Below are 102,628 nucleotides of genomic sequence, written 5' to 3' on the forward strand. Positions count from 1 at the left end.
TCTTTCTTTCTTTCTTTCTTTCTTTCTTTCTTTCTTTCTGTACCTTACAGGGGATTAAACTCAGCCTTGAACTCTCCCTGGGTTTCTTTCTTTCTTTCTTTCCTTCTTCTTTTTCTTTTTCTACTTCTTCTTCTTCATTTATTTATTTATTTATTTATTTATTTATTTATTTATTTATTTTTGCCAGTCCTTGAGCTTGAGCTCAGGGCCTGAGCACTTTCCTTGGACTTTCTCAAGGCCAGAGCTCTACCACTTGAGCCTCAGCACCACTTCTGGCTTTTTTCTATGTATGTGGTACTGAGGAATCAAACTCAGGTATTCGTGCATGCTAGGCAAGCACTCTACCACTAGGCCAATCTCTCAGCCCCCGGGGCTTTTTTCTATTATAAGTAGTACACCACCCCTATAATCACAGCTATTCAGGAGGCTAAAATCTGAGGATTGTGTCTCAAAGCCAACTCTGAGCAAACAAATTCAAGAGACTCTTGTTTCCAATTAACCAGCGAAGTGTTGGAAAGAAAGTTAAGTGGTAAAGCATCCGCTGTAATTGGGAAAGCAAAGCCAGAGCAGGAGGAGTCCCTGAGTTCCCCAAACATATATATATATATATATATATATATATACACACACACGTATATGTATATACACATATGTTTATAGTTTTATATTTATTATCTTGGCCTAGTTCAGGTAGAAAGTTGGTAACTATTTCTTCTTTTTTCATTTTCTGGAACAGCATAGAACTTGTGTTCTCATGTAAACGTTTTTGAATTTAGTTTTTACGCATTGAACTCCCAATGGCTGCCATTTGTGATGTGGGACTGTAAATGTCGTCCCCTAGGTCTCAGCCCCACAGAGCTGCCCTTCGACTGCCTGGAGAAGACGAGCCGCATGCTCAGCTCCACATACAACTCAGAGAAGGCTATTGTGAAAACCTGGCGCCACTTGGCCGAGAGCTTCGGGCTGAAGAGGGATGAGATCGGGGGCATGACGGATGGCATGCAGCTCTTTGACCGCATCAGCACGGCGGGCTACAGCATCCCTGAGCTGCTCACAAAGCTGGTGCAGATCGAGCGGCTGGATGCGGTGGAGTCACTGTGTGCAGACATCCTGGAGTGGGCCGGGGCTGTGCCCCCCGTGTCCCCACCCCCAGCTGCATCGTGAGGGGGGGCCTCGGACTGCCCTCCCTGAGAAGAGCTGGAGAAGAGCCAGGCCTCTACGACTGGGCTGTGCTGCCATCAGACTTTCAGAACTCAAGGGTTTTGCTTTCTGATGGGTCACACGTGCCTCAGGCTGCTCCAAGGAGCAGACACTGATGGAAAGCTGGGATCTTACCCACTCCCTGCCGGGAAGAATGAATGTTGATTCACTACTCTAGCCAGCCTAGCAGGCCACCATGAATTCATTCAAGACACCTGATGCATGCATGCGATCTCGTGGATGGCCTCAGGGAGGAAGTGGTCCTAATAGTAGAAGACAGAGGTGTGGGGTAGACTATTCCATCAGGAGCTGAAAGGAAGGGCCAAGAAAACGTAATCAAAGTTCCCACGGGTGACGGAGCTGGAGATCCTTGGGAAGGAACTCTCTCGAACGTTCTGAGGCAGTGAGTACAGGTCGCAGCTCCCTCCTCTGGGTGCCATCACCTCCCATGGTCGTCTTGTGCTCACTGGAGCTGCTCTTGAGGTCATTCCCAGTCAATGGTGGATGCTTGCCATCTGTGTTCTGCTCTGAAACCAACATGTAAGGTGTCTGTCCATCCGGGCACACATGCCAATTCTATTGACATGCTGTGTGTCTCCCTGATCTGAGGTCTGGGTTACATGCTCTCCCACACTTGTCCAAGGCAGAGCTCACCTCCAGGAGCAGCTAAGCTCAAGGACCCAGCAGGTTAAATTAGTGTGTTAAACTGTTTTTATTTTAAGCAGATGTGTGTGGTCAGCTCCACTTAGGGAGGGAAATGAAGATGACCCACACGTTCAGCCCTATTGGCTGTCTAGGTTTCAAGAATGACTGACATGTGTGCGTGAGGCTCAGGGGTTGGGAGTCTCCCATGCCGGCTTCAGAGCCAATCAGGAATTGTGGAGCCTTGGGGCCAGGGCAGGGCAAAGCCCTCTGTCCTGGGCCCTGACTGGTCACCACTGGGCTACTTTCTTTTCCTTTGTTAGCCCAAGTTTCACTTCTAGAAATCAGAGGTTTATCTTGTGTCTGTAATCAGGGAAGTAAGGCTGAAATCTTACTGAGCAAGAAGAAAGCGGAGCCGCAGCGAAGGCTGGGCCTTGGAAGTTTCCATGAATGAACTCAGTGCAGGCTGTCACACAAAATGTGAAAACACGTCAGAAAAAATCAGAGCTGGCCATTGTGTGCTATACTATTTATCAACTGAGCAAGCCGGCATGCCTCTCATCATTCTTGTAACTACCAAGAGCCAGGGAGCAGGGAACCAGGGAGGCAGTGAACGCCCGGAGGCATGAATGCCGAGCTGTGTGCTGCACTACCTCTGCACAGGCTGGCCTGGGATGGTTCCTGAAGTACCACAGAGCCTCTGACTTAGAAAGTGCTGTCTTTAGTTTGCTGTTTTGTGTATTTGTTTTTGTTTTGTTTCTCCATATCAGTCAGTGGGGCTTGAACTCAGGGCCTAAATGCTGTCCTTTAGCTTTGTTTGCTCAAGGCTAGTGCTCCATCACTTGAGCCATACTTCCACTTCTGGCATTAATTGGAGATGAGTCTTTCAGACTTTCCTGCCCCCGTTAGCTTCAAACTACAATCTAGGATTACAAGTGTTGAGCTACTGGTGCAAAGTAAAAATGATAATTTTAAAATATAAGCCACATGACTGAATGCTTTGGGGAGGAGAAGTAGTTCCAGGTTGAAAGCCAACAAGCCAGTTCCCACCACTGAATGTAACGTGTACTGTGAGAGGACCATACGTAGGCCTGAATGTTTAATGCCATCATTCATTGTGTCTATTTGCTGCTGTTTTTCCAGAACCTATCTGGTACCTCTTACAAACTAAATACCCTGAGTTGGGGCTTAATTATCTTCTCAGTTTCTCTCAGAATGCCCTTTTCTCCTGGTAGAAATGATGACTGTCTCCCCTCTGTGTGTGTGTGTGTGTGTGTGTGTGTGTGTGTGTGCGCGCGCGCGCGCACGCGTGCGTGCACTGGTTCTGGGGCTTGAACACAGGGCCTCAAACTCTTGTCTTTTTGCTCGAGGTTGGTGCTCTACCACTTGAGTCACACTTCCACTTCCAGATTTCTCCCTGGCTGTTTGAAGATAAGTGCCTCATAAACTTTTCCAGGCTGACTTTGAATTGCAGTCCTCCTATTTCAGCCTTCTGAGTAACTGGCATTACAGGCCTGAGCCTCAGTGAAGATTTGCTCTTACTTAGATTGGAAAGGCCACATGTGATGAATGAACAGGTCCAGGAAAACAGTTTGCACCTCTTTCTGGGAAGGACAGCTGTGCTCAGCCGATAAGGAATTGACTTTATTCTACCCGATTAGATCTCAGAGCCAGAAGGAAGCCCACATCAGAGTCTGTTCCATTCACTTCCTGACTTTCTGTGAGAACTAATCCTTGTACAGTTACACCTTCCCTTAGCATTTACTTATGTGGAAATGAGCTTTTGCCTGTGTTAATGGAACTTGAAATCAATGGGGCCATCATGATTTTCCTTGACCAAAGCCGGGACACTGTGCCTGCATTTTGTTTGGAGACAGTCTTTATTTTGTAATGCTTAATTCAGTAAGACCCCTTTGTCACCCCCGCCAGGCTGTGTGTGGCCCTTAGCCAGTGAAGTCTTAATTGTGGGTATTTTTTATCTAACACTGTATATATAACTTATTATATTTTATATCCTCAGCAGACATGCTAATAATAATAAAAAAGAGATCTACAGACTGGTGTCTTGCCGACTCTTTGTGTTTGGAGGTGGTGTTGGGTAGAGAAGCTGCTGATTGCTGTACTGGGTATGATAAGGCTGAAAAGTTGCAGTCACTCAGAAAGGAAATGCCTGAGAAATTGTAACCTGAGCCATTTATTCCGCAAAAGCAAGCACACCCCCGGTTTTTCTGTGTGAATGGTTCTAGGGAGACCATCACTGAGGGCAAACCACGCATGCTCAGGATACAGAACTTAGTCCTGTATTGTGTGGGTACTTGATTCATTATTCTCCTAAATGGCCCAACTTGTGCTACCTTTCAACAAATCTAAAACTTTTCCACTTTTTAACTTCAATTAAGCACATTCACTTTTTGCTTTGTTTTTATGGCACCATTTAGCATTTCAGAAGGCAGATTTTCACAAAATTAAGGGCAGGAAAACACTCGGCAGATCATAGGACAATTGCTGACTATACCAGAAGACTAAGAATATCTGCATTAATCAGTGCCGAAATTAAAAATTTTTGGTCTTTGAAATTCGTGGGCCGTGTGCTGGGAATTTGAATTAAGGCCTTCACATTTGGGAGGCTCAAACAATCCCATGATTCATGCCTCTGGCCTTGGTTTTCACTGGTCATTTTTAAGATATGGTCTCATTTCTTGCTTGACCTACCTATTTTAGGTCCCAATTTGTGGCCAGGGTTCAGAGATACACATGCAGCCCAGGGTCAGGAGCCCCTGAAGTAGACAGCAGTAGAGAAGAGGTGCCTTAGAGGGCAAGGTGACCTTGGTACTAGGCCCATGTCACATGCCTGCAGATGGTAATCACTGAAGCATGAGTTATGCAGGAACTGGTGTTTCTTTTGAGAGGAAGAGTTTATTCACAAGGCAACCTAGAGGAGGACTTCACATCAAACCTGTCCTCCCCCAGCATGGGGACTGGGTTTATCTATGAACCGTGGTGCTGGAGTAATGCTTCATAGTCTATGTCAAGACAACATGCCCCTTGACACGTCATTTGTCCACACACAAATTCACCCTCAGTAGCCCCGTACTGCTGGCCCGGAGCAAGGAGTGACTGGAGGGATGCTCTTCTCTCCAGACTCCCTTGCCAGCACAGCCCTGGGAGGTTTGTATTGGCAATACTCTGCAGAGACTCTTGCAAAAGAACTTCATCACTACGCTCATTTTGCACACAGGGAAATTCCAGCAGTCAGGACAGCAGGCAGGCACCCCGCCCAGTGGTGGCATGCCTGTCCTTGGAGAGAGAACACAAGTGGCCCTTCTCAGTTTGAAGATGCAAAAATGGCAGCTTCCAGCAAGTTCTTTCCAGTAGGACAAACACTAGCTAGCTGACAGGGGACTTGTCTGGACAGCCACAGCCACAGCATGCTTGCGTTGCTCCTCTGCCAAGACAGTCGCTTTGTATGGCTGGCCTTGACCTTATGGGCTTATCTCAGGGGCCCTAGTTGAAGCAGGCCATCACAATCACAGAGAAACAAAAATGCAAAGAAAAACCCACTCTCGTCTCCACTAGGATGTACTTTCTTGCTTTGCTTTCACACAACTGTTCAGAGTGGAACCAGGCTGTGCCTCATGTCACCAAGGTCCTTCACTCTCCCCAAGGCAGGTCCTCATTCCAGTTGGGGTAGGCTGCCCGTTGTGAGGGCATTGCTACTTGCACCTTTTAGTGTTAAGAGCAAAGGTGATGTACAGTTACATTCACAGAAGTCAGGTAGTGAGTACACGTCTTCTTTTTTTTTTTTGCCAGTCCTGGGCTCGAGTTCAGGGCCTGAGCCCTGTCCTTGGACTTTCTCAAGGCTAGAGCTCTACCACTGGAGCCTCAGCACCACTTCTGGCTTTTTTCTATGTATGTGGTACTGAGAAATCGAACCCAGGTCTTCATGCTTGCTAGGCAAGCACTTTAACCACTAGGCCAAACTCCCGGCCCAGTGAGTACACTTCTTTTTGAACAGTGTCTCCCTGCTCTCCTTTTCTCCCTGTTTTTCCCTCCCGACCAGCCCGCGGGGGCTTCCCCCCCCCACAACAAGTTGCTCAGATCCTTTCCAACATTTGTTTATCCTTTGTCCCACCATATCCCTGCCCTCTCCAAACAGATAAAACTTACATGCAAAACAAAAGGTACAGGGGGAAAAAAAAGTGAGGGGGTGGAAAAAACTAACAAAAAACCACTTGCTTCCATCTCTGGGACTTCATTTTGATATGCATCATTTTACACGATCACATGTACATAGCGATTAAGCCTTTGTGATCCTCTCCCAAGAATATCTTCCTTTGGTCTCACTGTGTGAATGTCTACCGTCTTGTATAGTTTATCATATCCAAATACATTCTTTTTTTTTTACCATCCAGTGTGTTCACTTGTCGATTTATAGGCACGTTCTACGTGAGCTACCCTGCATTCGGACAATTCATTTAAATTTCCCAAGTGTCCATTATCTTCCTTGACACTCACAATCAGGCCTATCAGGTATTGCCGAGCACTAGGAACTGACATTTTCACTGTCTGGAGGGACACTGGCCAACCAGGAAGCAGATAACGTACTCAAGTTGGAAATCATGGGGCCAATTTATAAGAGAGACATGAGCTCCACAGAAGCCACAAGGGACAAGGATATAAGCTGCTAGGTCCTGCTATGGCTTGTGTGCTGGAAACTTAACGCCTAAAGTTGGATGTCAACAGTCTTTGGAGGCACAGTCTTGAGGAAGCAGTAAGAAAGGTGAGGCCACAGGGGTGGGTGGCCCTCCTTTTAGTGACTTCCTGAGAAGAGAAGTCTTAGCATACTTGCCAAGTCTCCCCCTATCAGCCTTCATCTGCAAGGAGACACTGCCCGGATGCTGAGCAAATGCTAGCACCACTCAACTTCCCAGCCCCCGGCACGAGTCAAATAAGCTCCCTTTCTTTATCAAGTGTCCTGTCTCCAAAGTATTATAATGGCAACAGAGAACAGAAAATTGTTGACTGTCTTTCAGTTAAATGCTGGACGTTTCAGTCTTTCACTTAGATTCCGGAAGTATCTTAGGTTTGATTCGTTTGATAAATATTACAGTAAAATATTGATTCCTAGGGGCTAGGAGTATGACCTAGTGGTATAGTGCTTGCCTACCATGCATGAAGCCCTGGATTCAATTCCTCAGTACCACATACACAGAAAAAGCCAGAAGTGGTGCTGTGGCTCAAGTGTTGGAGCACTTGAAAAAGCTTAAGGATAGTGCCCAGGACCTGAGTTCAAGATCCATGACTGGCAAAAAAAAAAAGATAGATAGGTAGATTGATAGATTGATGGATCGATAGATATAGATTCCTAGTTCACCATGGCTAAAATGATAACTTCATTTTCTACAGTTATTTTGTAGCATATTATCGTACTAAAGTTGATAATAACCCAACAATTTTCTAGGTAATTGAATCAACAATCATTTGCTCCTTCCCAACACATTATGGCTCCTTAAATATATTATACCATACAAAAATAGTGACCCCTCATTTTATTCCTAACCTTACTAGGCCTATCTCTAGTGTTTCACGGTAAACTCATTATTGTCCTGGTTCCTTAAACACAGTGGAATACCATTATCAGGAATACATTTATCTCCAGGCACTGAATGAGAACATAGCTTTACTCCTTTGCTCCATCAATACAGTACAATGCATTTTCCCAGCAGAAACTCTTGTATCAGCAGGCTGCATGTTATCCCTTCGACTTGATTTAAGGCTCTCCTTATATGCAGTCCACCTTGATTTGTTCATAATCTCTTTAATACTTAGGGATGACTTTTACTCTTCCTTACTTTCTCTGACAATCTTTTGCTATTGGATTACTGCTCTGTAAAATATGACTTTACGTATTTCCTACCTTTCAGGATAGTTTGTATAACTTTAAATATTTTCATATTAAAATTTTAATTTACCTGCAAAGTACTTGCTGCCACTGTTTAAAAGAATTGATCATTTTATTAAAAGCTTTGATATTTTCTATTAAAAATTCCTTAAGACAATCTTGGTAATGCTTCTATAAAACTTTTATATAGATTTCAAATTTATCACAAGGGGCAATAAAAATTTATTAAAAAGAAATTTCTATTGTATATTCTGTTCATATTTGTCTTCCTGTTACTCTATCGATATAGTTTTTTTCTTATAACTTGGACATTATGTCCCCTGACTCTAACAGCATTCCTCTACAGCTTGTTTAAAAGTCTCCTTTAAGCCAGGTTCCAGTGATTCACATCTACCTACCTACTCAGTGATTCCTACCTACCTAGGCTAAGATTTGAGGATCAGAGTTCAACTCCAGCCCAGACATATATCCATATATATATATATATATATGTATATAATTTCCAATTAACCACCAAAAAGCTGGAAATGAAAGTGTGCTTCAAGAGCCAGAGGGACAGGACCAGGAGTTTGGCCTATTGGTAGAGTGCTTACCTAGTATGCACTAGCATACACATTTACACACTGACCCAGGTTCGATTCCTCAGTACCACAAACATAGAAAAAGCTGGAAGTGGTGCTGAGACTCAAGAGCACTAGCCTTGAGAAAGCCCAAGCTCAGTGCTCAGGCCCCGAGATCAAGCCCCAGGACTGGTCAAAAAAAAAAAAGGAGGTAGAGAGCCAGCTTTTAGGAAAAAAAAAATACATATCCTTTGCACTACATTATTCTGTCAAAGTTAGTACTAATGTGTCTGTGTGTGTGTGTGTGTTGAGAATCAAATCAAACATAGGGCCTCATATTCTCAGCCCACACAATTAGCAAATGCTCTATTCCTCCTGTCCTTCTCACCTCCTTTTTTGGGGGGGAGGGGGGAGCCCTGGGTCTTGAACTCAGGGCCTGGGTGCTATTGCTTAACTTTTCCACTCAAAGATGACATGCTATCACTTGAGCTACAGCTCCACTTCCAGCTATTTAATGGTTAGAGATGAGTCTTACAGACTTTCCTGCTCAGGTTGGCTTGAAACCTTATCTTCAAATCTTAGCCTTCTGAGATTCTGAGCTAGGATTCCCAGCATTCTGATGAGAATAGAGAGCACAAATGTATGACAATTCCTCTTCCACCAATTCTCGGTTTTGGTTAATCAAGTTAATCTTTTTTGTGTGTGCTGGCACTAGAGACTGACCTTAAGGCCTGGGTGCTGTACTTGAGCTTTTGCACGTCATTCTTTTTTCACTTCATTCACTTCACTTCGTTCTACCCCTTGAACCAGGCTCCGAGTCTAGTACACAGCGTTAGCCAAATATTTACTAAATTACTGCTTTCTCTTCACTTACCCTTTGTAAAAACACCTCACTCCAATTTATAAACCTATTTAGAACAATCACTTAAGCTTATGTTTAAGTGGTTTTACTGTTCACTAGTCTTTCGGGATAAGTATGATCTACACAAACTGTTTTCCTTAGCATTCCTTACATTAAAATTTAATGTTTCTTTTCTTGAGTATGCACATAGTAGGATTTCTGATCACTTACCTGTCTGAAACTATCTATTTTCTTTACCTATAAAAATTTTAAATTTAGGCCAGGAGTCTGGCCTAGTAAAAGAGAGCTTGCTTATATGCACGAAACCCTGAGTTTGACCTACATAGAAAAAGCTGGAAGTGGCACTATGACTCAAGTGGTAGAGTTCTAGCCTTGAGGAAGCTCAAGAACAGTGCCAAGGCCCTGAGTTCAAGCCCCAGGTCTGGCAAAAAAATTTAAAAATTTTCCTTTTTGTAACTTCCTGTTAAGTTTCTGGAGTTCTATTAGGCTAGCTTGTTTGTCTTATTTTATAGTTTAACCATTTTTGTCTTGCTTTGACCTTATAATTTATTCTTTTGTCAAGATGTACCTAATTACAAAGTGTTTCTTCATTGATTTTTCTGGGGAGCCTTTTAATTTATACATACAGCAGTTCCTTTAAGTGGAAAAACTTAACTCTGTCTTGGAGCACTGCAGTGCTTCATTTACTGTTCTCGTCTTCAGAACACCTTCACTGGGGCGCCTATTGTCGGTTACCCTGATAGTTAAACCAGTTAGAAAAGGGTACTTTCAGACTGGGGGTGTAGGCTCAACAGTACAGTGCTTGTCTACCATGCAGAAGGTACTGCAATTTAAAAAAAGCTCACAATTTTAAAAAAGCATTTAAAAATGCCTATTTTTTCTTTCAAAAGGAGGGATTCTAGTATATAAACAGCCAGGTACAGCTGTACAGCTCACATCTGTAAATCCCAGCCACGTAGATATGGAAAGTAAAAGGACTGTGGTTTGAGACTCACCCCTATAAAAGTTACTAAGACCCCTCCTCTTCTCAACTATAAAGCTGAACACAATGAGACATACACATCTATCATTTCAGCTACACAAGAGGCCTAAACAGGAAAACTGAGGTCTACTTGAACAAAACAAACAAAAACAGCTAAAGCTACATGCTAAAAGTTAATAGGGTTGGGAATGTAGCTAAAGTGATAAAGTGCTTACTTAGCAAATATGACAGGCCTGAGTTCAAATCCCAGGAGAATTCAAAAACAAAAACTCAGAACAACAACATGATTAATTGTTCCCACATAAGCAACCAATTTATTTCAAATTATTACATAATTTTAATAAAGATTTCCTAAAGTACTTTTATAAAAAGTATCCCAAACCTCCATGTCATAAATTCTGAAAATGTCATCTTGTACATAAAACTTCCATAGCTTATAGAGTTTTCATTTACCAAGATGAAAAAATGCCAATAATCTTTCATGATAGATGATTCTGCTCTACTCAGTAGAATCTGTTACTGTGGTGATTTTTTACACGTCTACAAATAAGTAACACCTGTTTTATATACATATATACATCCACCTGCATGGGACAAATTCACCAGTCTACTGGCTTGTATTGCACTTTGTTAAGCCCAAGTTGAAGAGAGTTGAGTTGAGATTGATACAGAGGAAGGCATGCTCTGGGTGAGTGGTCCTCTGCAGTTCTTGTAGCATCAGATGAATTGTAAAAAGCTCAAAGAGCTTCTTGTTACTCCTGAAAAGGAAATAGCATATTACTCAATTATACACATGATATATAGGTTATATATAAAGGTGGAGACATGGCATTTTTTTTTTTTTACAAATACTGGGGGCGATGGTTGAGTAATGAATTAAAATGCTAGAAAACAAAAACAAGTTTTATGATACAGATCTGAGACCAAAAAGTATTAAAAGGGTTTCACAGTCCTGAAAACTATGCCCTATTCACAGTTTAAAAATGAAGAATCTCCTCCCCCAAATCTCCCAGCAGGCAGCCTGAAAGTTAAACACATGGTTATCATAAGTAAACTAGCTTATAAAATGGCACCATTCTGGTTTACCTTTGGGATTAGCTCCAGAATACTTTTTCAACTACTCCTTTCTAACAGCTAGTCAATCATTTCATTTTCCATCAGTAAGAGGCCTATTTTCTAATAACATATGTCTTATTTCCTTGTCTAGACAAGAAATATTTCTTGTCTCCTGGAAGATCATCAAATGATCACTATTCCTCTCTCGCAAGCCAGCACTGTCTTTGGACTTTCTCAAGGCTAGAGCTCTACCACTTGAGCCACAGCACCACTTCTGGCTTTTTTCTATGTAAGTGGTACCGAGGAATCCAACCCAGGTCTTCGTGCATGCTAGACAAACACTCTACCACTATGACCAATCCCTGGCCCCTACCATCTCTTTAAAATAGGATTTATATTTGCTTGCTTAGGCAACAAAACACTTCATGGAAAAAGCATCTGGCTTAAAGGTAAGCTTCCACATGGAGACTACTTTTACTCTTAGCATATTTTCATTATCTTTAAGTACTTGTACAATGGGGTTTCCAGGCAACATGCCAGTTTATAAGTACAATATATCTTGATGGATATCATCCCTTTCATTATTCTATCCTATCCCTCTCAATCCTATTCATACCCTCAATTTTCCTAGCTGGGGACTACTTTTTAAAACTCCATGAATTAAAAAAAAAAAAGAACTAAGTGTTACTGTACTTTCACAGCATCACAGATTAACTACAACAGGCTGCACTGAGACGTTAACAAACCAGAAAGTCATGGTACAGATTCCAAGAAAAGGGAGGGAATAAAATTTATAAGGGTAACTTATAAATTAATTCATGTCACAAGCTGGGTGCTATAGTGGCTCGCACGTGTAATGCTAATTAGTCAGGAGGCTGAGATCTCTGAGGATCACAGTTCAAAGACAGCCTGATCAGGAAAGTCCATGAGACTCCTTATCTCCAATTAACCATCAGAAAACTGTAGGTGACACTGTGGCTCAAAGTGGTAGAGCACTAACCTTGAGCAAAAGGGCTCAGGGCCTAAGTTCATGCCTCACAACCAACCAACCAACCAACCAACCAATCAAACAAACAAAAAAATATGTTACGGCCAGGTACAGAAGCTCATGTCTATAACTCTAGCTACTCAAGAAGCTGAGATGTGAGATGGAAGCCAACCAGGGGAGAAAGGACAAGACTCTTACCACCAACTAACCACCAAAAAGCCAAAAGTTGAATTGTGGCTCAAATAGTAGAATACTAGGTTTGAGCAGAGAAAAACAGCTCAGAGATAGTACACAAGCCCTGAGTTCAAGCCCCAGGATAAGAAAAACACCAAAAAATACCACAACTTGGAAATTAATAATTTATATAGCTGGGTACCTGTGGCTTCTGCCCATAATCCTAGCTCAAGAGTTGAAATCAGAGAAGTTCAATTTGAAGCTAGCCTGGGCAAAGAAGTCTGTGAGATGCTCTTAAATTAACCAGCAAAAAAAAAAAAAAATCAAGTTGGAGGTGAGGCTTAAGTGGAAGTACAATACCATATGTATACAAACAAGCAAAGCATGAAGCTATGAGTTCAATATCTAGTACTAGCACATATATACACACAAAATAATAATTTACAACAGCCAAGCACTATTGTCTCGTTCCTGTAACCCTAGCTATTCAGGAGGCTCAGATCAGAGAATCACAGTTCAAAGCCAACCTGGGCAGCAATTAACTAGCAAAACCTGGATATGAAGGTGTGGTTCAAGTGATGTAGTGCCAGCCTTGAGTAAAAAATCTAAAGGAGAGCACACAGCCCCTGAGTTCAAGTCCCAATACTGGCACATATACAAAGACTAACATGTGCTGGGCCCAGTGCTACATACCTTCAGTTCCAGCATTTGGAAGGTGGAAGCAGAGGATTTCAAGATTGAGGTCAGCCCAGGCTAGCCACATAGTAAGATAATATCTCCATTAAGAGAGGGAGAAAGAAGCCAGGCACTGGTAGCTCATAATGGTAATCCTAGCTTCTCAGAAGGCCTGAGATCTAAAGATCCGGATTCAAAGCCAGTCTTGGCAGGAAAGTCCCGTGAGACTCTTATCTCCAATTAATGACAGAAAAATCAAGAAGTGGTGCTGCAGTTCAAGTGATAAGAGTGCTAGCCTTGAGTAAAAGGAGTTTAGGGATAGTGCCCAGGGCCAAAGTTCAAGCCCCAAGACCAGGAAAACAGAGAAGGAAAAGGAGAATGTGGGAGAGGAGTAAAGGAGGATAAAAAAGAAAGAAGAGAGAGGATAGATAGGACAGGTGAATTTGCAAAGGAAAATACAAGACTATGCTAAATCCAGGGGAGAGAAAATAGCTCAAAAGCTGTCTTTGATTCGTAATTTTAAAACTGGCCATGGGCGGGGAGTTTGGCCTAGTGGTAGAGTGCTTGCCTAGCATGCATGAAGGCCCAGGTTTGATTCCTTGGAACCACATACATAGAAAAAAGCTGGAAGCGGTGCTGTGTGGCTCAAGTGGTAGAGCTCTGGCCTTGAGAAAAGTCCAAGGACAGTGCTCAAAGCCCTGAGTTCAAGCCCCATGACTGGCAAAAATAAAGTAAAATAAATAAAATAAAAAACTAGCCATACCAATATTTAAATCAGGGTAAAGAATAAAATGGAAAAAGAAAGTCCTTGATTCTCACAGTAAAACTCAATCAGCAGCAGTAGAAAATCCACAATAGTTTCCTAAGAAAAACCCCAGTGTAAAATCATCTAAAATTCATTTGCCATCTTCCTCTAACTCATTTGAGTCTGTAATAAGGAATTATAAAATAGTTTCATTACCTTTTTTAAAATTTCACCTATGGCATATAGAGTGCCAATATAGCATGATTAGTTCTGATTTGTTTGCTAAGACTGGCTCTCACTGGCCTGGAGCTAGAACTCAGTGATGGAGCACTTGCCTAATACATGAGAGGTCCTGGGTGCCACCCACAGCACACTGATGCATGTGCACATGAGCATGTACACACACACACACACACACACACACACACATACACACACAAAAACATTAAACTGTTCTTAGATTTATATACTATAGAATTTGTTTTAGCTGAAACAATTAGATGGTCTAAGATGCAGATTATAATCCCTGTCTGTTATTAAATATATGCTCTTTGATAAGTATTAATATTCATGAATCTTGATTTTCTTTCTTTTGCTAGGACTAAGCTTTGGACTCAGGGACTCACAGTTGCTAGTTAAGTGCTCTAACATTTGAGCTTCAACTCCAGCCCTTTCTGCTTTAATTATTTCTTAAACAGGATCTCCCATTTATGTCTTGGTGGACCTAAACTGGAATTCTATTTATGTATTTATGCATAAATACATAAGCCTCCAGGTGTCCACCTCCTAATTAGTCAGGATTACAGGCATATGCCATTGCATGGTTATCTATGCATGGGCATTTTGACTTATTAATAACCAAGGCCTAAATAATGAAATAAAGACTAAAGAAATGATGAAAAAGACATTCTTACTTGATTTTGGACAGCTTCTGTAGAATAATACTGAGCTTTTCCAGGATTTGGAGATCAAGCTTAGGGGTTCTCAGCAACACAGAACAAGTGCGAAAAAATAAAGAGTTGCTACAGGCCTCCAAGAAAGGCTGCAAGGATCCTGCAAAACAAATAACCCATGTTGACTGTGAGGGAATAACTAAAAAGGAAACTTAAAACAAAAACAAAACAATGAGACATATTTATAAGTACTACCTTGAATTTTTTTTTTTTTTTTTTTTTTTGCCAGTCCTGGGCTTGAGCTCAGGGTCTGAGCACTGTCCTTGGACTTTCTCAAGGCTAGAGCTCTACCACTTGAGCCTCAGCACCACTTTCGGCTTTTTTCTATATGTGGTACTGAGGAATCGAACACGGGTCTTCATGCATGCTAGGCAAACACTTTAACCGCTAGGCCAAACTCCCGGCCCCTACCTTGAATCTTTATTCCGTCATATTTAATTTTGAGGCAAAATTATTATTTCAAAAATTAAAACATCACTGGGTGCCAGTGGCCACTCAAGAAGTTGAGATCTCAGGATCACAGTTTGAAGTTAGCTGGGCAGGGAAGTCTGTGAGACTCTTATCTCCAATTACCCACCAAAAAAAATGTCAGACGTGGAGCTGTGGCTCAAGTGGCAGAGTACTAGGCTAGAGCACAAAAGCTAAGGGACAGTACCCATTCCTTGAGTTCAAGCCCAAAGACTAGCACACACAAAATATAAAATCCACTGGTTTTTGTTTAATATTGCAGAGATTATTTTCCCTACTGAGAGACTTCTGTTAACAAACTTCAAATTCCATGCTTGAAAGGAAAAAATAGAATTTCTCAATAAGCTCATAATTATGAATTCATTCAGACAACTGTCAATAAGAAATTTCGGAGTATTAAATTATATTTTTAAAAACACCACAGCTTTTTCTTTGCCTTACTCATTTTACTGTCTTCATTTACTCTACTTACAATGGCTTTTCTGCTAGTTCTCAAAAACACTGCACACCACTGGGTGCAGTGGCTCACACCTGTAATCCTAGCTACTCAGGAGGTTGAGATCTATGAACTGCAGTTCAAAGCCAGCCTGCTGGGAACTACACTAAAGTCCGTAAGACTCATCTCCAATTGACTACCAGAAAATTGGGAGTGGGGCTGTGGCTCAAGGGGTAGGGCATTAGCCTTGGGCTGAAGAGCTCAAGAACAGGACCTAGGCCCAAAATTCAAGTCTCATGACTGACCAAAAAAGAACAACAACAACAACAACAACAAAAAAACCCAAAAAACAACAACAAAGAAAAAACACTGCACATGAGTCAGGCACCGATGGCTCACACCTGTAATCCTAGCTAGTCAGGACACTAAGATCTGAGGATCACAGTTTGAAGTGGGCCTGGGTAGGAAAGTCCATGAGACTCATCCCTGTGGAAATCCCTTCCCATCATGCCACACCGAGTGCAGCGGGTACATGATTCTTCCTCTACTCACAGCCCACAAGCACTGCCTTCTAGTTCCAAAAGACATCTACCAAGTCTAGTGAGATGTCTTTTCCTGCTTTCCTATAATCTTCAAAAAAAAATTGGCATGTAATGGGGCCGGGAGTTTGGCCTAGTGGTTAAAGTGCTTGCCTAGCATGCATGAAGACCCGGGTTCAATTCCTCAGTACCACATATAGAAAAAAGCTGGAAGTGGTGCTGAGGCTCAAGTGGTAGAGCTCTAGCCTTGAGAACGTCCAAGGACAGTGCTCAGGCCCTGAGCTCAAGCCCAGGACTGGCAAAAAAAAAACCAACCCTAAGATACCACCTTTGCCCAACAAGAATGGCCAAGATTTTGAACTCAATGACAGATGCTGGCGAGGCTGTGGAGAAAAAGGAACCCTACTACACTGTTGGTGGGATAAGCTAGTTCAGGCACTCTGGAAAGCAATGTGGAGGTTTCTTAAAGGACTGAAAATAGACCTTCCCTACGATCGCGCCATACCACTTCTGGGCATCTATCCTGAACATCATAACGCAGCTATGTTCATTTCTGCACTATTCACAATAGCCAGGCAATGAAAACAATCCAGATGCCCTACTGCAGAATAATAGATATAAAAACATGTGGTATATACAATGGAATTCTACATAGCCAACAGACAAGATAAAATAATGGCATTTGCAGGGAAGTGGGTAAATCTAGAGCAAATCATGTTGAGTGAGACAAGACCAGTGAGACAAGACCAAAGGAACAAAAGGCGCATGGTATCATTAATATGTGGCTATTAGATCCAAACAGTACAAGAGCCAAGGACTCAATATTTGCATACCCAATGCTATGGACATGGTATGGGAAATATAAACACAACTATATAGACATAAAAATCTATGACTCCATAGACATAATGTTTTATTACATAGATTAATATGTATCTATGACATACAAACCCTCAGCCTAATTTTAATTATGTCCTAAAATCTAAGTGTATATGGAGATTCCCTTCTTGAATACTTGTTTGTTAAATATTTCATTTGAAATATGATGTAAAATCAATGTTAATAAATTAATAAAAAATTGCCATGTAAACATTTTATAAGCAGTGAAATGAGTTTCTCTCACTTTATCTGAGCAAACAGAATATACAACAGAATCTGCTAGAATGTTAGAACACAAGCAAACAGAAAAGGAGGTTCAAATACGTGATGCCTGCAGTGTACCCACAGAACAAATTATTAATGCAAGCTACTAACATCAGTGAAAATCTACACAAAAGGTGAATGTTTGGACTCTCAATGATGTTAGGTACTCAATTGCCAAAAACATTTGAATTACACAGAATAACATGGAGTAACATGTATATACCACAAGACAGAAAAATCACTCCTCTTTAGTCTCTTTACATATAGGAGACAAAAGCTTACTAGATTCTACGGTCATCTGGAGCAGACTGTCAATGACGTTGGATAAAAGCCCCTTACTGGATATTTTCAGGTGACTTAGTATTACTGGAACAGCTCGATACTCCAAAAACAATAATTTCCCTTCATCTGTCTTCAAGTCCAAACAGAGAGAATCAAATGCTTGAGCCAGATAATCAGCTGAAAAACAACAAAAAATCACCTGTTTATCAGCAGGTAGTCAGAAAAAAAAAAGGAAAAAAGCATCATCATAGTAACAAAATCAAAGATATACACAAGTTAAACGATGGAAAGATCAGAGGCTAAATTTAGACGAACATCCTCTTAATTGGTTAGGAATTCAAATGAGAGAGAAGCATTATGTTATTGTAAATTTCATTTAGCATTTTTGAATTTTAACATTATAATAATAAGCTTACTTTCTTATGTCAAGAAAAACTGATGGGGGGAGGGAAATGGGTACCAAGACATGTGAAAGGGTATCAATGTATGTGAATTAATGCACCTTCTATCTGGCAAATATCATGTAATCCTTTTACTAATTACAATAAAAAAATGCAAAAAAAAAAAAGAAAAACTGATGATTCATACTACAATAGGATAGCAGTGTTTATATTCTATATACATGCTTCTAGACATCTGAACATTAATATCTATGCTACCTTTGCTATCTATTTTAAAATATTACTACACAAACTTGCCGAATGAGTTTTAAATAAGGTTTCCTAACTCGTAATAAAGAAAAAACAGCCCATTCCATGACAACACAGGAAGACTGCTCCAGTGTGCTATTTTTATGTACATCTATCATTAAGAATGGCAGCAAGTTGGCCCAGCAAAGTGGCTCGTGCCTGTAATTCTAGCTACTCGGGAGGCTGAGATCTGAGAATCATGGTTAAAAGCCAGCCCCCGAAGTAAAAAATGAGAGACTCTTATCTACAATTAACCAACAAATGGGAAAATTAACCAAAAAATGGGAAGTGGGGCTGTGGCTTCAGGGATAGGGTGACAACCTTGAGCTGGAGCTCAGGTACAACACCAAGGCCTAGAGGTAGAGTGGTAGCCTTGAGCTGAAAGGCTCAGGGACAGCACCCAAGCCAAGTTTAAGCCCCATGACCTACAGGGAAAAAAAAAAAGAAAAAAAGAAAAGAAAGAAAAAGAAAGGCAGCAACTTGTGGGCCAGGTACAGAACTCACGCCTGTAATCCTAGCTACACCAGAGGCTGAGATCTGAGGATCGTGGTTCAAAGCCAGCCCAGGCACAAAAGTCCATGAGACTCTAATCTCTAATTAATCACCAGAAAACCAGAAGTGGTGTTATGGCTCAAGGGTAGGATGGTAGCCTTGATCTGAATTGCTCAAGGGAGGGCGCCCAGGCCCAGAGTTCAAGTCCTACAACCAACAATGGCAGCAAGTTTTACTAAGGCCAGCATTATAATGGTGCCTGCAGAATTTAGGTCACAGAAACTCTCAAGATGATCCATGGATGATTTGCACTAGTTTTTTTTTTTTGGATTAATGTAAATAAAGTATTAGATACTTGTATCATTACACTTTGTATGTGTGGGGGGGCACGTACCAATATCAAATCATGAACACAAGACCTAAACTTGGTAAATGTGAGGTCTTAAGACTCTGGGACCCAAAGAAAAGAAAAGAAAAGAAAAATCTGGGCCTGGGAGTTTGGCTTACTGGTAGAGTACTTGCCTAGCATGCATGAAGACCTGAGTTTGGTTCCTCGGTACCACATACATGGAAAAAAGCCAGAAGTGGTGCTGAGACTCAAGTGGTAGAGCTCTAGCCTTGAAAAAGCCCAAGGACAGTGCTCAGACTCTAAGCTCAAGCCCAGGACTGGCAAAAAAAAATCTCTAAAATTTCTCTCTCTAAAAAGCATCTCAGCCAATCTGAGCTTGGCTTGCTTACTCATGGCTGGGACTCTTGAGGCATACCACCAGTCTGGCAATTGTGCTTTTAAGTGTGTAAATAACTGTTTCCTAAACACTTTCTACAATACTATTCAAAGGAACAAGAACTTGTTACTGTTTATATGCTACCAAGTTACTTTTCCTACTGACATTTCAGCTTAAAGAAGGCTCAAGAGTGCCTTCACAATCCCTAAGAACCACCAAAGGAAATATTAAAGAAACCAAATCCTAATTATGAGGAATCTGAAGTAGGGAATAACTTACATGTCATTAAGATATATATGAAAGAATTTTGAGAAGTGAATATGGCCCCTGGACTAATTTACAATGTACTTTTTTAATGTTTGGCAGAATTTAGTTCAAGAAACACTACTTATTCTTGTAGTTAAAATAAAACAATGCAAACCAGGCTCTTGAGGCTCATGTCTATAATCATAGCTATTCAGGAGGCTGAGATCTGAGGATCGAGGTATGAAGCCAACCAAGGCAGAAAAGTCTGTGAGTTGCTTATCCCCAATTAACCACGGGAAAAAAAAAAACCCCAAAAACAAAAAAACAGAAGTGGAGCTGCAGCTCAAGTGGTAAAAAAAGCTCAGGGACAGCACCCAGGCCTTGAGCTCAAGCCCCAGGACTGGCACAAAAATAAAGGAAGCTAATAAACATTGCAAATAAATGAATATTAAGTTAAGCAGAATTGTTAAGATTCTGCTTAGACTTGCCTTATTGATTTTTTTTTTGACAACACAGGCAAAAGTATATAACCTTGAATTCAAATTCTTTACAAGAATAAACTTTATCACAGTGCCACCTTCTGTATTTCATACAAATTACTTATTAATACATCATCTGATAGGCTTAAATTGAATATTAAAGTGTTTTTGAGCTGGTATTGAGGCTTCAACTCAGGTTCTCAAATTCTTGCTTGGCTTTTCCACTCAAGGATGGCACTTTACCACTTGAGCCATGCCTTTTCTTTCATCTTTGCTAGTTAACTGAAAAGCCTCAGGGATTTGTCTACCCAGACAGGATTCACATCTAAACTCTCAGGTCTCAGACACTTGAATAATTAAGATTACAGGCATAAGTCACTAGTGTCCAACCTGTCTTTTTTCCACCATTTAGCACTGAAATCTTACATATTGTTTTTGGGTTTTTTTTTTTTTTTTGCTAGTCCTGGGCTTAAGCTCAGGGTCTGAGCACTGTCCCTGGGTGTTTTTCTCAAGGCTAGGGCTCTACCACTTGAGCCACAGCACCACTTCCAGCTTTTTTCTATGTATGTGGTAGAGGAATTGAACCCAGGTCTTCGTGCATGCTAGGCAAGCACTCTACCACTAGGCCAAACTCGCAACCCAATATTGTTTTTTTTTTAAAGCAACTACTCATGGCTCATTCCTATTATCCAGGCTACTAAGAAAGCTGAGATCTGAGGATCATGGTTCAGAGCCAGCCTGGGCAGGCCAGTCTGTGCAACTCCTTACTTCCAATTAATAACCAAAAAGCCCAAAATGGAGCTATGGCATAAGTGGTAGAGGGCTAGCCTTGAGCAAAAAATTTTGGCTGGCAATGTGGCTTAGCAGTGGAGTGCTTACCTAGCATGCGTGAAGCCCTAGGTTCAATTCCTCAGTACCACATAAACAGAAAAACCTGTGAGTGGCACTGTGGCTCAAGTGGTAGAGCAAGAAAGAAGTTCAGGGACAATGCCCCAGTCTTGAGTTCAAGCCTCATGACTGGGGGTGGGGGGAAAAAAAAGCTCAAGGACAATATCCATGCACACACATGAACACACACACACACACACACACACACACACACACACACACACACATTTTATAGTTTTTAATGGATATTGGGTTACTTTTAAAGGATGATTTTATTTTTTAAAGTTGTGACTTTAACTTAATTTCTCTAAAGATTTTCTAAAAATGAAATTAATTTAACTCCTGAAGGCTTTTTGGGGGACACTAGAGTTTGATTTCAGAGCCTTACACTTTGCTGAGAAGGCACTCTACCATATGAGCCACATTTCAGCCCTTTTTATGAACGTCAATTCTCCTGATACCACCTCCTAAATAAGTTGAGCTTACAGACATGGCCACTATGCCTGGCACTAAAGACTAATTCTTAAAAATTTCAGTTATCAATTACAGCAATACATTTACTTTCATTTATGCTAATTAGGGGGGAAGTGGGCTTGAACTCAGAACCTCAGCTTTTTTGCAAGGCTAGTCCCTCTACCACTTGAGCCAAGCTCCACTTCTGGCTTTCTGGTTAACTGGAGATAAAGAGTCTCACAGACTTTTCTGCCCTGGCTGGATTTGAACCACAATACTCATCTGAGACTCTTGAGTATCTAGGATTACAAATTGCAGCTTCTTGAGTAGCTAGACTGGTTACATCTATGTTATATACACTCAAATGTAACCTATTTTAATTCTTTACAAAAGAGTAATACTGTTAATCAGTATGATTCTATTTAGTTACTGTACTTATCTTATGGTAGATTTTAAGGTGATTAGAAACTCTCTGCAGCAACTCTCCTCACAAGGTGAGCTGTACTACCCTTCTTTGGACTCTAGGCTAACCTTGAGTTGCAAGAACTCCCTGAAGTCAGACATCTAGCACTGAGATCTCCCATTCTTCCACTAGACATTCTTCTCCTGTCTATGAACAGGTCTGCTTGAGAGGCCAATGAAGAGCAAAGGAGTCCAGAAAAAAATAACCACTGTTAAATATAATGTACCACACTCAGGTGATACTGTTAAGGGTTCAGAAAGATCTGAGTCTATTTCCTGACCCTTAGTTTGGTCTTTTGTAAAAATGGTTAGGGCTGGGTGTGGTAGTACATACCTGTAATCCCAGCTACTTAGGATTCAGAGACAGGAGAATCTTAATTTGAGGCCAACCTAAGCAAAAAGTTAGTAAGCCTTAAATCTCTAAAACAAGACTAGTACAGTGGTTCATGGCTTTGGTCCCAGCAACTAGGAAAGTGAGGGCAGAGGTCAGTCTAGGCAAACGCAAAAGAATCCGAAAAACAACTAAAAGTAAAAGAGGAGTAAGTCTCAAATGGTAGAATGCTTGCTTGTAAATCCCTAAGTTCAACTCACAGTACCATCAGAAAAAGATTAACTGTAGTGAATAAATCTGAAAGAACCAAGAACAAGGACTAAAACAATGCTAGCAGCAGAGTAAGAGCTCAGTTGTGGGTTTGTCAGCTATTTTCCCTTAATATTATTACAAGCAGCACATTAACATTTTAAATTTTGAACTTTTTAAATGATTTTCTTGCAATGAATCCCATTAAAAGTGCATTTGGTGGCACCTGGGAGCATAATGAACCTTAAAAATGATCATTCACAGCACAATGAAAATCAGACCAGTATCCTCTCAGTGATACATTATATTGCATCGTTTTACTTTTATTAGCATAATGGCTACACATTTCATTTCAGATTTAGTATAGCACAGTCATTAACTCACTTGAGCCATGTCCCCATTTCCTACTTGGAAATAGGATCTGGGGTTTTGTCCTGGCCAGCCTCAAACCTTGATCCTCCTACCTCAGCGTCTCAAGTAGTTGAGATAATGAACACAAATTACTAACCCCAGGTGATTTTTGTTGTTTGCCTTGAACTCAGGACCTGGGCTCTGTCCTTGAGCCTCTCGGTGCTCAAGGCTAGTGCTCTAGCTCTTGAGCCACAGCAATACTTCCGGCTTTTTCCTGTGTATGTCGTACTGAGGAATGGAACCCAGGCTTCATGCATGCTAAACCAGCATTCTACTACTAGACCACACTCCCAGCCCCACCTTGTTTTAAAAAAATAGGATCTTGCTAACTTTTTTAGGCCAGGCTAGCTTCAAACCAAGATTCTGCTTATCTTTTCAAACTAAAGGCTTCATTTTCTCAAATCCAGAAAATAAAACAAGTTTTTATTGCTTTCTTATATAGTATTTCTCCCGATCTGTGTACTACAAACATCCTTGAAAGCTTACCTTGAGTGACTGTTTTGAGAACAATTAAGGTTGATAAAAATCTCAGTTGCAAATTGGAACTTTTGAAGAAAACAGCTGTCTTTGGTTTGTTCTCCACAGAATGCTCTAAAGAAGTATCATGAATTCCTTTAATTGTTACTCCTTTAAATATGTCCTCACCCAATCTCCTCAATGTTGATGTCAAAGTTGAATGCTATTAAAAATATGTACAATCTTAGCAAGAACAGGTTACCTTTCTAGTACAGAGAACTATCAAAGAAACAGTTAGGCTTTATGCCGAGTTCATTGTTCCACCATCACTCACAACCAGCTTCTCAGCTGCATCTGACCATGCATGCTCATTAAGTGATCATCCAGAACACGCTCACTATGAAAATGTTTCTCACTGTGAAAAACATTTTAACAATTACAAAAGAATAAATTACTGGGGTGCAAACATGGAGAGTTTTCTTAGAGGAACTGAAGTAAGAAAATGGGCAAAATAGAGATAATGGCATTGAATGATCTCTAAATGGCATTGAATGATCTCTAAAATGGCATCGTACTTCATGAAAATCTACAAATCTGTTAGGAACCTAATAAGACTGCTCTTTATGGGAATGCTCAAGCTACTAGACGTTGCCATTATCATGACCCAATGCTTGTATGTTATAGTTATAATGGTTTTCCCACACCTGTACTGGAGTTTGTGAACAACTCGTTCCCATTCAGTACTGGTTCTTCAGATAACAGGTTTTATCTTTTTAATTTGTAAAACTAATATTAGAAAGATATACTGAGGTGACTTTTATTGCCAGTCCCAGGGCTTAACTCAGGGCCTGAGTGCTGTCCTTGGGCTTTCTCAAGGCTAGAGCTCTAACAGCTGAGCCACAGCACAACTTGCAGCTTTTCCTATGTATGTGGTACCAAGGAATCGAACTTGGGCCTTTGTACATGTTAGGTAAGAACTCTGCCAAACTCCTGGTCCCATACTGAGGTGATTTTAAGGACCAAAAGCCAATGGCTGTGTAGTGACTGGCACAAACAATAGAATCTAATTAAACTACACTACCAATATGATTTTAATATCATTAATGAGTAGTCATATACAAGTTTTAAAACCTTGAATTAAGATGACAATAAAAATACTTTAAAATTCTTTTAGTAGTTAATGTTAAAAATGACAAGATTATTTCTCGGCTGGGTGCTGATGGCTACCAGCTACTCAAGAGCCTGAGATCTGAGAATCAGGACTTGAAACCAACTCAGACTGAAAACACTATGAGATTCTTTTTTCCAATCAGCCAGCAAAATGCCAAAAGTGGAGGCATGAGGCCAGGAGTTTGGCCTAGTGGTTAAAGTGCTTGCCTAGCATGCATGAAGACCTGGGTTTGATTCCTTGGTACCACATGTAGGAAAAAAGCCAGAAGTGGTGCTGAGGCTCAAGTGGTAGAGCTCTAGCCTTGAGAAAGTCCAGGACAGTGCTCAGGCCCTGAGCTCAAGCCCAGGACTGGCAAAAAAAAAAAAAAGTGGAGGCATGGTTCAAGTGTTAAGAGTGCCAGCTTTAAGTGAAAAAGTCAACGTAGAGCATAAGGCCCTGAGTATAAGCCTCAATACTGATACCAAAAAAAGTAATAAAAAAAAAATTAACACTAGGCTGTAATCCCAGCTACTTAGGAAGTAAACAAAAGAGGATCATAGTTTAAGGACAACTCAGGCAACATTAGTGCAGGACCCTACATAAAAAAGGAAAAAAAAGAACTACAGCTAGGCGCAGTGGCTCACACCTGTCATCCTAGCTACTCAGGAGGCTGAGGTCTGAGGATCAAGGTTCAAAGCCAGCCCGGGCAGCCACACCTGAGACTCATCTCCAATTAACCACTAGAAAATGGGAAGTGGGGCTTGGCTCAAGGATAGGGCAACAGCCTTAAGCGGAAGGGCTCTAGGACAGCTCTCTGGTGGAGTTCAAGTCCCATAACCCACAAAAAAAAGAAAAGAAAAGAAAAGAAAAATGACTACAAAGCACCACACCTGCATCCAGTTGCCAAGTATTCCCCCATCCATCAATAATAATAAACAAAATACACATACAATAGTTTAGGCTACTGTTAACACAAAAGTAAAAGTTTTTTTTAATGTGTGAATAATATTTAAGATTTCTTGCTAATTAAACAAGAAGAAAAATGTCACCCAGATTTTACCTGTGGACACTGAAAACAAGCTAGACCCACAATCTCCAATACTCAATCTAAAAACAGACATCTATCCAAGAACCAGAAAGAGCTAAAACTAAATGAAACAAGGTAATATCTTTCAACAGAGCAGGCAAAAAAAGAATCATTTAGTTGGAAAATAAAACAGAATATAGACAATCTGAATAACCAGAAATAATTGGGAAAAAGAAAGCTTCAAGGAGGAAACAAAAGATAATCAAAATAAATAAATATCCACCTATGTAAATTTTCTCAAAAGAAGGAAATACAAATAGGGCTAAAACTTCTTGAAATTTTTAATGGCTAATAATTCTTCAAGTTTGGAGAAATGCAGACAGACTGAAGATAAGCAAATGCCAAATAGGTAAGTCCAAAAAGACCCTCACTGAGAGACAGTTACCTATAAGAAGCCTACAGTTTATAGTATGTGTGGCAAGACAGGAGAGGGAAGGAAGAGGGACAAAAAGAAACTAGCAATAGCAGTTTCAGGTCTAAGACTGATTTGTACAGGATGAAGAACTTCAGTTTTGTTTTTCAGCACATTTTGTTAAAGAGACTATCCTTTTGCTAACATATATTTATGGCTCCTTTGTCCAAAAAATAAAAATAAAAAATCAGATGGCTGTAGCTGTGTGCATTTATTCCTGGGTCTTCTATTTTGTTTCACTGGTCTATGTTGTCTGCTTTTATGCTCAAATGGCTAATAAATACAGGGACAAATTTGCTCAACATCCTAAGCCATAGTGGAAATATACAACAAAATGACACCAAGATTCTATCTCACCCATCAGAATGGAAAGTATCAAGAAAATAAACACTGGCAAGTATGTAAAGGAAAAGAAACCCTCATACGGTGTTCGTAGAAAAACAAATTAGTGTAGCCACCATAGGAACTAAACCTGGAATATTTTATGAACCTGCAACTCTATACTCAGGCACATAGCTGGAGTGTAATACAACACCCAGTAGAGATATACCTACTTACTCCTATTTGTCACTGCACTACTCCCAGTAGCCAAGACCAACCAATGAATGGAAAGGAAACACAGTCAATGTACACAGTGAAATATTATTCAGACACTAAGAATTAAGCCATTTGCAGAAAAATTCATAGAACTAGAGATCACTATGTTGAGTGAGATAAGCCAAGTATCTCATTTTTATTCATATGAAGAACAGACATAAAATGGTTATAATACTAACATGACATGAGGGTAAAAGGGGAACTGTTGGGGGATGGGAAAAATGTGAGGGGAACCAGTGGGACAGGGGAAGAAAAAAACTGGGTGCACGAAGTAAACATGATCCAAGCCAAGTACTTTAAGTTTATTAAGACAGCACTATGAAAGCCACTAAATACTGTCTGAAATAAGGCAAGCCGCTAAATCCTGTTTGAAATAAGTCAGAAGAGAGAAAGTTACAAGAGTAAATTAGAAGAAATAAATTTGACCAAATTACAGTGTTTGCATCTCAGAAATATCACAACGTGAATGCAGCCATGAAACTGACAACTGACCTTCAACTAGCCAGGTCCTCACCAGCACACAAACCAGCAAGGACAGTGGTATTAATGGAGGGTAACTGGCTTTCTCTTCTCTGGGTAGTACTGGGTCCTGAGCCCTCATGGGAAGCTCCCACAGTAAGAAATCCTACAATTGTAACACAAAGAGATGCCTTTCCCCACAGCTATGCCAATCACAAACCAACAACAATAGAACAACCAAAGCACTGTACTCCTCAATAAACCGTCAGACAGCTGAACCTAAAGATGCTAAATGGCTGGAATGTCCAACAGAAGGACTGAAGGAAGTTAGTGAATTAGGCATAGTGGCTCCCACTGTAATACTAGCTACTCACAAGGCAGATTATCTGAAGGACTGCAATTTGAGACTAGTTCAGGAAAAACACTGCTAAGACCCAACTTCAACATATAACCATGGTAATGTGTGCCTATGATCCCTGTCACGTAGGAGCATGGATAGGAGGATCAAGGTCTGAGCCTGGCCCTGGGCAAAAATGACAGAACCTGCCTGAAAAGTATGTAGCACAGGTAGAAGGACATGACTCAAGAGGACCTGCCTAGCAAGCAGAAGGCCCTGAATTCAATCTCTGTAAATGAATAAGGAGACATTTTGTTCATGAACTGAAAGATCTAGAATTTTTCTAAAATTGATTAATCAGGTTTAATTTCAATCAAAACTTATAAGTGGGAATATTCTCAAATATACAAAGAACACAAGTTGTGTGCTTATAGATGTATATACATATTTTTTATTGCTGTGAATCACGATCAAGAGAATAAAGGGAATAGGACTTGGGTCAATTACCTGTGTTCCAGCATCCACCTGCCTTAGGGACCAATATATAAACTTGACAAAAGGCTCATGAAGTTTAGCATTGATAAATGGCATCCACTGTAGCTGCTCTGTCATCAAAGGTAAAAGCTAAAGATAAAAAACACAGGCATGGCAGTTTAGATATCCAAAGCCAACCACAAGCTTCCAAAAACAATCTAAAAAAAGGTTCTCAAACAAAAAACCTTTTCTTTAAATCCATATGGCACATAATTTGGCACTATGTATTAGGAACTTCAAATATGTATTTCCTTTCATCCAGAAACAACACATCAAGGAATTTAAGGAGATCTATGCAAAATTATTTTTGAAGCCTTTTTAAAGGTTAAATAAATTTTCCATCCATCTATAGACATTAAAAAACACAATCTACTGCCAACCATAATGTTCACGCCTATACTCCCAAGGAGAGACATGTCCCCCATCTCACTCAATAAGCCAGGTATGATGGAATGTGACTAAAAGTCTAGGTACTGAAGAAGCTACAACTAGGAGAACTGAGGTCTTAGCTGACCCTGGACAAAAACATGAAACTCTCCCTGAAATACAAAGCAAAGAAGGTCTGGGAATCTGGCTTAAGTGGTAGAATACCTGCCTAGCAAATGCTAGAACCTGAATTGAAACCCCAATACCATCTAAATAAATCAATTAAATAAATTACATAGGTACTTATCACTCTGGCAGAGTCTAGGATGAAAAAAAAGGTACAAAAAACAAGATCCTACTTAATATGTCCTCACTTTTACTAAAAAAGATATTTTTAATACAACAAAGGCTGTACTTCAATAATCAAAGTAATATTTACTTTCTTCTTCACACACCTAAAATATGTGTTAATACGTAGAAATAATTTTTTAAAAACTTTAAATGATAAACTTTGCTTCAAAAATGTCATTTATACCCCTTCTCATGTTTTTGTCCCAATTTCCTTCCCCCATCCCCTCCCAATCATCTTGTTTTCCCCCTTTGCCTTTCCTATTTCAAATAAACATATATACAATAAACCAGGTAACAAAGTCTGATACAGTAACAATATGAGATTAACCAAAGGGCAACAAAAGAGAAGAGAAATAGCAGTACATTAAGAACCACAATCACTCAAGATAAAGCTCTTGTTTCCATATTCTAAAGATCCTTCCATTTAGCTTCATTCTATATGGCCTGTGTATCTAGGTTTTGACCTATTGTAATCCTCTGCTAGCAGAGTCCTAGGTTTGTACTAATTATTACAAATGAGAGAAAACCATTGAGCCTACATTCCTTTGGATCTGGCTTACATCACTTAATATGATTTTTTTCTAAGTCTTTCCATTTCCCTCCAAATGGGGTAATGTCATTCTTTCTGATGGCAGCATAGAATTCCACTGTGTACAAGTACCACATATCTTCTTGATCCAATCATCTACTGAGTGGTATCTGGGTTGGTTCCATATCTTTGCTATGTAAATAGTGCTGCAATGAACATCGTTGTGCTAGTGGATTTAGTATGTCCTTGTTTCTGGACATTTGGGTAAATGCCAAGTAGTGGAATTGCTGGGTCATAGTTTAGAAATTACGATAATTAGAATTAGAATGCACAAAGAAATTGTTCTGAAATAATCCTTTAGAAAGACAAACAGGAAAAATGTTGAAAGAAGACAGTTAAGTCCCTTATTTGCTCCCTCTAGCTCCCTGTTCAGGCCCAGTGGCTTGAGAATCACAGTCCTCTCTTAGCTTCTAGAGGGGTGGGAATAGAGACTGTATTACCAGGATTGGCTTATGTTACTGACTATTGAAAGTATGCCTGCGGCAAAAACAATTTTAATTATTTTGTTTTTGAAAGATAAGTATTAATCAACTTTCTTATGCTTGAACACATTATCTGATTTTAATAACATTCTCACAGTCCTTTTTTTATATGAAGTATTCAGCTTGTTTGGTGGGAAACACTGTATTTTAGCTTTCTGTTTCATTCCACATTAAGGAAGGAGGCAATAGTTCTTATATACCATTCTTAAGTGTTCTATTCTTATAAATTACCTTGGAGTCATCATTTGAACTACTTTAGAAAATTACTGCAGTACTCATTAATAGTAAATAAAAATAGTTTGGAAAATTTAAAAAAATATATGTCATTTTAAGCTTGGAATAGTGGTACATGCTTATAATCCCACCTCTTAGGCAGAGGCAGTAAGATTATTAGTTCAAGGCCAGCCTGGACTACATAGTGAGCTCCTTTCTGAGTTTGGACTAGTGGTAGAGTGCTTGCCTAGCATGCACGAAGACCTGGGTTCGATTCCTCGGTACTATATAGAAAAAAAGCCGTAGTGGTGCTGAGGCTCAAGTGGTAGGGCACTAGCCTTGAGAAAGCCCAAGGAAGGTGTTCAAGCACCGAGCTCAAGCCCAGGACTGGCCAAAAAAAAAAAAAAAAGCCTAAGAAAATCATCTAAAATATACCTCTTCAAATGTATATGTATATAAACATAATTACTGCTATTTTTTTTAGTATTTTTGTGTACCCACTTTTGTTTGTGTAGTCACTTAATCAAGCATCTAATAAATCGAATATTTCAAATTAGGAAGAACAAACCTTTACACATTTCTCTTGAATATCACTTCGCTGAGACTTGAGTAATGGCTTTTCACCATCCATACCAGATTCTTCAGGCTTTACTTTGCTAAGGTGATGGTCTGATATCCAGTCCATGAAGATAGTTAAAAGTTCATATACTTGTCCATTAACTGGTCCCTATTTGTCAAAAATTAAACATTTTCTTTAGTTCACAACCTCTTAAAAGTTGAAAGACAAACCTTGAATTTCACAAGTGTCTACAAAATTTAAAAAGATGAATACAGATAGCTGTGTGTTATAACACACAGCTGTAATGCCAGCACTTGGAAGACAAAGACAGGAAGATCTTAAATTAGAAGCTACCCTGGGTTATCTAAAAAGATTCTGTCTGGAAAAACAAAATAAAACAAAAATGTATTTCCTTAAGAGTTCTTTATCTAATTTTGATAAGACAGAAAAATAAAACTACCTATAAAAGCATACAGCTTTTTAGAAGATTTCAGTAAAGATTTCAAAAGCTAAAGAAATTCATCTGTAGTATTTCATATTTACTTCTCCTCACAAGTTATCTTTTCTGTTTTTATAGTACCCATAATCATACTATACAATCCTCCCTCCCCAAATCAATACCCTTTTCTCTGAGAGCTTAACAATAGGAAGAAAAAGAATAAGAGCAAAATACCTCAAAGAATGTATAAATTTAATTAAATTTCAATATTCCTTTGTGAAAATTTATTATGCAAAATGGGCTCACTAATATCAACCCAATTTATATAGAACTGAGGCCCAGGAACAGAAAGGGAAATTTTTTTTAATTTTTTTATTGTAATTAGTAAAGGTTACATGATATTTGCCAGATAGAAGGTGCATTAATTCACAAACATTGATACCCTTTCACATGTCTTGGTACCCATTTCCCTCCCCCCCCACCCCCCACCCGTCTTGGTTTTCCCCCCTTCCCTATCAAATTTCAAATATCCAAATACAAATAAATTCAATATATCAGATAACAAAGTGAGATACTATACCAATATGAGATAACCAAGGGACAGCAAAGGAGATGAGAGACAACATAGTACATTAAGGACAGCAATCATTCATTATATGGCTTTTGTTTCAATATCCTGGAGGTCCTTTCAATTAGCTTCACATTATATGGCCTTATGTATCAAGATTTTGCTCTATTGCAAATCTCTGCTAGTAGAGCCCAAGGTTTCTACTGATTATGACGAATGAGGGAAACCATTGAGCCTAAGTTCCTTTGAGTCTGGCTTACTTAATATAATTTTTTCTAAGTCTTTCCATTTCCTAACAAATGGGGCGATGTCATTCTTTCTGACAGCAGCATAGAATTCCATTGTGTATAAATACCACAACTTGTTTATCCACTCATCAACTGAGGGACATCTAGGTTGGTTCCATATCTTTGCTATGGTGAATAGTGCTGCAGTGAACATTGTTGTGCTAGTGGGTTTAGTATGTCCTTGTTTCTGGATGGTTGGGTAAATGCCAAGTAGTGGAATTGCTGGGTCATAGGGGAGTTCTATGTTTAGCCTTTTGAGGCACTGCCACACTGCTTTCCATAGTGGTTGAACGAGTTTGCACTCCCACCAACAGTGTAGTAGTGATCCCTCCTGGCCACATCCCCTCCAGCATCTGTTGTTATTAGATTTCTTGATGATGGCCCTTCTAACTGGAGTGAGGTGGAATCTTAGAGTTGTTTTGATTTGCATTTCTTTTATGACCAGAGATGTTGAGCATTTCATGTGTCTATAGGCCATTTTTGTTTCTTCTTCAGAGAAGACTCTCTTTAAGTCTTTGGCCCATTTTTTAATGGGATGGTTGTTACTTTGGAGGTTAGTTTTGGATTGATTCAATTTTTTGAGTTGTTGATATATTTTAGATATGAGGCCTTTGTCCGTTGTTTGGTTGGTGAAGATCTTCTCCCACTCTGTAGGCTTCCTGATTAGTTTACTAGCTATGTCCTTTGCCATACAAAAGCTCTGCAGTTTAATGCAGACCCACTTATCCAGCCTTTCTCTGATTTGTTGTGATTCTTGATCCTTATTAAGAAAGTTTCGACCTGTGCCAAGGAGGCCTAGTGTATCTCCTATTCCTTCCTGTAAAGTTTTCAGTGTGTCAGCTTTTACCTCCAGGTCTTTGATCCATTTGGAGTTAATTCTAGTGCAAGGTGACAAAGAAGGATCCAGCTTTAGTTTTCTGCAGGTGCTTAACCAGTTCTGCCAGCACAACTTGTTGAAGAGGCTGTCTTTCTTCCATTCTATTTTTTTGGCTCCTTTGTCAAAGATTAGGTGGCCATAGGTCTGTGGTTTAATATCTGGGTCCTCAGTTCTATTCCATTGGTCTTCAGGCCTGTTCCTGTGCCAGTACCAAGCTGTTTTGAGAATTATAGCTCTGTAATAGAGTCTCAAGTTTGGAATTGAAATTCCTCCAGCGCTGTTCTTTCTGCTAAGAAGTGTTTTTGCTATACGGGGTCTTTTATTATTCCATATGAAATTTTGGATTGCCTCTTCTATTTCTTTAAAGAATGACATTGGGATGTTGATGGGTATTGCATTGAATTTGTACATAGCTCTTGGCAAGATTGTCATTTTCACAATGTTGATTCTTCCAATCCAGGAGCATGGGAGGTTTTTCCATTTCCTTAGTTCTGCTTTAATTTCCTTTTTTAGGGTTTTAAAGTTTTCGTCAAAAAGGTGCTTTACATTTTTAGTCAGAAAGGGAAATTTTAAAGTCACTTGCTCCAAGAACAACTTCACAGACCCAATGTAACACAGCAGCTGTCCTATCTTCAAGACGATTTTCACTTGGAAACTGTCTACCCTGAACTTCAGATTAACATCACATAATGACTTGCCGCTTGCCAGCAACAGGACAGCAACAGACTTTCCTTTCAAAATTATTTTGCCTATTTCCTAATAAAACATCGACATGTTCCTTTTATCTCATGTCACACCAGAGCCATCCTTGGCCATGCATATATGCTTTAAATTGAAATCCTATTCCTTATTTCAAATAAAAGTTCATGAACTGGAGATTTATTCTGTGTTTGCTTTTAACACTTCAAATCACATTTTTAATTGAATGCTTTTCATACATTTACCTTAAACTAAGAACCATTTTAGATTTAATTACTCTCTTAAACATGTAAAGACAGCTGGGCAGCATAAGCTCAAGACTGAAATCTAGCTACTTAGGAGGCTAAAATCTGAAGATCTCAGCTCAGTGCCAACCCAGGCAGGCAAGTCTTTGAGATTCTTGGCTCCAATTAAACATCAAAAAGCCAGAAATGGAGCTGTGCTCTGGCTCAAGTGGTAGGGTGTTAGCCTTGAGAGGAAAAGGTCAGGGACAGCATCTAGGCCCCAGGTCAAGCGCAGGATAGGTACACAAACAAAAATAATAATGAAAACATGTCTAAGTGAGTACCTGTAACAGTTTTATTGGTAATAGACACATACATAAGCAAACACACAAAACTAGAAGCTATCAAAGTAATAATAGATAAGTGAATTATAACACATTTATATAATAAACCAGATAAAATACTAATACACCTGTTAAGATGTTCATAAAAGTAATCTTTAGTGAAGTGCATACATACTGTAGAATTCTGATTAACATACCATGTAATAAAGCTATTATTCTATGTTGGTACTACAGTTTGCACATGAAATGTCCCCCAAAACTGAAAATTCACAGGTTGGGCTTTGGGGAAATGGTTGATTATGAGGGTTCTAAACTAATCAATGAATAAGGTCATGAATTAGGCTTATGAATGCAGGGATTCATCCATTGATGGCACTATTTGGAGATGGTGGAAACTTAGTTGGACCAAGTCAGTCACAGAAGGCATGCCCTCCAAAGGTATCCCTGTCTTACTACTTCCTTTCTGCTTCCTAGCAGCCACGAGATGAAGTGCACTGCTCTGTCACATGCTTCTCTGCCTTTATTATTGCCCTTACTACAGGTCCAGAAACATGGAGCCAACTGACTATTGATTGAAACCTCTCAAACATGAGCCAAAATAAACCTTCCCTCCTTTAGACTTCTTTCCTTGGGTCTCAGTGGAAAAAAGCTAACATAGGGCCAGGTCCACTGAGCAGTACAAGCTTAGCATGAAGGAGCCAAGGCTAGCCTGGGAAAAAACTGTCTGTATCTGAAAAATAACTAAAGCAATGGCTGGAGGTGTGGCTGAAGCTGCAGACGGTCTGTTTAGCATCCACAAAAGGGATCAAATCCTTAACCTTAAGTTCCTTTGGCTTGTCCAAAACCTGAACCACAGCTGTAATACTGCCTTTCTTTTGAGCAAAAATATATAATTTTAGGGTAAATTAATGTTGTTATTATTATGGTGAATCCCTTTATAGCAAATTTTTCCTAAATTAAAAAAAGATTAAAGAGTAAGAGAATATTTCTTATTTTCCATTGGAGAAATTTTCAGTTACCTCATACCTTAGAAGTTTTTGAAACTGGTACTTTTTCTTGTTTTAAAGTTTTTACTTCATGAGTAGAATAGGAATTTCCTTTCAGCCTCTGTATTGTCATAAACTCATACTTCCTCTGCAACAGTACACATCCATGAATTAGAGAACAATTTATGAATGTACATAAACAGAAAAACCAAGTAATTTAAAGCCAACTTTTGGGCCGGGAGTTTGGCCTAGTGGTAGAGTGCTTGCCTAGCATGCACGAAGACCCAGGTTCGATTCCTTGGTACCACATACACAGAAAAAAGCCAGAAGTGGTGTGGTGCTGTGACTCAAGTGGTAGAGCTAGATCTAGCCTTGAGAAAAACCCAAGGACAGTGCTCAGGCCCTGAGTCTAAGCCCAGAACTGGCAAAAAAAAAAAAAAGCCAACTTTAAAAATGATTTGACATGGGCTGGGAGTTTGGCCTAGTGGTTAAAGTGCTTGCCTAGCATGCACGAAGACCCAGGTTCGATTCCTTGGTACCACATATATAGAAAAAGCCGGAAGTGGTGCTGAGGCTCAAGTGGTAGAGTTCTAGCCTTGAGAAAGTCCAAGGACAGTGCTCAGGCTCTGAGCTCAAGCCCAGGACTGGCAAAAAAAAAAAAAAAATGATTTGACAACTTACCTGCAAATTATCTAAACGAGCTTGAACTCTCTTAGCCTGAATCTCCATTTTCCTGTTTTCTTCACTTACTTCATTTAGCTAGAGAAGGGAAAAATTAGATTGTTCAATATAAATGACTCTTACTAAGGGTTTCTCAATCTACTATCTCAGATAATTGTGTGAAATAAGAATCTTAGAATGGAAATAAGACTTAGAATTTTCCTTGATCACCATCCCCCTCCCCCACCACCACAAAAAAAAAAGCCAAAAGTTGAACTATGGCTCAAGTTGCAGGGCAGCACTAGCCTTGTGACTTCAGTTTGAGTCTCAGAACCAGCACGCACACGCACACACGCACACACGCGCGCACACACACACACACGCACGCACACAATAAGCTGAAATTTTCTCTAGCTGACATATGTTCTAACACTGACCTATCATCTGTTAAATATAAAATATAATGCTTACGTCTTATAGCTTTATACAAGTAAAATAAGTCTTACCTGTTTTTTTAGATTATCATTCAATTCTTTGAGTGAATCAAAAGAGGATCTTAGTCTCTTGCTCTCTTTATTCTTTTCCTTAAGAACTTCAGTTAGATGTTCAACTTCTGCACTATGTTGCTAGGAGAGAGGGAAAAAAAAATCTAAAAATGATGTAAGGTACTATATCAACACTACAGAAGTCATCTATGGTTATAAATCCGGGGGCAGCACTCCCTGATCTATGTAAGGGACTAGAATTGATTCTCAGCATCACAAACAACAACAACAAAAATCTACACTGAAAATTTGGAGGAACAAACTTTAAGGGGTGAGGCTTCCTGGGTTTGTTTGGTTTTCCTTTTCTCTCTAAATTTTGGGCCAGCATGCCCCTCCAATCTAAGGAAATGGAGCAAAAATGTCCACAAAAACTCTGGAGCAAAAACATTCTTTCTGGCAGAGAAACCAGGAAAGCCGAGGTGGGAAGAATCTCAAAAGTGAGATTCAGAAAGAGGACCTTCTCCTTTGATGTATGTAGAACTGTGCACATCAGGCTCACTTCCTCCTCTGTGCTAAGGTATAAGACAGACAGCCAAAGAGCAGATTCTTAAAAAGAACTGATTAACTGATTGGAAAACTGATCCTACTCTCAGACTAATCTCTAAGTGGTATATGCATCACTGCAAAGTCTCTGAAAGCAAATCTGAAATGGGTACCATGATACATACAAGCTGAAAAAGAACTATGACCTAAACCTAGCTGAGCTGAATGGGAAGAAGAAGAAAGAAAAAGAAGAGGAGGAGAATCTATGGAAGAGGAGGAGGAGGAAGAGGAGGAGGAGAAAGAGCAAGAGGATGAAGAAGAAGAAGAAGAAGAAGAAGAAGAAGAAGAAGAAGAAGAAGAAGAAGAAGAAGAAGAAGAAGAGGAAGAAGAATATAACCAGACAGAATCTAAACACCCAACTTCCAAAAGACTTCAAATAAAATTTAAAAATTTCTGGATATACAAAGAACAACAAAAAAGGAATTAAGTATTAAGAAAAAAAGAAAAAAAACAAAACAAAATCTGAAGTTAGGGAGGTTGGCCTAATGGTAGAGTGCTCACCTAACATGCACAAAACACTGGGTTCAATTTCTCCGTACCATGTACACAGAAAAAGCTGGAAGTGGCACTGTGGCTCAAGTGGCAAAGCACTAGCCTTGAACAAAAAGTATCCAAGGACAGTGTCCAGGCCCTGATAAGCCCCAGGGCTGGCAAAAAAAAAAAGAAAGAAAAAAAAGGTTAATAGAAATTACCCAGTCTGAAACTCAGAACAAAAAAGATGAAAGGGACTGGGAGTTTGACTTAGGGTAGAGTGCTTGCCTAGGACCCACGAAGACCTAAGTTCGATTCCTCAGTACCACATACATAGAAAAAGCTGGAAGTTGGGCTGGGAGATTAGCCTGGTGGTAGAGTGCTTGCCTAGCATGCACCAGGACCCGGGTCGATTCCTCAGTACCACATACATAGAAAAACACCAGAAATGGTTCTGTGGCTCAAGTGGTAGAGCTCTAGCCTTGAGAAAGCCCAAGGACAGTGCCCAGGTCTTAAGTTCAAGGCCCAGGACTGGCAAAAAAAAAAAAAAGAAAGAAAAAGCTGGAAGTGGAAGTGGTGCTATGGCTCAAAGGATAGGACAGTAGCCTTGAGCTGAAGAGCTCAGTGACATTGCTCAGAGTTCAACACTGCCCAGAGTTCAAGTCCTACTACTGACCAAAACACAAAACAAAACAAAAAAGAGAATGGAAAATTTAAAAAAATCTGGAAGTGGTACTGTGGAGTGGTAGAGCTTTAGCCTTGAAAAAGCTCCAGGACAGTGTGCAAGCCCTGAGTTCAACCCCTAGGACTGGCAAAAAAAAAAAAAAAATGGAAGAACAGAACCTTAGAAATCTTTGGGGTTTTTTTGTTTTTTCTTTTTTTTTTTTTTTTTTTTTTTGCCAGTCCTGGGCTTGAGCTCAGGGCCTGAGCACTGTCCTTGGATTTTCTCAAGGCTAGAGCTCTACCACTTGAGCCTCAGCACCATTTCCGGCTTTTGTCTATGTATGTGGTACCGAGGAATCGAACCCGGGTCTTCGTGCATGCTAGGCAAGCACTTTAACCACTAGGCCAAACTCCTGGCCCCTTTAGAAATCTTTTATAGCAAAAGAATCAAACATATGACTCATTGGAGAAAAAAAAACACACAGAAAAATCATTTGAAGACATTTTAGCTGATAATTTCCCAAGTTTGAAAAAGATAAACATTTATAAAATCAATAAGCTTAGTAAGTCACAAATAAAGGCTAAACTGAAAAGCATAGCAGGATCATGATGAGGGAACTTCTGCTGAAAATCAACTTAAATAGATCAATGAAGCAATCCTATCTAAATAACACTCTGAAAAGGCAGAGCTATCAGGGCAGGAAAGTAAAGAATATTATAGGGAAAGTGAACTGGATATTTTTTTTTTAATTTTTTTTTTTTTTTGCCAGTCCTGGGCTTGAGCTCAGGGCCTGACCACTGTCCTTGGACTTTCTCAAGGCTAGAGCTCTACCACTTGAGCCTCAGCACCACTTCCGGCTTTTTTCTATGTATGTGGTACCGAGGAATCGAACCTGGGTCTTCATGCATGTTAGGCAAGCACTTTAACCACTAGGCCAAACTCCCGGCCCAGTGAACTGTATATTAAATGTTGTTATTCAAACAGCACTCTTTGTCTGGTATGATAATTGCATGAAGAGTGTTCCTATTCTTAAGAGATATACGCCGAAGTATTTCAGGACACTATATGATTCTCTAAGTTACTTTCAAATGGCTCCAACAATAAGGTGTGTGGGTGTTAGGAGAAAAAGGACAAAGCTAATATGGCAAAATAGTAATAATTAGTAAATTGAAAAAAAAAGGAGAAATTAGAAATAATTACCTCCTTTATAATTTGAAATCTTGTAATCACTTCGTCTTCAACACCTTTAATCTTACTCAAGGCATTTTCATGTCTGAAAAGCAATTGTTCTCTTTCTACTAAAAAGTGTTCTCGCTTTTGAAGTTCTTCTGCAAATTTCTGTTGTGCTGAAGTTTCACACTAAAACAAAATGTAAAATATAATGATTTTTAAAAGTATGTTCGCAAATTATGTTTTGCCCACTGACACTGTGGTTTTATTCAATGGTTTTCAGCTATACATTAATACCTAAAAGAAATGTTTAATTTACTTTCTTTACTTCAAATTCATGGTCCACACTATTTTTCTATACACTCTATTTGTGTCTACTTCCTTATCTGAAGTTCTTCATATATCTTGTGCTGAAAGACTCCAGGCCTACATAAATACACTGATCATGTTCCCTACCCAAATGATGAATGATAAGATAGTATTTAGATACTATTGCAGAAAAAACACTTACCTTGAAAAGTGGTAACATTGAATTCATAGTTTCAGTTGTTTATTGAGTTCTAAATACAGTCCAGAAATCTTTTATTTTCATGGTTATTTCTTCCCTATTCTGTGTACTGTCAACTTCAAACCTTCTATATTCTTTCCTAATTTGAACACAACACAAATACACACACACCACTGTCTGTGGATGGCTTAGTCTATCACTTCAGAGAAAATAGAAAACAACATGTGTCTCCAGCACAAAAGGACATACACCTTTCTCCTTCCCTACATTACAAAGGTGTGCTCAGAATCTCTTGCTTAAAGCCCTCTTAAAACTAAAATGTAATACCTTACATTCAAATGCTTAGGCTAGGACATGAACACTTTTGAATTCTCAACTCAGCATTTATATCTTACCTGCAGTTTCTGATGTATTTGAAGTAATTCATCATATATCTGATTTATATGATGTGGAAGTATACTCTGCTTGTTTGATACTTTAGATGCTGCATAGGTGACACGTTTCAAAGGAGAGTCATTGGCATCACTATTACATTCAGTCCGAGGTCTTGGTGAGGCCATACTGGTTGGCAGGGCAACTGTAAAAGTTTTAAATATTCTCAGAGTAATGTTCAGGAAAAGTTGCTTTAAGTAAAAATTACAGCATTGCTAAAAAGTAAAAAAGAAAAAAGGGATGATGTAGTAAAAATGGTGAAGTTGTAACATTTAGAAAATGCCAGGAACAGTGGCTCAAGCCTGTAATCCTAGCTTCTCAGGAGGCTGAGATCTGAGGATCAAGGTTCAAAGCCAGCCCCGGCACAAAAGAACTTGAGATTCTTATCTCCAGTTAACCTCTAGAAAATGGGAAGTGGGGCTTGGCTCAAGAGTAGGGCAGTAGTCTTGAGCTGAAGAACTCAGGGACAGTGCACAGGCTCAGTTCGAGCCCTATGACACACACACACAAAAAAAGAAAATGCATGGAGTATATAAAGAATTCTTTGCATTTTATAAAACTTCTCTTCTTTTAGTGTGTATGAAAGCATGCAAATATTGAAAGCCTAGACCAAGAAATAAAAAGTCACTTGAGAAATCACTGTCATTCTAGGTATAGTAGCTCATGCTTTTAACACTAGCTATTTGGGAGGCTGAGATCTGTAAGATTATGACTCAAGACTACTCAGTACAAATATTTATAGATGCCCACACCCAGCAATAGCTAGGTGTTAAGCACACATCTATTATCTTAGCTATATAGAAGAAAAAAATAGAATTCAAGTTGGACCAAAAAAAAAGACCTTATTTGTAAAATGATAACAAAAAGGACTGGAGGCATAGTTTAAGAGTTAGAGCACCTGCCTAGCATTTACAAAGCCAAATTTAAACCCTGGCATTGCCAAAAAAAAAAAAAGAAGGAAAGAAGGAAAGAAGGAAAGAAGGAAAGAAGGAAAGAAAGAAAGAAAGAAAGAAAGAAAGAAAGAAAGAAAAAGAAAAGAAAATCTCTCATCTTATTTTCCCTTCCTACTAGACCAATGCACTGTCTCACCAGTTCCCAACTCATTAATACTGGGCTAAGTACCCTTATTTGTCAATTTTAAATACATTCAATTTATTTTATGCTTTCCACCAGGGTAATGTGAAGCAAAGTCCCAAGTGAATTAATATTTATAATCCTTGAGACTAGTGAGATAAAGGGGATTCAAGAGAAGGGAAAGGGGAAATGAATGTGTATAGACAAAAGGGCAACCTGTGCTCCAAATCCTGTAGGACAATTCAAAGGACAACCCTCTTATATAGACAGACATGCTACTACTTCAGTGCTAAGAAAGGCATAACAAATAATTTACAATATTTTCTCAAAACAGCATTAGACAGATACTATACAATCTTTTCCTCATTCCATATATAAACCAACATGAAAAAGATTAAAAGCACCATCAAAGTACTGAGTTGTTAACTTTGCTAAACTGAGAATCTAAGTATACAACTGTAAGTTGTAACAGTAATCTAAGTGTAAACAGTAAGTTTAAATTCATGCTTTGGTTTAATAATATAGTAACAAATCTGTGACTTATAAAAATTCCAAACACAAAATTATATATAGAGTTAGTTCTAAATTATTACTCTGGAGCAAGCTTTATGTACTCTAACAAAATTACCATTTAAATGAATTATTTCTTTTACCTTTCTCTACTTCTTTAAAAGATTCCTTGGTTGTTTTGGAAGTACTAACTCTACAATTGCTCTTAATTAACTCTTCAGCTGTTTCCTGTTTCTTCAAGTCATGAAAAGAATCCAGTTCATCATCTAGGCTTTAAAAAAAAATCCATGACAAAAATCTGGAGATTTTATTACAGCACTTGAAAAAGATAAATTTAGTTTTCAAATATTAACATCTGAGAAAAAAAGTTAAAAAAATTTCAAATGCAAAAAATAAACAGATAAAATGTAAAGATTAAGTCACTGATTCTGATAAACTAACCAGCATCTTCCCACCTTGTCTGCACTAAAACTATATACACCTGTACAATCCTTTGCAGCTGTCAAACTCTTCTTTTAGACTCTCAACAAGTGAGTGAGATATATGTAATAGGTATTATGATCTATTATTAAAGATTTAATATTTAGCATGAGGTTTAGGAACCTCAGAGAAGTCAAATAATTGACCTGTGATATAAAAGGGAACAGAGTCATAGAATCCTAGGTGTTCTCTCCACAAATAAATACTCTCAGAATTGAAATTTCTAGAGAAGCACTGTTCTACAAAGGAATGTTATACATGTTATATACGTAATTTAAAACTTTTTCTGATAACATAAAAAAGAAACTAGGTGCTAAATGAAATAATAACAGCAGCTAATATACCAACATATTAGTATATCATGAGCACTACTCAAAGTGCTGTACATGAGTTAAAAATTTGTTTAACCCGGTACAACTATTATTTCATCATTTAATGAATATAGAATTATAAAGACTGTAATGATTTATATGGAAAATGTCCCTCAAAAGCTCATATGAAGCCAAGTGTGGTGGCTCACGACTGAAAACTAGCAACATAGGAGGTTGAGATCTGAGGACCATTTTTCAAGCCAGCCTGGCCACTAAAGAACATGAGACTCTTACCTCTAATTAACCATAAGAAAAACAGGAAGTGGGGCTTGGCTCAAGGGTAGGTCGGTAGCCTTTAGCTGAAGAGCTCATGTGTCCAAGGTTTGCTCTCCAGCTGTTAGGTACAATCACTGAGAACAGGACGATAAGTGCACCAGGACTTCACCAACAGTTTAATCCATTCATGTGGCCAAACTCAATGGACTATTAGGAGATGGGGGCTTCATTGGAGACAGTAAGTCATTTGAAGGTATGTTCCTGAAGGGTGTATCTTGCCCTGGCCTCTTTCTTCCCCTCCTGCCCTCATCTCCCCTCCTCTCCCATCCCTACTTTGTCAGTTTCCAGGAGAAAGCACGTATCTGCTCCATCATGATTTTGCCATAATGCTGTGCCTCACCAGGCCCTGAAACAATCAAGCCATCTGACCATGACTGAAACCTTGAGACAACACAAAGCCTCCCTCTTGTTATGTCTAATATTTTGTCACAGTCAAAAACAACAACAAAAAACCACAAGATCTTTTATATTCTCTTGAGCATGCTGCTTTTGAAACCCAGAGTTTGTTTTACACATATAGTATATACCAATTCAAATTAGGCACTTTTCAAGTACTAAAGAGTTATATGTGCTTTGAAGTGCCTGTGTTTGACAATATACTTTGACTCAATCATAATTAGGGATCGTGAAAATACCCAGTTGTAGAAAGACCTTCATTCTCCAAAACTTTAAAATTATAATTTGGAATTACAGTCAAACAGTTAAGAAAAAATAAAACAAACTATAACACTACAGAACATAGCAAAATAATTTCTATAAATATAAGATTATTTTAAAGCAAATTTCACTTTCCTTATCCTACAATCAATCTAGCTACTGTCCAATTCTTAAATGTACATTATTTTGTAAGTGCTAAATGAAACACCAACAATAACTGCTACCAGCAATGTTCAAACTTCTAAGGGTTCAAAAAGGCAATTTGTTTAAAAAAGTTTAAGCTCCCACGCATCATCATACCAATGTTTCATGTTTTAGTCTTATCTTTTCTCACTCCATATCAACATCTCAAATTGTATATTCATACACCTTTATGGTTTCATGTTATTTCAAAACATTTACTTCTAAAAACCCACATTTCTTCTGCCACATATTGATGTCACTAAATGATATTTAATTAAATATTTATTTCAGCCAGGCACTGATAGATCATGTGTATAATCCTAGTGACTTAGGAAGCTGAGATCTGAGGACTGTGGTGTAAAGCCATTGCAGGCAGGAAAGTTCATGAGACTTATCTCCAATTGACCACCAAAAAGTTGGAAGTAGAACTATGACTCAAGTGATAGAGCATAAGCTTTAAGCAGAAGAAGCTAATGGACAGCACACCCATGGTCTGAATTCAAACTCAGTAGACAGGAAGACAGGCAGGCAGGCAAGCACACAAAGGCACATAGGCACACACGCGTGAGAGCCCCCTCCCACCCACCCCTACACACACACACACACACACACACACACACACACACACACACACTATTTCATTATGTTCCCATTTGTTTTTATACTGATTTTGATTTTATCTGACAGAACTGAAACTTCATTTAACCTAACAATGTAATTACACACATTTTCTTATTACAGTCTCCTTTTCAATCTCTCTCCATGTACAGTGTTTAACACATTCTGAGACATTCAACAGACACAGAGCTACTTGAAGGCTTGTATTAGTAGTTCTAGTTCTTTTTAAAGAAAGTGATCGGGTCTTCCAAGATTAACTCTATAGAATTAATAAATGTGTCTCTTTAGCTATTCAGTGGGATCTAGGCTGCTTATATTTCCTCTCAAGGAAAGGAACACACAATCTACCATTTCCTTTATTCAGAAGACAGTAACAGCAAAAATTCAGGATACTTTACCCATTCACATGTAAGCGCTTGAATGAATTGCAAAATGGTGTTGAATAATTCATTCTTTCTTCTGAGTAATATCTTAGTGATGAACCAATTTTATCTCCAGAAGAGTAGATATCCAAACCATCTGTCAATTAAAAAAAAATACACAGTGAAATCAACTATTAATTCTCTCATTCTAGTCTCCTAAAGGTAAGACATATCACTGAATGATTTATCTGTATGTTTCCCAAATGCAAGCATATAGATCAGACATCAATTTTTGTACTTATATAGTACTTCACTAATTATATCTTTTCCATTATTACTTTATTGGACCCAGTAAAGCAAGTAAAAGAGGTGCCTTTAATCCTATCCTATAGGTAAATAGAGGATACAGAACTGAGCTTTTCCACATAACTACTAACATAACTATGTTACTTGGAAATTCAGAATCCAGACTAAAATCCAAAATCTACCCTTCTTTCTTCATGTCCACATTCGTCTTACCTAAAACAAATGAAAACTTCTGTGACAAGAAAATCAGATACTGCTAAATTTGAATATGAAATATCCCCTCTCGGGCTCATGTGTCCAACATTTGGTCTTCGGCTTGGAGCCCTATTGTGGGAGGCTCTGGAGACTAAGAGCAAGCCTGTCAGTAGAGGAAGATCCTGGAGGATCTTGTCCATGACCCCTTCCTATCTATTTGCCTCTACTTCTGTTCTAACATCCCTCCTCAATTATGCATTCCTATTGTTACGATGCTCTGGCCCAAGCACTGACCAAGTCACCACAGACTGAACCCATGCAAATCATTAGCCAATAAACATCTTTTCACCTTTAAGCTGCATTTCTTATTTGGTCAGACCAACATAAAATCCAACTACAGATAATCTGGTAAATGTATGTTCCTTTCTCTAACGTTCATATCCATCCCTCAAAAATTTAATGGGAAGTAATTATTTTTATGTTCTATTGTTTATTTATAAAGGTGATGTACAGAGGAGTTACAGTTGGATAAGTTAAGTAATGAGTATGTTCCTTGTTGGGCAATGTCATCTCTTCTCTCACTCCCTCCCAGTCTTCCACCTCGTTCTCACCTACAAGTTGTATAGTTCATTTTCAACCCAGTGTCTCGTGAGTACTGCTGCTGCATTTATTCACCGTTTGGACTACAATTTTTAAGGATACTTTCTTCTTGAGATCTTAGAAATTTTAGCACTAATTTCAAATGAAAATTTTATATTAATATGAGTGTTTTTAACCATCTGGAACTCTTCCCCATACCTGGAAGAATGTCTCAGTCTTTTTCAAATCAACTCATTCCAATTTAAAACAAAATAGATTTACTAAACCAATTATCTGAGGTAATTCACCCAAAGAAATATCTATGCATAATTTATATTACATAACATTCAAAATAGGGAGTGATAAACCCTTGTACAACTAATAAAGATAATAAAAAATAATTACTAAATAGGAAGTGGAGCTGTGGCTCAAGTGGTAGAGCGGTAGCTTTGAGCTGAAGAGCTCAGAGACAGTGCCCAGGCCCAGCCCCACGACCTACCAAAAAAAAATATATATATATATATGTATATATATATATATATATATATATATATATATATATATACATAAAATGGGTCAGGCATGGCAGGGCATGCCTATCATTGTAACTATTTGGGATGAGAAGACAACAGTTGTAATCTGAGGTCAATCTAGGTTAAAACTAGTAAGAAGGGGACAAAAAACATGAAAAGAGTTATCAATGTTCAAGAAGTAATATACCCACTACCTGACAAATGTAACTGTAACCGCTATACATTACAATAAAAAAAAAGAAAAATAGACAGAAAAAAAAAACCTAGTAAGAATTCCTATCCGAAAGTCAAACTAAAAGCAAAAGGACTGAGGCTGTGGATAAAGTGGCAAAGATCCTGAGGTCAATCTCTAACAAAAAGAAAAAAAACAACATGGTCAGGCATGATGGTCCTCACCTACTATCCCGGCACTCAACAGGCTGGGTCAAGATAACTGCAAGTTGGAGGTCAGCGTAGGCCACATACGAGACATGGCCATCAGATAAAAGCTCAAGTTAAAAAACGATCAAAAAAATTCAAAATGGAATATGAAAATAACCTAAGCAACGACTTGATAAACTGTCTGTATGTCTTGGTACTAGGGCTTGACCTTAGGGCCTCAATATCTCCCCAGGATTTTTCCACTCACATCTTGTGTCTGACACTTGAGTCACACTTCCACTTGTGGTTCTTTGCAAGTTAATTGAATCTGGCTCCTAACGCAAGTCTCAAATCTCAGTCTCCTGAGAAGCTAGGATAATAGGCATGAGCCATCAATGTCCAGATCTACAAACTTCTAAAGGTACTCTGTTTCAATTCTCCTAACATTTAATGATTAATATGTTTTACTAGTGAAAAAAAAATCACTTACCATAGCAATAAATGTGGCGGATTACCAAAGACATTATTAATTAACTTAAACCTTCATTATAATTGTCTTTTCCAAGTATATGTACTTGATTAATCTCTTATAATGGAACAATTATCTTAATAACTCAGTAAAATTTATGCTTAAAAATAGCAGGGTTTTTTTTTACCCAATATAATACAATTTTTAACATTCTGAAAAGCAGACATTCTCAGTTGTAAACCTAACTCAGTAGTAGAGCACTACTTATGCCTAACCTGAGAGAGTCCTTGAGTTTGAATCCCAGCCTTGGGGAGTATAGGGGGAAAGGAAGCTAGATATACTGTAATTGAAAAACCAATGCACATAAAAGACCTTATTACAATCTGATTTTTTTTTTTTTCTGTCAGTCGTGGGGCTTGAACTCTAGGCCTGGATGTTGTCCCTGAGCTCTTCAGCTCAAGGCTACCGCCCTATCTCCTGAAGCCACAGTGCCACTTCTGGTTTTCCAGTAGTTAATTGTAGATAAGAGTCTGAAGGCCCTTAGTGCTCCGGGTGGGGGGTGGCTTTGAACAGAGAGATCTTCAGATCTCAGCCCCCTGAGTAGCTAAGATTGCAGGAGTGAGCCATAGTGCCCAGCTTAAAATTTGATTTTTTAAAAATTTATTTTATGTAATGGGTACCAAGACATGTGAAAGGGTATCAATGTATGTGAATTAATGCACCTTCTATCTGGCAAATATCATGTAACCCTTTTACTAATTACAATAAAAAAATAAATAAATAAAATAAAATAAAAAATTTATTTTATTGCCAGTCCTGGGCCTTAAACTCAGGGCCTGAGCACTGTCCTTGGTATTTCACAAGGTTAGCACTCTACCACTTGAGCCACAGCATTACTTCCTGTTTTTTTTTTCCCCCTATGTATGTGGTACAAGGAATCTTGTACCACTAGGGCAAACTTCTGGCCCCTTAAAATTTTATTTTTACAGACATCTTACACATTTACTTCCAAAATCTTGATTGCTATTATCTCATTATCAAATTGAAAACAGTACCACGAGATATCACTAAACATAACCGAAATCTTTTGTCTCAAATTGAGTTTTTTAAAATACTCAAATCTCTTACCTGGGGAGATCAGAGATCTTCTCTTCCATTTAGGCTGGTCAAAGTTTGAAAAGTCATGCTAAAAGAGAGCCATAATTTATATGAATGAATGAATTTATTCTCTCAAAATACTTTTCACAAATTCTTTTAATTACAGAAGCATGGAAACATACAGTAAATACCACTTATAACCAGTGTTCATTATTTAAAAAACACCAATAAGGAAGCTTGCCAACATCATGTACCTTTTGATTCATCAGAGCAACGCAAACTTCACTGTATACATATTCCTACCAAATATGTATAACCAGCCAGGCTCCAGTGGCTCACATCTGTAGTTCAAGCTGCTCAGAAGACTGAGATCTGAAGGTGGAGGTTCAAAGCCTGCCTTGGTGGAAAGTCTGTGACTTCCGTCTACAGTTAACCACCAAAAAGGTGGAAGTGGAGCTGTTGATTCAAGTGGCAGATCATTAGTTTGAGCAAAAAAAGCTGAGAGCACCCAAGCTCAAGTTCAAGCTGCAGTACTGTACACATACACAGAGCATGAGAGTATAAAAAAGAGGAAATCCATCAGAAGATTTTTGTTTTGTAAAACAAAGTCTGGGGATCTGGTGCAGGTTAAAGTCTGCAAGAGAACCAAATGCAAGGTTCTTTTTGTTGTTTTGGTTTTTTTTTTTTTACCTGCACCAATTTTATTTTGAAATGCACTAGAACATGGACTTGAACTCAGGCCTGGGAGCTGTCTAGCTTTTTGTGTGTGTGTGTGCCAATCCTGGGGCTTGAGCTCAGGGCCTGAACACTGTCCTTGGACTTTCTCAAGGCTAGAGCTTTACCACTTGAACCACAGCACCACTTCTGGCTTTTTTTCTATGTATGTGGTACTGAGGAATCAAACCTGTGTCTTCGAACATGCTAGGGAAGTACTCTACCACTAGGCCAAACTCCCGGCCCCTGTCTTAGCTTTTTCACTCAAGGATAGTGCTCTATCACTTGAACCATAGCTCCACTTCCATTTTTATTTGGAGCTGGGAGAGGCTAACTGGAGATAACAGTCTGACTTTCTTGCCTTGGCTGGCTGTGAAGTGGGACCCTGGGATCCCAGTGCCCTGACTGGCTAGGGTTACAGGCATGAGTCACCAGCATCCTCCCAAAATGTTTTGTAAAAAGGAACATAATTTGGATAATTAGTATAATTTGAATATGAACTTTGGAATACACTGTATTATTGTAGCAGCGTTAGGCTTCCTGAAAATATATCCGTTGTTATAAAAAAGACTGTCCTTATTTCTAGGACAAACAAGTTATTTATATTTAGGGACAAAGGAGCCAGTAAATTACCCTCAGATGGTAACAATGTGGATGCAGAGAAGCCAGTAAGGCAAAGATGGCAAAACGTTAACTGGTAAATCCAAGTGATGGCTAGGGAAGTTCTGTTATTCAATTTTCCTAAGATGGTAATTACTTTGTTTTCTGTAACTCACATCAATCTATATATATATTTTTTTTCTTTTTCCAGTCCTGGGCTTGGGCTCAGGGCCTGAGCGCTGTCCTTGGACTTCCTCAAGGCCAGAGCTCCACCCCTTGAGCCTCAGCACCACTCCCGGCTTTTTCTCTACGTGTGTGGTGCGGAGGAATCGACCCGGGTCTTGGGCATCTCGGCAAGCCCTCCACCCCTGGGCCAGACTCCGGCGCTCAACAGTATTTTCAACAGGGTCCTTCCATGCGGGGAGGAGGTCCCCGCGGGTCAGCAAGGCTGTCCTGAGTTCGCGCAGGCTCCGCAGCCCCCGTCCCGCCAGCGCAGGCCGCGGCGAAGCCTCCACGACAGGAGCCTGCCTCGAGCAGACCACCTTCAGCCTCACCTCGCTGGAAGAGCTGCCCCCAAGTCCGTACTGGCTTTTGAGACGCTCAACAACTAAGTCTTGTCCAGGCGGCTTCACTAGCCGCGGCTCCATGACAAGCGCCAAGACTCGCGGTCTCCACGGGAACTGCATTCAAACACGCTACGCGAGCGGAGGGGCGGGGCCCGCGCAGCGCAGCGCAGCGCGACGGGACGCACCGGCCACGCCCTGCGGGGGCGGGGCCAGCCGCGCCGCGCTGCGTGGCGGCGAGACTGGCGCACACCGAATGCGTCATAGAGCGTCAGACCCCCTGCGGCGGCTTCCGCTCCGACAGGAAGGGGTTGGCACTTAGGCGGTGCATCGCCGGGTCCGGGGCCCAGTGGAGGTGACTGAGTGTCCTCCACCTGCCTCGCGGTTGCAGGTCTGTCTTTTGCCCCCCGGAGGATGGCTTCCTCAGTGTCCGGGGCTCCCCCTCGCCTTGGGCCGGCGCCGGCCTCCAGCAGTTGGCTGGCAGCCGCACCCGCGAGGGGTCGAGGTGGGTGCCACCGGAGACAGGTGCGGAAGCCTGCTGCGGCGCGCTGGCCGCGCACGAGCTGCCGCGGGGCGCGCCAGCCCCTTTAGCGCGCTCCGCTCCCGAGGGCGGCGGAGTGGTGTAACTGCGGGCCTGCTCAAGAGCAAACGCCCCACTTGGTTTTGGAAGGGAAGCTCCTCGCCTCAGCCGTGCCCGGTCGTCCACCTAAAAACTTACGACAGACACTATTGGGAACGATGGTTCAAGCACTTTAATATTCGTTTCGTACATTTTACATTGTGTAACCCCCTTCTAAGTTCTCCGTACTAACAACTAAGTTATCTGGATCGCTTTTTAAATACACAAATTCCCTAATTTTATAACGAGATCAATACTTGAGCAGGCAGGTGGATAGCAAAAGTTCTACCTAAAATTTTATACAGTGCTTTTTGCTATAAAGTATTACTTAAAATGCATAAACAGTGAATTACTTTTGTCTTTAAGCAGATTTTAATGAAACAATATAAAATCCAGCCAGTTTGAAAAAAGTACATTATCAATGTTAGGTTTATACTATATTGGCGATTAACAAATCACAAAGTTGTTTCCTGAAATGTGACACAAAGATGTTCCTATAATTGCTTCAAGCTGCTATTACTCATCTTTGGAATACTAATACGAGAAAAAGTCAATTTACACATCACGTCATCAAATTTTTGGCTAAAGTTTGTAAAGCTATTTAATCAATAAATTTAATTTAGGATAGCACAAAATCTGTAAAACATCTCATAAAAAACATTTGCTTTTACTTAGAATTTATTCTAAAATCATGGTTTCAACCATCTCAGCCAAAATTTACAGTACACATTTTTACATCCGTTTATATTACACAGGCTTCCAAAGAAGCCAATTCTAAACACTAAATGTGCATATATGCAATCCACCATTCTCTATGAGGTTCAAGTAATTCCATGGATACACTTGGAGTGGTTATTTCAGGAAGTCTGGGATCTGTGGCTAAGATGATCCTCAAAGATACCCCATCACTAGTTGCACAGAACACATATCATCTCATCTCACTGGTAGTTGAACAAATAATCACTAAAACTCTATTTCCTAATCGGCATTAAACAGGAATCATCCTCATTGGCTTTCCTCACTAAATGAAATGAGGTATTTTCACTGGAAAGAATAGAGTACAAGGGAGTCAATATCATCATGATTGCAATGCAATATAGAAATTTCTGTGCCATCTAGATTCTTTGAAGTACTACATTGAGAATGCCAGTAAGAATGCCCTCTTTAATTTGAGCAACTTTTGACACTGCCATTTCCAAACCTATTTTTGGTGTTTATCAAACTCATGAAAATTATGTGAAATCTGTGTTTGGTGACCTGACTGTCCTCCTTACTATATTTATACATAGTACTAGAATGAACAGACAACTAGATGCACAAGTAATGATTTTGTAAAATATCATTGCTGGTTATCAATTATCACTTTATTTCTGCTACAAAATTCACCAGAAAAAAGTACTGCAACAATCTAATATAATGCAAATCTTTAACCAAAGAATGTGGTATAGACTTGTAAAAATATTCATACTTTATCACAATAACTAGGGAAAAATTCAGTTCTATTATCAGAACCAAGCTGAAGTTTTTGAGGTAGTAGAGACAGATGACAGTAAAGTATAAAACTAAACAAAAATGTAAAAATCAATACCTTCAAGAAAGCACAGGAAGCTACATGTTTTAAGAAAAAAGGATATTCTATTTAAAAGTTAATTTGTACCTGTACAGGAGAGGCATAAAGATTACAGAAGAGCACTTTGGTTAACTCTCTACCTTCTGTGGCTCTACCCATTTATAAATGAGTCTGTATGCACAAATGAGCACAGATTACCAAATATACTTCAGATCTAAAATAAAATTATCCGAATTATGGTCCCTTTATTCAATAGTAAGTATATTCATGCAAGAAGTCCAATGTCTTTAAAAAATAACTAAAATTGCATATATCATTCCTTCAATAGTCTGGGAAGGTCTATTGCTTTTTAACAAGATTAGTATTATCCATTTTAATACAATTATGTCAGGAGTACATAAACACAAGTACACCTGAAATACACCAGTGTTTGAACTTTTATTTCACACCATGCAAGGTCAATTATAACACATTAAAAAGTGACAACAGCTATAAGCTGCAATTTTACATTTGTACACTGGAAATGTCCATTTTCAAAAGCTGAACATAATTACCATATTTTTAACAGTTAAGCTTCAATTCAACTGCTTTTACAGATAAAATTTACTATGAAAAACAATGATTTTTTTTATAGCTGTCCACATTCTGTGATACTAATTCTTCCACTAACAGACCCTTTGGGAGAACCCAATGATTCCATCTTTTTCACAACATCCATGCCATCCTTAACAAACCCAAATACCACATGCTTAAAGTCCAAATGTTCTGCTTTTTTCAGTGTTATAAAAAATTGAGAATTATTGGTATCCCGGCCTCTATTAGCCATGGAAAGTAAGCCAGGACCAGTGTGCTTCACATTAAAGTTTTCATCTTCAAATTTATCTCCATAAATTGACTTTCCTCCAGTTCCATCATGTTTGGTGATATCTCCCCCCTAGAAGGAAAAAAAGGTAATAAGAATCCCGAATAAAATATTAATATACATGGGCCGGCAATTTGATCTAGAGGTAGAGTGCTTGCCTAGCATGCACGACAACCCAAGTTGAATTCCTCGGTACCATATACATAGGAAAAAAAAAAGCCGAAAGTGGTGCTGAGGCTCAAGTGGTAGAGCTCTAGCCTTGAGAAAGTCCCTGAGCTCAAGCCCAGGACTGGCAAAAAAAAAAAAAAAAAAAAAAAATTAATATACAAACAGAAAGCATAACTATGGGACAAATTCTAAACATTTAGCTTTTTGTACAAATGCAATTTGAAGAAATACTCATTTTCACTGGGCGCGGTGGCTCCTAGCTGAGACTTGGCTCCAATTAACCACTAGAAAACCAAAACTGGCACTATGGCTCCAGGGGGTAGGGCGATAGCTTTGAGCTGAAGAGCTCAGGGACAACATCCAGGCCCAAAGTTCAAGTCCCACCACCCCAACCAAAAAAAAAAAAAAAATCAAGAGAAAAAATAAAAGACCTCTCTTATCCTCAGTCTCTAGCAACCTTGAATATTAGAAATGTGAATCCTTTCAGTTTTGACAAAGGATATAGTTGAGTAACAATGTTAAGTGTTCTATGAGAAAGCTAAAGAAATGAAAATAGGATGACATCAATAACAAACAGTAAACTTTGTCATTTTAGTGTAACTCAGGCTTCAAAATTGTGATACACAGTTTATACTTACTTGGCAAACAAAATCTGGAATTACTCTGTGAAAAATGGAATTCTTGAAACCAAAGCCCTTCTCTCCAGTACACAGTGCTCTGAAGTTCTCAGCAGTTAGGGGAACAATGTTTGAAAATAATTCCATGGTTATGCGGCCTAAAGGTTCACCATCCACACAAACATCAAAAAATACGACAGGATTGGTCTCTTCTGATAATTCTGCTGCCAATGATACCTGTCCTTTCTGAAGTTTCAATAAATTCTGTTGACATTCTTCAAATTTTTTCTTAAAGCAATCAGCCATTTCTTTTGTTTTAAATCTCACTGCAAGCTGCTCTATTTTTGCTTCTCCATCTATTAAAAAGAAAGGTAGCCTTAATATTAAAATAATTTTTTGTGACAGATTTTTTTAAAAATTCCAAAAGAAATGAGAAAAGAACGTTTGAGGCTAGAAACTCACCAGCATAATCTGAGGCAGTCCAAACTAAGGCATTATTTGAAACATTTAAAGGTTTTAATTCCATTGTTTTGGTAATAAAATGATTTGCACACACTTTAAAGACTTGGTCTCTTCTCATCAAGATCCGGTAGTAATTCTTCATTGTATGCCAAAGAATTTTTATGTCCCCAACACCACGCTCTTTCCATTGAGTGACATCTCTATCCCATCTATAAAGTTTGGCTCTTTCTTTAAATAAAATTTCTTCATCTTCTTCTCCAGATTTTACTTCTACCTATGAAAGCAAATGAGATCAGCTATATATTGGTACTTATAATACTCAAACTCCTACTCTTTACTGTTTTCTTTGTAAAAAGATTAACAAGGTGTGTAGTATTGTGGGAGATTATTCTAGAACTAGAAATATAGTTGATTTGGTTGAAGCTGTACACCTCTGTTTTGTCATTAAACGTTTTTATATTATGTAGTATATTTTCCCTGTGGAAATATCCTCCTTTTCAGGTTCAAAGAGGTTTCAAAAGGAGTGGTTCTTTTTTTTACATTTTGTTTTTGGCAGTATTAGGATTTGGAATCTACATTTTAGGGAGGTAATCTACCACACTTCAACCACACTCCTAAAATCACAGCATTTACTTTTTGGTTTGTTTTTCAGCTAGGGTTCTCAAACACTCACATTCTTACTTCAAACTACCTATGGAATTCCCTTGGAAGCTGGATCCACAGGTGTGTGCCATCATTTAGGCCTATAGCTGAGATTGGGTCTGGCTAACTTTTTGTCAGGAATACTCTGTTAGTATTATTCTCCCAATCTGTTTCCTCAGTAGCTAGGACTACACCTCAAGTTACCCCAAATGGTCTAGTACTGATTCTCCAATGAAAATATTAACTAATTGATGGGACCGGGAGTTTGGCCTAGTGGTTAAAGTGCTTGCTTAGCATGCATGAAGACCCGGGTTCGATTCCTTGGAACCACATATAGAAAAAAAGCCGAAAGTGGTGCTGAGGCTCAAGTGGTAGAGCTCTAGCCTTGACAAAGTCCAAGGTAAGTGGCTCAGGCCCTGAGCTCAAGCCCAGGACTGGCAAAAAAAAAAAAAAAAAAAGAAAAGAAAATATTAACTAATTGAAATTAAAAAGTAATTTTTCTTGGTAAGTAATCAAGTAATATTTATATAAAATCTTCAAGACAGATGTGCACCACTAGCTATACCTGTAATCCTAGCTACTCAGAGAGGATTTCGGCTCAAAGCCAACCCTGGCAGTAAAGTCCTTGAGATTCTTATCTCCAATTAACCACCAAAAAGCCAGAAGTAGAGCTGGGGCTCAAAAGGTAGAACACTAGCCTTGAACCAGCAACAAAACCACACCCTGGGTTTAAGCCCAAGGATTAGCACAAAAATAAACAAATAAAAATAAATAAACAACCAAAACAAAATCCTTCAAGACAAGGTTAAAAGAGCCGTGAGTTTGACCTAGTGGTAGAGTGCTTACCTAGCATGCATGAAGACCAGGGTTCGATTCCTTGGTACAACATACAGAGAAAAAAGCCAGAAGTGGCGCTGGGGCTCTAGCCTTAAGAAAGTCCAAGCACAGTGCCCAGGCCCTGAGCTCAAGCCCAGGACTGGCCAAAAAAAAAAAAAAAAGACAAGGTTAAGGGTGCAGCTATGTAGAATGCCAGGATAACACACACAAGGCCCTAGTTAAAACCAAAAACATTTAAGACAATATGTAATTAAGGCTGAATCTTACAAATAGGGCTTCCATTTCAAATTTAGAAAAATGCAGACAATAAAAAGCAGGTCAGGTTATATTTTAAACTCCAACCTGAAAATAAGTGTTTTAATAAAAATTTCAAGCCAGGCACAGTGGCTCGGGCTTGTAATCCTGGCTACTCAGGAGGCTGAGATCTGAAGTTCACAGTTCAAAGCCAGCCCAGGTACTAAAGTTCCAGAGACTCTAATCTCCAATTAACCACTCAAAAACCGAAAGTGGTATTGTGCTGAAGAGCTCAGGGACAGCACCCAAGCCCAGCGTTCAAGTCTCATGACCGACTAAATAATAAAATTTTCATTACTTAACAATACCTCTGGTAGTGAAACTATTGGCTCAAAATGGATGTCTTCATTATGAACAACTTCTTCATCACTCCCGTCCTCATCTTCAACACTCTTTCCTTTTGCCTGTGTTCCAAACACAGTTGCTCCAGTATTTGCCCATTGGAAATTTTTATCTGTGAATAAATTAGAGTGTTGAAGTATGGAATCTATGATTTTAGATAACTGCCTAACATTCAAAGTAGAATTAATTTTAAGTCATATATTATAAGAAGAAAACTGAAAGGGATTTATAAAGTTCAATACTATTTTTAGCAATCTATAGTTAAGTACTTAACACACAACAGATCCAAAGAAAATCTGAAACTACAAAAATGTACAAACAAAACTGAGAAATGATCAAATCAAAAGCTGCTTCACTCAAAGACTAAGTATACTTCAAAAGGACCTAATGAACCTGAAGAACAAACAAAAAATAAAACAGGAAATTAAAAAGAGCTTGGTGACGAATCTCACTAATAAAGACAAGTGGTGCTGAGGAAAGACAGTAGGTAAAGATTATTTTTTTTGGGGGGGGGGCCAGTTGTGGGGCTTGAACTCAGGGCCTGAGCACTGTCCTTGGACATTTCTCAAGGCTAGAGCTCTACCACTTGAGCCACAGAACCACTTCCAGCTTTTTTTCTATGTATGTGGTACCAAGGAATCGAACCCAGGTCTTCATGCATGCGAGGCAAGCACTCTACCACTAGGCCAAACTCCCAACCCTAGGTAAAGATTATTAAAGTAAGGCATCTGTCTGTGTTTAACTTTGATTATCAATTTGATTGCATTAAGAGGTAGCTACCAAAAAATAGTAGAGTTATGGTTCACATGGTGGAGCACTAGCCTTGATTAGAAAAACCCAGGAACAGTGCCCAGGACTTGAGTTCAAGTCTTAAGACTAGCACCAAAAAAAAAAAATTAAATTCCTACTGCTTTCACATATTTTCATCATTTAAGCATCTTGAATAAAGGCAATTTAGATGGCACAAATATAAAGTACATGAGAAGCCAAATGCTGATGAATCACATATGTAACACTAGCTACACTCACTGAGGAGGCTGAGATCTTAAGGATCATGGTTACAACCCTGTCCAGGCTGAAAAGTCCATGAGAGTCTCTCTTTTATCTCCAATTAACCACCTAAAAGCCAGAAGTGGACCTGTGGCTCAAGTGATTAAGTACCATCCATGATCAATAAGCAAGAGCACACAGCCCTGGAGTCCAAGCCCAAAACTGGCGCACACATACTGGCACGTGCGCACACACACGCGCACACACACACACACACACACACACACACACACAAACACACCAAACAAACAAAAACACCATGAGAATATACAGTGAACAGCTTTATGTTTCTAAACTTGAAATAAGTAAATGACTATTTCTATAGCTACCTTAAATGTAATCCAAAATGAATTGACCAAGAACACATCAGTTATATCATTACTTTAACATAATAAAGCAGTACAACTAATACTGAATCCAAATTATCTTAAAACAATATACATTCAAAAATCTTAAAATAGTAACAAATCAAACTAAAAGGTGATATAGATAAAAGAACAAAGGTACTAAATCAAGGCTACTCTGAAACTCAAAAATAGATCTACATTTCAGGACGCAATGGACTATCACATTACATTATGGGAAAACACCTATAGATAATGTTTTAGTAAAAGAATAGAGACACACTCCATTACTAAAAAACTGATAAAGGAGCGTTTTGTTTATAGTCACAACACTGTACAAGGACTCTTTCAGTGTGCTTGACTTTCTAACATGATCGTTAAAATCTTTCCTCCAGACCTTACCTTTAGAACCAAAAGCGAAATCCCCAGAATTACTGGAAGCCAAGTCTGCAAATGACAGTCCTGTACTAGTTCCAAATCCAAATGAAACTGTTTTGCTTTCCACTGGCAAAAGAAAAAGAAAAATTTAGTGTTTCTACAATTTTCAACTCATAATAATTATAAGACCAAAACTTCATCCAGAACCAAAAAAGAAAAGCAGGACTTTATGATATAGTATCTATATTCTGGTTTAAAGTTACAAAACATATCCAATACTGAGATTCTTCAGCAACATTACTTGGACAGAAACTATACTATCCTCAAAATACTAAAATACCAAAGGCATGACAAATAGCAATAGAACTCTCTATGCAAAATGTGGGACAGACAAACATAGTTTCCCATTTTATACCAAATCCTATTACCTAAAACAATCAGGGGCAAGATCTTAAGAAACAACTGTGTAAAATGCTTTAGTATTTCATACTACAAATAATGCATCATATACAAGTGTAAATCACTGTCACAAGTGTGGGGAGTCTTGTCTGAATTTTACCATTGTCTTTCAAATTCCCTAGAAATTACTAAATGTAAAGATTAAAAGATACCTTCCTCTTCTAACATATTGAAGATTCTATAACATGCCTATAACTTTTGTGATGTACACATACATAATATAGAAGAAAATTAAAAGATACTTCCTCCAATTCAAAAAAAGAGGGTAACAGCAATTTTTTTTTTTTTGGCCTGTCCTGGGCTTGAACTCAGGGCCTGAGCACTGTCCTTGGACTTTCTCAAGGCTAGAGCTCTACCACTTGAGCCACAGCACCATTTCTGGCTTTTTTCTCTGTATGTGGTACCGAGGAATTGAACCTGTGTCTTTGTGCATGCTAGGCAAGCACTCTACCACTAGGCCAAACTCCCGGGCAACAGCAATTTTAAGTAGTATTTACTATAATGGAAAAGTTAAAGCTTTGAAGCATTGAAAAGAAAGGCATGTACTTAATATTACAAAATTTTTAGACTAATGTAACCTTGCATATAACTAAAATACTAAATATACTTGAGTAGTGATATAATAAGTAAATCTAAACAGTAATTAAGTAAAAACCATCTATTTGTTTTTTTATGCTCAGATACAGGTCAGATCACAATGTTTTTTTGTATTTCTACTATCACAAATCTAACAATACAAATGTTGGCTGTCTTTTGGCAACAAATTATGATACTAATTATCGTGACTAATATATTTTGCTTCTTTATGGTACCTCAAAAAAAGTCTGATGGATGGCCGGGAGTTTGGCCTAGTGGTTAAAGGGCTTGCCTAGCATGCATGAAGACCCGGGTTCGATTCCTCGTACCACATACATACAAAAAAGCCGGAAGTGGTGCTGAGGCTCAAGTGGTAGAGCTCTAGCCTTGAGAAAGTCCAAGGACAGTGCTCAGGCCCTGAGCTCAAGCCCAGGACTGGCAAAAAAAAAAAAAAAAAAAAAAAAAGTTTGATGGTATCAAACACAGGCATATCTCATCTAATGTATGATATAAACATATCAGTTTTACCTTCACTTGTAGGTTTTGGATCAGTTTCCTTTGCAGTAGATAAATCTACAGGCTTATTAGCAGTCCCAGAAGGTGGTAAGCCAGTAAGTTTGGTGATAGAATCAGGTTCTTCAGACTTACACAAAAACGGGGTAGCCACTTCAGTTCCACCTGTGTACACATTATCAGCTACGTAAGGTATTTCCTCACTCTGGGATTTCTGCAAAGAACAACAAAATATATGTCATTTAATACTGATCTACAAAAAAAAAAAAAAAAGGTTGTGGAACCTACTTCAAAAGAAAACTCTAGTTACTAGTTACTACTAGTTACTAGTAGGGTACTAGTAACTCATACATGTACTACTAGCTATTTAGGGAGAGAAGAACAGGAAAATCATGGCTTGAGGCAAGCCCAGGCAGAAAAGCTCAAGAGACCCCTCTAACCTAGAACTGGGTACAGTGGAAAGGCACATGACCTGTCAAGCTACATAGATGGCTAAGATTAGAAGGATCACAGTGACAGGCCAGCCTAGGCAGAAAAGGCTCCATCTCCATAGAGGAAACTAGAAGCAGCAGCACTATCAGCAATAATAAGGAGCCTAAAAAGTAGGTGGTTCAAGATTCAGTCCTTATTGTGAAAAACAAGGCTAGAGGTATGACTCAAACATAGAGCAAGTATGAGCCCCTGAGTTTAATCACTATTACCACCACAAAATATTGAATTTTTTTTTAGGATTGGGGATTTCATTCAAGTGGTAGAACATATATGCCTTAGTAAATGTGAGGTCCTGAGTTCAAGTCCCAGTACAGTAAAAAGTAAAAAAAAAAATTTTTTTTGTCAGTCCTGGGGCTTGAACTCAGGGCCTGAGCACTGTCCTTGGGCTTTCCTCAAGGCTAGTGCTCTACCACTTAAACCACAGTACCACTTCCAGCTTTTTTTCTATATATGTGGTACTGAGGACTTGAACCCAGGTCTTCGTGCATGCTAGGCAAGCACTCTACCACCCGGCCAAACTCCTGACCCAAGTAAAAAAAAATTTAAATAAAATTTGTAAAAGGAAACTGAAGGACCGGGAGTTTGGCCTAGTGGTTAAAGTGCTTGCCTAGCATGCATGAAGACCCGGGTTTGATTCCTCAGTACCACATATAGAAAAAAGCCGGAAGGGGTGCTGAGGCCCAAGTGGTAGAGTTCTAGCCTTGAGAAAGTCCAAGGACAATGCTCAGGCCCTGAGTTCAAGACCCAGGACTGGCAAAAAAAAAAAAGGAAACTGAAGATACTGACTTCTGAATACTGATTATTACACTTCCCTTTACCTACTGCCAAGTCTACAACGAGATACTTGGGCTGAAATATACACAGGAACTCTTAGGAAGCCTCAGAGGAGATGTACTTACTAGTACCCTCAGACCAGAGGGACAATCTGGTGGTGGGATCGTTACCCTATATCTCAAGCCTGAGTTCTATAGTAAACTAATACACTAATAGACTAATACACTACCAATGATACCAACACATAAAATTTTTTTAAAAAAACAAGCTAACTGTTTTAGCCAGATGAGAAAATGACAATCAAAAGTACAAGCTTGAGGACAGGTTTCTGAAGACTGCAGTCATAGCAGTGTTGGATCACAAGTACTCAAAACTGATCAAAGTACTTCTAGTACACTTGACTGCTCATGAGTGTACAGCATCTAAATAGATAACTTATTTGCTGTGGTGAGTGGATAGATTTTAGAATGACTTGTTATCTTGACCCTTTTTTTTTGGCTCTAATAGCAATGAAGTTATTCCACTAATTATGATTATATGACAATTTAAGACAGGAATGCTCTAAAATCTTAAATACTAGCCATTCTTCACAACCCTTTTGGTAATTACCTAAAGTGTATAATTTTCTGAAAATGTTACAGCTAAAGCCAAAATGAACATTCTATTCCAAACATGGAATACAACCATCTAGTAATGTTGTGTATAGGAGAGACATATTATTTGATTCATATCCAACATTCATTATAAATTTTTACATGTTTATGACAATGTTTAAACATTAAGGTAAATGGCCTGTTGCTATGTTGTTTAAGACTCTTATCTGAAATTAACTAGCAAAAAGCCAGGAGAGAGAGAGGAGTAGAGGAGTAGAGGGAAAGAAGGAGAGAGGGAGAGAGGGAAAGAGGGAGATAGGGAAAAGAGGGAAAAAGGAAAAGTAAGGGGGAGGGAGAAGGGAGGGATAAGGAGATGACCAAGCAATGTTCAAATTCATCAGCAGGAAAAGAAATGGGAGGGTGGGAACGAGGGATTTAAAAAAAAAAAAAAAAAAAAGCAAGCCAGGAGGGGTGGCTCACGCCTGTAATCCTAGCTACTCAGGAGGCTGAGATCTGAGGGTCAAGGTTCAAAGCCAGTCTGGGCACAAAAGGATCTGAGACTCATCTCCAATTAACCTCTAGAAAATGGAACTGGGGCTTAGCTCAAAGGTAAGGTGGGTAGCCATGAGCTGAAGACAGGGACAGCACCCAGACCTAGTTCAAGCCACTTTGACACCCCTCACCCCCCCAAAAAAAATTTGTAACAAGGAACTTGAACTATCCCCAAGCAAAACTTTACCTCAAAAACTGCCAAAGCCAAAAGGGCCTGGAGATATGACTCAAGTGGTACAATACCTGCCTAATACTGAGTTCCAAACTCCAGTATTGTGCCACCTTGAAAAAGGCTAGAAGAAAATAATAGGGAGCAGAAATCAATAAAGCAACACAGATTAAGAACAAAATCAATGGGCCAGGAGTTTGGCCTAGTGGTAGAGTGCTTGCCTAGCATGCACAAAGACTAGGGTTCGATTCCTTGGTACCACATACATAGAAAAAAGTAGGAACTGGTGCTGAGGCTTAGGTGGTAGAGTTCTAACCTTGAGAAAGTCCAAGAACAGTGCTCAGGCCCTGAGCTCAAGCCCAGGACTGACAAAAAAAAAAGAACAAAAATAATGACAAAACCTGTTTCTAAGGGGACAAAGGGGTCAAATGGTGGTCAGGCATTAATCTGTGACAGCAGGATTCCCAGCTACTCAGGTGGCTAAGACAACATTCAAGGACAGCTCTGGCAAAAAAAAAAAAAAAAAAAAAAGTTTGATCGATCCCATCTAAAAGATAATTGGCTCAAGTGGTAGAGCACTAACCTAACAAGAGCAAGGTACTGAGTTCAAACCTTTACCCTGTCCCCATAAAGAGAGAAAGGAACTGTTAAACCTTTAACCAGATAAGTCAGTAAACAGTAGGAAAAAAGATATTTCAATACTAAACCTATACAAAAGACTAATCACTAATAAAAGATTGTAAAAGCACATTATTTTGACAATTCCTTCAGAGTCACAAATTATGGTACTCTATTACAACCATCTACTTAGTGTATTTTAAAAATTCTAAACCCAAGAATTACACACAGTTCTCCTGGTGAGAGTCACCAATCATTTAAGAAACACCACCAATAATGTTACAGCAGCATAGACAACTAGGGGGAAAAAAAAAAAAGCTCCCTTCCCCATTGTTCTTCCTAGGTGGCCCCTTCCCTATTCCCACCCAGCATTTGTAACCCAGGTAACTGGTATATACCTAGGAGCAGTGGAAGATCCCCCAGTCTTCCTAGGGCCATACCTTCTCCCCACCCACTCCCTATATATCAATCTTCATCACTGGTTCTGCTTCTTGTTTTGCTCCTAGCCCCCTTACAGCTTTTCCCTGGCCCCTTTTCCCTCCCTTGCACCCATTGCATGCCTACATCTAGCACAGGCTGGCAGTAAGCGCTTTCTCTTCCCAATAAACTCTTTTCTGCCTGAACCTAAACTCCTTTCAGCTGAACCTTACACAGACCAGCTAAGATCCAGACCACTTTTTAGAGAGGATAACAGGAGTTTACTGCCAGTGACCCTAACTAGGCTAATACCAGAAAGAAGTTCAAGGAAATCCTGGGTTTTATCAAGATGGTTAACGAAAAAAAATCAGAAAGGCAGAATTCAGACATCAACTCCAGGCCAGTTGTGTCATTTCAAAATCACCTTACTTTGTGAACCTTGTAATTGATCTAGATAGCCCCACCTGGTCTGCCCAAAGGTCACATTCTGGGAAAATGGCCTTTTCCAGGAACACAATTACTAGGGAGTGGTAACTATATTTACTTCATTCCCCAATCTAGCACTTACCTCAATTTATTGAGATGTAAGTACTGTTATCGTTGCTGGCAAAAGTCTCATACAAAGAAAACTCCACCAACCCACATTCTAGCAACAGGACAGGGGGCCACTGCACTGGATACTGAGGTAACATTGTCTACCTCATTGTGACACAATCTCTTTTAGAAAAAGCAGCACAGGAAAATATTTCCCAGACCATTTGATATATATATATATGGAAGCTCAAGACACAGAAAACTGACATACCCTAATGACTAAAAGTTATATAGGAAAGGCAATAGGGAAACTAAAAATAATTATTTCTATGCCAGTTCTTGATGGGAATCTGCTTTGTTCTCCTAATTCAAATGTTGCTCTCCTGACAAGGCTTACTGTCTACTCTTCTCCCCAGGTATCTTCCCAAAATTTTCTAGCCCAGAATCTTAATCTAAATGTGCAAAGCCCCTTTCCCCCAGGAAATAGGCCCTTGAAGCAGGCTCCACCTGGCTGAACGATTAACCTGGGCAAAGGGTTTACACAAAAGGTTCTAGGAACCAGGCATATATAAAACAAGGCATGTCTGGAAACTGAACTCTCCAGCTACCTGACACCTTACCCCACCCATGACCTAATTTAGAGTCTCTCTCTCTAATCCCTTGTACCCTCATGTCTCCAGACCCTCCCTAGGTCATTCTGGTATCTCTCTTCAACTAGTATCAAAGTTAATTTGGTCTGTGGAGGTCATTAGCCGGTTTTGTACTTCTAGTCTTTCAATTCTTTCCTTTTTCCCTAACAGTCTTGGCTTGAACTCAGGACCTGAAGCACTCTCCACACAGCTCCACTCTTTTGAGTGATGGTGTGTTAAGTGTTTACTGGTAACACTTAAAAATTTCTATGGAAGGTTAAAATTATCAAGAGTAAGTTAGTTGTAAGTACAAAGAATCCTGGAGTATTGACTAGTGCTGCCTCGAAATCTGTAACACAGTTGGAAGATTTGAGAATCTATTTTGAGTATTCCAACCAATAAACAGTATGCCTCTACATCTTCTAACCCACTTACTACGATGACCAGTAGTTACTAAACTAATTCTTACCTGAGCTTCTTGAACTTTTTGAAGTTCTGATTCAAAGTCTTCCCCATGTCCATTGTCCTCATCAGTATCACTGCATACACCACAAAAAAATGTAGGTGGAAGCTTTAAAGTATCTGCTTTTGCCTTCTCTTTCATTGTTGGCTTCTTTTCCCAAACAATAACACACTCTTTCTCATTATCTGAAAAATCTATGTAACACAATAAATTAAAAGTAGGTTCTCAATGTAATCTACAGAACCAGGTAACCAAACAGAACAAGGACCAAAAGACTTGTGTTTTTCAACTATTTTTTAGTAGTATCTGGGTAAGAACTCAGGGGTTCGTACTTGCTAGATAGGCATGCTATACTCTGGCCACAGCTGAAACCTTTTTCTACCTTATTCATTTTTCAGATAGGATTTTGCTTTTTTGTGACCAGGGCCGTCTTTGGACTATAATGCTCCTACCCAATGCCTCCCAGGTAGCTGGGATTACATGAATGTACCACCACACCTGGTTTGTCTGTTGCAATGAAGTTATTACCAGGGCTGGCCTCAAACCAACATCTTCTCGATCTCTACTTTGTGAATAGCTAGGATTATTTTAAAATATTTCATATCACCATGGAGGTACTTCATAAATAAATCTAGTACTCAGAGAAATGACCAAACTAGGAGATTACACTGAATTACTTATTTAAACTGAACATACCTGTTAGATTTTCTTTCAATGGCACACATTTTTCTGAGTCATCCAGATAGAGTTTTCCATTAAGTTTCTTGACAGCCATTTCAAAATCTTCATCTTAAAGTACAATTAATTTTTAATAAATAAATTTTATCTTAAAAGTACAACTGATTTGAATAAATAAATTTCATGTAAGTTTTGGGGATTTTCCTAGTCGTGAATCTAGGGATCATGCCCAACTTGATTCTTTCACTCTCCACAGAAGTGGCCTCTTTTGCCATTTTCATACCTGGAATTCTCTCTTGCTGTTAGAATTTCAAATTGTTCTCTCCTCATATACTCTCTCTGCTATCACTACTGTTAGCTACCAACCTTTTCATCTCACAAACTAATATTCTAAACAAACTCATCTTACTGGAATCTTCTCATCAATGTATGTAAATGCCCCACACCTAATTACTCTGATATGGCATACAAACTGCCTCACTTTTTCTTCACCTTTAAGACTTGTAGACGGAAGTGGCGCTGTGGCTCTAGGACTAGGGTGGTAGCCATGAGCTGAAGAGCTCAGGGACAGAACCCAGACTTAAGAGTTCAAGCCCCACGACCTATTAAAAAACAAAAAGGCAAAATATACAGACTATAAACTATAAACAATATAATAAACTATAAATAAACCTATCAAGTAAGACTTGTAGACTTTCCATTCCATCAAAACAATTATCTGGCACATGACAGCCAACCACCTAACAAAGGCTTAATGACCTGCATTCTTCAGTATTACATCCATTGACTATTACATTTAGAGCAAATATCTACCTGTAAGGATGTTTGTGGTTAAGTTATAAAAAGCTCAGGTTTTAAAAAACTAAAACCAACAACAACAGAATGGATTTAAATAACAAAAGATTTACCATCTTCCTCCTCTTCACTAACATAATCTGGCCTATTCTTATAGCAGAAGAAAGTTGGAGGAAGTTTAAGTTTGGTAGCCAGGGCTTTTTGCTCAGGAGTCGGGGTTAGTTCATAGACAATAAGAACATCATCATCATCTGAGGGAGGAGCTGCAGGTTTTTTCTTCTCTTTGGCTGTAACACAAGTAAAAACAAATTACACACATACACACACGCGAGCGCGCGCACTGCGAGGTCATTACTGACTCCATTAGCCAACTAAAAATAAGCACAAAAAAGCTCAGGGACAGTACCCAGGCACTGAGTTCAAGTCCATGGACTAGCAAAGAAACAAATTAGAATTGCCACTCTAATTTAGTATTCTACCCAAACTTGCTAAAGAATACAAGTTTTTGACCCCAAAATAAATTTTACCTTATTACTTATTAAAAAGAACAGCTGCTAATTTATATAATTTATAAACCATATTTGGAATACTATTATAACTCAGCAAAACACTCATGCATTTCAAACATCTGAAAAAAACAACTTAAAAGAAATTATAAGCAAAGGTTAGCATACATATGAAACTCACCCAAAAATCAACCTTGATTATAAGAAAATTAACACAGATGACATAGTAATTGGAACCTCAGATTTCTATGCAGAATTAAGCTAAATCCTCATCCCATGCGTAATACTGAAAGAATCTAAGAAAATATCGGTGGCTGAAAACATCTTCACTCACCATTTTCCTTAGTAATAAAAAAAAAAGGCAAAATAAATAAATAAATAAATGAAGAGGAATTTTATATATAATCTATTAGGTCTATTAAGAAGAATTTCTAGCCATGTGCTAGTAACTCATCCCTGTAATCCTAGCTACTCAAGCTGCTTTGATCTGAGAATTATGGTTCAAAGCAGCCCAGACCAAAAGTCCATGAGATTCATATCTTTAACTAACCATCAAAAAGCTATACTTCCCATTTTCTAGTGATTAACTGGATATGAGTCTCCTGGCTTTGTATTGACCAGGCTGACTCTGAGCCGTGATCCTGAGTAGCTAAGATTACAGGCATGAGTCACCACACCCAGCTAGAGCCAATACTTTTTACAAGAATAAACATGCTTCTCTCCATTATAAACAAAAACATTACATACAAATTTTCTAACTAGGACCACGAGTTTGGCCTCATAGTAGGAATGCTTGCCTAGCATGCACGAAGACCCGGGTTTAATTCCCCAGTACCACATACACAGAAAAAGCCAGAAGTGGTATTGTGGCTCAAGTGGTGGAGTGCTAGCCTTGAAAAAGCCCAAGGACAGTGCCCAGGCCCTGAGTTCAAGCCCAGGACTGGCAAAAAAAAAAAAAAAAAAAAGAAAATTCTAACTAGGGACAGTAATGGGACACTACAACAGAGATATATTAAGTCAGACTCCTCTAAACCTTTTTTCATGTCTAAAGTTTTCATGTTTAGAATCCCTTAAGATGGCAAAATTACCAGATTCTACCTTGCAGTAACACATTAATAAATTAGTCATAATCCAGGGTATTCTCAAACTGGAATTGACAGAAACTGTACACAAGTATACATACACTTTTCTATTGTGTCCACAAAATTTTTCAAAGATTGCATTTTCAATAATCAAATATTCTAAGAGCTTCCTTGCATGGTAGCAATTGGTGTAATTTAAAATAAAGAACCAACAGGTGCGGTGGCTCACACCTGTAATCCTAGCTACTCAGGAGGATGAGATCTGACAAAGCCAGCCTGGTACTGAAGCCTATGAGCTTCTTATCTCCAATTAACCACCAGACAACCAGAAGTGGGGCTGTGGCTCAAGGGATAGGGTAGTAGCCTTGAGGTGAAGAGCTCAGGGACAACGTCCATGCCCAGAATTCAAGTCCCATGACCTACAAAAAGATCCCAGGGCTGGGAATGTGGCTTAGTGGTAGAGTGCTTGCCTAGAGTATATGAAGCCTTGGGTTGAATTCCTCAAAAAAGCCAGAAGTGGCGCTGTAGTTCAAGTAGTAGAGTGCTAATCTTGAGCACAAGAAACTGAGGGATAGCGCCCAGGCCCTGAGTTCAATCCCTAGGACTGGCCTAAGTAAATCAAGATTCCAGTGCTAGTGGCTATAACCCTAGCTACACTAGAAGCTAAGGTCTGAGATCAATGTTCAAAGGCAGCCCAGAGAGGAAAGTCTGTAGACTCCATCTCCAATTAACCACCAGAAAACCGTCCACTGGAAGCAAGAAAGCCAAAAAGGGGAAGATAAAAAGCCGTGAGTTCAAGCCCCCAGCCCCAAACTGGCTCTAAAGAAAGAATGGTGAGGGGGCCCACAAAAAAAAGAAAAAATCAAGAACCATCACTGTATTGCTCTATTTGCTTACCATACTACCATACTCAATATGTGATTTTGACTATAAAAATGTTCAAGAGATTACACTCTCCTGTTGTTCCAGTCTAATGCTTTAAAAAATGTAGTAAATATATAATATACAAGTTATACAATGATAGTTAAATGCAAATATAGCATTTCAAAAGAAAATACCTATAAGTATATATGCTGCTGCCATCACATTTAAATAGTGGCAGATATTAGTGGCAGATATTAGGTTAGATAAAACATAGGTCTTCATTTAAGCAGTTGTAAACAACAGAGCAATAAAGTGCAGAGCAGAAAAAAATCCAAAATATGTAATGACAAAACACAGCATCTGCTTTAAAAAAAAAATTAGTTAAGGATGTTAGGGGTAACATCCAGTCAAAAGGTTTGGTGCTTAAAATGACATTCTTAAACATGCATGTTGTAATGTTAAGTACTTAATTTCATACAGCCACAGTTATTTTGCTAAGAACTACTAGCTGCTAGTTGCCTCATACTAAGAATGCTAATCTATACCTTCACTTTCAGGCTGTGAGGAAGGTGTGCTGGTCCAAAAGGCCATTGGATTAGATTTAAAAAGGTTAAAATTAAATCCTAGAAAACAAAGAGTATTTCACTTTTGAACATCCTAAAGGAAACAAAGCGAAAATGACTTTAAAATATAAAAAACCAGAACTCTCAAATTATACCAATCTGGTTATCTCATATATTCCTTTTCTTCTTCTGGTCTCATTCTTTGCTCATATAACCAATGGCTTACTTCTATGGACATCTTAATAATGTATCCTTAGAGTGACAACTTACACACACCTGATATTTGTAGGGTCACAGATAAATTTATTTAGAGGAGGAACAAGCCCATTCAAATATTTTTTTGGGGGGAGGGGTGTTCATACATCAAGGGTTATGACTAAACCTTCAGAATCCTTCAAGAAATCTGCATCAAAATGAGCATTAAAGCCAGACGCAGTGGCTCACACTTGTAATCCTAGCTACTCAGGAAGTCAAGATTTGAGGATCACAGTTCAAAGTCAGCCAAGGCACTAAAGAGACACTTATCTCCAATTAATCACTAGAAAAGGGGAAGTGGTGCTGTGGTTCAACAGGTAGGGAGGTAGCCCTGAGCTGAAGAACTCAGGGGCAATGCCCAGGCTCAGGGGTAGAGCAGCAGCCTTGAGGTAAAGAGCTCAGGGACAGCCCCATGACCCATACCCACACTCCCAAAAAAAGAGCTTTAAAACAAAAAGGGACAACTTACCTCTTTCTGGTGTTTTAAATGTATAAGTAGTTGAAGACTCTTCCTTCGGAAAGGAAACAAAGGGAGTTTTGACTCTGCCGTCTGAAGATTGTTTGGTATCAGCATTCTGTGACTGTTCACATTTGTTAGGTTCCATTTTCAATTCAGATCCATTTTGGACTACTGAGCCAGTTTCACTATTTTTCAAAGGTGCATTAAAACTAAATCCAAACAAAGACCCAGTAGCTGAGCTGTTGCCAAATGCAAATGGTTTTGACTTTTCACTACTAAAAATGCTTTTAACAGACTCTGAGCCAAAGACAAACTTTGGAGGCGAAACTACTGCTTTTGGTGTCGCGTCAGTTGTGCTAGACACTTCTCCAACTTCTGAAGTTATATCTGCTACGTCGTCACTCTGAATTAAATCTGTCCTCTCTCTTGTGGTTTCTTCTAAAACAGCTACAGCAATTTTGCCACATGGGGACTCTCTAGGAGTGCCTGAACGAGAAACATGAGGTGTTATCAAAAAATTTTTCTCTTGGGCTGTTTTTGCCTCATCAAAAATTTTCTTAAATGAGTCTGCAACATCCTGTAGTTTAAAACGGACAGCTAAATGTTCTACTTTTCGTTCTCCATCTGCAAAATCACATGCAGTCCAAACCCACACTCTCTCTGTCCCTTTCATATTTTGCAAAGTCATGTCTGGAGTTATTCTGTGGTTGGCGCAAAGTTTTAATACCTGATCTCTTCTCATCACTATGCGAACCTGCTTATTGTCATAATTCTGTAAGATCTTTATATCTCCAATACCTCTTTCTTTCCATTGACCAACATCTTTATCATATCTATAGAGTTTTGCTCTGTGACTAAAAACAACTTGTTCGTTTTCCTCACCACTGGATACTTCAACTAGATCAGGTAAAGGTACAACAGGTTCAAAGTACTGCCCATCTCGCTCTTCTTCTTGAGTAACATCAGATTCTTCATCAGTGCCAACTGAAGTCCCACTCTGATTCAACTTGGCAGGAGACTTAGATGGACTCAAAGCAGATTTAAAGCTAAAGTTAAACCCTGTTGTAGACTCACCAAAGCGGAAGAGGTTTTTTCTCACAGGGCTATTTGCCAATGGAGAAGCATGTACTGAACTACTGCTCACGCTGTCATCCAAAGCATCTTCCCTTAAGTCATAGTTATCCCATTCTAAGGTGGGCCCAGTGTTTTCAGGATTTGGCTTGACTGCTGTGTCTGAAGCACTGGAGGGGCCTGCACCTGAATTCTGACTCTCCTCATCGCTGACTTTTGTTTGATCATTTGTCAAAAATGTTTTGAAATCTTTCAGTCCGCTCTTCATTTCCTCAGCTCTCTGTATTAACTTGGCAGCTCTGCCAGTATCTACAAGTTTATGGGGAGTTTGAAGTGGAATATCTAATAGAAGTCGCTGGCATTCCTCAAATTTCTGCTTGAATTCTTCAGCTAGCTCTGGTGTCTTAAATTTTGCTGCCAGCTGCTCGAGTTTGGCATCACCATCAGAAAAATCACTAGCTAGCCACATCCATGCTCTGTCTGACCCAGAAAGAGGCTTCAGATTCATTGTAGTTGTTATCCAATGATTGGCACATACTTTTAATACTTGTTCTCTTCGCATTAGCATCCTTAGCTTGCCATTGACTTCATTTTTGAGAATTTTTAAGTTCCCCAAGCCCCTTTCTTTCCACTGACTTATTTCAGCATCAAATCTAAACAATTTTACTCGCTGTGAATACAGAACTTTTTCATCTTCTTCTCCTGTCACAAGTTCTACTTTTTCAGGCATTTGTACTACTGGTTCAAAATGGATGTCATCACTGTCCTCAGTCTTATAGGCATCATCATCTTTTTCAAGGTCAGCAGAAGTGTTGGCTTTCTCAGATACTTTACCACTTTGTGATGAGAATAATTTCTCTCCTGCACCTGAAAATCCTTTGAAATTAGGGTCTTTATTGCCAAATTGAAATCCTTCTCCTGAAGTTGATTTTGCCAGATCTGCAAAGGTAAAGGTACCACTTGTTTGACCAAAAACAACACTACCACCATCCTTCTGGTTACTAACATCCTGAGGCTGAAAACCAGCATCATTTTCAAGAGGCTTATCACTCTTCTCTTGATTCCCTGGTTCCTGAATGCCAAATTTAAACCCATCAGCGGATGTAGGGATGGAAAAACTAAATCCTTCCTTTATTGACTTAAAGTCTGTATTAGACGAACCCTGCAGTGAAAATGGAGGTGTACTTTCTTGATCCACATGCCCAAATTTAAAGCCTTGTTTTGTAATGCCAAACTTGAAAGTTCCCACCTGACCTCCAGAGGATTCATTTAACTTTGTTTTTGAGCCCATTGTGAAAGCTGAAGGAGCTTCTATATTAGGTTTAGGAGTCGGTTTGGAAGCATCACAAGCTTCAAATCCATTCTTTGTAGACTTGCTTGTCTCTGAAGAGGCAGGCAACACAGATGTAGGCTGATTTTGCTTACTTGGATTCTGACAAGCAATACAATGGGTGGCACTTGCTTCATTTTGTACTAAACATGAATTGCAATCCCACTGTCCTTCCTTCTTGGTGAACATTCCCTCAAACCCACTTTTTGGAACCTTGCTTATCTCTGAAGTACCAAACTTGAAAGAGGTAGGAGCCGGAACACCAGAAGATAACGATATTGGTTGAGCGGGATTCTGACAAGCAATACATTTAGTAGCATTTGCTTCATTTCGCACTGCACATGTACTACAATCCCACTGTCCTTCCTTCTTGGTGAACATTCCCTCAAACCCACTCTTTGAAGTTTTATTTATCTCTGAAGTACCAAACTTGAAAGAAGATGCTGAGACAGAAGTGGTAGGTAGATTCTGTGTTCTTACATTCTGACAAGCAACGCATTTTGTAGCACTTCCTTCATTTCGTACCAAGCATTCTCTGCAATCCCAATGCCCTTCCTTTGCAGAAAACACAGATCTGTTATCACTGTTTCCAGACTTAGAAAGATCTCCCTGACCAAATTTAAAAGAAGCTTGAGCAAATGAAGATCCACTTTTGTTAGGAGACTTGGTGTTTTGACATGCAATGCACTTAGATGCAGTAGGTTCATTTCTTACTAAACAAGTACTGCAATCCCAGTGACCTTCTTTCTTTGCAGTTATCAATGCAAATCTATCTTGAGCATTTTCTGGGACACTTTTAGAAGCAGAACCAGTTTCTACAAATGGCTGCCCTAGGAGCTCTTTACTGCTTGGGTTTATATTTTGGCATGATATACATTTCTTAGCAGTTGCAGCATTCCTTAATGAACAGCTACTACAATTCCACCAAGACCCTTCTTTCTTGGCAACCTGAAATTCAAAATTCATGTTCCCAGCATCAGATTTACAAATATCCTTATCATGAGTTGTGGATTCTTTTGCAATTCTGATAGTCTGATTTGATGGGGTGGCTACATTTGTTCCAGATGATTTTAAAATACCCTGGGCCTCTTCAAACTTGCACTTAAAAAGTGCTGCCTCCTCAGGAGTTTTGAATCTGATTGCAAGTTGTTCTGGTTTTGGCAACTCATCAGCATAATCAAGAGCATGCCATACAAAAGATTTGTCTGATCCAGCATTTGGTGTCAGTTTCATATCAGGACTGATATAATGATTTGCACAGATCTTTAATACTTGCTCTCGTCTCATTAGAAGGCGAATTTTACCAGATGTTTTATGCCTTAGTATTTTTACATTGCCTATCCCACGCTCCTTCCATTCCTTGGATTCTCCATCAAAACGGAATAACTTTGCACGGTTGCAAAAGAATTCTTCTTCATCTTCCTCACCGGTTTTCACCTCAATCTTATCAGGAAGAGGTACCACAGGCTCAAAGTGAGGGCCATCATCATCCTCATCTCCATGGGCACTTCCTCCATCTGTTTCATGACTTTTATTTGCCAACTCTGGAGTAGGTGTTCCAAATATAGATTTCCCTGGACCATGGAAAGTAAACATTTCATCATTTCGACGAAAACCAGAATTCTTCTGCTGATTTGGACCCACGTTTTCTGTAAATGAGATTCCAGATACATTTTTACTTCCAAAATTAAATGTATTTCGAGGTCCAATACTTTGACCAGGAATTGCTTTTGGTCCACTATAGCCATCCCCTTGCAATGGTTTATCTGACGTCAGGAGACCTAAAAGGCTTTCACTGTTACTATAAGTAGAAGGAGGAGGATGTGTTACAACTTGTGGTGAAGAAAATGTAAAGTCACCATCATTTGATTTAAAATTTGAGTTAAACTTAAAAGGAGTTGGCTGTGTTGTATGTGTTGCTGCTGTCAAAGATGGTCTTAATCCTTCACCTGGCATGGGCTGAACAAAATTAGTTTTTCCAAATTCTATAACTTTAGATTCTGCAGATCTTGAAGCATGAGCTGCAACTGGAGGTTTTGTGAAATATCCTGGTTCTGGCAATGGTGGATTTGTGCTTGTCTGGTGAACATTATAATTGAAGTAGTCATCACCTCTGGGTGATAGAATTCCTGTTGCGGGAGACTCAAAACGCAATGGAGGACCATACAGCTCCTGAGAGAACATACAAGCTGATGAGCTTTGAACTGGTGGTGTGTGCATTTGCTGTGAATAGGCATAAATATGCTGCTGGGGTGGAAGCCGATTCATACCATAAACCGGACCCTAAAAGAAAACAAGTAAAATATTTTGTAGATTGTCTAAAAAACTAGAAATCAATTCTCACAAACCTCAAACATTAGTATTAAGTAAAAGAAAGATCACTAGGGTATTTACCATTAAAGCATCATTACGAAAAAGATGCCTGCATATATACTTAGCATATAATGAAAATCAACTGATATTGCATCACTTTTATTGATGAACAATTTATCAATTGATGTTAATAGTGATGATGAAGACTAACATTTATTGAGCATTTATTAATGTGCCAAATAGGCAGTTACAGTTTAATATCCTCAAAAAGATTATGTAAGGTATTATCTTCATTTTATAATATGAAGCATATGCCATACAGACTTATACCTTGCCCATGGTCAGTAAGCAGAAGAGCAAAGGTCTAAATGCACCTCAACTCTCTCTCCTCAAGCCCTCACATTCAACTCCTGTTTTAACCATCTGTTACTAGATACACCAGGCCAAAAAATATCACATAATCATTCAGCAATGAAATTCTACTTGTATCTCTATCAAAATTGAATGAGCCAGGTGCAGTGCTCACGCCTGTAATCTTAGCTGAGGAGGCTGAGATCTGAGGATCAAGATTCAAAGCCAGCCCAGGCATTTAAAAGGACCTGAGACTCTTATCTCCAATTAACCTCTAGAAAACAGGAAGTGGGGTAAGGCAGTAGCCTTGAGCGAAACAGCTCAGTGACAGCACCCAGGCCATGACCCCCTACCACACATAAAAACAACTGAATGAATGATACCACTGCCAACATTACTACTCCCATTTTTTAAAATATTGAATGTTCTTGTGTTTTAGTAACACAAAAATAAGGTGAAAACTTCTGTATCTGCCAATAAACTTAAAATAATGTAGCATGAGGGATATATACCTTTTAATAGTCATGCTTCTTGAATTTCTTTAAAAGAAGCCTTAGCAATCAAATGTGAAATAATGCCATGGCTCAAGCAGTAAGTCATCTCCCTAGGAAACTTCAAGCTACAGTTCAAACCCGGAATACCAGCAAAAGTTAAAATAAGCAAAAGTTACGAATTATTCCTGTTACCTTTGGAGGAGTAACATTAGCTGCTGGTCTGAGAAGATACTGGGAATTATATGCTGGTGACTGGCTGTAGTATACTGAAGGGCCAGTAGTTGCAACTGAAGGATAAAGAGGAAAATCAAGACACATTGTTAAGGTTATCTACAGTTAAGGCTGTCTAGGCAAGAATACAAGTACAAGGGAGAGGGAAATGGGGACAAAACATGAGAAGCATTATCATTGTGTGAGAAAAAATGTACCTACAATCTGGTGAACATAACTATAAACCCTCTATACGTTACCCCGACAATAAAAAAATTTTAAAATACAAATACAATAGTAATAAAAATCAAAGATAATTTTAAAAAAAATTTTATATGCCAAAATACACCACAAAGGACATTATCAGGTGACAAAACAGAAAAAATTGGTAAACGTGACACAAAGAAATCAAGAAACAAGCACTGCTGTAGTAAATAAGTATTTAGAAAGTAACAAGAGAAGCCGAGCATGGCAGCTCACGCCTGTAATCTTAGCTACTCAGGAGGTTGAAATCTGAGGATCACAGTTCAAAGCCAGCCTGGGCACTAAAGACCCTGAGATTTTTATCTCACTAGAAAACGGGAAGTAGTGCTGCGGCTCAAGGGGTATGGTGGTAGCCTGAGCTTAAGAGCTCAGGGACAGCACCCAGGCCAAGTCCAAGTCTCACAACCAAGCCCTGAACCCTGACCCACCTGGTAAAGTGCTAGACAGCATATATGAACCCTGGTTTCAATTCCTCAGTACTATATAAACAGAAAAGGCGGAAAGTAGGCTCAAGGTAAAAAGCTAACCTTAAGGAAAAGAAGTTTAGGGTCAGCATCCAGGCCCTGAGTTCAAGCTTCAGGAATACCCACGCCCGCCCCTCTCAAAATAAAAAGTGCATTGACATTAGCATGCATGTAAAAAAAAAAAAAAAAAAAAAAAAGAGATGATTTTAGCCAGGTGCCAGTGGCTCTAAAAACTCATGAGGTTTAAATCTAATGACCAAGGTTCAAAGCAAAGGCTCTGGCGGACAAATCCAAGAGCCTCTTATCTCCACCTAACTGGCAGAAAGTCAGTAGAGCTGTTGCTTAAGCATTAGAGCACAGGCTTTCAGTGACAAAGCCAGGTACAATATCTGAGTTCAAGCCCTACTACTGGTACCAAAAATGGAAAGGGAAAAAAAAAAAAAAGTAAGAGAGAGAGAAGCCGATTTAACATGTTATCCATTTACATGAGGTAGAAAAGGGGGAGTAATTTCACTATATTTTGGGGTACATCCATTGCTAATTCACCTGTTAAAGGAGCTCCATGAAAAGACTGAGATCCTTGATATCCATCAGGCACTGAATCTGGTCCATAATTCTCTGTGGGCCAACGATGAGGGGATGCAGAATTACTGCTATTTAGTTTCAATTCCTGCATTTCCTTCTGTTCAAACAACAAAATAATATTAAACATTTAATAACATTATATCAAAAACTACTAGAGAAAATAAAACTATTTCTTCACTCCTTAGTTCCAACACCTAGTAATCAATGTATTCACCAACTCTAACCTAAAAGAACTAGATAGTTCCTAAAATCTTCATTTCCACTCTATACCCACTTACATTAATCTTTACTAGTCATTAATGGAATCCTGTCAATAGTTTCAAACCTGTAATCTTGGCTATAATCATAATTTTAAAGACGCAAATTCGAAAATGTGGTAAAAATTGACTTCCAATTTTCTTTGACAGTCAGACAAAATAGTTACTAAAACTAAGTTACATTAGTATACTACTCTTGATTTCAGTCATTTTCCAAAGGATATAATCAAATACATACTAAAAATGTAAACTGTCATTTACTTCAGGGTGGTCAATGTAATTTCTATTTGATTGTGTTGTAAGGAAAAAAGGTTTAAGCAGGGGAAAGCTCACTTATCAACATAAAGGTATAGAGCCAAAACACACATGGGAAGCATGTATAATCTATTTCTAAGTTCCATGAGCTACTATAAGACTCTTTAATTTTCAAGGAAACATCTAAAGTACTTTCTACTACAAGATCCAGCCTTGTAGAAATAAATAATAAAAGCCCAGTACAGTGGCTCATGCCTATATTCCTAGCTACTCAAGGGCAGAGATCTGAGGGGGTCACGGTTCAAAGCCAAAGTCAATGTGGGCACAGAAGTATGTAAGACTCTTATCTCCAATTAACTACTAGAGAATCAGAAGCAGCACTGGAGCTCAAGGGGAAGGGTAGTAGCCTTGAGCTGAAGACCTCAGAGACAACACCCAGGCCCAGAGTTCAAGCCCATGACAGACAGACAATGAATGAATGAATGAATGAATGAATGAACATGGAGAAAAGGATCTTCTGGTGGCTCCAACAGAGACTTCAAATGCTGGAAACATTGTGGCAAAGAAAAACTGTGCCAGGCACAATTCACTTTAACCACATACTATAGAAAAGATTTTTTTTTTCAGTCAGGGGGAAAAAAGAAAAGAAAGAAAAAAAACAACTGGAACAAGACTGGGGAGTTTGGCCTAGTGGTACAAGTGCTTGCCTAGTACGCAGGAAGACCCGGGGTTCCATTCCTTGGTACCACATACATAGAAAAAGCCGGAAATGGTGCTGAGTATCAAGTGGTAGAGCTCTAGACTTGAGAAAGTCCAAGGACAGTGCTCAGGCCCTGAGATCAAGCCCTGGGACTGCTTTAAAAAGAAAAAAAAGGCCGAGAGTTTGGCCTAGTGGTTAAAGTGCTTGCCTTGCATGCATGAAGACCCGGGTTCGATTCCTCGGTACCACATACATAGAAAAAAAGCCAGAGGTGGTGCTGAGGCTCAAGTGGTAGAGCTCTAGCCTTGAGAAAATCCAAGGACAGTGCTCAGGCCCTGAGCTCAAGCCCAGGACTGGCAAAAAAAAAAAAAAAAAAAAAAATTGGAACAAGATGATTAGGGACAGAATTCAGAATAGCTCCAAGTTTTCAAGGCTTAAAGAGATTCATCTATATCTCTAAAATATACGTCAGGTGGGCCGGGAGTTTGGCCTAGTGGTTAAAGTGCTTGCCTAGCATGCATGAAGACCTGGGTTCGATTCCTTGGTACCACATATATAGAAAAAAAAAAAAAAAGCCAGAAGCTCAAGTGGTAGAGTTCTAACCTTGAGAAAGTCCAAGGACAGTGCTCAGGCCCTGAGCTCAAGCCCAGGACCGGCAAAAAAAAAAAAAAAATATATATATATATATATATATATATATATATATACGTCAGGTGTACAAAAACTACACACACTAAATCAAGATCTTATGTAACATTCATGCTACACAAAATGAATTTATAAATAGATTTACATGTTCAAGTTTAACAAAATATATTTGAGTCACACACTCCTGAATGAACAATAAAAATCACCACAAACCAGAATTTCATTGATACAACATTAGAAGTATGAGTTCTTGCCAATGAACATGAAAAAAAATATCCTATTTGTACTTCCAATTTCAAAAAAAGCTATAGTATAAAAGTTATACAGGGGCCAGGAGTTTGGCCTAGTAGTAGAGTGCTTGTCTAGCATACACGAAAACCCGGGTTCAATTCCTCAGTACCAAGTACATAGAAAAAAAAAAAAGCCAGAAGTGGTGTTGAAGTTCAAGTGGTAGAGCTCTAGCCTTGAGAAAGTCCAAGGATAGTGGCTCAGGCCCTGAGCTCAAGCCCAGGACTGGCAAAAAAATAAAAAAATTTCCACACAATATTTTCCAACATACCTAAATACCTAAAATTCACGAGATCATTTTTTAATTCCTAGACATAAATTTTTAATGCACACTTCATCCACAGCTAAGAAATAAGGTACAAAGAATAAAGTACAATTAAGTTTAAGCTATTTCAATATTTTAATTCAACTTCTGTGGTGTTCTAGATGAAAATATTTTGAAGAACTTACATTTGGGAAGGAGGCAAATACAAAAATAATTCAAAAATATGGTAAAGATAAAAAAAGCATTGTAGAACATAGCATGATGGCAAAGGGACTATTAATCAACTTTAAGTAAGGAAACAATCCATGAATAAGGATACTGAATAAATTAAGTAGCTTACCTTAATGGCCTCTACTTGTTGGCAAATCATTTTTAGTAAAGAATTTTGATCTTCTGCCCACCGAGGTGGTGTTTTGGGGGAATACTAAAAGTAAAACAATAACAAAATAGTATTTAAAACACATAGAAAAAATGCATTCTACAATGTACCAATTTTTTTTTATTTTATTTTATTTTTTTTGCCAGTGCTGGGGCTTGGACTCAAGGCCTGGGCACTGTCCCTGAGTTGCAACTCCACTTTTAGCTTTTTGCATGTTATAGATGGCATGGAACTCAAAAATTTCAACCCTTCTGAGGAGCTAGTATTACAGGCCATACACACTGGCACCCAGTTCTGACTGACTCGTTTTCTACTTACTTTGTAACTTTTGCTGGGTGACAGAGAATACTTGGTAGGCGATGGCGTCGAATGTTTGACTTCTAAATCTGTACTTCGTGAACAACCATTTTTATAAAGAGGACCTCCTTCACTATGGTCTTCAAGTTCCTGCATGACCGAGTTGAGCATCTCTTTAACAGACTCCAGGGGTACAGGCAACTGAAAACAAAAGGCAGTAATCAAAGGTTTTAGTTTGTAACATTTCAATAAGAACCTAAAATAAATACAATGACTTTTTTTTTTTTCCCAGTCCTGGGCTTGAGCTCAGGGCCTGTCCTTGGACTTTCTCAAGGCTAGAGCTCTACCACTTGAGCCTCAGCACCATTTCCGGCTTTTTTCTATGTATGTGGTACCGAGAAATCGAACTGGGTCTTCATGTATGCTAGGCAAGCACGCTATCACTAGGCCAAACTCCTGGCCCACAATGACTCTATTTTAACATTTGGTATTTTGTTATTTTATTTATTTGCCAGTCCTGGGCTTGGGCTCAGGGCCTGAGCACTGTCCTTGGACTTTCTCAAGGCTAGAGCTCTATCACTTGAGCCTCAGCACCACTTCCGGTTTTTTTTCCCTATGTATGTGGTACCGGGGAATCGAACCCAGGTCTTTGTGCATGATAGGCAAGCACTCTACCACTAGGCAAACTCCTGGCCCCTTTCTTTGCTTTTTTGTTCTTTTCTGAAACAGCCATGTAGCGTAAGCTGGCCCTAAAACTGATTCAGTCTCCTAAATGCTGGAGCAGTATATCATCACATCCAGCTACACTTTTTCTTTTCTTTTGTCAGTCATGGGGCTTGAACTCTGGACCTGGGTGCTGTCCCTGAGCTCTTCAGCTCAAGGCTGCCACCCTACCCCTTGAGCCAAGCGCCACTTCTGGTTTTCTAGTGGTGAATTGGAGAAAACAATCAGCGTCTTTATAGTGCTCGCACTGGCCTTGAACCATGATCCTCCGATCTCAGCCTCCTGTGTAGCTAGGATTATAGGCTTTAGCCACCTCACCTGGCTCTAGCTACATTTTCTACACTGTTTGAGCCACCACTAACTCAAATTCAGGGCCTCCCTTTCTCACTTTGCATTTTCATTCAAAGCTGTCACTCTACCACCTGAGTCAGAGTTTAATATCTGGCTTTTTCCTTGCTAATTGGGGATAGTGTCTGTCCTATTTTTCTGCCTGGCTTCCAATCTCCATCCTAGTATTTCAACCTTTTGAATAGCTGTGTGAGCTACCTGCACCAAGCTATTTTCTGCAATTTTTAGCAAGCTACTTATATATTTTTTTTAATTAAAAATAATTTGGTGGTTAGGAAAATGAATCAAAGCCATTATCTTAAACGTTCCTAAAGAATATACCATGTGGGGACGGCCAGTTTGACCTAGTGGTAGAGTACATGCCTAGATACACAAAGACCCAGGTTTAATGGCTTGGTAACACAATACATAGAAAAAAAGCCGAAAATGGTGCTGTGGCTCAAGTGGTAGAGCACTAGCCTTGAGGAAAGCCCAGGCAGGGACAGTGCTCGGGCCCTGAGTTCAAGCCCCAGGACTGTCAAAAAAAAAAAAAAAAATATATATATATATACACACTATATATACCATGTGTAGTTCAGTAAGTAGCTGAATAAGATCTTTGTGAAATAAGAATAAATTAGTAATCAATGTGAAATGAAAATAAATTAGTAATCAATTTACTATGGTATTTCAACCATTTACAGTACCATGACCAAACTGGTTTCTTGACTGGGATACCTTCCTCTTTCTGTACCTTAACTGAATTTCACCTTGAAATACTTTAAATAATACAAGTAAAACTATGTATGTTCTAGTCTTCTGACTCTCAAGTCAACATTGTTTTTATTGCTTCTATAATCCTGAACATTTAGAAGTATATAAACCTGGCATACTTTTTGACATGAGCAAATTTAATTATTTCTCCTAAATGTTTTTTGTTTTTTTGTGTGTGTGTGTGACTTTGCTTTGCTTTGCTTTTTGTTTCAACTCAGGACTTCAGCTTCCTAGAAGCATCCTACCATTTCAACCATACTTTCAACCCTCTAAATGATTTTGGCTGCTAAAATATACAAGACAACGTAAATCCCATACTAAGAGCAAAAATACAAATCAGAAAGCTGAACATAATGGAACACCATCATGGAATCAAATTATTGACAGCCAAAAGAATAAGAGCAGCAGCAGATGCTGGGATGAAGAAACAATTTGAAACTGATAGCAAATACTTCCTATTTAACTAAAGTTCATTAAGAACTAAAGTTTAAAGTTGTTTTAATCACATTGTCAAAAATGGATGAATACTTCAGAAATATTTTCTAATTTTTCAATTATTTTTGTAAGAACATATGTATACATTACCAAGTTGAAAATCAATCAAACCTAATATAAAGCTGCACACATACACACACTCCCTCTTATACATTAATAACAAGGCATTACTAAATGATAAATCTGTTACTGTTATCAAAAATACTAAACAACTGACAACAACCAGGCAACTTACTTTCTGGACCACTGAAAGATTTGAATCACATTCATCTAAAATCTTTATTAGGTAGTCTCTGGTCTTTCTCAGGTAATTTTTGCATTCTTCTTGTTCTTCAAGAGAAAGGGCATCATTTTCAATGTCTTCTGCTTTCCTGTGAAAAATCTATACCAGGATGGGTTTTTTGCATCAGTTTGGTTTTTTAAAAAAAAGCTTTTGGGGTATATTTATATTATTATTAAGGGCTCAAGACCACAAGTCCTTTCTTGGTTTATTCACTCATGGATGGAGCTCTACCACTTGAACCATGCCTCCAGTCCAGCATTTTTCTTATTAACTAGAAACATTCTGAAATATTTTTCTGCTTGGACTGGCTTTAAATCATAATCCTCCAGGTCTTGGCTGCCTGAGTAGCTAAGATTGCAGGTATTTGCTATTGTCCCCCACAAACAAAACACTAATTCAAGTACAACATCCACTTACCAGCGCAAGATTCCAGTAGGAAACAACATTTTTAATAGATTCAAAAGTGGTCATAGCATCTTCTACATTTCCATTAACTGCATCCAGGATAGCAAAAGTTATATGTGCATCTTCTTCATATTCATCAACTTCAGATGCCTAAAATATATTTACTCAAAATGATTCAAATCCAAATGACTTTCCAAGTTTCAATTAATCTAAAAAGATCAATATCTCATTACTTTTCTGATATATGTGGGTCACCTAGTAAATTTAGGGATGTCACCTATTTAAGCTGTTGAAGTCTCTTTACTCTTTGTCTGTATAAACTATACATGCAGATAGTTCACAAAGGGTCCTTCATTACCTGAATGTCTGCACAATGAAAATGTTTGAACAGAGGATCAGTAGGCTCAGGAATACTGTTCTTCTTTTTTATTATTTTTAACAATGGTAAAACCTTCTTCCAATAATGAACACTCCTGCCTATGTATTCCCGTTGATCATAAAAAGAATTGAGACTGCTGCCCTGAAATTAAAAGTTAGAAACACACAAGCTTAAGGAACACAGGTAAACAGACTTCACTTTTAAGTTAAAACCAAATGACATTTCAAGTCATTTATTACCCATATACTAGAGAGTTACCTTTTCAGAAACCAAAACCTGCCTCGTTTAAACAGTTTAGCCAAAGAAGTTTAATTATCTATATCCAATTTGATCACAATAAAGATCTCACAAAAATGATCAGTGATTCAACTTCAAGAATTATGCTAAATAACATGTAAATTTTGAAGGCTGGGCAATAACTGTTTTAACATAACTTAAGCAATAAAAGTAACCACTTGAGATTATCCTGTCCCCAGTATTTTTTTGCTTTAGTCATTTTTCAGGCAGGATCTTGAGTCTTTCCTTGGGAGCAGTCTCAGATCGAAATTCTATCCATCCCTCCCTCATAGCTGAGATGACAGGCATGAGTCACTATGCCTAGCATTTTGAATTGAGATAGAGTCTATTTTTTGCTGGAACTGGCCTTAAATTACAACCCTCCCAACTTGCACCTCCTACATGGCTGGGATTACCAGTACAAGCCATGATGCCATAATAACTTTATGGCTTTTAAATAGTAAGAACTTGTTTTGTTTTTTTTTGGTTTTTTTTGGCCAGTCGTGGGCTTGAGCTCAGGGCCTGAGCACTGTCCTTGGACTTTCTCAAGGTTAGAGCTCTACCACTTGAGCCTCAGCAACATTTCTGGCTTTTTTTCTAGGTATGTGGTACCGAGGAATCGAACCCGGGTCCTCATGCATGCGAGGCAAGCATTCTACCACTAGGCCAAACTCCCTGCCCCAGAACTTGTTCTTTTAAAAATAGTTTTACTGGGCCGGGAGTTTGGCCTAGTGGTTGAGTGCTTGCCTCGCATGCATGAAGACCCGGGTTCAATTCGTCGGTACCACATACATAGAAAAAAGCCAGAAGTGGTGCTGAGGCTCAAGTGGTAGAGCTCTAGCCTTGAGAAAGTTCACGGACAGTGCTCAGGCCCTGAGTACAAGCCCAGGACTGGCAAAAAATAAATAAATAAATAAATTAGTTTTACTTTATAATGAACTTACTGTTTTCTGAAGACATTTTGCCCAGTATACAAGCAAAGCAGGTTGAAGGCCATGTTTCTCCTGGCTCCTTAGAGTATTTATTTCATGCTGAACCAGAAGTCGCAATTTTGCTGAGGTTCCAGGTCTAAAAAAAGTTTATTAATCAAATTGTTTTAAAGACAGTTCAGCACCTGTATCTGTAACATGACAAATCAAATCTTCCTAAGACTTATACCTTGGACAAAATCTAGGCAGTAAGCCAAAGAAAGGTTTTTTCTTTAATCTTGGCAATGCAGAGGTTGTCAACTAAAGACCTCACGTTCAGCTTTCAGGCTACCACCTGAACTATGTATAGGCAGCCTGATGTATTTTTTTTGAGAGTCAACATTTTAGGCAGCTAAAATCTGCCTTTCTTAAAAGGTCAATCTGGTCAAAGAGCTAATCATCTAAATCTTGTTTTAACATAGAGAAGACCATGCAGATCTACAAAGCCTCATGTTACATAAAATGTACGTTTTCTAAACAGGAAGCTCAAATTACTATTACTTGTTATGTTATAGTAATTGTTATCCAGCTTGCAAAATTTACATGCTATACAGCATAACTCTTTGAAGGTGAGTGACTGATCATTTTTTTGAGCTCTTAATTGTGATAGAATTGGACATAAGTAATTAAGCCTCTTGGCTAAACTGTTTCAACGAGGCAGATTTTGGTTGTCTGAAAATGGCAACTCTCTAAGTACTAACAGTAACATTTGCCAAGCAGAATTCTGTCCTCCTAAGCATCCCTACTTTAGGTATTTTTCAAATAGGCTCCTGTATTTTTTGGGGGCAGGGAGTCCAGGATGGACACAGACCATGATGCTACTTTTGCATCCCAAGTTGCTAGGATTACTGTCTGTCACCATGTCTGATTGTCCTTTAAGAGATCCCTAAGTTTTTTGGTTTTTTTTTTTTTTTTGCCTTAGCTGGTCTTGAATATATTACTACCTCCGCCTCTGAAGTAGATGGGGTAATAGGAGAGAGCTACAATACACAGCCTGAAGTTTGTTGTTGCTTTTGTTAGTTTCTGCCAGTTCTGGGGCTTGAACTCAGGGCCTGGGCACTATCCTTGAGCTTTCTCAGGGCTAGCGCTCCACCACTTGAACCACATCACCATCTCTGGCTTTTTCTGTGTATGTGGTACCAAGGAGATACCACTAGGTCACACTCCTAGCCCAAGAAGTTATGTTTTATTTTACTACTTACATCGCTTTTCTGTGAATTAGAGTACAAACTGCATCCCACCAGGATTTCTGTCGTTCTGTACAAAGCTGTTTGCACACAGGAAGTGGCAAACACAGTGGCTGATAGCTATAATGAGAATTACACTTCTCCTTTAACTGCAAGTGACTAGTGTATATTACTCCAAGTAAAAATACCTATTTAAAGAAAAATTTAAGTTAGCAAACAAAATTAAACAAAACTAAAAATATCTAATTTGTTACAATCTCTGCTTACTTCAAGATCTAAAATACATATTGATTCAGGTGCATTTGTTTCAAGCCTTGAGGTTTCCTGGGGCAAATGATGAAAAAGCTGTTTTAGCCATTTTCGAATTGCAGGTAAGGTAGGCAGTGAATTCCATTGTAAGCCAAGCCATGTAAGGTGCTGAAGACTACCATTATGTGCTCGAATGGCACCTGAAAAAAAAAAATAGGGGGGAAAAAAAGACTATAGGTTTGAGAAGTTTTCTTTGTGCCATTAGTTTTCCAAAACCAAAATACTTTAAATCACATTTAATGAATCTTTACTCTTTGTGTGGTGGGGAGGAGGGAGGGAAATATCAGGATAAGCAAAGCCTTAAATTTTTATTAAATGCATTCACACTTTACAGCTAGGACTTTTAGTAAACCAGCTGCATTCAAGATTTTTTTTTTCTATCCAGGTACTCGTGGCTCAAGATTAAATTCCTAACTACTCTGGTGGCTGAGATCTATGGTTTGTGGTTCAAGCCCAGGACTGGCAAAAAAAAGATATCAGCCTCTTGAGTAGCTAGGACTATCTGTGTGAGCCACCTGTACTTGGCTTGTTAGTTTCAAAATATACTATAGGAGAGTAAATCATGAAAAACAAATTGTAATATATAATACAAAGAAAAATGTTATCTATAACCACATTCTCAAACCCTCTCCATAAACACACTTTCCAAAAAGCCCCAAAAGGAATACAGAAAAATATTAGTCAATACTACTAGCTTAAAGGGCAATTTATTTTCTAACATAAAAGGATTAAGATGCAGGGCTGGGAGTTTGGCCTAGTGGTAGAGTGCTTGCCTAGCATGCACAAGACCCGGGTTCGATTCCTTGGTACCACATACTTAGAAAAGGCCAGAGGTGGTGCTGAGGTTCAAGTAGTAGAGTTCTGGCCTTGAGAAAAATCCAAGGACAGTCCTCAGGCCCTGAACTTAAGCCCAGGACTGACAAAAAAAAAAAAGGACTAAAATGCAAAATATATTCCCTTTGAAAGATAAAACTTACCAATGTCATATCTAGCTAAATCATCGGGCTCTGGTGCTTGTATGTCAATGTTTCCAATATCATCACTACCAAGGAAAGAATTATCCTTAGAAGACTGATTAGAAAATAAAGCATCATACAGAGCAGACTGGCCACTTTTGTTGGCAAAAGATTCCACGACCTCCTTTAAAAAGTCCTGTTTGCCATGACTTAAGTTTAGCAACATGTGCCCTGGGGGGGAGAAAAAAGTTATTTTCATCATTGTATGGTGAAACAGATTGTATTTACTCACATCTCTTAACTGTTTCAACAAGTAAACAATGAGTAAATAATATAATTAATTCAGGCCTCACCTCCCAAACTACAAAAATATTAAAATAAAATTTAACAACAAAAAAAAAATCACACCTGAACAAAAATATTTAGGTAGAAAATAAATGCAGTACAGGTTTAAGAGTATCTCTATTGTGGTACATGTTTAACAGTATCTCTACTAACAGTTAAACAGAAAAGATAAATTATACATGTAAAAATGCCGAAAAGTATTTGCATTTTACAAGTTCCATATTTTAATATGGGAGTTAAGTGGCCTTGGACAATAGTAGGGCTAAGTTTTAATTTTCTGATGTTACACACTAATTTTAAACACAGATGATTCCTCCTTTTCACAGCTTTTATTTCTGGGCTTCAGAAATAAAACTTATTCCAACTTTGGAGTGAAGAGTCTACTTTAAAACACTCCTTGAGTAAAGTACTGTTGCTTGTTACAGTAAACAAACCTGGAAACATGCTAAGGAAAAGAAACTCATCACAAAAAACCCTAATTATATGATCCCATTTACATGAAATATTCAGAATAGGCAATAAGAGATACAAGTAGATTGGTGACTGGCTGAGGTGATTAAGAAGAACTGAGAGTGATTGCTAATACCAATCTTCACCATGGGGTGATAAAAGTATTCTTGGTTTGTGATAATTGATAAATAGGTGAAATGAACTGTGTGTAATGCTAATTACAACTCAGACTGTTCATGACAAAGAATTAAAACATCACTATTACCAGATTGGCTCAGGCGATCATAGGCCATCATTTCCAGTAGATTTTGTCCAGCATCTCCTTTTATTAACTTAACCTTTGGTCTTGGAACCTGGTAATTTTAAATCAAATCCTTAATTCAAAGGTAACAACATTACTAAAAGTGTGATGGTCCTTTTCTATTAAACTATTAATAATGAATCGTTAAGTGACAATCAAAATTAGAAAAGAGTGCAAAAAAAAGTGAAACAAGGAATAATAATCTATGAGAGGCATTACAACTAATGCTTGGGGAAAAATTACATTCTAATAAAAGCACATTTAAATTACACTGGGTACCAGTCACACCCATACTTTTAGCTATTCAAAAGGCTGAAATCAGAGGATCAAAGTTTGAAGCCAGACCTGGCACAAAAGTCTGCAAGACAACAGAGAGAAGAAAAGAAAATAGAAAAGAGAGAAAACCCAAAAAGTCAGCCTGGAAGCTGGAGACGGGGCTTAAATGGTCAGAACACCAGCAAAGCAGATAAGCCAAAAAATGATGAGGCTTGAGTTCAAACACTGATGCTGCAAAATATTTCATTTGGGGCAATAGAAAATTTATTTACATTACTTCTCTACCCTGCATAAGATACAGAGAGATGACAACACTAGTGAGCAGCTCTGGTGAAACTATACCTGGAAATAGCACTATAGGGAGGGGCCACAATTTCAAAAATATGGGCAATCTGGGAAATCAATAGGATAAAGAAGTACAACCAAGACAGTATCTGGACATTAAGGTATACCCTATGAAGCAGAATAAATGGTAAATAAGTAGAATGGTGGAAGAACATGTTATCTGCTTTCAAGTATTAAGAAAATTATCTTGCAGGTACCAGATGTAAAAATATATTTTTTTTGGGGGGGGGGGATTATGGGGCTTGAACTCTGGGCCTGGGCTCTGTCCCTCAGCTCTTCTGCTTAAGGCTATCCCCCTATCCCTAGGCATGGGCGCTGTCTCTGAGTTCTTCAGCTCAAGCTACTGCCCTACCCTTGAGCCACAGCCCCACTACCCGTTTTCTAGTGATTAATTAGAGGTAAGCATCTGTCTTTAGTGCCTGGGCTGACTTTGAACCGTGATCCTCAGATCTCAGCTTCCAGAGTAGCTAGGATTATAGGCATGAGCCACTGCGCCCAGCTATCCATGTTTTTTCTTAACAGTCATTTCCTTGGAACACCATACCTACAGATATCAAGGTCCTACTGTAATATGAACCAGAAATAGGATGAAATTCTAGAAATCAATGAATTATTTTTCTTTCCTCTCTCAAGGGAGAAAAACAAAATAATTTTTTACAACTTTTTTGTCAGTTGTGAGGCTAGGTGCTGCCCTGGAGCTCTTTTGCTCCTACCACTTTGGATCGCAGCCCTACTTCCAGAAATTTTCTGGTGGTTAAGTGGAAATAAAAGTCTCTTGGGGGCTGGGAATGTGGCTTAATGGTAGAGTGCTTGCCTAGCATGCACAAAGCCTTGGGTTCAGTTCTTCAGCCCCACATACACAGAAGTAGCACCATGGCTAAAGTGCTAGAGTGCTAGCCTTGGGCACAAGAAGCTCACGGACAGTGTCTGGGCCCTGAGTTCAAGCCCCAGGACTGGCAAAAAAAAAAGTCTCATGGATTTTTCTGCCTGGGCTGGCTTTGAACTACCATTCTCAGATCTCGGCCTCCTGTGTATAGCTACATTACTAGCATGAACCACCAATACCCACATTATCTTAAAGTCAGGAGCCCACACAACAGTCATTTACCAGGCAGTAATTTTTTACAAGCTGGTTAATTAGGAGACTGCATATATATAGATAGGTAGATAGATACGCATGTGTGTATATACATATATGTATATATATTTATTTCAGAAGTATTACAAAGCTCATAAAATTTTTAGTTTAACTTTAATACTAAAGGTTTTCGCATGCGTTTTCACTACTACTCGGGCACATCTCGGTAAGAAATACAATGTGTTATTGAAATGTCAATTGTACCTGGAACTGGAAAGGGCTTACCTGAAATGCTATGAGATAGCACAATGCAGCCAGCTCACAGAGAGCTCGCCACTGGACATCACTATGTTGACCCATCTTTAAAAGTAAAGAACCAGCATGCATGTAGAAATGTCCTTTCATTTCTATGAAAGTAGCGGACAGTTCATCATTTCCACCCACAGAAGCTTTTACAGACTGAAGAGCACCATCAAAACTGTAACATTAAAATGTGAAACAGGTAATTCATATACACTGCCTTGAGAATCAGTGAATATTTCAGAATAAAAATTGCAGACTTCATCTACATTGAAACTAAGATTCATTTTTGTTCTCTATTCCATTAAAACATATGAACCATCCAGTACTTATTTTTAATCATTTATACTTCCTACAGTTCAAGTTTTATCTCTATAATGACATATTACTCCAAAACACTTATTTTCTGCCTTATACAATCACAGTAACAATTTGGCAAGATTACTGATACTAGGTGAGTATTTCAAAATAAACCAGAATAAAATTTATTTTTTGAGATACACACACACACACACACATACACACACACACACACACACACACACACATATTTTTTTCTTTTTTTTTTTTTTGCCAGTCCTGGGCTTTGAACTCAGGGCCTGAGCACTGTCCTTGGGTTTTCTCAAGGCTAGAGCTCTACCACTGAAGCCACAACACTACTTCCAGCTTTTTTTATCTATGTGATACTGAGGAATCAACCCAGGTCTTCATGCATGCTAGGAAGGCACTACCACTAGGCCAAACTCCCGGCCTAGTTTTATTCTTTAAACAAGCCATTACAAAAAACACTATTAATGGCTGGGAGTTTGGCCTAGTGGTAGAGTGCTTGCCTAGAATGCACAAAGACCCAGGTTTGATTCCTTGGTACCACATATATAGAAAAGCTGGAAGTGGTGCTGTGGTTCAAGTGGCAGGGCACTGCTGCCCTTGTGGAAAGCCCCAGGACTGGTTAAAAAAAAAAACATCAGGTAACAAGCCTGGAGTTTTACCTAGTGGAAGAGTGCTTGCCTAGCATGCATGAAAATTGGGGTTTGACTCCTTGGTACCACATACATAAAAAAATCTGGAAGTGGTGCTGTGACACGAGTGGTAGGAGGGCTAGCTTTGGGAAAGCCCAAAGACAGTGCTTAGGCCCTAAGTTCAAGCCCCAGAACTGGCAAAAAAACAATTAAAGGGCCAGGAACGTAGTTTAGTGGTAGAGTGCTTGCCCCTAGCATGCATAGCATGCAGGAAACCCTGAACTAGAATCCTCGATACTACACACATAGGAAAAGCCAGAAGTGGTGCTATGGATCAAGTGGCAGAGCGCTGGCCTTGAGCAAAAAGTGTCCCAAGGACAATGCTCAGCAGTATAGCGATCACAACACTCACTTTGAATGTATTTCTTCATCAGTCATAATCACTGCCACCAAAAACCACTATCACAGCCCCATAAAAGAAGATCCAATTTCCTAAATGTTTCATCCTAAATGTTTCCTAAATGTTCAATGATAACTCATGGGTTTATTACAGAATAATGATCAACAAAGAATTACTGTAAAAGTCTGTAATTTATTCTGAATTTTCCCTTTTTGTCAACATACCTTTCCAATAATTCTCTACTTTCCTGTACATCTCTGGTAGAAAGTGTTAGAAGAGTAAGGTTAGCATATGCCAGAAGTAAGTCTTTATTTGTTGTTCGCCAGTTGTTTTTATCAGACTCCAAACACTGCAAAGTCTCCAGATATTCCTACTTACAGAAAAAAATAGTAAGTTACAACTTTACCAAATTTTAAAAAATTGTCCATCTTATGTCTTCAGATTTGTTGGCCCATTCCAAGTGCATTTGAAATTATATTGGTTTTTACTAGCCTTATATAAAAATTCAAAAATTTAATCCTAGTTACAATTTAATTTTATAGTTGTTCCACATAAATGAAAGAAGTGTTGAAGAGTACTATTAACTACAGAAAGATACATGGTCTGTATAGAATTAGAGCTCGAGCAGCTCTCACCTACCTTAAGGGTGTGTACAACACATGAATTCCATTCTAAACTGGAACGCAAAGCTATATTCTTCTCTGCCTCATGGCAGTGGGCCACAGCATCCTTCAGTCTTTTATTTGAACGATATAGTTCCACTAGCCGGATATTCACATGGACATCATCAGGTCTTGCATAAAGTTCGGACTGAATTAAGTCAAAAAGTTTATTCCACCCATCTTCACCTTTACAATCTAAAAGCTGTTCCTGTGTTGGGGGGGAGGGGAACATTTATTCAGTGTAACATTCACAAATTTTTCTTTGGGTGACAGTCCTGGGGCTTTTAACTCAGGGCTTGGGTGCTGTCTCTGAGCTTCTTTTTCTCAAAGCTAGTGCTCTACCACTTGAGACACACTGCCATGTCCAGCTTTTCTGAGTAGTTTATTGAGATTAAGAGTCTCATGGACTTTCCTTCCCAAAGTGGCTTTTAATTTCAGTCTTCAGATATAGGATTACAGGTGTGACAAAAGTGCCCGGCACATTTGCACAATTTTAAGTAGCCTATGGGCAATTATTCCACTGTTACTAGCTTTAGGAAACTACCACCAAACATACTAACCTACATACCATCTATTTTACTAATCCCTTCAGAGAGTTGTTCTTCAAAGCTAAATTTCAAAAACATTATGCAAAGAAGCATCCAGGACTACAGTAGTAGACTAATGGCCCATATATCCACCTACTAAACTCACACTGTCTCATTTCGTTGTATATCTCAGTCACCATCAGATCACCAGAAGATTTCTAAATCGACTGTCACTATGGGGTATTTCAAGTTGTTCTCAATTTCCCTTTAATCAACTTAATCTCTGACTGCTGATGCTACTATTACTCTACTACCTCCACCATTTTCTCAAAGTATTGTTACCTCCTTGTCATGACAGTCTCCATTACCTCTACTATAAGTTTTCTCTTAGCTTACCATCACTGAGATTTTTGACATATTCATTCCCAATTGCTATCTCCAAACTACTTCTCTTACTCATTTTGTAAACCTTTGAAGGGACAAATGAAATTACTCAGCCTCCCTAACAATTGTCCCTACGATTAGCAAAGATTATTCAAAGATTACAAGGCACGCAGATTAGCTACTCAGTTGTTTAACATGTCATATCTAGTGACATTATCCCATTCGCAGAGGTTTTCAATTTAGATGGGGGTCCACAAACCCTCACTGCCACTTACATACCTATCACAGTATACCAATTTTTCTTATGTGTAATACATATATACTTGTTTGTTTTGTTCTATCAAGCTAAAATACAATAATCCTTAATATTCATGAATACTGGTTACTTATAAATCCCTTTACTGAATCTGGAGTGTAGCGTAGTGACACAGTGCTTGCCTAGCATGCACAAAGCCCTGGTACAACACACACAGAAAATTTAGCCAGAAGTGGTGCTATGACTCACGTGGTAGAGCCCTAGCCTTGAGCAAAAGAAGCACAGAGACAGTGCACAGGCCCTGAGTTCAAGCCCCAGGACTGGCAAAAAAAAAAAAAATTCCCAGACAAGTAGATAATGAAAGTATAAAAATCTCTGTAATCTTTCAGAATGAGATATCTGTAAAAGTTAACTGAGACTAATAAAATATTAAGTGCTCAGAAGGATTTTAAGAGATTGGGGGGGGGATACCCATAAATACAGTCTTTCACTTAAAGTTTGCTACAGAAAAGTAATTTAACCCCAAATTAAAAATCATTGTGACTTAGCTTTTGCCTTTTGTTAGGTTTGATTTGTTTACCTTTAGCTTATAAACTGCAGGACTTCCTGGGAAAAATTTAGCTGCTCTTTCAACCCAATATTTTGCTCTTCCATCAGTCACATCATTTTTACAAAGCAATTCTGCAATCTTCAACACAAGATCTTTTTGTGTTGGGTTTAACTCTACTGAACGCTAACATCAAAAAAGAAACAAATTAGTAAAGAATAATGAATATTGTACACAATTTCAAAGTCATACAAAAGTTAAAGCAATTACTAATGCACATTAGAAATGCTATTGTCTAGAAGACCAGTTATTTTAAAGTTGTTAAAATCTGTTTCACTCTATCACTTAATGGTACGATGATGCCAATGTTTCTTTTCATGACATCCATTCATTACATAAATTACTTTGGGTGTTATGTATATGGCTATACATAGACTGTATTTTAATCTTATAATTACCTTATAACATTCAACAGCTTTGTCTGTGTTTTCCTCTGCTTCATAAAGAAGACCCAGAAATCTGTGAGCTTTGGGGTCTCTCTCTTGCACGTTAATATATGTAGATATATACCTGTTGGTAAACAGCAATTCAAAAATAATTTTTAGATTCTTTTTATTTTACGTATGTATTTGTTGATCATAGGGCTTGAACTCTGAACCTGGGTGTTGTCCCTGAGGTCTTCAGCTCCAGGCTACTGCCCTATCTCTTGAGCCAAGCACCAATTCAGGTTTTTCTAGTGGCTAATTGGAGATAAAAGTCTCCAGTCTATTTGTTTATTTGAAGAAAAGGTGAGAAAACAAGATGATGGGGGGTGGGGAGGAACGGGGACAAAAGCATGAGAAGGAGAGTCAATGTGCGAGAAGTAATGCACTTACTACCTGACAAATGTAACCGTAAGCCCTCTATACGTTATCCCAACAATAAAACAAAATAAAAAGCATGAGCTACACTCAAAAAAAAAAAAAGGCAAACAAAAACAAAGTCTCACAGTCTTTAGTGCCCAAGCTGGCTTTGAACCACTATCCTCAGATCTCAGCCTCCTGTGTAGCTAGGATTACAGGCGTGAACACTGTGACTCAAGAAGTAGGGTGGTATCCTTGAGCTGAAGAGCTCAGGGACAATACCCAGGCCCAGATTTCCAGTCCCACACCCGACCAAAAAAAAAAAAAAAAAAAAAAAAAAGAAAAAAAATGAATATTACTTAAAACAATAGAATTGAAGTAAAAACAAATAGTTATTCATAATCAGGTAAGAATGAATTTTAGGTATGGAAGTGAATTAAGAAATTAGGGGAGTTGATAAGCATACTGCTTTAAAGTACTTTAGTTCTCATATTTTATTTTGTGCAGGTTCAATCATGCAAACTGCCTCTCCTCCTCCTTCTTCAACTCAGTATTTCTCTGTAGTCCATTCCCTCCTGAAACCTGGAATTCATTATGCAGCCCAAATTTAAACTTCCAATCATACTGCCTCTATCTCATAGGTGCTGGGATTACAAGTATATTCTACCAAACCTGTCTAATAAAAATGATTCTTGTTGAAATTTAAAAAAAAAAAAATACATTTCAGTACCACTATTCATTCTATAGGTTGCCTTTTTTTTTTTTTTTTTTTTTTGGTGGGTCATGGGGCTTGAATTCTGGGCGTGAGAGCTGTGCCAGAGTTCCTAAGCTAAAGGCTACAGCCCTACCCCTTGAGCTAAAGCCCCACTTTCTGTTTTCTAGTGATTAATTGGAGATCAGAGTCTCAGGTTCTTTAGTGCCAGGGGTGGCTTTGAACCTTGATCCTCAGATCTCAGCCTCCTGAGTAGCTAGGATTACAGGCATGAGCCACCGTGCCTTCCCTGCCTAATTTCTTTTTTGCTAACATTATTTCTGAATCTAAAATGTTATCTTTTATCCCAAGATACATGTAGGTAAAAAACAATGTTCTTCAACCATATATGTCAAGGCACACCACAGTTTTAGGTCTGTGCCGTCACCTCCGGGCCTACTGTTTTATGGTATGTTTTATTACCTGTTTGAAAGTGGAGTTAGTATTCCAAAAACAAACAGCAAGGAGTTCATTGCTTACCAAATAGCTACTCAACTTTTTTTCCCATATATTTTTTATTGTAACGCATTGAAGGGTTACATTATAGTCACCAGATAGAAGGTGCATTACCTCACAAACATTGATACCCTTTCTTATGTCTTGGCTATTCAACTTTTTGCTGCCACTATTACACTGTATTAGATTGTCTTATAGTATATATTTAATAAAGAAATCAGCATATTAAAATATCATTTATCAATCCTTCCTATTTTAAAAAAATAAGGCACTGATTTTTGAAAATTAAGATGAGTTTTTAATTTGGCACTTACTTTTTAGCAAGATCATATTCTTTAGCTTCATAGTACAGCTTTGCAAAATAGAATCCTTTCATTGACTTCTGGGGGAAAAAAAAGAATAATTTCACTTTTCATATTTTGAAATACCATACAGCTTTTTCAAAAGGACAAATTGTCTCCTAACAAGGTTAATAACGTTTTTAATGTAAAAAGTTAAATGTATATATACTTTAAAGTCAAGAAACTTTATTTACTATGATTAAAAATTCAGGAACAGCAACAAAAACAAATGTAAAAGTTAATGATGACTATAAGCCTTGGATACATTAAAAGTAAGATTCCATCTGATCATAAGACAATCCATATTGTACTTTTACTTGCCACTACATTGTGAAGGCAAATTTCTCTCAATGCCTTGCACATTGTAATATACAGCAATATATATCTATATATATGCTCTTTGCATATTGTAATTCAGTCAATAAGTACAAACAAGATGGCTCGAACTAATAGTACAGCCCTGAGAGTTCAAAACCAGATACCAGTGACTCACAACTGTAAACCAAGCTTAGAGGTAAGCTAAGATCCAGACAATCATGGTTAGAAGCCATTGCCCTGAATTTTTAAATCCAATAGACTCTACCTCTTTAAAAAAAGCGGGGCCGGACTGGGGTTATAGGTCAAGTGGTAAAGTACCAGTCATATGCCAAATGAAGGCACAGGCCTTCAAGACGTGATACCAATACAGAAAAGAAAGCTCGCACTACATGGTAGAGTTGCAGCTGGGAAAGTAAGCTAAACAAATGCAAAGTCCTCATTTCAAACACCAGTACCCAGGCTGCTCATGGTAAAGTGCTTGCCTAGCATGCACAAAAATCTGAGTTTGGCTCTGGGAGTTTGGCCTAGTGGTAGAGTGCTTGCCTAGCATACACGAAGACCCGGGTTCGATTCTTCGGTACCACATACATAGAAAAAAGCTGGAAGTGGTGCTGAGGCTCAAGTGGTAGAGCTCTAGCCTTGATAAAGTCCAAGGACAGTGCTCAGGCCCTGAGCTCAAGCCCAGGACTGGCAAAAAAAAAAAAAAAAAAAAAAAGAAACAAACAAACCCTATCTTTGCATCAGAAATGTTACAACAGGCTTTGGGTAGCCACTAATTTACAAACTCATTTTGGTCTTTTGGTTGTTTTTCCTCTTCCTGTGGAGGGCAATTTACCTAACAGTGATTAACTACTGGAGAAAGATTTAGAAGACCATGAATTATTCTAGTTTCAGTTCGCTGATAGGTTATTTCCATAGTCTTTAAAAACCAAAAGGTACCAGGAGCCGGTGGCTCATACCTATAATCCTAGCTACTCAGGGGGCTGAAGACCTGAGGAAGACCAAGACTCCTATTTCCAATTAACCACTAGAAAACCGGGAATGGTACTGTGGCTCAAGTGGTAGGACATTAGCATTGAGCTGAAGAGCTTAGAGACAGCACCTAGGCCCAAAGTATTCCAATGAACCTGCAAAATCCTGAAGTAGATGTGGGGCCAGGAGTTTGGCCTAGTGGTAGAGAGCTTGCCTAGCAAGCACAAAGACCAGGTTTGATTCCTTGGTACCACAGAAGTGGTGCTATGGGGCTCAAATGGTAGAGCTCTATAGCCTTGAGAAAACTCAAGAACAGTGCCCACGCCCTGAGTTCAAGGCACAGGACTGGCAAAAAAAAGATGTGTGTCTCAAGTGGCAGAGTGCTAGCTTTAAAATACCAAGCCCTGAGTTTTAAGCCCAGGTATCAGCACAAAAATAAATATAAAATTAAGAAAGAGGTAGCACAGCTAAAGCACAAGCAACTGAATCAAAACTAACAGCGGAGTTCTGGCAGAATGCATTTGAAGAACCACAGATAGGCTGAGTATAGTAGCTTACAACTGTAATACCAGCTACTCAGGAGGAAAAAGATGGAAAGAACTGCACTTCCAGATGGGCCTGGGCAATAAATCATCAATACCCCATGCAAACCAACACATTGGCTGATAGTATTGCACACTGTGATCAAAGACACTGAAAGACATTGGTAGATGGATCACAGTCCAAGGATAGCCCTAGGGGGAACTTGAAACTTCAGTTACTAGCAAAGACTAAGTCCCTATCTGGGAAAATAACTAAATTAGATGGCCTGACTGGCATCAATGATATTAACCAACAAGCAATTGTTGGGGCAACATTTATTAAACAATACATCTTATCCTAACAGACTAGAAGCCAATGTTCTTCATTTTTTTAATAAAAATAAAAATAACTGCTACTCAACTTCCAATCATACTATACTTCAAACTTTTTAGAAATTCAAAGAGACACTTGACAATACTGAAAGCAGCTTATTTTATTAATCATAAAGCTTACATAATCGGGAGAGGGAGAAAAGAAGTCTCAGGCTGAGTTCAAGCCCCATGACTGCCACAAACAAAACTCCGTAACTTTGAACAGCCAGGCTGGTAGCATCATTGCTCAAGAGACACTTAGTTCAAAGCTGGGCATTGTGGCTCATGCCTGTAATCCTAGCTACTCAGGAGACTGAGATCTGAGGATTACGATTCAGAACCCAAACCAGCTTCAGAACCCAAACCAGCCGTGGCACTAAAGACAGTGAGACTTTTACCTCCAATTAAAATCTCTAGAAAAGGGGCTGTGGCTCAGGAACAGCTCCCAGGCCCAAATTTCAATCCTATGACTCCCCCCCCCCAAAAAAGGAGAGACACTTAGTTCAAGACCCAACATCAAGAATCAGTCCAAAATGGAGCAGTTAAGAAAAATAAGTTGGGGCCAGGAGTTTGGCATGGTGGTAAGAGTGCTTGCTTAGCATGCACAAAAACCTGGGTGCCACATGCAAAGAAAAAGCTGAAGTGGTGCTATGGCTCAAGTGGTAGAGTGCTAGCCTTGAGGAAAGCCCAAGGACGGTGTTCAGGCCCTAAGTTCAAGCACCAGGACTGGCAAAAACAAACAAAGGGAAAAAAAGGGCCGGGAGTTTGGCCTAGTGGTAGAGTGCTTGCCTAGCATGCACGAAGACCCGGGTTCGATTTCTCGGTACCACATACGTAGAAAAAAGCCGGGAGTGGTGTTGAGGCTCAAGTGGTAGAGCTCTAGCCTTGAGAAAGTCTAAGGACAGTGCTCAGGCCCTGAGCCCGAGCCCAGGACCGGCAAAAAAAAAAAAAAAAAAAAAAAAAAAAAAAAAAAAACTGAAAGGAAGAAAAAGGGAAGGGAAGGAAAAAAAAAAAGAGGAGTGGAAGGGGTGGGGTTAGGGAAAGTGGGAGAAAAATGAGTAACAATGTTCAAGAAGTAATGTACCCACTACCTGATGAATGTAACTATAACCCCTCTGTACATCACCCCAACAATAAAATAAAATTTTTAAAAAGAAAAGCATAGGCATTCACTTCAGTAGACATCATATTGAAAATGAACTATACAATTTGCAAGTGAGGATGGGAGGGGAAAACTAGGACAGGGAGGAAAGAATTGTACTTGATTTATGTAACTGTAACCCCACTGCACATCACCTTTATAATAATGAAAATAAAAAAGGCATTTAAAGTCAACCTAGGCAACAACCTAGGCAACATAGAAAAACTGCATCTTCAAAAAAAAAGAAAAAATCGCAAGTGTAATCCTAACCACTCAGGAAGCTGAGACATGAGAATCCAGGTTCAGAGCTATCAAGGGCAGAAAAATACTCCAGGTTCTAAGTTTCAAATAGCCACTAAAGAGCTGGAAATAGAGAACAGAAATATGGCTCACACGGTAGAGTGCCAGTGGAGAACAAGAGCCACATGTGAGTTCAAGCCCTAGAACTGGCACAAAAAGAAGAAAAAAAGAAATACATATAGATGTTTGTGATTAGAAAAAACAAGAGTTGTCAGGTTGCGTCTAAGTAGTAATACCCAGATGCAAAACAGAAGTCAACTAGACAAGAAAACTAAGTAGAAGCCATCTGGAAAAAGAAGTCATACCAAAGAAATACAGTATTTTCTACAAAGACAAAAGTCAATATGATAAAGTGGAAAAATGGCAAAACACAATTTGAAGCACGACAGAAGACACGGCCCGGAATAAGGACGTCCTAGAAAAAGAACAAGGCCACTTCGCAGACGGCCAGACCAAGGGAAGTAAACACCAATCCTTCCTTCCCAGCATCCAGAGCACGCTTTTGTCACTTTACGCGAATCTAACTTCGGCGGGGGCCAGTGGCTTTCGACCGTCTTCCTGCCTCTCCCAGAGGCGGAGGCTCGGAGGACTGTAAATCTGAAATCAGCCCAGAGTCCGTCCCTGAGACTGCGTTAGACCCACCAAGAACCAAGTGGCTCTGGAGCGGTGACTGGCCGTTGGCCATAAAGCGAAGGGGCAGCCGCGGCCCGGCGCCAAGGCCCGTACGGGTTAACTAAGTAGCTGCCTAGGTTCCCAGTGACCCCGGACTCCACACTCCACCCGCACCCCAGCTCCGTTCCAGGCTGCTGCTGCCACCGTGTCCGATGCGCTGACGCGACCCACGCGGGGACCTGCCCCGCCCGCTCTTACTTCGCGGGACATTTACAACCCTCGAACTCGTGCTCGGAAGCCGGAGCCTCCGCCAGGAGCCTCCGCAGGGTCTCCGTCCGAAGCGAGAGCCACCGAGCAACAGCGGCCGGCAGATCCTTTCGGGAGCGGCGGTGCCGAGCGCACACCCCGGGCGCACGAAGCCGCAGCCGACGGCGGGACGCGGGCTGCCCGGCTCACGAGGAGCCCCGGGTCCGGGACGTCGCCCTCCGCAGCGTCCACGGCCCACGGGGGCCGCGTCAGGCCGGCCGCGGCGCGGCGGGCTCGGAGCCGGGGAGGGGCGGCCGCCGGGGTAGCCGACCTGTCCGCGCCACCGGAAGGGAGGCCGGGGGCGCCGGCGCGGGCGCCCGCCCGGGGCCGGGGCCGCCGCCGAGCCCGAGCCGGGGCGGGAGGCCGCGGAGCTGCGGGCGCTCGCCTGCACGCCGCGCTCGCGGGCGCCAGGGCGGGCTGGCGGCGCCTCAGCGGGACGCCCTCGGGAGCGGCGGCCGCCGGGAGCCGTGACGCGGACGCCGCGGCTAGGCCGGGGCAGGCCCCGGGCTTCCCAGGGACCCGCTTACCTCTCGAGGCGACGGGGCGGAGCCCTGCACCGAGGCGATGTACCGCTCCACGTCGGCCTTGCTGCGCCTCATCACGCCGCCAACCCGGCTCCCCGAGCGCGGGAGGCCGGTGCTGGGGCCAAGAAACGGCCGCGATCGCCGGCCGCTGAGCGCCTCGAAAACCCGTGACGCAGCGCCGTTGCCGGCGGGGGCGCGAGCCGGCGTGCGTACGCGCGCGCTGCGTCATCACCGGGCGCCAAACCGCCGACGCTAAACCTCCGCCGCGTGCGCGCGCGCGCCCGCTAATCGGATCCGCGGAGCCCGCCCCGAGCGCGGGCGCCGCCCCGCCCCGTGAGCCCGCAGGCCGCGCCTGCCCGGCCCCCGCGGCGACCTCGGGGTCCACGGACGCTTGCGGCCGGGGGTCTTTGAGGCCCGCCGCCACGGGAGAGGCCGCGTAGGCGCAGACCTTTGTCCGGGCGTTGCGTGGACATTGTGACGAGCCCGTGTGAACGCGAGGAGCGCACTTTAAAGAGCGCCCCAGCCGGCGCGGCGGACACCCGGAGCCGAGCCGCTCAGGACCCTGAGCCCGGAGGGGCAGGCTCGAGGCCAGCCCCGGCACAGAAGGACCTGAGACTCCTGTCTCCAAGTAACCGCTAGGAAACGGGAAGCGGGGCTGGGCTCCAGGAGCAGGGCAGTCACCCCGGGCTGGAGAGCTCAGGGACAGCGCCCAGGCCCAGGAGCAGGGCAGTCACCCCGGGCTGGAGAGCTCAGGGACAGCGCCCAGGCCCAGGAGCAGGGCAGTCACCCTGGGCTGGAGAGCTCAGGGACAGCGCCCAGGCCCAGGAGCAGGGCAGTCACCCCGGGCTGGAGAGCTCAGGGACAGCGCCCAGGAGCAGGGCAGTCACCCCGGGCTGGAGAACTCAGGGACAGCGTCCAGGCCC

At 39.5% G+C, this 102,628-nt stretch overlaps 2 protein-coding genes across 7 annotated transcripts; both read right to left on the reverse strand.

Moving 5' to 3' along the window:
• Positions 1-10,735: 10,735 nt before the first annotated feature.
• On the reverse strand, positions 10,736-50,115 carry Ccdc138 (coiled-coil domain containing 138). Of its 5 annotated transcripts, none has more exons than XM_090336266.1 (15): positions 49,981-50,115; positions 48,143-48,200; positions 44,609-44,729; positions 41,769-41,896; positions 40,005-40,186; positions 39,132-39,290; positions 36,215-36,334; positions 35,730-35,807; positions 35,089-35,196; positions 30,634-30,792; positions 28,038-28,154; positions 23,519-23,711; positions 17,665-17,784; positions 14,701-14,839; positions 10,736-10,906 (listed from the first exon to the last, which is right to left on the reverse strand). In XM_090336266.1, exons 1-15 carry the CDS (start codon positions 50,110-50,112, stop codon positions 10,756-10,758), a joined length of 1,965 nt encoding a protein of 654 aa, XP_090192392.1. In that variant the 5' UTR covers positions 50,113-50,115; the 3' UTR covers positions 10,736-10,755. The 5 variants fall into 5 exon arrangements, with proteins under 5 accessions (XP_090192392.1, XP_090192390.1, XP_090192393.1 ...); XM_090336264.1 differs by having other exon boundaries at positions 17,608-17,784; XM_090336267.1 differs by lacking the exon at positions 35,089-35,196 and having other exon boundaries at positions 17,608-17,784.
• A 2,482-nt stretch (positions 50,116-52,597) lies between these two features.
• Positions 52,598-101,880, reverse strand: Rgpd4 (RANBP2 like and GRIP domain containing 4). Of its 2 annotated transcripts, XM_090336271.1 has the most exons (30): positions 101,709-101,880; positions 96,613-96,680; positions 94,708-94,819; positions 94,283-94,435; positions 92,513-92,743; positions 92,098-92,243; positions 90,500-90,692; positions 88,480-88,567; positions 87,441-87,650; positions 86,422-86,603; positions 86,170-86,342; positions 84,944-85,067; positions 83,703-83,864; positions 83,357-83,494; positions 82,892-83,038; positions 80,359-80,538; positions 80,002-80,085; positions 77,210-77,345; positions 75,918-76,012; positions 71,241-74,850; positions 70,176-70,652; positions 66,550-66,723; positions 65,660-65,752; positions 64,970-65,157; positions 59,738-59,936; positions 58,199-58,300; positions 56,369-56,514; positions 54,288-54,561; positions 53,847-54,181; positions 52,598-53,112 (listed from the first exon to the last, which is right to left on the reverse strand). In XM_090336271.1, the coding sequence occupies exons 1-30, from the start codon at positions 101,778-101,780 to the stop codon at positions 52,807-52,809; spliced, it is 8,598 nt and encodes a 2,865-aa protein (XP_090192397.1). In that variant the 5' UTR covers positions 101,781-101,880; the 3' UTR covers positions 52,598-52,806. The 2 variants fall into 2 exon arrangements, with proteins under 2 accessions (XP_090192397.1, XP_090192396.1); XM_090336270.1 differs by having other exon boundaries at positions 70,176-74,850.
• Positions 101,881-102,628: the final 748 nt, after the last annotated feature.

Source organism: Megascapheus bottae, chromosome 7, assembly GCF_031878675.1.
Source record: "Megascapheus bottae isolate mThoBot1 chromosome 7, mThoBot2.hap1, whole genome shotgun sequence".
Lineage (NCBI taxonomy): Eukaryota > Metazoa > Chordata > Mammalia > Rodentia > Geomyidae > Megascapheus > Megascapheus bottae.

What these genes read in the sequence shown, in the direction of transcription:
- Ccdc138 (XM_090336264.1), bottom strand. Translation starts at nt 50,112, where the DNA reads ATGCAGTTCCCGTGGAGACCGCGAGTCTTGGCGCTTGTCATGGAGCCG. An exon ending in GGGGCAGCTCTTCCAGCGAG is followed by an intron (nt 48,201 to 49,980) that starts GTGAGGCTGAAG and finishes GCTCTCTTTTAG; the next exon opens with CATGACTTTTCAAACTTTGA. An exon ending in AAGCGCTTACATGTGAATGG is followed by an intron (nt 41,897 to 44,608) that starts GTAAAGTATCCT and finishes TTTTTTTTAAAG; the next exon opens with CCTAGATGATGAACTGGATT.
- Rgpd4 (XM_090336270.1), bottom strand. Translation starts at nt 101,780, where the DNA reads ATGAGGCGCAGCAAGGCCGACGTGGAGCGGTACATCGCCTCGGTGCAG. An exon ending in CCGCCCCGTCGCCTCGAGAG is followed by an intron (nt 96,681 to 101,708) that starts GTAAGCGGGTCC and finishes TTTTTCCCCCAG; the next exon opens with AAGTCAATGAAAGGATTCTA. An exon ending in ATCTTTCAGTGGTCCAGAAA is followed by an intron (nt 80,539 to 82,891) that starts GTAAGTTGCCTG and finishes TTTTGTTTTCAG; the next exon opens with TTGCCTGTACCCCTGGAGTC.